The sequence below is a fragment of the Euleptes europaea genome, chromosome 4 (assembly GCF_029931775.1).
Source record: "Euleptes europaea isolate rEulEur1 chromosome 4, rEulEur1.hap1, whole genome shotgun sequence".
Lineage (NCBI taxonomy): Eukaryota > Metazoa > Chordata > Lepidosauria > Squamata > Sphaerodactylidae > Euleptes > Euleptes europaea.
Genome location: NC_079315.1, coordinates 68373220 through 68517398, shown reverse-complemented (window position 1 = coordinate 68517398; position 144179 = coordinate 68373220). Strand labels below are relative to the sequence as shown.

At 41.4% G+C, this 144179-nt stretch overlaps 1 protein-coding gene across 1 annotated transcript; it reads right to left on the bottom strand.

The window, feature by feature from the left end:
* Positions 1-68864: 68864 nt before the first annotated feature.
* Positions 68865-143806, bottom strand: DTWD2 (DTW domain containing 2). Its single transcript, XM_056848732.1, has 6 exons — positions 143631-143806; positions 114160-114250; positions 105564-105658; positions 100981-101170; positions 74761-74889; positions 68865-69054 (listed from the first exon to the last, which is right to left on the bottom strand). Exons 1-6 carry the CDS (start codon positions 143804-143806, stop codon positions 68884-68886), a joined length of 852 nt encoding a protein of 283 aa, XP_056704710.1. The 3' UTR covers positions 68865-68883.
* Positions 143807-144179: the final 373 nt, after the last annotated feature.

Sequence of the window (144179 nt, the reverse complement as noted above, 5' to 3'; positions counted from 1 at the left end):
GGTGACCTTGAGAATCCCTCCTTGCATGAGTCTCTGCAGAAGGAATTGGCTGGCAGGCACCCTGCCATTTGGCGGCACAGGTGCTGTTTATAGTGTTGAGCCTTCGCAGCTTTTTGGCATGCTCTCCTTCACACTGCAAGCCTGTGCATGTGCTCACTAGGCTCCATTAACCATCAGAGCTGGCTGCGCTAAATCTGTCGGTGTCGGTCTGACTCGACTACAACTGCTGTCTGCCAGCAAATGCTGATACCCGATGCCTCAATGAGGACTCTGTAAAGCAGGCGCTCGCCTGCTCCACCCTGCTCGGATTTCATGCATTGATGAGATATGAAACAAGCTCTCACAGGAACTACAAGAATTATTAGATTGTGAGAGACAGCAGTCTATGTGGAGCGCAGGCTCCGGAGGATGGACCTGTAAAAGAATCAGTCAGCAAACTGTCCTGTTTCTCCCCATGAACAATGTCCCTCAGTCATTCCTAGCAAACACACAGTGAACCAGTCAGATGCTAAGATACCCAGCTCCACACATTTTGAGGAAATAAAAAAAGGCAAAAGCATCCATCCTGAAATACTCTTTGGGTGACGGATGTCCTTCTAAACAGAAGCAGATTGAAACTGCATGGCAATGCTGTGCGCCGTGTTTGTTGCTGGATGACTCCCTCTTTCTGCAGCGATCAAGCGTGGTTTTTATCTATTTTGGAAGTCGTTTCCATTGCTGAGCAAAAGTAATACAGTTCCTTTGAGGCTACCGAGGCTTATAAAGAGACATTTTATTGTTTTTCCTAGATTTTGTGCTCAATCAGTAAAACTGAATGGAAATAAAAACAAGAAAGGGAATATATAAACCCAGTAGATTAACTTTCTGTTTTGAGAATCTTCACCATATATGATTTCCCCCCCAGCTTCTAATCTTCATAGTGCAATAGCAGTGAGGAGAAGTGATTATTTCCATGAGATGTATGAATTAATTAAGATGTACTGTACATTCCTCATATGAAACATACTCCTATTTGCTGTTGCGTGCGCGGTTGTTCCAAAAAACAACCCATCATAGTAAAGAGAGAGAGAATTTTTAAAGAAAATGAGAAAAGCTTACTGAAAAAGCTGGGCACAGGTGATTTTGCACCCCAAAATCTTTTACGGAAAAATCCTGGGCTTTGTATAATAGCCAAGGAAGAGCAGGGGACTATTATATCATCTATTATGAATACAGCCCATACAGCCACGCAGATCAAGAGACCCATTAGCAAAGACTTGCAAAAATGCAGCAAGAACATTTTATGAAATTCATAAAACTCTCTTAAGCATCTAAGAGCCTTAACGTGCAGCTGTGTGATTCACCATCATTTCAGGAGAGGTCCATGGGAATTCAGTTGAACTCTTCATAATGAACAATGTCAATGCATACAAACATTACTATCATGCTTTTATTTAGAGAATAATGATCTGCCAGGCTATAATACCACTTTGTAGTGTAATAAAAATCAGTGGGAAATGCAGTGATTAAGATGGTGACTCCTCAACATGATTTGTCAAAGTCCTCTTCATTTCCCCCTCCAGGTCATTTTGTTCTGATCTTTTCCCAGCTCTTTCTGCCTATTTATTTCACTCCATTTCATGTTATTCTTCTGGGTACCTTTCTATGTGTCCCCAGCTTTTGATGATATGGTAATTCCTTGATGAAATAAGCCAACCAGAAGACTCATGTCTGCTGCTGCTCACTGATTGCTCCTGACTCCAGGTAGTTAGTCTAACAATCTTAAATCCCTATAACCTGCCAAATAAATATAGCTGCAATAATATTAACAGATGTTTTCAAAAGGTTGTAGCTGCTCAAATCATATCAACAGGGGCTACATTTCATTGATGTGACCACTAGGAAAACTGTTTTATGGTATATTGTACTGGTATAAGCCTATACCAGCTTTTGACCTCGGTTGCTTCCAGGTCACTTATAACGAGGAATAAGCAAGTGGAGCTTATCCTGATCATAATATAAATGAATAGCTCACTCTCTTAGTGCCAAGCAAGTTTCTTCAGACTTTGCAGAAGTTCCATTAGGGCGGTCACCAATTCCTGCCTCTTATTTCCATATTTCACACAGCAGTGATAAACATAACTGTGACTTATGGGTAGTATTTCAAAGAAAAGTTACAAAGTGTCTACGAAATCAAATTTAGATTATAGGTTTTTTATACCTATGCCTGCATTCACATTTGGTTTGTTGTTGCAGCTGTTTCTAGCACAGAAAAAAAGTAGATTTGTTACCGGATGACATATTTAAAATCTTGAAAATATCAGAGTCTTTTTTTTTAAAGCAAGCTTCTACCTCTTCTAGCTGTGAACATACAGTAATGTTTGGGGGGACAATTTCCACATTACTTAGAATCCAGTTTGGGTCTGGGGTCCCCACAACATTTCTTATGTGAATACCTCAATTTTCATGCACACAGTGACTGATCCAGGTTATGACTACTGTGTGTGTAGCAAATCCAATAGTGTCCCCAAAATGGTCCCAAGGGGGCACTACGGGATCTGCTAGGAAAACACACGTGAAAGCTGGCATCTGCCTCCAGGCTGTTTCCGTTCAGGAAAACGGTGTCGCTGACGTCCCTCCTCCATACATGCTGCAGTCAAGATCCAAATCAAGTTCCACAAAATGGGAACAGAGGAACTCAAAGTGTGACTGTTTCACAGGACACAGGATGGGGGCCTGGACAAAATGTGTATAATTTCTAATGTACAAATCAGCTTGAGCAAGTATTCCAATTGACAGAATAATAGATTTTAGAAACCCATGTATTTCCCTCGTTCTTCACATCATAGACCATATCATGTAAAGTACACAAAATATTTGACAACTAATTTTAATTGGAATAAATTATTCAGGTTGCAGGATTCTACTTTATTGGGGCCATGTTTGCTATAAAACACAGTACATTTACAGCACTAACTTTAAATTTCCAAGCTGTACCCCCTCGAAAAAAAAGAAGGGTTGGTTTTTATACCCTGCTTTTCTCTACCATTAAGGAGTCTCAAAGCGGCTACAATCACCTTCCCTTCCTCTCCCCACAACAGACACCTTGTGAGGCAGATGGGGCTGAGAGAGTTCTGAGAGAACTGTGACTGGCCCAAGATCATCCAGCAGACTTCATGTGGAGGAGGGGGGAAACAACCCGGTTCACCAGATCAGAGTCTGCAGCTCTTAACCACTACATCACACTGGCTGTTGGCTCCACAGAACTGTGGTGAAGTAGAACTGAGGGTGAAGCTCACACAATAGTAAGGAGGAACTACTTACTGAAAGGCTGGGGCTGGGGTAGAACATGAATGGAAGCTGTAAGGATAATGGGATTTCCCATTCCCCCTCCTCACACATGTCTCATTTATGTTATATATTTAGTAATCCCAGCTGGATTGTTGGAAAGAAATTATTACTCCTAGCTGGCTACTTACTTCCATTATCTTCAATTGTAGAAAGCCTGTCGATGTTCCTCTATGCTTGCATTGTTTGTAAGGTATACTGTAAACACCAGGGAAAAGACATATTCACACACACCTTTTCACAAACCTAGGATGGTAGTAGGTGGGGGAGCTACAAATATCTGGTTGTTTCAAACTCACATCCACTTAGTCTTCTCCTAAACTCAAGAAAAATCCCACCATTTCTAGTTTATTTATTTATACCTTACTTTCTTTGTCAAGGGGGCCCAAAGTAGCTTACAACATTCTCCTTTTCTCCATTTTATCCTTTGAGGAATGTTAGCTCACCCAGCAAACTTTCATGGCAGAATGGGGATTCCAACCTGGGTCCAGCACTCTTTCCAGTACCACTGAAATAGCAAAAGAAAGAGAGAGAGAGAAAGAGAGAGAGAGAGAGAGAGAGAGAGAGAGAGAGAGAGAGAGAGAGAGAGAGAGAGAGAGAGAGAGAGAGAGAGAAAGAAAGAAAGAAAGAAAGAAAATTCAACAGCCACCTCAGACACATTCAGACTATGGGATAGACATCTGTTCAGTCAGTCAATTAATCATTACTTCACTGTCTATTACATTTATAGAAATATGCTGCTAGGTAGAAACAATTTTATCTCTCTGTTTCCATTATGCCCAGAATTTATATATATATATGAGATTTTTGTCTCTTCGTCATATAGGACAAGGCCTAAACATAGGATTTACTTTAACTCTAACAACATGATACCTCCTTTAAGGAGATTTTACTGAAATGATGCACAACTACTTGGAACACTTGAAATTTTCGATATGGATGCTTTTGATTATTATTACAACAAAGCGTCTTGTGACTCCTTAGAAAATGAATAAGTTATTGTAGCAGAAGCTGTTATGGACTAGACGCCACTTCAGCATATGTATGATGTGCTAATCTGAGATGGTATATATTTATACACATGGGCACAGAGAGAAAATAATGTAAACCGGGGGCATAAAATGCAAAGCCTAGCAACAAGTTGTTGACATTTCTATGAAAAGCCCAAATGTATCCATGATGACAACAGAATGACTCATTTCCAACAGCAGCCAGTTGTGATAATATTAGCTTTCCAGCTATGCAATGCTAATTTAACACCTGTAGTGGGAAAGAAACCTACAGTCTCAATTAAGTCCAAATTGAACAGAACCAAATTTGGTGATATATATTCAGTACTTTATATTCAGTACACTAGTGCTTCCTTTGATGTCTTCTTCTTGAAGTCTAGATGCTCTGAGGCTAGCAGCAGGGTGTCCAGGAAGACTGAAATGTTTGCCCTGCTTGCTGTTTCTGCATAGAGACTGGCCAGTTTATCTTAGGATATTTAGGCAGCAGACAGGCATTGTTGGCAGTTGGAGGAAGACCAGGGCAGTGAGCTTAGCTTCAGCTGCTGATAGGACCATGCTATTAGTCCTGTGAACATGATGCTAACTTAAAAGCCCCTTTCCACATCTGCTTAGGGTTGCAGAACAAGATTCCCCTCTTCTAAATTCCAAGCTGGCGGGATGCCAATTTATATGTTAATGGAGCTGTTCAGAAAAACAACAGGCCTGCTTCTGGGTCCTGTGGGGAAACTGCATGTATTCAGTGGAGGTAACAGAAAAACTTTCTAGGTTTTTTATGTAGCTTGTGGTTTTTCATTAGGTAGCAGGAACATGCCTGTTGGCTTTCTAGGAGAAGCTCTGTCCTTTATGAGACAGATAAACATATAAATTTAGGGGATAAGCTAGTGCAGTAGTCCCCCAGCTTTTTGTACGGTGACCCACAAGTACAAAAGTACTTGGTATGGTAACCCATCCAGGGCCAGCCCAAGGTTTCTTGGCACCCAAGGTGAATTATGACCTTGTTGCCCATTTAGTCCAACACCACATTTTCTACAGTGGCCAGCCAGATGTCGTAGAGAAACCTACAAACATTGCACAAAGGGTGACCATAAGAACGTAAGAACATAAGAAAGGCCCTGTTGGATCAGACCAAGGCCCATCAAGTCCAGCAGTCTGTTCACACAGTGGCCAACCAGGTGCCTCTAGGAAGCCCACAAACAAGATGACTGCAGCCGCATTATCCTGCTTGTGTCCCAAAGCACCTAATATAATAGGGATGCTCCTCTGATCCTGGAGAGAATAGGTATGCATCACGATCATAACTAGAATCCATTTTTACTAGTAGCCATGAATAGCCCTCTCTTACATGAACATGTCCACTCCTCTCTTAAAGCCTTCCAAGTTGGCAGCCATCACCACATCCTGGGGCAGGGAGTTCCACAATTTAACCACGTGTTGTGTGAAGAAATACTTCCTTTTATCAGGTTTGAATCTCTCACCCTCCAGCTTCAGCCAATGACCCTGTGTTCTAGTATTATGAGAGAAGGAGAAAAGCTTCTCCCTCTCCACTCTCTCCATACCAGGCATAATTATATAGGCCTCTATCATGTCTCCCCTTAACCACCTTCTTTCCAAGCTAAACAGCCATAAGCGTTTTAAATGTTTCTCATAGGGCAGTTGCTCTAGTCCCCTAATCATTTTGGTTGCTCTTTTCTGTACCTTCTGAAGCTTTGCCCTATCCTTTTTTAAGTGTGGTGACCAGAACTGTACACAGTATTCCAAGTGAGGTCTCACCATAGATTTGTACAAAGGCAGTATGATATCAACAGTTTTATTCTCTATTCCTTGTCTAATTATGGCCAGCATGGAATTTGCCTTTTTCGCAGCAGCCGCACATTGGGTTTACATCTTTATTCAGCTATGCACTACCACCCCAAGACCCCTTTCTCAGTCTGTCACTGCCAGCACAGATCCCATCAGTGTCTATGTGAAGCTGGGATTTTTTGCCCCAATATGCATCACTTTACATTTGCTCGCATTGAATCTCATTTGCCATTTTAATGCCCATTCCTCCAGTTTGAAGAGATCCTTTTGGAGCTCTTCACAGCCCAATTTTGTTTTAACCACCCTAAATAATTTGGTGTCATCTGCAACCTTGTCCACCTCGCTGTTCACCTCCAACTCCAGGTCATCGATGAACAGGTTGAAAAGCACTGGTCCCAACACACATCCCTGAGGGACCCCACTGCTCACATCCCTCCATTGGGAGAACTGACCATTGATTCCTACTTTCTGTTTCCTATTTTTCAGCCAGCTCTCAATCCATAAGAGGATGTGTCCTCTTATCCCATGTCTATGAAGTTTGCTTGGCAATCTTTGGTGGGAGACTTTGTCAAAAAGCCTTTTGGAAATCCAAATACACAGTGTCCACAGGATCATTTCTGTCCATATGCTTATTGACCCTTTCAAAAAAAAAAAACTCTAAAAGGTTAGTGAGACATGACCTACCTTTACAGAAGCCATGTTGGGTTTTGCTCAGCAGGCCTTACCCTTCGGTATGCTTGACAATTCTATCTTTGGTTCTTGTAGGTTATCCGGGCTGTGTAACCGTGGTCTTGGTGTTTTCTTTCCTGATGTTTCGCCAGCGGCTGGAAAGAAAATACCAAGACCACGGTTACACAGCCCGGATAACCTACAAGAACCAATGAACTCTGACCATGAAAGCCTTTGACAATAATTCTATCTTTAATAATGCTTTCAATTGATTTACCTGGAACAGACGCTAAGCTAACTGGCCTGTAATTTCCTGGGTCTCCCCACAAAACCCTTTTTTATAAATGGGTGTTACATTGGCCATTCTCCAGTCCTCTGGGACACAGGCTTATCTAAGGGACATGTTACATATCACTGTTAGAAGTTCAGCAACTTCCCATTTGAGTTCTTGAAGAACTCTAGGGTGGTCCCTGTGACTTGTTAGTTTGCAGTTTGTCTAGATGTTCTAGGACTTCCTGCTAGGGCTGTTGAAAAAAAATTCGGTATAGTTCGGCTTCGGCAAAATTTGGCCTGTTTTTATTTGGGCCGTGCCAAAGTCCGAACTCCACCGCTTCGGATCCCCGAAATTCGGGGGGATCCGGAGTTTGGGGGAAAATTAGCCCCCCGCGTGCCTTAAGGGTTATTCCCTGAAGGCGCGCGGGGAGCCCTTTAAACAGATTTGTGCCTCCCAGCTGGCCGGGGGTTGTCAAGCCCCTCTGCGCTCTCTGCACAGAGAGTGCAGAGGGTTTCCAGACCCCCCCCCAGCCCTGCCGGGACTCCCAGCAAGGCTGGCGGGTGGTTGTCAAGCCCCTCTGCGCTCTCTGCGCAGAGAGCACAGAGGGTTTCCAGACCCCCCCCCCCAGCCCTGCCGGGACTCCCGGCAAGGCTGGCCGGGGGTTGTCAAGCCCCTCTGCGCTCTCTGCTCGAGGGGCCCTTTAAACAGATCTGCGCCTCCCAGCTGGGAGGCGCAGACCTGTTTAAAGGGTCCCCTCCCTGCGCCTTCATGGAAGCCCCGTGAAGGCACGGGGGGGCGAATCTGCTGAATTTCTTCGCCGAACCCCCAAAGTCGGCAAATTCGGCTTCCCCGTTTCCCGCCTTTTTTGAGTTCGGTTCGTCCGAACCGAAAAACAGCCGAATCGGGGGAAATTCGGCTGTTTTTCAGTTCGGCCCGAACCGAATCAACAGCCCTACTTCCTGCCTTGTTACCATTATTTGCCCCAGTTCCTTATTCTCCCCTCCCCAAAACCTCTGTTCAGGAGAAGGAGTCTGCCCTATATCTTCAACAGTGAAGGCAGAAGAGAAAAATTCATCAGTTTCTCAGCAATCACTTTATCCTCGCTTATTGTTTCTTTACGCCCATTGTCATCCAATGGTTCAACCGCTTCCCTAGCTGGTTTCCTACTCCTCATGTACTTAAAGAATGTCTTTTTGTTGGTCATGGTGTATTTAGCTATATGTCCCACAAAATCATTTTTTGCATCTCTAATAGCTTCTAATAGCATCTCTAATAGCCTTTTTTTCCCTCTTAACTTTTTTTTTCTTTCAACTTACCCGTTAGCCATGGTGGTAACCTGTTGGACTTAATACCACCTTTCCTGACTTGTGGTATACAATCTAGCTGAGCCTCTAGTATTGTGGACTTGAGTACCCCTGAGCCTTTTGGTCAGGGGGCTGATAGAACATCCCCAGTACCAAATTACCTTTGGGGCCCGGAATCTTCACCCACAATGATTCTGTCAATGAGTCTGCCTTTATTATGGTTTCTAGTTTATTAGATATACGTAGCAACACCCCCTCCAATTCACCCTTCCCTGTCATTTCTATAGAGTTTGTAACCAGGGATGACTATATCCCACTGGGTCTTTCCCCTCCACCAGCTGCCTTCCCCTGTCCCCTCCTTCCAGCTACTACCATAAAGTTACTAGTTGCCAGACAGATTTTCCCTACTCATAGCTGCAAAGGGAAGTTGGCTGTGAGGACGTGAGACATTGACAAAAAGGACAAGGAGAGAAAGAATGATGCAAAGGGCAGAAGTGGCCATTATGGGGGTCCGGCCTGTGACCCACTCTCAGAGACTTCATGACCCAATGGGTCCAGACCCACAGGTTGGGAAACACTGAGCTAGACCACATAGTCAGAGGGAGAAGGCTAACGAGATGGTAGATTAAGGTAAGAATTTGAACAGATCCTGAACAAGAAATCTGGAAACTTTTAGAGTAGTCTGCCTACCTTTTAAATTACCATCTTAAAGGGTAGGTTTTAGGATTTATCCCCTTTAGACAGATAGTTGTTGTTTTTTGGCTAGGTTTATTTTCCTTTGTTGGTGGTCAGTTGCTGCTTAGCTGCATGGTTTCTCTTTGTGTAAGCAATGACTTCTTATACAATTAAAGATTCCTCCGAAATTGGTATTGTCATCAGTCTCTGGCACCCACATATGAAAGAAGCAGAGTTGGTTTTTATGTGTTGATTTTCTCTACCTTTTTTTAAGGAGAATAAAACTATCTTACAATCTCCTTTCCCCACAACAGACACCTTGTGAGGTAGGTGAGGCTGAGAGAGTTCGGAGAGAACTGTGACTAGCCCAAGATCACCCAGCTGGCTTCATGTGTAGGAGTGGGGAAACCAACCAGGTTCACCAGATTAGAGTCCACTGCTTTTAACCACTACACCATGCTGGTTCCCTAACTTGGTTCACATGTACCAAGATGAAAGAGAACGTAGGGAGACACTTGCCTAAGATTGACCCAGCAAGTGAGAAGCTACAACAGATTTCTGTTACCAAAGACTAACACAGCTATCACCCTGAAAGGCACTACCCAGTGTGCTCATTCACTAGCACAGCATATCATTCCTTAGCACAGGGCAAAAGAAGTACATTTGTTCTAACAACATAACTCCATGGACCAATTACACTTCTGGAAGCACCTCAGCTGATTCCAAAGCAAGTTTTAAAATGTTAACCTTGTTTCAGCAATATTTTTATTTCTGTCATCTCATTCTCCTGTTGCCTTGGTATGATGTGAAAGTTTAGTGTTTGTGAGACTAGAGTGCCTAGTGTTTAACAGAATTTGGAGTAGATAAAAGACTTCGTTTCACCAAAAGGACGTTTAATTTAAAGTTCCTGAGGGCCTCTGTCATATCAGACTCCTCAGAGCTATGTGTTTCATTTCACATGCCCCCTAAAGCTGTCTCTGCAATTGGGAAATATGCTGCCACTACAAACTCTCATAATACTTGAAATTAAACACTGATCATATCACACAACTGAAATGCATAGAGCTGAGAGAACTATGTAAAAATAAATGACTTTCTTTCTTGATATGTCACATAAAATTTAGCATGTTTTGTTACCTTAACACTGTAGAGCACTCAGCTTTTCAGCAAAAGAAATCTTTCAGCAAATAAATCATTATCTTTCAGAAGGCTGATGCGCCACAAGAACCTCAAACTGGAAGTCCATCCATAGCCCTGGCCTGGCTGAAGACTGAAACTCCTTCTAAGCCAAAATTATTTTCCACAGAAGAATTCTTTTTCATATCCCTTATCTAGCCTTTTCTCCACCCTTTGATCATTTCTTGTATTCCTCCGTATTGCTTCTGCAGCTTAGATGAGTATACAGTGACCAAGTACTTATGATTTTTAAAACCTTTTGACCCAAATCAAGCCCTAAAATGGCTTACAATGATTGATAATTCCCAAAGGTGTCTCTAAGCTCTCTTCATTCTATGATATTCTGTGCTATCAAATTCCAAAGGGGTAGCCTGCTTGTTTATCTATTGCAGCACAAATATCTTAAAGGCTAACATATTATTTTTGTGCCATAAGCTTTTGTGGACTAGAGCTCGCTTCATCAGATGTAGGCCAAGATGGTAACTGCAGTTCATGAAAGCTGATGCCACAATAAAAATGAGTTAATCGTTTAGGTTGACACAAGACTCCTGTTTGATTATGTTATTCAGATATGTCCCAACTTTTCCTCTTAACTGCATACTCAAGAATGACCCAATTTAAAAAGTTGTGTTTCTCTTAGTAAGTGCCCATACTTAGCCTAAATTCAGTCTTGTGAAGCTTAATGAACTACAGATTTACCAACAAAATTCACATTAGCCTAGTAGGTCACCTCTCCCTCCATTGTCTCCTTTTGAACAACTTTGTTGATATTGGTTAGAGACGTACCATGGAATAGACTGAAAGGAAGAGACCTGACCCTCAAATTCCCTTTTTCTTTTAAGAATCACATACAGGAATATCACCTTCAGTCTTATTTGCATGCCTAGTATGCCTAGCAACCAACATACTAAGAAAATGAAGATTGCTATCAGCAGATATGCCAACTAGAGCCATTGAAAAGTATAATTTGGCCACAGTGATCCATGCTCTGATCACATCCAGATTAGCTTACTGCAATATACTCTATGAGGGGCTGACTTTGGGTGCTCATGGATCCACATATAAATGTAACGAACAGTACCTTCTAAAATTTGTTTTGCCAATTCTTGCCTTTCTTAGAGTCAGCCAACCTGGACACATTAATCCTGTTTTTGTACCCTCAAGGCTAGACTACTATAATGCGTTTTACATTGGGCTGCCCTTGAAAACTGCAACTGGATGTTAAATATTAACAATTTACACATTACAATTCAACAGGAAATCACCGAATGACCCAGTTCATTTTGATCCATGACTTAAGAATTGGAAATTATATGATAAATCACATAATATGAATACAAATGCTGCCAAAATTCTTGAAATTTACATCTTGGAATATTTTATTCCACTTGCTAGTGTATACAACTAGCATTGAATTAAAAAAAATTAGAGATAATGCCACTCATATAGATGTCTTCTGTTGCTGTCCACAAAATATGTAACAAGAGTCACATTCCTTCTGACTGATGTAAGGCCAAAACAAATAGGACAAAGATTATAAGTCTCCATCAACATACAAAAAGTAATTGTGTGCAATTGTTCAGCTGTGAATCACATTAGAGCTGTGGAGGAAAAAGGATTGGAATTTTTAACCCCCACATGGTTTTTCTAATGTCTTTATTCCAGTATATTTCACATGTATAATTTACAGCATTTAGGGTTTGTACTACCAAGGCTGCCTGTGTTGTGTGAATTATCCCACTGCATATGCTTAGACAATAAATTATTCCTGTTACAAAGTGACCTCCGGAGTCTGAGAAGTAGTTTCATTTCAATTTGTCAATGAAACACTTGAAAAATGGTTTTTCGTAGACTCATGTATATCTTTGGATTTCAAAATTTAATGTAGTTACCATTCTGACAAAGACAAATTAGGCTGGAGGGTTTCATCTGCTTCTTCATGTCATGGCTGCAATTATAGATATGAGCCTGAAATGTACTTGGTATGCAATTTAAATAGAATGCTTCACTCTTACACCATGCTTACTTTGGGGAGAATTATACACGTCGTGCAACATCCAGTGTGTAAAGTACTATAATATTTTTGCATGGCCTTGCTAAAAGGTAGCAGCCGTTCTCAAAGAACTTTACCTGCCTGAGACCCTGTGGACCTGCTGCCATTTGCATCAGAAAAATCTGAGCCAGAAGACTAATTTCTAACTCATTAACTCACTATGTCTGTTTCATGTTGTAAAAAATGATAAATTTGCCAGAGAAGTGTTAACTTTGCATTCTGCTGACACTCAGGGGTTAACCTGCCTTCCTAGGTAGGCAAAAGACTAGACCAATTTGTTCTAGTTACATTTCAGTCTTCTTATGCAGAGAGGAGAGTAATTAACAGTGAAGTTACAAATGAAAGAACTAGAAGATTTTTCTCTATATATAGCATCAGGGCAGTCATGTCAACAATGGGCCCTGTGGAAACTGCTGGATCCAAGAGACTAGTTGTTTGTCCCACCAGGTATATGGTGAAGATCTGATGGTGCTTAAAGGAGAAAGGAATCCTTTGTTTGTGAAATACTGGGAATTCCAGGTGAGCATCCACATTCTTCGGAGAGTTTCTGGCAGAATGAGAGATGGTTTCAAGAATGTGCCCTAGAGAAAATCAGTACAAAAAGACAGAAACTGAAGTTGGATAACTTGTCCCGAGGGAGGGGGCTAAAGCACTCTCAAAGTTGACCAGCCACAACACTGGTGTATCTTAGAGACACACTGGCATAGCACCCCACTGCTGCTGCACTGCAGCCAGGCACCTCGTGGCAACACTGAAGATCCTCACCAGAGCATCACTGGCACAACCTTCTGTGCTGGTGGGGAAATGGCAGGAGTTAGCGCCCAGAGCTGCCCCAGCTTGGGAACAGCCCAGAACTGGCAAAAAGTTACACCATCAAAAGCTGCAGCATAACCCATAGGTGCCCATGCAACTGAAAAGGCAATATGCAGCTCCTTAGGCATAGCCCCACTCACAAGCCGTGGGGCAGAACAGGATGCCAACTAAGGCGCAGCAGTGGACAAATCCCCTCCCCTGTACCTAATCACAGATCCCCCCTGCAATACGTAAACCTCAACTAGGATGTGTCATGGTCCAGCCTGCGATCCACGATAGTGAGGACTCCTCGGAAGAGGAGGGACCCTGTGTGGCCAGCCCAAGGTGGTCAGCAGAGAGCCAGCAGGAAGGCCAGACCCAGGCACTCTCGAAGGTGCAGCCACTAGGCAGCCCAGAGGCACCTCCTACACCAGAGGCAGCAGCCCCAGACCCTGGCCCCTGCTCTCCAGGGTCACCATCCCCCATGAAAGGCCACCACAGAAGACTGTGCACAGAGATGCATGAATGCCAGCTCAGCGTGAGATTGGCTACCAGGTATAAGCTACATGGGGGAAGCTCAGATGAAGAGTGTTGGCAGGATGATTCCTGGAGGCAGGCATCAGCTATAAAGCTCCCGGAAAGGACTTGCAGGGCATGGCTGCAACTTGCAACTCCCTGCCTAACCAGCAGACCTCCTAACTAGGGGTGTGCAAAAAAAAACAACTGGTAAAATTTTGGGAAACACAGATATTCCCAAACCCCCATATTGGGAAATCCAGATTCCGCCCCCCCCCCATTCAAGTCCATGAGACCCAAATTTGAATTTCATCCCTACATCCCTCTCCCTCCCTCCCTCCCTCCCTCCCCTCTCTTAAGTTTTCAAAAAGAACCAGGGTGGCCGCCATCGAGCCCCACATGGAGGCCAGAGGTGGCAGCCAGTGCAGAGCTGCCTCTGAGCACCATGGAGGCCGGAGGTGGTGGCAGCCGGTGGTGCAGAGCTACATACCGCCTTCGATCCCCACATGGAGGCCGGAGGCAGCCAGCAGCGCACAGCTGCATGCTGGGCTGGCTGGGCCAAGCTTGGCATGCAGCTCTACATGGCCCACCGCCTCCAAGCTCCACATGGAGCATAGAGGCAGTGGCAGCCTGGACACCAGGATTTTTAAAAAAAATTAAATAGCAACGGGGCCAAAGCAGCCCAAAGAATGCCCTCCAAAATGGCATTATTCGGGATCCGCTTTTTGGTTCCCTTTAAATGCCACCATTTGGGGGGATACCCCCCCCCCAAAAAAAATACCGGTAATAAAATAAGGTGTTTGGGGGAGTTCTGTTCAGCTTTGTCAAATGCACACCCCTACTCCTAACCATTTCCCCACCAAAATCAAAAATCCTCAACTCTGTCATTTGGCTAGCAGTCAAACTGCAAAACACCTCCTTTCCCCCTCTTTCAACATTCCAACCCACCTTTTGAAAATTATTTGCTGTCAGTGCTGCAGTGCTGTGCCTAATCTCCTTTGCATCTGCCTCCTTCACCCAGTGGTTAAGTTGCTGCTCTTCGGTGTGGGGGCTGTGGGTTTGAGCCTGGTTTCTGAGTTTTGTTCTTTTCTTTTGCAGGGAAAGGGGCTGTGAAAGTTGGAGCAAGGATGGTTGTGTGTAGTCGGCATAGTTGCTATTTGGACTCTTGCCAAGAGGACAGGTGGTTGTCCTGTCTGCTGTGTGGATGCCCTTCCCCTGTGGGCTAAGGGGGCTAATGGGGGTCACTTAGGCTACATGCCTCTGTTGAGACTGTGCTGTTGCTGGGTCTTTCTTCCCTGTCTTCTAACATTCCATGGGGAGAGTGACGTTGAGGAGCAGTGGCTACATCAGCAACTGGTGGTTGGCTTTGTGTGGCCATTCAGAGGGACATCATCAAGAGCTGCTGTCTGATTCATGAGTGTTGCTGGTATTGCTACAGACTCCAACATGCTTGCTATGTGGTGGGCACCTTGTGGAGGGGCACATGTTGATTCCCCCCCCCCACATGTTGAGCTCGGACCAGTACTGTTGCTATTATGTCAGCAGTTGACCATCACTGGTCCTCAGGACTGGCCTGCTCATTCACTATAATAAAGGGATAAGGGTCACACATCACATGTATGATCCAAAGTCTTTGTGGCAGTCAAGGACTTTGTAACAATTGCATTGACCCTTAGACCTAGGGAAAGAGGATCACATATATCTTTCATTTGTTTCAATTTTACTCAAAGTTGGAGAGGTGAACTTCTCACCAAGAACTAGTAGTTTTGGACATGGGTCAAGTGGGTACATTTCACATCTTCCATAATAATAATAAAACAGAGGAGCTATTCTGTCACAGGAACAGCTACATTTGCCCAATCCAAGATAGTTCTTCTTTTATGAAGTAACTGGGGTTATATAAAACCAGATCACACAAAAACATCTATCTAACTGTACTAATAATATAGGAGTTGAACTTAGGATACAGGATGCTGTGACAAAAAAGTAATTTATATGACTAATATCCTTTAATAAAAATGAAATGTAAATGGTTTGATACATATTTATTAGTCAAATTTTTTCACACTCTTTTAATTTTGAAATGTTCCAAATATTCAGTTACATCATTTCTCAGAATGGCATGATAGTTGTTGTGTGTGTTAAGTATAGGGTTGTGCAGAAAACAATTCAGTAAATTTTGGGTTCAGTTGTATTGGGCCTGATTTTTTTTCCCCGGTAAACCCAAAATAAGCTGAATACCCATACCGGTAAATTTCATTATTTGTCTTCTTTTCAGACCCATTATAGTCTATGGGGACTTTTTTCAATGCTCCTGGGGGGGACATTTTTGGAGGTAGAGTCCCCAAATTTGCAGTGTGGCTGCAAGGGACTCTCCTTAGATGATCACCAAAGTTGGGTGAACTTTGGGATAGGGGGTCCAATTTTATGGGCCCGCAATTGTATGGGCCCCCCATCCGCCAAGCATTGGCGAGCTGAGCTGTCTATTGGTTTTCAAAAGTTCAGCATTGCTGAGGACTGGTAGAAAGAGCCGATTGCCTGGCTGGCACCTCAAAATCTGGGGGCAGCCTTCGTTTCTGGGTCGCTTTGCATGATGTCCATGCAAATTAGCTTCTGAATGGAGGGGAAAGGCTCAAATGCAAGAGAAATAAAGCACAGAAAACATTCCTTTTGGTGGCAAATGACATCCTGTGAACAGTCCCTTATTGTGGTCATGAAAAATCTGATTCCGAGAGATGGTCTCGGTGTGGGGAAACAAAGCCTTTACTCAGGGCAACCTTCTTTTGGAAAGCAGGTTTTTATTAGATGGTGGTGGTGATATCAGAGCTGACTGAAGTCATGACCACGGGGGCAGTCTGAAGGAGATTGCTCATCCATGTGGATGAAGAAATCTCCTTCGGAAGCCTGGTGGATGGCTGTTGAAGCTGGCTCTTTTAGTTGGAGGGTATATCCCTCCGGACGGGACTGGGTGAGCTCCATCTTTTAAAAAAAAACTATCTCAAAAGGGCCCCAACTGTGGGGCCCTAACAAAACCAGTCGTAAAAGAAAGGAAGAAAAAGGGGAGAAAGCGCAGAGCCACTCCTCTGAGCAAAGGCGAATCGCCGAACCCAAAAAGCCGAATATCTATTTGGCTTTTTTAGGAATTACCTATTCGGCTTTGGCTTTATCCCCAGGTTTTGGCTTTGGTAAACCCAAATCCTGAAATTTACCGGAACGGCTAATTTTGGGTTTATTTTCAGTTCAGGTTTAACGATATGCACAACCCTAGTTAAGTGCCATCAAGTTGCTTTCAACTTCTGCCGACCCTATGAATTAATGTCCTTCAAAACCTCCAATTGCAAACTGAGGGCGATGGCTTCCTTGATACAGTCAATCCACCTCATGTTGGGTCTTCCTCTGTTCCTACTGCCTTCAATTTTTCCAAGCATTGGCGTCTTTTCCAGTGACTCTTGACTTCTCATAATTTGACCAAAGTAAAATAGCCTCAATTTGGTTATTTTAGCTTCTAGTTCAGAATTTAGTTTATCTAGATCCCACTTTTTTTGATCAGATCTAATAGTTGTTACATCTTCTTATATGTCTTCCTTTCTGAGATATTAAAAAATATCATTGGTGTTCACAACTATATCTGAGAAAATTGTTAACGACAGGTATTAAAGTGATATTGAATTCCAAAATGGTTGCCATATTATAAAAGAAGAATATAGCACCTAAAAGCCTATCTAGAGTAAATGAATTAATATTTAATATGCCACAACTTTCTTTATATTATTAAGTTAATATTAAAGAATGTGGCAGTCAGTTTTAAAGTCATGAATGAGAACTGCACTATTTAAATGCATTTTAGTTATCTGCACTGCTAAGCTAGCAAGCTAATTATGCAGATACAGTTTGCACTATGTTGTTATAAGGACTTTTATGGGGGGGGATCACTTCTTGGCTTCCCTTGTGACTCCTTAGGAGTCTTCTGATGGAGCTCCAGGCAGTGCTTATTAACCAAACAAACAATGTACCCTGATGGTTTGAAAGCAGAGCCATTGTCAAAGCAATAACATCACTGTTTGTTGACACAGTTGATGCTTCTTGAAGCAGATGTCACTTGTTTCTTTCTTCTTGATCCTAAAGGCATTTGGACTTTTGTCCCCTTCTCAAAATAGATGTTTCATTTTTAGGCTAATACCTGTCTGATTGCAATGGTTCCTAAGCGGATGGTCTGGCTTCTCAGAGTGCAATACAGAGTCAAAGCAGGCTTCTTGGAGGCCAACAATTAGTCAGTCATGTTGAACAGAAATGGAGGAGGGTTTTGTTTAGCTTTGTTTCCAGCAACAAGCTAAATTCTGAAAACAACTAAATCAATACAGGATTAATTAGTTCAAGAGGTTTTGAGCTCTGACATTTTCTTGTCAATAATTCCCCCCCCCAAAAAAAAAAAAAAACATGTAAAGATAGCAGTTTGGCAGTCAGTGAATATTTCAAAAGGTGTAATTTCCACTGACTGCATCAACTTACACCATGCACTCTTCCTTGAGTCTCAGTGAGAAAGGCAGACTGTATGGCAGTAAATAAAACTATACCTCCAAATAGCTATATAGTAATATATATATAATTGATTTTCTAGACTGTTATAGTTTTGTTCATTACCATGAGCATCTGGCCAAGATGGAAAGGTAGCTTTTAAAAAGTTTTAAATACAATCTTCTCAACAGGTATATAGCATAATATAAATATACATGAGCTAGAAGAGAAAATGAGGCACCTGGACAGGTTATCCGGGAACAATTGTCAACCTCCTGGAGATCTCCTGGAGTTAAAACTAATCTTCAGATGACAGAGATGTATTCCCCTGGAGAAAATGGTTGCTTTGGACAGTGGACTTCATGGTGTTATACCCTGCTGAGGTCCCTCCCACCCCCCAAACCCTGCCCTCCCCAGGCTCCACCCCCAAATCTCCAGGAATTTCTCAGCCTAGAGCTTGCAACGCTATATGAAACCACTGCATTGTCATGAAACTCATTGGCTGACTTTGTGCTAGCCCATGTCTCTGAAGGCCAAATCAGGAATAATGCTGGCAGTTTCATGATTGAAACACCCAACTTATGTTTGCCTTTAAATAGGAAGCATGTGAAAGTTCAACTTGGAGATGTTGATATGAGAGAAGGGGAGCGGAGTGTAAGACTTCCTCCTCTGCCATTTTTCTGAGCTATTCCCCAGAGTTGCTATTTTCTCCCATTTGGGAAAGCAAAGAGGTACTAGTACAGGCAGATGTATGTCTGCCCTAGCAGGGCAAATACAACAGCTCCATGACCTGTCTGAGGTTGGGAAAACAACACAAAGGGTAGCTTCAAACCCCTTCCTTTCCTGAACACTGTCCCAATCCGAATTGAGAGATTCGGGATACAGCCACGCTTGGGCCCATAGCCATCATGATAGTATTTTATTCAGCTCTCCTTCAGCATTGCTGATTTCTTAGGTGACAACTGTTTTTCCCGATTGTCTTCCAGACGCACTTGACCACATTTCCCCATGCATTACTCTCATCCAGTGAATTTAATTCCCATATAATAGCAATTAAGATTATTTTGCCATTGCCTTTGGAGAGCTGGCTGGTCAGAGAGACTTTTTTGTTGTCAGACTTTTTTTGTGGTGGCACCTCAGTCTGGAACTCTTCAAAGTTAGAAAATAAGAGGTATAATGTGCACTGATCCTACAGATGTTGTTTAGCCCTTGTTCACACCTGTGGCATTTGCTTTATTTATTTGGGGGAATCATACTAAGTTTAAAAATTATATTAATCATATTAAAATAAAATTGAGCAAATGGCCAGATGTTGCTGGCAAGATCACTAATCAAACACAGCTTGGGTAATGTGTTCCATGCCTAGCTTGGTGGGAAGTAATTACTATAACATTAGCTTTACAGTGTTTAAACAACCATTTCATTATATTTTTTCTAAACTGATTACATTTTCCCAGAGTTTATAATGCATCATTACATCTACTTTATGAAGAGATACCACCCAACCTACTTATTAAAATTTCTTCACTCTTTCATCATTTTAATAAAGCTAATTTGACTATATTTGCATATAGTCATATAAAGCGTGATTAGTTCTTTTATTCACACACTTCCTTAGCTGTGACTAAGCCAAACCTTTACTAAAGCAGTTGTTTATACTGTGCAAGATCAACCAACCTGCTTCTTATGGCAAGGTGTGTACTGGAAGTAATTAAAGGCAAATATTTGTCATATGCCATCGCAAGCTAAATCAACTATCCTCACATCCAACCAAATTTCAGCAGTACAAACTATTGACACAAGAGCTAAACAACCATCTTGCTTCATAGCGCCAGCTCTACTCAAGGGACTGCCAAGTAATTTAAGGGAGGGTCAGCTTCATCAGGTACAGCCCAATGCATTATGGATAATGTTTTAAAAAGTAAATTGAAACATCAGAGGGTTGAGGAGATCTTTCTCTCTCTCTCTCGGGCTGAATTAACACATGCAAGAAAATGTAGCAAACTCCAAGAAAGTAGAAAACTAACACAGGAGGGAGAGGCCTGAACTAGAATGTCACCCTCACACATTAGTGCATGAAGTTTCCCCATGGAAATCCATTTTTAAAATGTGGTCCCTCCTATGACATTGAGAGGGGGGTATGGTCAACTTTCCCTCCTTACAACAGCTATCTCAAACAACTGCACATGTAAAAAGAGGTCACTGAGGACTGAGGGGTGGACCCCTTTGGGAGATCTGCTGTCCTTTTCAGTTTTGTGTGTCACTTATACAATACAAAATGTTTGGGCGAGTGATGTCCTTTGTGGCTGGAAATTCCAACAAATTTTATCACATTTTCTGCCTTCACTCTTGTGTAGGTTGTGTATTTTTGGTGGCTGTACTCTTTCTTGTCTGTTCTCCCTTTTTAACTTTTACCTTGTATGGTATGGAAACGCCAATTGAATCATATGCGTGTTGCAGTGCATTAAGTATGTCTTGGACTGTACAGTCACTAACATCAAAAAGAGTTTTTGATATGTTCCTGGGGAGGTTTTGAATTCTATTTTCTGTGGTTTCTGTATATATACTTTACTCAAAGTACCTACAGCCTACTTTGACCCAATTTGTACATTATCCTGAAGCATAGGAGGGTTGCCAGCTCCAGGTAGAGAAATACCTGGAGATTTTTGGGGTGGAACCGGAGGAGGGCAGGCCTTGGAGAGGGGAAGGACTTCAATGCCATAGAGTCCAATGGCCAAAGCAGCCATTTTCTCCAGGGGAACTGATCTCTGTTGCCTGGAAATCAGTTGTAATAGCGGGAGATCTCCAGCCACCATCTGGAGGTTAACAAAATTCATAGATGCTATAGCCAGCCATAGCAGCTGTAATTTTTGTTAACCTTAGTTAGTACAGCACAAGTCTTTTTTTACACCACCTGGAGGTTGGCAACCCTAAGCATAGGTATAGATCTCATTGCTTGAATGTTCCTCCACGTGGCATTAGTTAGTCAGTTGCGTGAAGCTAACTGTGCTGAGAAGCACCTACTTGGTTAGGCAATCAATTCCCAGCATGCTACTAGGCTAAACTGAGCTTTGTTTTTGTCGGCAACCACCCTGCCTGGCTGATTTAAGCACAGAGATGGAAACTGTGTTCTGAAGTGTATTGCTACTGTGTAGTAAAAGTCTGTTAGCACTTCCTCTGGACTAATAGCCAAGCTACATATAAGCACACAGATCAAAATACCTTTAAAATGAAACTTTGTTACCAACAAAAGGCATCCAGTTCTCTACCTCTGTGCACCTAATAAGATATTTTTACCTTTGATAGAAATTGGACAATATAAACAAAGCATCAGACAAAAGAGATCTATACTAATGCCATACAAGATAGGAGGGAGTTTCCCGCCAGATATTAATGCCTAACATCTATTTTGCCCACTTAGGAATACTTCCAATAATGACTTCTTTGTCTTAAGAAAGATCAGTTCTTCCTCACCCATCACCATGAGCAAAGAGAGACCTTTAGCTCTTTCAGTATATTTATACAAGAATATCCTTTCAAAAGAAATTGTTGGCCTTGGATCAAAAAGAATTACTTCCCCCTCTCAAGACCTACAGTATTTGAAATGGCCAAAATCAGTCAGATGTTAGAAAGAGTGAGCCTTTATAACCAGAAAGTGGTTTTCAATAGCAGGATGCCACTAAGTGTAAAAAAGTCAAAGTATGGACACTGGTTAATTCTATCGTAAGCAGCTTCAAACAGGGGAACATTTATTTTGGCCTCAAAGGACATGTTTTAATGCTGCCAAAATCTTGGCCCACCAAGGTTTATGTTCAGTTCAAAGCCTTCCTATTGCTTTGCTCAGTCCTGATTTTATAACTTTATAAATGATAGAGAGCAAAAGGACTGCCTGCTGTCAGATATACCTGCCCATCACTTGAGTTCTCCCCCCCCACACAGAAGATATGCCCCATGAATATATGCTGCGGGGTCCTGCAGTCCATTTTGTTGCCCTCGCTGTTTAATGTCCACATGAAACTGCTATGGAAAAATCTCCAGAGGATTTGGAGTACAGTGCCACTAATATGTAAATTATTCTCAGCTCTATTTCTCCTTAACAGCTGAGTCTGGTGGATCTGCGGAAATCCTGAACATGTGCTTGGAGAAGGTCATTGGATGGATGAAGGGCAGTAACCTGAAGCTCCGTGCAGGTAAGACTGAGGCGCTGTTGGTCACTTTTAAAGGTGCTTGAGGACTGAGGCAACAGCCTGTCCTTGAGGGGTTAAACATTCATACTTCAACCATTGGAGGCTCCGGTCTGCATAGCACATGTCCTGTTTGACAGGGCGTTAATTCAGAAGGCACAGTCTGCACCATGGTTCAAATTACTTAAAAGAGACCACCTTAGAGCCCAGTATCTAGCTAAGATTTCAAATTATAACCTTAGAGCAGCGTTTTCTGCTCTATGCTGTGAAACCATGCCAACGGCTGTTTTAGTTGGGCGGTACAAACAAATCCCCAAGGATCAACACTTGTGTATCTGCAATACCCGTGTGCAGGAGGATTTACCCCATTATTTACTCCATTGCCCACTATATGCACAGCCCAGGACTAAGTTTCTGGATGGGCTACTAGTGGGTACAAGCCTCCACTCAGAAAAGGAGAAAATCATATTCTTGCTGTCTGACTCCAATGAGTATCTCATAGAACATCATTGTTTGCTCTGGCAGCAAGGAAAATAAGAGCTAAGATAGTTAGCTCTAGAGCAGAATCCCACAAATGATGTTGTTTTTGTTGCTTTGTATCCATGTTAACCCTGCTAGATTTTATTTTCTTGTACATGTTTTTAAATATTGTATTACTTTGTGGATGATGTTTTGCGAAGGCCTATGGCCACATACAAATACATTTCTCACCAAGTATTACCTTCGTCTGATACACCAGCTAGAGCTGTTCCTCAAAACGTATGGTGGCTGGCTATGCTCACCCTGGTTAGAGTATTCTGCATTGGGCAACCTTTGTCTGGAAACTTCAGCAGGTCCAAAATGCAGTGGACAGGCTACTATTGCAGGACGGGGAGTTGGATGCAAGGACTATCACACTTGTGCTGGAAGTTTAACACTGGTTGGCCATCTGTTTATGGGCACAATTCAAACTGTATAAAGATGTAAATGTCTTGGTGTCAGATACTTGGCCTCTTCTAAACTGTCCAGCCCATCGATTTAGCTCCTTTTCACAAGCCCTGCTCTATGTATCCCTGCCTGCAGAGTTGAGGTGGGTGGGTAGTGACCAAAGACAGTGGTTTTTTCAGTGATGGAGCCTTGCCTGTAGATTATCCTCCCCCTTGAAGCCCCCTAGCACCGAGCCTACTTTTTTTTAGATGCCAGGGACAAACATTTCTTTTTTTAAAGGTAAGGGTAAAGGTCCCCTGTGCAAGCACCAGGTCATTCCTGACCCATGGGGTGACTTCACATCCCAACGTTTACTAGGCAGACTTTGTTTTACGGGGTGGTTTGCCAATGACTTCCCCAGTCATCTTCCCTTTACCCCCAGCAAGCTGGGTACTCATTTCACCGACCTCAGAAGGATGGAAGGCTGAGTCAACCTTGAGCTGGGTACCTGAAACCGACTTCTGTTGGGATCGAACTCAGGTCGTGAGCAGAGCTTGGACTCTGCAGCTTACCACTCTGCACCACGGGGCTCTTTTTTACCTAGGCTTTTATCTAAAGGATAGCTCTTTTTAACTTTCATATATATATGTTCAGAAAGTTTCTGAGATATATATATATATATCAGAAAGATGGGATAGAATTTTTAAAATGCATATATACATACACTTTCATGCTCAGAAAACCCACATTATGCCGCCACCCCTCCCAAATCCCTTGGTACTTTTATATTGTTAAACTTCTACTCCATCTTGGATGCTGTTTATTTTTTAGGAAGTTTAGAAAGATGCTCTTCTTTCTTTTTAAAGAGGGTATAAATTACAGGAAAAACAAAATCTAGGACAGCCGTGGCAGCGCTCACTTGTTGTAAGGATACTCATTTCTTTCTGAAGGATAACAGTAATCTTTCAAGATCTCCTCAACAAGGGCACAAAGCTTTGCCCCTGCACTTCCTTTTCTTTATATTTAACTGGAATGGATCAGAGGAAGATTTGTAGGGACTTAGAAGTAGAAACAGCCTCTCTTTTCTAGTTTTTATAAGCACAAGAAAGGTTAGCAAGCTGAAGGAGAAAAAGTCAGAGATTACAAGAGAAGTGCGTGAATTGGCAAGAAACATTTGAGGCACAGATTTAGTAGTACACCTTCTGGAGGCTGAAAGAAGGAAATGAGAAATGTAAAGCTATATGTCAGGATATATTCATAATAATCCCCTTACAGGGATGTTAGGAAGATAAACAAAATGAAGACAAGAGTTAACAAGAGTGATAGGACTATTTTAAGTTGTTAACATCTTCAATGCAGTCCAGAGTAAACTTAGAATTGTTAGTAAACGGTAATGCTATCCCAGGGAGAACTGTTATCAAAACCTGTAAATCACGCTGTCAATTAGTACTTCTCTTCCATCACCTCAGGTTAGAAACCTAGACGCTTGTTGGCTGAGCTAAATGTTCTGGCTCAATACCAATACGCATTCATATCCGTAAATGTGTAGAACATCTACTGGCCAGCAGGCTGAAAAGACAGGAAGACATTAGAAAATGGCTGCAAAATGAGAACAGGAAGATGGATGGAACAAGCGTGGACATATATCTCAACTGTGCAGCACACATTTAATATACCACCCTCTTGGAAGCATTTTCTGAAAGCCTCAACCCCGTAGGGTTTTCAAAGCATGAGATTGTTCAGAGGTGGTTTGCCATTGCCTGACTCTGCCTAGCCACCTTTGTATTCCTTGGTGGTCTCCCATCCAAATACTGACAAGATAGGCTAGCCTGGGCTATCCAGGTCAGGGCTCCAGAAGAATAACAGTGTTTATATTACATATGTGCATGCTCAGAGGATTTCCCTCCCATATTAAATCATGGGGCCTAGTTCCCAAGGGTGATATGCTGCACAATTATGTACCAATGCAGGGAGCCATTCCCGATAAAACCCATACAATCTTGGCAGCCAGATACCACAGACATGGAACTAGCACTGACACGCACCTGCACTTGACATCGTTCAGCTGCAGCAAGGTCGGGTGCATTTGTGATCATGAATATGTGGTATAAAATCTCTCCTAAGGACTGGTTCACAGAGCCAATGTGGTGTAACGGGCAGAGTGTCAGACTAAGATCTGGGAGACCATGGTTCAAATCCCCATAGGATCAAGTCACATATTGCCAACCCAACCTACCTCACAGGGTTGTTGTGAGAATAAAATGGAGGAGAAGAGAAAGATATGAGCTGCTTTGGGTCCTCATTGGGGAGAAAGATATAAAAGGAAATAAACAAATGTATTTATTTTTACACACATGCACAAACATCTGAGAGTCACCCCCGGAAAAAAATCTCTACAAGGAAAATATCACTTAGAACCATGTGGTATACAATACAAGCCCTTGGTGATTGCAGCTGAAAACCGCTATTGTGGAATTGTATCTTCATACTAGTCATGTAATCAAAGTCACTTTTTGGCTGCCAGCATTAAGGGGAAAGTACTCAGTTAATTGGCCCTAAGATTTGGAAAAGACTTTCTACACCTTTGTTGTTTACTCATGTTTTTATTGTTTAATCATATTTCTTTTTACAAGGCGTGTTATGCAGGGCTAAGGCATTGCTGTGCTAGCCAATGGGCAGTAGAACACAAGGGGTATGTGGAAGGAACCCCTAGAGATTTACTAAGTTCCTAAAGCATTTAATTCTCCAAACTTATTAAGCACTCTGTAAAATCAGCATGCTTAATTGGCCGATAGAATTTTAATTAGATGACAGGCGTTAACTGTAAGATAAGAAGCGATAAGGGGAGCATGACAAAATCAGATAAGTATCAAAGAGAAACAGGAATATTTGATGAAGGCTCTAGTACTTGGGAATTTATCCAAAGGTGTCAGGTAACATCATAAAATTTGTCTACCACTGCAGTATCCAAGATTCTGGGGAGTTGGGGGGAACCTTACAAATCCCCAAACAGTAATGAATTATTCATGCAGCACTTTCATGGAAAGCCATCACGGGCTAGTAAATATCCTTGAATTGCCACAGAACTGCCACAAACGATCCTGCAAACCACTGCATTTCTCTTTCCCCTGTAGAAATGATTCACTTCTCATTCCAGCCACTTTGTTTATGAGCTGCAAAATGTTTCAGATCTCACATGTCGGCTGTAGGAGTCTGTTACTTTTGGCAAGGCTTTCAGGTGATACCTAAGAGAGTAGTTTTGGACAAGTCAATGTATTGTGTATCAGGTTTACAAAGGGTCATTTGTCTAACCAAAGCCTATGCTCCAGCATTATGTACATTTCACTAACGCAACACACTCGCTTAGGGGATAGCGCCAAAAAGATATTCTTAAAGCGAAGACATGGATTAACAGATTGATTAACTGGAAGTATATTAACACTTGTGAGTCTGATTCCTGTTTCCTCAAAAATCTGTTGAAATAGTTGACAATAGGCTTTATAAAAAGGGGGGACTGTTCCAAACTATTAGTAATGTAATACAGTCTATCCCAGGACACCACCCAAAACTTTAAAATTATAAGACATATCTGAAATTTTAGTACTCAAAAATGTAGGAAAGGTTTATTGGTGTGAGGTCTGGATTATTGGGAGAGTGAACCTTTCACAAGTGACTGGGAATTGTTCAAGATTACAAGTTTCCTTCTTAAAACCTTTTTCCAAGGCAGGGACCACAAGTATACCTGGAAAAAGAACAACTAATTGGTGTAATAAAGTGAGTTTGCACTGAGTTTGAGGCTGTAGTATCTTCAGCAAAAGAGGGGGGCCTCCATTGGGTTGCTGATTCTGCAGCACAGCCTCCATATTACACCTTAGAATGAATATTTCACAAGAGTTATCCTATTCACAATTGTAGATGCTGATATACTCATACCTTCAGTGGCACTATATTATTTCTTTTCATGTCAGTTAGGACATCCCCTCTTCAGGCATTGCTGTTCTACTTGGTACATGGGAAGAGACTTGGTACATAGAAGCACCAAAGAAAGACCAGCAAAAGCATGGAGGTGTGGCTAAACGCCTGGCCACCAGTGCAGTTGTCCTCAGAGGAGATCAACATGCTCAAGCTACTTGCATATGTTGAGGCTCCAGAGAGCAGCACATCAACTAAGGACGTCAGTTGGTGAGGCAGAAGACATGGCTCTGAGACCATACAAGAAGTCCAAGTCCATTGCTGATTTTGTCTGTTCTCATCTAGCAGCCAGGGTGATGGCGCTGGAAACCAGCATCAAGACTGCTGAAGTAAGTGCACCAGTGGTGGAGACACTGGCTGCTGCAGGATCTTCACCTATCCCCAGGTAGTCACATGCTGAAGGTGCTGGCAATAGTGCAGTTATGGCCAAGGGGTGGATGAAGTTGAGTGGTCAGACGGCTAAGACAAGCAAGGTGGAGCAGGCAGCGAGTGAGTGGGGTGCATCTGACATCCTCTCACATGACACTGATTGGGGGGAGACAGAGGACCAAGTGCGGCAGGAACCGAATGGCTGGCAGGATCATGGGGTAGCTATGGGCCTTACTCACCTTCGAGCCAGAACCCATGGTCCTGCTGTAGGATCTGTAGGTCCAGGACAGACCACCAGCGATCCCCAACTTTGCCCAGCAATGATAGGACCGTCATACAAATGTGGAGCAATAGCCCTGGTTGCCTGTTACAACAGAAAGTCAGGCTGCCTTTAACAGAGTTTCAATTCTGGGTGGTTATGTGCCGGGTATTGGCTGAAGAGGGGTTGCCAGCACATGAGTGAGGAACTCGTTTAATTAGAACAGCCTCCACAGCTGCCAGGCTGGGGCTGTCACAGGGAGCAATCCAGCAGCTTGGCAGATGGAGGCTGAGGGCTTTTAAGTATTCAGTGATTGATACGTTCTGTTTCTTGCAGGTTCTGGCATATCAAGGAGCCCGATCAGGGTGCTGATGCTGGGCCATTCCAGAGTCTTCTGGCCAAGCAAGAGAGCAGCTGTCTCTGAAGCAGAAACACAGTTGGACATTTCTCTACAGGCCTGTGTGCAGCGGCAGGGTCTGAGGGGAATGCTGTGGAGCCAGCTCCTGCCCTCTCTCCACCAGGTCTTGAGAGAGGGCAGTCATCCTGATGTCCTCATCCTGCATCTGTGAGAATGACCTAGTGTGCATGAAAGGATCTTAACCTGGAGGATCCTCAAGTACTAAACATGGGCAAAAGATGCCTTTCCAAGAATCATCATAGACTTTCTGCAGAGAAGAGTTAACAGGGGAACCTGCATAGAGTGAGCTAGGGTCAAGGTGTATAATGTTCTTTGCATTGCAGTTTTGGATGGAGGAATATGTATACCATACAATTACATCAAATATGATATGCCACACCTGTATTTGGTGATGACATGCATCTCTCTCCTGAGGGATGTGATGCCTATGTAGCTGATCTGCGTCAGTGCCTGCAAGACATTATAGTCAGCTGGTGGGGCAAGGGACGTTAAGCTAGGCTAACCCCCTTGCGTGGCAGGGATTGGGCTGTGTTCATGTGTTCATGATACATAGGGATTATCAGCAAACACCCAGAGATATCTGAAGTGGTGGGGGGCGTGTCTGGAACATAGCATCACTGGCTGTGCAGCGGGGTGCAGCTGGGAAGGATCAGCCCTTGGTGCTGAGCAACATCTTTCCAAACCTGGAAGGGCTGTGCAGTGCCTCAGGTGAGCTGCTGGGCAGGGACTGGGTACCTCGCAGCACATTGTGTGCAGGCAATGATAAATGAAGCTGGCAGAAAATGCTGGCTGTGGAGACAGAGTTGGTCTGCTAGAAAAGGTAGCCAAGGGCAGGCTGACTTAGTACAGCACTCCCATGTGAACCTACTAGCATATTTAAATAAAGGTTGAGTATCACTTAACTGGACATCCAAAAACTGGAGGTTTTGAGCCGACAAATGTGAAAATGTGTGATAGGCTTATCGAAGGACTAGAGCAGCATAACAGAACAAGAAATCATGTCAGTTTATACAATCAAAGAGAAACTTCTAAGACAAAAACTGCCATTAATGAGTCAGATAGCTCTGGAGGAAACATTTTAAAAAGCCATCCAGCAGAATGCCTCCTCATCCCTAGAGGACTCACCTCCTGGTCCCTCAACTGCTTCCGATGTTTCTTCTCACCCCAAAAAATAAAATACAGTGTACACAGCATCGTAGGTAGAGAGTGAAAGCCTGATGTTGTCAGTTTGTTAGTTGTTGCTCTTGTTTAACAGCTGATACACGTATTCTGGTGATACAGTTACACCTTTGCTTTCTGATGGTTCAATGTACACAATTATTTAAAAATGTTTAAAATTACATTCAGGCTGCGTATAAAGTGTACAGAAAACATATATAAAACATACATGAACTTCGTGCTTAGATTTGGGTCCCAATCCCAAGATATCTCATTATGTACATGGAAATATTCCAAAATAAAGATCCGAAATATGGAACACGTCTGGTCCCAAGCATTCCAGATGAGAGATACTCAATCTGTATGATTCAGATCAATTTAATTAATTAAATAAACTAGTTAAACCCAAGCTGTTGTCTCATGTCATCATTGAATGGGTGTCTGGGGCAAAAAAGAAAAGAAAAAGGAATTGCCTATGGTATTCAAATACATTGTACAAATACCTTATGTGCATAAGTTTCGTAGAGCTTCAAAAACATACACAACTTGTTTGGAAATGATGGTGAGGCAAGAAAAATGAGACTGTACATCACAGGAAAGAATGTCCCTCTCATGCAACCTTCAACCATCTGTAAACAAAACAGCAGTATTTTATCTCTGTCTCTAGTCTGAGAATGATTACAACTCCAGTAGCATAGCGCCAGGGTCATTAACTAATGGTTGGGTATCTGAAACCCAAGGCTGCAACCATACATTCTTGGGCACATGTCAAATTTAAGTCAGCCACACTTCTTCAGATAAATGTACTCAGGTCTGAAGCTGCTTTGTTTCATAAACTTCTTTTAAAAATAATTCACTTTATCTGTCATGTGCTTATTTCGGGTCACACAGTCCTGACAGTGATGAATGAAATTACCTTCTGCTCTTCATTTTGGTTAATTGACGAAAAATCCACAGAGAAATTGGAGGGGGAAGGGCTTCCCAAAAAAATGGGCAAAGCAGTGGCTGCCGCTTGAAGGGAAAGAAACACAGATCAACTTCCATTCGGATATGGAGAATCTCTGCATGGCAGAATGCACTTCTCAAAAGTGAAATATATGGAATGTCAGCTTCTCTCAGGAGATAAACTGAGGGAAATATTTACTTTGGCAGAGTTGATAGGAAAACTGTTACTGCTGTGCAGGATATTTAGACATTTTTTAATGGCTCACGAACAGAGAGAAAGTAACTGTTATGCAGCCCAGGAAGCTAAACTTTATTAATTTTTGTTGCTCTCCACACAATGGCACTGATTATTTTCTGTTAAGTAGCACAAAAAGAATCCCAATAAACTGTATTGGTGGGGAGGATAGGCAGGCACTTCATCAGCAATTGACTCTGATGTTATAAATCTCCAGAAACAGATAGCATTAATGCTGTGCAAATGACTAAAAGAGGACATTGAAGTGATGGAAGAGCATTTTTGTGCCACATCATTCGTGGAGGGCTATGGTACTCTATCACAGGTATGTAATAGTTTGCACAGAGGCTCAGAGTTATCACTTAGAGAAGGCCATGCTAATCTGGTTTGTAATCTGGGCTAGGGTTCCATTCTAAATTTAATTTAAATTCAAGATAAACATATTTTAGTCCGCCCTCCCCCATTGTTGTTGCTGTAATAAAAACCACAGTAAATGCTGTAAGAGCCAGCACGGTTTCCTCAAGAACAAGTCATGTCAGACTAATCTTATCTCCTTTTAAAGGAAGTTACTACCTTGCTGGATCAGGGGAATGCTGTGGACATAGTTTATTTTGATTTCAGTACAGCTTTTGATAAGGTTCCATGTAATATTCTTGTTGACAAATTGGCAAAATGTGGTTTGGATCCTATTATTGTTAGGTGGATCTTCAACTGGTTGACATACCAGACCCAAAGAGTGCTTTTTAATGGTTCCTCATCCTCTTGGAGAGGAGTGACAAGTAAGTGCCTCAGGGATCTGTCCTGGGCCCTATGTTGTTCAACATCTTTATAAATTATTTGGATGAAGGAATAGAGGGAATGCATATTAAATTTTCAGATAATACTAAATTGAGAGGGGCAGCAAATACGGTAGAATACAGAGCCAGGATACAGGATGATCTTGACAGGCTGGAAAATTGGGCTAAAACCAATAAAATGAATTTCAACAGAAATAAATATAAAGTTCTGCATTTAGGATGGGGCAGATTCTTGGCCGTAGTGTGTGTGAAAAGGATCTAGGGGTCTTCGTAGACCATACACTGAACATGAGTCAGCAATGTGATGAGGTTGCAAAAAAGGCAAATGAGATTTTGAGCTGCATCAACAGTAGTATACAGATCAAGGGTCTTGCAGGTGATAACCAGTTCCTTGAATTGAGCATTGATAGCCAATGGAGTGATTGCAGGATGGGAGTGACCTGCAGGCTGCCTGGTACCCACAAATAATAGGGCTTCCACATGCTGAAGCAAATGGAGTTTCCGAATTGACTTCAGGGGACAACCCATGTAGACTGCATTACAGTAGTCAAGCCTTGAAGAAACCGTGGCATGCATCCATGTGGAGGGGCCAACTGCCAGACTAGGTGAAGCTGATATGCTTTTTTCTGCCGCTGCATTGGTGTGCTTCTCCAGTACTAATGCTGGGTCTAGTATAACCCTTAGCCTCCTAACTGAATCAGAATGTGTTAGCTGGACCCCACTGAAAACGGGGAGCACAGCATCAAGACCTCAACCTTCCCAACCAACATTACCTCCATCTTATTAGGATTCAGTTTCAACTTGCTCACCCTTAACCTATTAAACTGAGTGCCTTACTGCTGAGGTTAAGATCTCTATAGAAGCATCACGTGATTTGGATAAAGTGATATAGAACTTGGTGTTATTGGCATATTGATGATAGCCTACTCAAAAACTGTGATTTCTCCTTAGGGCTTTACATAGAGATTGAATAACATGGGGAATAAGGCTGAGCCTTGTGGAACCCCACAAGACAGTCCCACGCAGGTGATAGTTGATCTCCAAAAGCGTCCCTCTGAGTCCTACCTATAAAGAATGATTTAAACCAGTCCAAAGCACAAACCTTAATCCCAACACTTTCTTCCAAGTATCTCAGTAAAATGGCATGATCCACTGTATCAAAAGCTGCTGATAGATCCAGTAAGAGCAAAAGAGGCTTAACCAATATAGTCCCTACATGCTTTCAACAATCAAATAAGGAATGAATCCAGTGTAAAGGTGGTGCTCCTCACCGATCCTCAGATCCTGTTGACTGTCATCGCTGTTAATGGAACTAACCGATCCATAAATGGACCAGATGATGTACTGGGAGTTTTTTCAAGTGTCACCACCGCATTACAACCAGCATCCAAATCAGAATGTATTTGAAAGATTTTGTCAGCAAAGAACTTTGCAGATGTCACAACTAATCATTAGTTCCTGAGAATTCAAAGGTTCAGAATGAGGGGTCAGCAGCTGCCAAGCTACTCCAAACAGTTGAGCTGGGCATGAATCAGCTGATGAAAGGATAGCTAAGAAGCAGGATTTCTTTGCTTCATTTGTTTTAAATGGTCCTAAATATGTTCTACTTCAGTAGGAATACATTGGCTTGAGTGTTCAAACTATCTCAACAAAGAAGTTTACACTAGAAAAAGAAATGGATCCCCCACCAAAACAAGTATTACAATTTACAAACCAATTTCATAAAGCAGATGGGGAGGTTTGGGGGGTTAATCAGAAGCAGATCCTGTGTTCCTGGCTAGGCTATGAGCTCAGATAAGATGGTGAAATGGTGCAGGTTTCAGCTAGCAGGTGCTGTAGGATCTGAGGAAAGCACGTGTTTCTTTAATAATGGGAAGAACCCACTGTATTCTAGAATAGTAGAACATTCAGACTTCATCCTCGGTGGAGAATCAGAAGCAGTGCCAGGGCTTGGACCCTGGAATCCAGCACTGCTGGGAGCATCCAAGTGAAAGTTCAGGGTGGGGTGCTTCAGCTTCTAATCTCTTGAATGATTATCAGTACCCATCCATGGGGCAGATTATAGAAGGAATGATATTTTACTTTGCTGTAAGCATATTCCAACCACAACTTGCCCTGCCAAATTTGAAGTATTCATTTCCCACAGGAATAATTATTTTTTGCCAGTTTCCAGTAGTAAAACTTGGGACAGTGGGTGCATTGTGCAGTTTTCTTACAGATTCTCAAAAGCTGGAGCTAGTACCAAGTATTAACATGCACAGAACTACACCTGTAACTTGCATCCTCTTGTATCCTCATTAGACCTCAGGAGGAGAGAGGTTCCATACATTCCACCACAGCTATATCATACAGGTATAAACTACCATTGGAAAATGTAGCTGATGTATAGTGATAGCTTCATTCATTCTAAAACCATCAAGCTCTGTGGTCAACATTATCTGAAAAATACCAATGCCAACAGCATCAATTATTCTAGACTTCACCATGCTGAAACAGGCAAAATCCCTTTGTACCATTATGAACAGGGATAGCAAAGTCATTGTTCTTGTTCAAGATTCAATGGAAGAACTTTTCACCCAACCCCCATCCAAAACAATACCCTAATCATTATAGATTCCAAGCCTACCACCATACACAAACTTGCTCATCCTTCATCTGTTTAGGTGATGTCAAGTAAGATACAGCAGTAATGCACCAGTCCAAGCAGGACACCAATGTTTTATCCACCTGCAAATAAGCACTAAGTGGGCTGCATATCTGAGATAGAAGGCCTCCAGCAACCTATAATTCCCTGGATACAAATGAGCAAAAACAGACCACCATTATCTAAGCCTTATTCAACAATGGTATTGATATTGCACTGCCCCAAAAGGCAGAATCTGTAAAGAAAAATCTGCTGTTGAACTGAAACATGTAGTGAATCAAAGGTTCGCAACTGCAAATATAATCTCCACAATTCTTCTGAAGAAGCCACACCCTCTAGTGGAATAAAAAGAATGGAATTAATGTCTAGAATATAGTATTTAAACTTACCTCATGAAAGTTCATAAGGAAAATGACTAAGGAGGGTCAAAACATTGCAAGAGAACCACATTCATGCTGGAGGCAATTTAAACAATGGACTCATGAATCACCTGCTTCCAGAATGCCTGCAGGTATATAATACTATCTGGGATCAATGATGGTAAAACTGGTTATAAGCACATGTCAAATCATCTGTGTTAATTAGCAACATGCTATGCTCACTGTAGTGATCTGTACATGTCCTACTTTTCTCTTATATATATCTTAGTTTAACTCTTTTCTGACTAATGACTGGCACTGCCACCAGGAATCTGCATATTATATTCCAAACTGATGTGGCTGCACACTTTTTAAACCACTCTTTTAATTCCATTACATGTAATCTCTGCTACATATCATTGGGGGCGGGGGGCAGAGGACTTTATCTGTATTTGTCATGTTTGGATTTAGAGACTGCTACCTGTTTGTGATAAGGACTCTATGTTCATTGCCTTTCTACACCATTCCATAGTCTGATCTTGTCAGATCTCAGAAGCTAAGCAGAGTCAGCCCTGGTTAGTATTTGGGTGGGAGACCACCAAGGAATACCAGGGTTGCTGTGCAGAGGAAGGCACTGGCAAACCACCTCTGTTAGTCTCTTGCCATGAAAACCCCAAAAGGGGTCGCCATAAGTCGGCTGCGACTTGAAGGCACTTTACACACACACAGAATCCTACAGACTTTCAGTAAACCATTGCCTAATGAAAATGAGTGAAGAATCAGGTTAATATGTGACCATTCAAAGAATTGCAAGCCAGGATCTTTCTGCTGAACCTTTTCACCAGCAAATAATGGTTCTAATCAGAGGTTCTAAAAAGAGTTCTGGCTGAATTTCTCATTCTTCCCTATGTTGGCTGACAGCCTCCGGGTGGAGGGGGGGGGTGGAGCATAGAAATTTACTTATTTACAGACAACACTGTTATTCATCCTGGAAATACCATTTTAGCCAAACTGGAAAGGCACACCTAAAGTTCCATGCCAAGGAAGGCTATCTCCAGAATGCTTAATAGGGCTCACACAGGCTGGACATCAGTGGTTAAAAAGTTAATAAAGCACAACTGCAGCAATGTTCTTCAAAGCTTTTAAAGTTGGGAAGGCGGCTGCAATCTAAGCATCAAATTTCAAACAAATGAGGCCTGCCAGCCTCTGAATTCATTATGGGTAACACCACAGCATTACAGGAGTGGATGCTTGAGGTGGTTTGAGTAAAAAGCATGGAGCCTTTAAGACCTTTCTTTTCAGTTGTTCGACAAAGTACTTTAAAAAAAACCCACCTATAACAAATTCCAGGCAAGAAAAGTAGCAATATTTAACTAACGGTTTCTGGTTTGTCCTTCAATGAAAAATACTACAAGTGCCACCTTCTGGATGTTTAGCTCTATTACATTACACTCACTCTAAAGCCCAAATTAACAACAGTTATAAAAATAAGTAATCACAATGTGGTGTTTACTTAGCAAAAAACAAACAAACAGATTTAAAAGGAAATATTTATATGACCTAATATAGGTTCCTTCAACAATGCACAGAACCTGGCTAAAGAGGAGCAAGAAATCTCGGATGGATGCTATCAAGAGATGGTAAAGCTCCTGGTAAAGCTTTACCTGACGTAAAACACAAATGTTGGTAGGCCCTTCATATCCAGTTTCACAAACATATTCTCACTGTTAGGATTTTAAAAAAAATTCCACCATCTTTCAAAGACCATAGAATGAGGGTCCCCACCCGCTTTTGAGTCTGTGGGCACCTTTGAAATTCTGACACAGGTTGGGGGGCACAACCATAAAATTGCTGACACAGGAGGTGGAGCCATCCACCAAACATCAGGAAGTGAGGTTACACACAACTCCAATAGTAACTCCTCAACATTCAGGCTGTGTTTAACAGAATGCCTTTTAAAATATATTTAAAAATATTTTCTTGCATACACACAGCTCACCTTTAGCCCCATGGTGAATATCCCTGTGCTGGGTTGGCAGCTGCTACTGAAGCAACTTTTTAAAAATCTGCACACATATGAAACTCTGTTTTCTACAGAGTTGAATGGTCTGAAGAGGGCTGAGAGATGTCTAGAGCAGTGCTGGTAGAAGGTAAAGGTGTCCCCTGTGCAAGCATCAGGTCATTCCTGACCCATGGGGTGACATCACATCCTGACATTTACTAGGCAGACTATATTTATGGGGTGGTTTGCCATTGCCTTCCCCAGTCATCTACACTTTACCCCCAGCTAGCTGGGTACTCATTTTACTGACCTCAGAAGCATGGAAGGACTGGGTCAACCTTGAGCCGGCAACCTGAAACCGACTTCCGTCAGGACTGAACTCAGGTCGTGAGCAGAGCTTGGACAACAGTACTGCAGTTTACCACTCTGTGCCACGGGGCCTTCTACTGGTAGAAGTAGAACTCACTAGAAGGCCAATAACATGGCAATAGCAGCTGCAAAGAAATTTTACTTAAGATCCACCATTGCACCAGCTAGGTTGTTTAAGGTACTTTGCCACTTTATTATCTAAATCTGAGCATTCAAGTTCGCAGGAACAGGTTAGTTGTTAGACTTTTGTGAAGTTTTTTTGCTGATAAAAATATGTTCCAATTTGGATGCTGGCTGTAATATAGTTCAGATAGAAGAAATGTCTAATGTATTAGCTGGCCTGCTTACTGATCATTTTTACTCAGTTACTGTGATAGATGTTGACAGGATTTTGGGATCTGTGAAGACCACCACTTGTGTTCTGGATCCTTCTCCATACCGATTGCTGAAATCATGTAAAGATCTTAATGAGTCCTTGATATCCATCATAAATGAATCACTGACTCAAGGCACCTTTCCTGAGCCTCTCAAAGAGGTGGGCAGTTATACTTCCATTACTTTAAAAAACATCACTACAGATGAATGATGTGGCCATTTATTGCCCAGTATCTAATCTGCCCTTTCTGGGCAAGATGATTGAGACAGCAGTTGCAAAGTGACTCGAGGTCTTCCTGGATTACTAAACTGCTCAGGACCCTTTTCAGTCTGGTTTGAGGCCAGGCAAGGGGACCAAGATGATCATGGTGGCATTAGTTGATCATCTCCACCTGAAAGCAAACAAGGGCTGTCTGTTGCTCTTACTGAATTTATCAGCTGCCTTTGATACCATGGACTATGCTTGGAGTAGGAGGTGGTACTGGGATATGCTTTAGATGGATTTAAATCTTTTCTTATGCATTGGGCTCAGTTGGGGACAAATTGTCATCAGTGTGGGATCTGTCTTGTGGTTTTAGCCCACATCCTACTCAATTGCTGTGTAAATCCCTTAAGATACATTATTCATGGGTTTGGAGTTGGCTACAGATAGCTCTATATTTCATTATCCCAGTTGCTTGGTGATGTGGTAGAAGTGTTGTGCCACTGCCTGACTGCTGTGGTTAAATGGGTAAGGGTGGATAAGTTAAAACTAAATCCTGATAAGACAGTGGCAATACTGGTTGGGAAGGCTAAGATCTTGAAGGACACTGTCTTTCCCACATTTTATGGGTTTCTGCTGACCCTTGTAAGTGCCTAGGGGTTATATGGGACCTGCCATTGTTGCTAGAGAAGCAAGTTAATGCAGCTGCAAACCCCCCCCCCCACTTTCTTCCATCTTAATGTAGCCTGGAAGATGGCTCCCTACTTTGATTTGGCCTATCTGGTCACATGGATCCATGCCACTGTGACCTTGAGGCTAGACAATTGTAACATAGTCTACATGTGCCTGCCCTTGAAGTCAATGTGGAAGCTCCAGTCAGTACTGAATGTTGCATCTTGGTTATTGGGAGCTAGGCAGAGTATTCATATTACACCCATTCTGCAATTACTCTACTGGTTCAATTTAAGATACTGGTTATCACATAAAAATATTCTTGACAGCATCAGCCCACACATCTGCAGGTTCTGCTGTGATAACTTCATTCATCAGAGCTAAGTCTTCTGAAGGTGCCAGAATGGGTAAGATTGATAGCTGCCCTGTACATGTGCATTCTCTGTTGTGGCTCCTACCTTATAGAATGGACTGTCTTCATTTTTATAAAAGGAATAGGGCACTTTTATAAAGAGAATGAGACTGTCGTCTATTCTACTAATTATTTTACAAAATATCCTGCTGTTGCTTTTTAGTCAGAAGCCAACTCATAGTTGATCGGGGATCAGCTGGGAGCCAGGTTCTTATCCACCAGACCTCCTCAGCAGAATAGCCATGCAGCGAAGGAAGCTCTTCCCTACCTTTCAAGCTGGGCAGAAATAATGCTTTAATATCGGCACTGCAAAAGGGAGGGAAGAAAGAGCTCATTTTTCACCTTTTCTCTGCAGCCCAAGCCGACAGCTTGGGATGGCGAGAAGGGAAATCAGCTAGGCTTCAGATCACATACACGCACACCGCAGCATTTGCTGCATCTCAGCAAGTCTGGAAGGCAGCAAAGTATTCAAGGTGGGAGATCAGAAGAACCTGACATTCAGCTGATCACCTGAGACTTGGCACCAGAACCTTCCCCCCACCCAAAAAACCTTTGCTAGGTACAGAACAAAATTACTTCAGCAGGAGATCAGAAGACAACTTCCTGCTGATTCCTTATCAGCTGGATTTGGCTTCTGATAGCTGCAAGCAGCCTGTTCCCATGACAAACAGATTGTGGACTGCCAAACAGCCCATCAATTAACTACCTGATCACTGACTAGAATGGGAAGTGAGCTGAACTGGCTGACATTTGAGCTCCCTTAAACACTGATCAACACACCTTGTGGAGCAAGCTGGTGAATATATCTGAGCCCTCCTCTGCCTGAAGTTAAATCCAGTGAAGATTTGACCTCATTCTCTGTTTATTGCTTCTTGCCATTATTCACATGGCCTGAAGGAAAAGTGCCTGTTAGATGGTAAAATGCACTGAAAGCTTTTCCTTCTGACTGGCTTTCAAATGCCTCTTGAAATGGGGAATACATTGTCATTTTGTTGCTGACCCTGTTTTTCATTTCACCACCTCATCAACCAAACCTTCCTTGAGCTGTGCAACTGAGGAAGTGAAAAATGTCACCATTCAAGTTTGGGAAGGATGAAAACAGATAACTTTGCACATAAGAGTATGGAAACATCATAGTTCCTACCTCATTTTCCTACAGGTGCAGATAAGTAAAAAGAGGCGGGGGGGACGTGTTTCTGATGTCACCCAAGTTTACTCACCCTGCTGAGAGGAGCAGGATGTTTTATTTATCTTAGCATTCTTGTAATGTGGACATTTTACTTGGATTCCCCAGCCTCTTATCCTAAGCACAAATTTCTCATTCTATTAGCTCTTTGTATTGGGTTTTAACCATCATTGTGCTTTGTCATACTAGGCTAGAATTATTAGCCTTGAACATCCAACATTATCCACAAATACCACTTCTTTGAAGTAATTATGATAAGGGGGAAACAGGCAGTGTAAAGTAGGGGGAACCAAGTATTATAATGCAAACGAGAGGATCAAATATGTAAAATGATTATTGTAGTGTCTCCTTAGACAGGTCCTTCAGGTAAGACTGCTGGGAATTTATGTCCTTTCACTTGAAAGAATGTGCAACCCTACAACATCAATGAAATCAGGATGAAACTTCTAAGGCTGGAAGCAATAACTTCTTTGTCTCAGCTTGACTGCCTTCACAAATACAGTTGCTTAAGAAGCCAAACTCTTGAACTTGAAAATTCATCAAGCTGTTTCTACTAATTAGTTATCAGGATGCACAGAACAGATTTCAGGAACTTTCTTGAATTTAGCGAGTTTTTTAAAAAGACATTCACATCCTAAGATTTTGTTGTTCTTGCATAGTAGGGTCTGGGAAGAGAATGGATTTGGTTATGCGATGTCATTAAATGGTGTTTCATTGGCTTTTAACTGTCAAAGGGAACATTGCCTTTTGTTCATTAATTCTGCCTAGCATCTCTTCCTACATTAGCACTATTAAGGCAAACAACAAAATGCAGAACTAAGGCAGGATTTTGTCCTCATCTGGGTGTTTTTAAGTGTAGCACAAAAAAGTCCTTTATTCCCCAAGCCTAATTAGAGAATGCAAATCATAGAGAAATCACACCATCTCCATTAATGAGCTGGAAGAAGAATTAAATGGGGTGTTAATTAAATATGCTGATGATGCTACATTAAATGTGAAGAATACTAGAAAGATAGCAAAAATATTTAATGTCCTCAAGAAGTCAGAACTATGAAGAATAAAAACTAATTAATATTCAACCAAGGAGCATCAACTTAAATATGATTTTGAAGTGACAAGATAATGTAGAGATACATTTGACAGTCAATGTATTAGAGTGGCTAGAAAGTCTAGGATTGGGACTTCAAGTTCCCACTCAGCTATGAGAATCACTGGACGACCTTGGCTCAGTCACTCTTTTTTCAGCCTAATCTACCTCACAGGGCTGTTGTGAGGATGAAATGGGATGTATACCACCCATCACTCCTTGGAAGAAGGGCAGGTTAAGATATATTTTAAATTAGCATTTTAGCAGTGTTCAAATTAAATTAACAAAAAAATGCATTACATTATATGTTTGAAAGGAGACTCATTATAGCCCCTGCCAACATCATGAAGTAGCATACTGATACCCCCAAAGTCTTATTTTGAAAATCCACAAGATGTTTGAATCCTGATCCATACTGGCCCATCACCATTTACACCTAGGTATGCTGTCAGGAACCCTAACCTGGATAGTCCAGGTTAGCCTGATTTTGTCAGATCTCAGAAGCTAAAGAGGATCAGCTTAGGTCAGTATTTGGATGGGAAACCACCAGTGAATAAGAGGGCTGCTATGCAGAGACAGACAATGACAAACCACCTCTGTATGTCTCTTGCCTTGAAAACCCTACCGGGTTGCCAAGAGTCCACTGTGGTTTGACAGCAAAAAGACGAAACAAAACTGTCAAGAAGGTGGAAGTAATGCTGGTTCATTAGAAAATAATGAAATGCATGAAGAGTAGCGTGTTGCCTGTATTAACCATAAAACATTGAAGAGTTTTCCATTTCTTTTGTTAAGAAAAAAGTAACAAAAACATGTTGTTAAGAGGGTATTTTAGAAATTTAATCTGCCATGTGTTAAAGATGCTCTTTGTAGAGTAAGGTTCATTTGTGCCCAAAGAAATTTCAGATCACACCAAAAATACTTGGGAGGGGGAGCAAGGATAGTCTCTCTTAACATCAGTGCTCATTCCAATGCATCACTAATCCTATTTGCAACTCATGAGTCCCTGTGAAGGCAAAGAGCAAAAAGTAACCAAAAAGAAAAAAAAGCCAGCCTTATGGGAGCAATTCCAAGCAGGAATACTCAGAAGTAAGTCACATTTTATTCAATGGGGATTACACCAAGGAAAGTGTTCTTAGGACTGCATGCAGCCTATGTCATCTAACCCAGAGATAAATTGTAGATGGAGCACTAAGGGTCTACCCAGCCTGCCATGGATGTCACTAAGGATAAAACCAATGGAAGCTAAATTGGATAGTATTATTCAGTAGCTGAAGTACATCTTCCCACACACTATTACAAACCCAAGTCACCTAAATGGTTGAAGACCCTAACCCCATAACCCGTACAGGGAAACCAATGCATTTAAATCCATGTATGCACTGCACATGCATCTTAGTTTTAAGAGAACTTCACCAAAAGGCTGTAGTTGAGACGAGATCCTGTTGCTCTGTAGGAGTATACCGTCCCTTTCCATCTTTAGGAATCGGTGCAGCAAACAAAATAGGACCTGATGCTATGTAACCTACTAAGCAATGTATGCCCTTTTAAAAAAGGGAATGTCTTCAGATGAAATTGTGGTATGTTAAAAACAAGCAGTATGGAACACTTACCTCTACCATACTGTCACGTCAGCAATCACATAGAAATGATGACCAGGTCTAGTCTAGAGCAGAGATCCAATAATCTCCCGTCCTACGTATTGCCACCAGGACCACCATGGATGGGTAGTGGCAAATGGAAACTGTACTCAACTGCTCTTCCACTATACAATATCTTCAGAGCACAGGGATATAGTAGGGATGACAGCTAATGCAGTGATGTCATAACTGAGCAGTACACACATGTGTTGCATAGAGAAAGCCCTGAGTTCAGTCCCCAGAATCTCCAGTAAAGAGGCTGGAAAAAACCTTGAAGAGCTGCTGTCTGACTAGATCAGTGATACTCAATGGCTTGGCACCGACCCCATATTTCAATTGGCACATGGTTCCCACCTAGAAACAGGCACAGCTAGAGGAAGGGGTAAGCTGAGGTGCTGTACTCATACTTGGGTGGAAGTAAATGTGGTTCTCCTAGTTGACGGTAATTGTGAAGTGGCTCTCTATAGGGCTGTCAATTCGGCTCTATCCTAACTGAAAAACTGCTGAATTTCCCCCGATTCGGCGGTTGCCAGTTCGGATAAAACCGAAGTAAAAAAAAGGCGGGAAAACAAGGTGCCGAATTTGGCGACTTCGGGCGAACGCCGGATAAATTCGGCAAATTCGGGGGCTCAGAATCAGCAGCATAACCGTCACTTAGTAAGCAGCATTCTCCCGCGGCCAATGGTGGCCAAGCTGGGTCTTCTCCTGGCCAATCAGAGCAGGGATTCTCACTTTTGAAAGGGCCAGAAGAGTATAAAAAGTCCCGTCCCAACTGCATTAAATCATTGCCTTGCCTTCCATTTTGGTGGCGTTGCTACAGAGAGATCCGATTCCTGACTGGGCCGAGCGGCTGCTGCTTACCGGTATAGGATTGGATTTACTTCTCCTCCGTGCACTTGCTTGAAGAAGACATCCCACAGTTTGATTTTTGGGGTTTTCCTCTATACCTTTTCTCATGTGTTTGTGTGTGGGGGGAAGCAGAGTCTGTGTATGTGGGTGGGGGAGCAGTTTCTATGGGTGGGGGGGAAGCCAAAGGGGGCTTTTGCCCCTTCTGCCAAGGGGGGGGTTTGAGTGCGACGGTGCGGCAGTTTTTTGCCCCTGGAGTTGAGAATGGCGGCGTGACTTGCGTGAGTCTCTGTCTGCTTGCAAACCGCGCCTCCTCCGCCTTGGTTTTGTTTCCCCGTTCGGGGTGCAGCCCGGCCGCATTGGTTTGAGAGGGGGGGAAGAGCGGTGGCGCGACTTGCATGAGTCCCCATCCGCTGGCAAACTGCAGCTCCTCTGCCTTGGTTTTGTTTCCCTGTTTGGGGTGCAGCCCGACCGTGTTTGTTTGGGAGGGGGGGGAAAGAGCGGTGGCGCAACTTGCATGAGTCTCCATCCGCTTGCAAACCGCGCTTCCTCCGCCTTGGTTTTGTTTCCCCGTTTGGGGTGCAGCCCGGCCGCATTGGTTTGAAAGGGGGGGGGAGAAAGAGTGGCGGCGCGACTTGCATGAGTCTCCGTCCACTTGCAAACCACGCCTCCTCCGCCTTGGTTATTTTTCCCCATTTGGGGTGCAGCCCAGCCGCATTGGTTTGAGAGGGGTGGGGGGGAAGAGCGGCGGCACAACTTGCACCACTTGGCAAAGGCGCCTCCTCTGCCTTGATTTTTTTTATTGCGATGGGCAGATAGTTGGGGGGACCCCTTCCGGGCTCCATATCTTGCCCCCCCTGCCCCAATTGTCACCAAACTTGGGGGTTCTTGCAGGAAGGGCCCCCTCAAGCTACGCTGAAAGTTTGGGACCTCAAACCCCAAAAATGCCCCCCAGAGCCGCAGAAAGGCACAAATGTGTTTTTTATGGCTTTATTCAGGCGAATTTTCCCCCGAACTCAAATCTCGCGCCGAATTCCATGGAACTGAAGCAGGGGAGATCGGACTTCGGCATTTCCCAGATCAAAACGGGCTGAATTTTGCCAAAAAAAAATTCAACAGCCCTAACTCTCTCTGAGTCACGGAATAAGCATCACTGGACTAAACAGACCAATAGTCTGACAGTATAAGGATTATACTGCAGATAGTAAAGAGACTACCAGAAATGCAATCTTTCCACCACATATTTATAACATTTGTATAGCTTTTTTTAAAAAAAATGGAGAGGTATTCAGGTTTATTTATTAATTCATTAAAATATTCATACCCTGCCTTTCCTCTTGGCTTCAGGCAGCTTACAACCAATAATTAAAACATTATGCATTAAAACAAAATTAAAAAGCCCCAACACCTCCCTCCCCTACCTTAAAAGATGTCCGCCATTTATATTCTCTCAAAAGCCCTGGAAGCAAGATATCCTATAAGGGGCTGTCAAAGATGGGGGTTTCCAACCTACCACTTCCTTTCAAATCCTTGATTTGATTCTCCTGTCCTGGGATCCTGGAATTAATCTCCTTCCAATAGTTTGACCGAGTCTGGGATGGACTCTTATACACACAGTATAACACACCAATAAAAGCAACAGGGCTTATTGAAATCATTAAAGAATAGGTTCAGGCTTAAGAAGGAGACAAGCATTAGCAGCAAGATTCCCCCTACCCACCCATCTGACATCCCAAGAGCAGTTCAGTGTGATCGTTTTGAAATGCAGAGTTGCAATCTCAAGCTTTTCATCTTAGTTTGGGAACAGCAGAGGGGTTGTTAAGTGTTTGTTATGGAACTCTCCCCATGTTATTCTTTTAACAATTGGATGACATATCAAGAAACAGACTTTAAATTTATGACACGGCCAAATGCTGATGTTTAAACTGTCAGGTTGATTGATACAGAGGTGACCATTTCTCTCGACAGGGACATTGTCATGTGTCAGCCTGCTGGGGCTTCCTCAGATGAGGAAGACCTGGAACCTGAAGGCTATGAAAGAGAGGAGCAGCAGCAGGCTGAGCAGCCACAAGCAAAGCAGCCTCAGGCAGATGAGTCCTCCCTATGTCTGCAGCCACACAGCACTGAAGACTCACCTGTGTCAGAGGTCCAACCACAAGCAATGCCAGCAGAGAGCCCCCAAAGCCACTGGAACAGAGGCACAAAAGACTCAGGGCACAGATACATGAGAAAAGACGAAGTGCTAGGTTGCAGGCCTACCGAGGTACACTCCCTGCTGACAGCGATGAAGATAATGAGCTTGACCAAGGCAGGGAGTGCTGAGATGGGATAATCAGCAACAGCTGGTTCCCCCCAGGCCTACTTAAGTCATCAAGTAGGCTTGGCTGTTGTGCAAGCAACTTGTCACCAACCTCCTTGTGTTTCCCTGCTATACTTTGGATTCCTGGTATCCTGACTTCTTGGACTGACTCTGACTAACGCCTTGGACTACCCTTGCCTGTATTGATATCTCGGACTCTGCCTTAACTGTGAATGACCTTGGACTGCGTCCCAGACTACGCCTCCCGCTTCCAGCCCTCATTCCCTGCCTGCAACACAACAGACATCCTCATCTCTTCTGGGAGCTCATTCCACCTGCAATGCGGGAGCCACAATGGAGAAGGCCTGGGCTCTGTTCTATGCCAGGCAGGCAACCATAAAGCCAGTAGGTGGTAGTCTGATTTCCACAGTTCATGCATGGGAACATAGGAGAGTCCTTCAGAGAGGTGGGTCATGGACTGAGAAGGGCTTTGAGTCATAACCAGCACCTAGAATTGTACTTGGAAACAAACAGGCAACATAGCTGTTTCAAAATGGGTAAAATGTGTTCCCATCAGCTAGCCCAAGGGGTCCCCAATGTGGTGTCTGTGGATGCCATGGCACCCGCATACACCTTTCCAGGTGCCTGTAAAGTATTTTGAGAAAGTGGGTGGGGTTAGGTGGCATGAAGACAGAGCCCCTGTCTCCTTTTAGTAACACAACCAAGCTGTCTGGGTTTGGCCAGATACTTACACACAATAAAAGCTAAATAAAGCGTTATTGAGAAAAGATTTAGAAAAAAGATTGTAAAACACCACTTACAGTTCTGTAGCTATAAGCAGCATGAGAAAATAACAAAGCGATCTTTCTAAATATTTACTAGGTTCCTCTGTAGCAATAAGCAACATGAGAAAATAACAAAGCTATTTTTCTAAATATTTCCCAGGTTCCTACAGAGCATAGATGTTTTTTAAGGCCTGAGGTTTCTAGAGCATAATACAGAAGTCTTTCTGGCAGCATAACTGGAAGGAGGGAGAAGAGGGTAAAGGAAGCAATAACTAACTTCTGAATAGCTACTTCTTATAGAAAAGCTGACTGTAGGCAGGGGACTCCTAGCAACCAATCAGCTGGCTGTCATCACTGAAACTTCTAGGTGCTGAGTGCAGGTTGACCCCTCCCAACCAGAGCATTCCAGGGAAAGACCCCTCCCAAACTGAAGGTCTCAGCTGTAACAAATAAACTAATTAATTGAGCCCTGAGAAAATGTCCTTGGAAGGAAGCCCATTACCTGCACCTGGGAGAGAAAAACAGTTCGTCTTCAAGTGGAACATTTTAGCCAAGATGGGTACTGTCTTGACAGGTGGGGCATTGCACATCAAGGCTTCTGATTGTCCATTGAAGATTTGATTGACAGTGATTTTCAAAAACATTGCTTTAGCAGCGGCCACCACCACAGCCCGTGGTTCTTCATTCTGTGACCGAAGGTAAACTATGGTAGCCATTTTGTGGCTGGCTCCACCTCCTGCAGCAACCATCTTGTGGCAGCCATTTTGTAGCTGCACCCACCATGTTGTGTCAGAAGTCCAAATGTGCCCACAGGCTCAAAAAGGATGGTGAGCCCTGAGCTAGCCCCTGACAACAATCAGCAGCTGCATTCTGGACTAGCGGTAGTTTCCAGGTTGTCTTCAGGGACAGCCCAATGTAGAGTACACTGCAGGAGTCCATCCACGAGGTTACAGAAGCATGGATCGGTATGGCCAGATCATTTGAGTAAAAAATATATATGAGAAAGTCAGCAAATCAGATTCAGATGAGAGAAAGTACGCTTGGTCACTGTGCCAACCTGTTTTTCAAGAAGCAGTTTGGGTCCATGAACACCTGAAGCTTTTAACCACCACCCCACCCAGGAAAGGTGGCTCCAATCCCTCTAGAATACCAGACTTACCAACCAGCATTATTTCTGTCTTGTCTAGATTCAGACAGAATCTGAATAGCATTCCACAGGAAAACTCCTACCCACTCTGCTCCTCCAGTGGAAAGTCTTTTTTGTCCACTCAGTCAGAAAAGACTGAAACCACCTAAAAGCTTCTCTTGTAACAGCAACTCCTTATTCCACCCTACGAATAAGAACAGAGTTGTCAATGGGGGTCTAACTGTATCACCAGGGATGACTGTCCCTTAACAAACTTTACAGTAAGATCATCCACCACTGCAATGAAAGCTATCTCAGTCCCAAAGTCCCGCCTATAATTGGATTGAAATGGGTTTAGGGCAAATGTGTCATTCAGAAAACCCTGGAGCTGCTCAGACACTACATCCTCCATCATCTTCCCAGAAAAGGTAAATTGGAGACTGACCTATAATTGACTTCATCCCTAGCCAGTGAAAGTTTTTTTTTAAAAAAAGCAAAGGTCTAGGGAGAGCACCTCAGTCAATGAGGCATGAACATTTTAACTCCTGGCTCCAATACCTTTCCCTAGAATGTTTTAAAAACCAGGACAGGCATGGATCAAGAGCTCAAGTGATGGCCCTCACACTCCCAAGGACCTTGTGAGTATCCATTTTATTATTATCATATGGTTATAACACACACATATTGGCTGTGAAGTTGCAGTGGACTTATAGTGACCCTGCAGGGATTTCAAGACAAGAGATGTTCAGAGACAGCTTGCCATTGCCTGCCTCACAACCCTGACTTCCTTGGTGGACTCCCATCCAAATACTGACCAGGGCCAACACTGCTTAGCTTCTGAGATCGAATGAGATTGCGATAGCCTGGGCTATCCAAGTCAACGCATTATCATCCATAGGCAAGATCCTTGTGAACCTATCCATAACAAAAGGACAGGCAGGTGGCTTCTGACCACGTCAGGTACTGCGTTTGTGCCCTACTTGGCCTCCAAGTCATAATGGATGAGAGAGATTTTGTCAGCAAAGAACCTTGCAAAAACATCACAGCTGGGGGCCAAACTAACATCAATAACTGGGTCAGACTATAAGAAACGCAAGCCAGTGCTGTTCAAACTTTCCCCTTTGAGCTACACGTTTCCAAAAGTCCTTAAAACATGAACTTATTAGTATATTCTGAAAAGCAATCTTCTGGAACAGGAAACTAAGTAAATCAATCACAGCTAATTTGTTCTGCAGATTGTTCCCTTACCTCAGCAACTTTTGTCAAAATTCTACCATCCCATCCATGTCCTACACCAACGATGTTCCCAAGCTAGAAATAGAATTCGGGGGTGAGAAGGACGATTGTCTTTTTCTTCTGCAAAACTGCTCTTTCACTTATTAATCAAACGTTAACCCTACAAACACACACACCATCAGAACTGCCCCTGCACAGAGATGAATGGTAACATTCTTGTGTCTCTGCCTGCTTTATATCAAATCCAGGGAAACTGCACGCAACAAGAGTTTTGAGCGGTTTCGAGCCAGCTTGGTGTGTCTCCAGTCCTTTCTGTCTGCTCTGCTCTACTCCCTGCTGGGGGCACAAGCTTGAAATAACCGCAGGGAGACAATGATTTCATTAAGAAAGGCCAACTAGGCATACAGTTAAAACGAACACACTACAGAGATGTCTGAAGTTCCCCTCTGACCTCAGTAATGTGGGTGTTTACCTAAAAAGCCTCTTTGCACAGACCAAGATAAGGAAGGGCAGGCTATCCAATAAATTAGCGAAGGTCAATAGAGCGGGTGGCAGCAGTTAATCAATTACAAGAGCCAACCCTCTGTTAAAGTAACTAGTCCTGTTTTTCCTCCGTATAATCAACTGACTTGGTCTTGTAGTCTAATAAAATTGACTTGTTTTTTTTCTTTGTCTAATGGATTGATGCCTGCATTTGGACAAGGTTCAGGTGCCCTAGAATTTAAGGCTTAATATCGCCCCACCAAAAGACAGACATCTAATTAGTTTGTCTCCAAACCTAATGGATACATCAGAAAAGTGGAATTCCATCCAGCCATGACAAACCTTTGTGCTTTGAAGAAGCCATTTACAAGTTTTGCATTAACTCTGCTGGGTGCTAGAAAACCGTGGTTGGGAAAGTGGCTTTCCAATTGGGAACAGCAGGAACTAAATTACAGAATAATCACAAAGATTTCATTAGGATGACATAGTTGTGTCTTTGCTTTTTTTAAAATAGGAAAATCATGAGAACTTAATTTTTTCCTTCATGTAGCAAGAAAGTTTCCCTTCATAAACAGCCTTTAAAGGTGATTGTAACAAAATAAAACAGGAATCATCACCATTAAGGTTGTTCATTAAAGTTAAACTGAGAGACCACATGCACTATTTTAATTATTTTTAAGCCTTTTTACTGTGTACAAAAGCAAGCATAAATATATGCTTTAAAGGCATGCTGGTATATATTTAGGGTTGCCAGCTCCAAGCTGGGAAATACCTGGAGATTTTGAGGATGGAGCCTGAGGAGGGCAGGGTCTGGAGAGGGGAGGGACTTCAATGGCACTGAGTCCAATTGCCAAAGCAGCCATTTTCTCCAGGGGAGCTGATCTCTTTCACCTGGAGATCAGTTATAATAGCAGGAGATATCCAGCCACCACCTGGAGGTTGGCAACCCTATATCTATTAGTCATGCTGACTACTACAATGGATGAAGATCTCAACAGTACAAGGTATCTCAACACAGTACAAGATAGCTTTGGTTGGGTTACTCATGTTTTATGCTGCAATCCTAAGCATGCACACTTGGAAGTGGGGGAAGCCTTCTGAAATCAATGGAATTTTCTTCTAAACACAGTCTCATTTGAATTCTAAGTGTTCCAATAGGCACAGGATAGCAAAGAACTCCCTTACATATTCTCATAGAATAGAATCATAGAGTTGGAAGGGACCACCAGGGTCATCTAGTCCAACCCCCTGCACAATGCAGGAAATTCAGAACTACCTCCTCCCACACCCCCAGTGACCCATACTTCATGCCCAGAGGACTGCCAAGGTGCCCTCCCTCTCATGATCTGCCTAAGATTATACAATCAGCATTGCTGACAGATGGCCATCTAGCCTCTTCTTAAAAACCTCCAGGGAAGGAGAGCTTACCGCCTCCCAAGGAAGCCTGTTCCACTGAGGAACTGCTGTAACTGTTAGAAAATTCTTCCTAATGTCTAGACGGAAGCTCTTTTGATTTAATTTCAACCCGTTGGTTCTGGTCCGACCTTCTGGAGCAACAGAAAACAACTCGGCACCATCCTCTATATGACAGCCCTTCAAGTACTTGAAGATGGTTATCATATCCCCTCTCAGTCTTCTCTTCTTCAGGCTAAACATACCCAGCTCCTTCAACCTTTCCTCATAGGACTTGGTCTCCTCACCATCTTTGTTGCCCTCCTTTGGACATGTTCCAGCTTGTCTACATCTTTCTTAAATTGTGGTGCCCAAAACTGAACACAATACTCTAGGTGAGGTCTAACCAGAGCAGAGCAAAGTGATACCATCACTTCATGTGATCTGGACACTATACTTCTGTTGATACAGCCCAAGATAGTATTTGCCTTTTTAGCTGCCGCATCACACTGCTCAATGTTTGGTCTACTAAGACCCCAAGATCCTTTTTGCACACACTACTGCTAAGACAAGTCTCCCCCATCCTATAATTATGCATTTGATTTTTCCTACCTAAATGCAGAACTTTACATTTATCTTTGTTGAAGTGCATTTTATTAGTTTTAGCCCAATTCTTCAGCCTGTCAAGATCATCCTGTATCCTGGCTCTGTCTTCGATCGTACTCTGATAAAGTATGATACAGCTTTTCGCATTAGAATAGCATACATATTAAAATATTTAAACTCACATTAACTGGATTCTGAAAATGCATTGGGCTTATGGTTTGCTTTCCCGCTTCTTTCTTCCTTCCATAAGTCAAACTGCAGTTTAGGGATAGCGCTTTCAGTCACCTGTTAGGATGGTAGTCCCAAATAATTGTTACCATCAATTTTCAATAACTGTAAGTATCCATCAGATCCTCAAAAGCTTATACCTTATCTTGATGCATAGGCCAGGTTTGTGAAAAAAGTAAAGAAGTGCATGCATGTGTACGCTTGAGACTGGAAATAAGTCACAATACAAATCTGGAAGTTGAATCAGTGGGAGCCAATTCAGATAGGCAGAAAAACCTACCTTCCAAACTTGTATCTTAAGATATAATGAGTGACCATGGCAATATATCGGAACATAAGACAGAGCCCTGCTGGATCACTCCAGGGTGACTTGTGTATGAAGCAGGTTACCATGGAGGACCAACAAACAGCATTATTTTGTTTCCCAGCACTGGTATTCAGAGATTATCTGCCTCTAAATATGGTGATTCTTTTCAGGCATTACGGCTGGTAGCCACTGTCTGACCTATCTTCCTTTTAAAGCCATCACTCCATTTTCTGGTAGTGAATCTTTTGTCTGTCCTGAATCTATTGGCCATCACCTTTATGGAGTGCCCCCAAGTGGGAGATTATATCCACTTTCTCCACCTGAAGCATAATTTTATAAATCTGCAACACGTCCAAGGTGCTCCAATCCCTTAATCATCTGCTGCACTTGTTTCCTGCTCTGGAATGTGTTTTTTTGTGATATGGAGACCAGAACTGAACACAGTACACTGTATGAGTCTTCATAAACCTTCAATTTATACAGGGTTATTACTATATTGGTGACCTTGTTTTCCGCCCTAATAATCCTGTGTGGAGTTTACCTTCTCACCACTGCTGCACACTCTTATCAACATTTTTACTGAGCTTTTCACTGTAACGTCAAGATTCTCTCAGTCTCAGCAAGCTCAGACCCTATCAAGTATACATTGAAACTTATGATGCTTTTGCTCCAGTGAGTATTACACTTATTTACATTTATTTGGAGTTGCCCACTCTCCCAATTTAGAAAGATCCTCTTGTAGCTTTTCACAATCCACCCTGGTTTCCACCATCCTGAATCATTTGGTGTCATGCTCAAGTCTGGCCACTACACTGTTCACCAACAATTCAAGATCACATAGATAAAATAAATAATAGTAATCCCAGTGTCAATACTTGTGGGATTCTTCACTTTCCTCCACTGCAAACCCATCAATTTCTTTCTATGTTCTGCTTCTTGTTATTAAACTAATTTAATAATTAAATTATTAAACCATAAGAGAATCTATCGCCTTATTCCATGACTGCTAAACTGATTTACGGTGTCAAAAGCTTTTTGGAAGTACCAGTATAGAATGTCTGCTGGACCACTCTTAGTCACATGTTAACCTTCTCAAAGAACAAGAAGTCTGGCGAAGCAAGCCCACTGCATTGAAACTATGCTGATTTTCCTTAGCAGTTGGTCCTCTGTGTTCTTGATAACCTTATTCTTAGTAACAGGTTCTATTAATTTACCCAGAACAGATGTCAGCCTAAATACTATGTAGTTTTCTGGATCACCTATAGACCTCTTTTTAAAACTGGTGTTTCAGCAACAAGTTACATATATAGCTAGACCAACCATTTCACATTTGAGTTCTTTAGGAATCCTCATGTTATGACATCCAGACTTGGAAAATTGTTTAATTTGCCCAGTAGTACTAGAATTTCATCTCTTTTCACTGGCTCAATTCTTCAGACATCCTGAAGAATACAGCAGCTTTGGCATGCTCCATATTTTCTACATTGTAAACAAATGCAAAGAATTCCTTCAATTTCTCTGCCATCTCCCTGTCTTTCTTAAGCAATCCTTTCATTCTATTGGCATCCCGGTGCTGCAACAGAAGTTTTTATAGATGGGAAACGGAGGAAGTTGGGTACTTATGGCCTGGTTGAGGACAGAGGCATCAACTGAGGAAGGTGGAAGGAAGATCTGTGAAGAGAGCACCTGCTCTGTATTCAGAAGCTGTCTGACTTCTCCTGTACTTAAGACCTGGGTGTGTCCAGAGGCACAATCTGAAGGTGTCTTATCCTTCAGCTATTAGCTTGTGGGTAGGCTAGAGTGGGGAGGAAAATCTGCCAGGAAAGGAAATGAGGAAGACTTGGTTTGCTTTTTGAACTTCCCTCCTTCTCCAGTCTGATTTTTATGGTGCCCTTAAAGATTGCAAGCCGTTTTGGGTCACTATGGGGAGAAAAATAGGGTTGCCAACCTCCAGGTACTAGCTGGAGATCTCCTGCTATTACAACTGATCTCCAGCTGACAAAGATCAGTTCATCTGGAGAAATGGCTGATTTGGCCACTGGAATCTGTGGCGTTGAAGTCCCTCCCCTCCCCAAACCCTGCCCTAAAATATCCAGGTATTTCCCAACCCGGAGCTGGCACCCCTAGAGAAGAATGGGGTTTAAATAAATTCAGCAACCCAACCACCTTCCAGTTTCCTGATCCTGATCTATATGAAGAAAGGCTTGTTTCTATTAATGTTTTCAGCAATCTGCCCCTCAATCTTTTTGTGTCCCTTATTGTCATCTAACAGTAGTTTCACCAGTGCCTATGCTCCTTTTCATTCACCTCATTCAGGTAAATTTTCCATTTTTAATTGAAGAATTTTTGCCATCCAGCATCCATGGAAGAACAATACAAAAGAAACCACATTGGAGACCCCAGTAAACATAGATACTGAGAGAGCTGTTCAGTTAACACTCTAAGCCATAGTTCCGATAACTCTCAAAACACTGTAAACTGGGAGTTCAGATCCATATTGGGTACGGCTAGACACATGACATAGCATCTGGAGAGCAGCTGACCCTTTACGCAGCTGGGTGGCTGGGTCTATTGCCTGGATGCATGCAACTGGTGAACCTGTAGGAGTGTCTGGCTGGTTGCCAGTTATAGAAAATAGGGCCACCCACTCACCAAAGATGGCAAGAGGCAGGGCTGTAGGGCCTGTCAGGAGCTATTCATGCTCTTTTGTAACAGGCAGGGGCACTCCCTTGCCTGCTCAATTGCTCCCAGGGAGACAGAGTGAGTAGGAGGAAGGAAGAGGTGAATGAACCCCTTTCCCTTCTGAGCTGAGGCCCCGATGCACAGCCACCTTGGAGGTTTAGAAAGCTCCCTCCAGGCCCACACTAACAGTGCAATCCTATGGTGACTTACTCCAGTCTAAGCCCACTGAAGTCAATGAGATACTACTAAGACTATTTAACGAGGTTGAAACCTAAACCCAAAATTTTCATGAAAAGGTTCAGCAGGATTCACTATCACTTGTCTCAATATTACAGCTACCTAACATTTTAAGGAACTCTGAGAATGTCTTTCTTATTATGGTCTGTTACTTTCATTTAGATCAGTGTTTCCTTGTCATCTATAGAATTCTTTTGTACCTTGAGGCAAAACACAGTAAAATACATACAATACAAATCTTCAAAAAGCTGGTTGACTATTGTAAGCTATTTGATTCAGCACAATTTTAGAGTCAGTGGTCAGAACAACTTTGGCCTAATACCTCTTCATTATAGCTCTTGAGATAACCATTTTAATTCCTAATGTGACAGTCTTGGATAGATATCCTATGAGCGTCATATTAAATTTACTCCTTTATTATTATTATTTTACCAATCAGCGCATCTGGTAATACCACATGCATTCAACTTAATTACATCATGTAACTTTCCCTCTGGACAAGGCAATTGTGGTTAATTACTAATTACATCTTCTTGGAAAGAAGACAATTAATAATGTGCCTCAGTCATACACTGGAAAACTGTTAATATCACTGGAGGGGTCTGAGCTTCATCAGAAACTTTAAGAAACAGCTTGAATTATCTATTTGTGTCACCAGAAACTCATATTATAGTTCAAATTTATAGTTCTGTTGTAAGTTTGCTGTGTGGTGAATAATAATATAAGCAGGAATGGAAAAATAGCATGGCTGCAATCACATCACACAAAAATCTTCACATTTTTATTTATTAGATTTATACCCCATCCTCCCTGGCACTGCTAGGCTCAGGGCGGCTTCCAACATAATAAATACAGTATACAATATATATAACATCTACATGCAAATGTACAACTGAGAACTTTAAAACTATAAACCTGATTTAAAACACAGATGGTGCCCCAACTCAATCACTGGCTCCTATAAACAAACCTCCTCAACGAGGTTGGCCTAAGATGGAAACCGAGAAGACCAATAGTCTCTGAGAGGCCCACAGGCCCAAGGACAGAAAAAGGAAATGGTGGAAAGGCAAGTGGGCCCAGGCCCAGGAGAAAGAGCAGGAATACAATAGAAGGTTTAAACTAGGACTAGAACCTTTAAAAAAATCTACAACATGAACAGCCAACTTAGTTAATGTAACTAAATTATCTTGTGATTCAATCCACTTTCTTTTAGAGGGGTAACATTAGACTCCCTCTGCAACCCTAGAAAAGAGCAAGAGTCCAGTAGCACCTTAAATACTAACAAAATTTCTGGCAGGGTATGAGCTTTCATGAGCCACAGCTCACTTCTTCAGATATCTTTGCAACCCTGGCATGGATATTACTACTCTGACAGCCTGTCCTCTTCCACCTAAGAGGCAAGTCTCTCCTGTCAGTAACATGCCACAAAGAAAAGGATGGAAGAAACCTAGAATACCAGGAAGGGATTCCAGAAACCACTCTCGCTTTGTGATAACGAAAAAATTTGGTCTAAAGATGTTTTCAAGGCAACTCCGTTTTGTTGTAATCATCTGGAATGTTCTATAAAAAAGTTTCCAGGAGTAGCCTCAGGGGCTCCCTCTTTCTGATTTTGTTTCTCTAGTCTTGTCTTGTGGTTTGGCCACTGTTGTGACAAGCCTAGTCAAGGAGCCAAGTTCATTATGATTCCTCACACGCTCAGGGCCAATTTATTGTTAGCAATATCAGGCAATTTACAGCAGGTAATATTTCCCCCCAGATGGCCAATAGAGAAATCAAATAGATTACATAATTGGAAGCAGAAGATGGAGAATCTCCATTCTCTCTGCTAAAACAAGATCAGGAACAGATTGTGGTACAGACCATGGATTGTTAATGTTGAAAATTAGAATAAAGCTGAAGAAAAAACCAAAACATTCATAGTGCCAAAATACAATCTAAACAGTATTAGTGGAGAATTTAATGCAGGGGTGTCAAACATGGAGCCCGTGGGCCGGATCCAGCCCCCAGAGGCCTTTTCTCTGGCCCGTGAGCTGAGGCAGCTAGCCCCCACTCCCTCTCCCTTTATAAGTTTCCTAGGCAAGCGGTGGCCTCACGTGCCCAACTAGTGACCTCGCCCCATTATTCCTAGGTGCAGTGAGTCCTGTCCAGCCTCACTCCTCCTCTCCTCATCTTTCCCACCCACCTCGCCCTGTCTTTCCTGGGTGCAGCATGGCTCGTCCAGCTTCACTGTGCCCACCCACCCCTCCTTGTCTTTCCCGGGAGCCTTGGCTGGTAATGGCCACCTTGGCTGGCGAGCTCGCAGCGAGCTCGCCAGCCCAATCTGGACAGGATGATGGGCTGGTGTGCCCGCTTCCAGCTCGCCAGCCAAGGTGGCCACCACCACCTCATCCAGATCTGGGCTGGCAAGTGAGCTGTGGGCTCACCAGCCAAGAAAGGCACCCCCCCATTTAAAATGTAAAAAAAAACAAAAAACTGCGAGGGACTAGAGATCCTAACTTTATAGAAGACAGAGACATACTATGGTGTTTATTTATGTATTTATTTGGTACACATAGACGGCCCAACCAAGTGACATTCATGTTATATCCTGCCCTCCTCACAAATGAGTTTGACACCCCTGGTTTAAAGACCATGTAAAGGACAGATTTGCATTACTATGTTCAAGTGAATGTGAACCGGAAGAACTATGGGTTGAAACCAGATATATTACCAAGGAAGAATGCACAAAGACTATTCTCGTAGCCAAAAGAAATAAAAAGCCTCGATGGATGACTGATGAAACTCTTAAAATTGCTAAAGATAAATGAGAAGCAAAAGTAAAAGGCTACAGAAATAGATTCAGAAGTCTAAATGCAGCATTCTAGCAATTGGCATGTAGAGACCAACAGCCCAATCCTGACCTTGAGGGCTGAAAGTCCTTAGGAGGATGCCTGCACCAGCATCCGTGCCCCTTGCACCAGTGCCCGTGGTCTTGTGCAGGCAAGACTGGACAGACACCGGCATTGAGCCTCTAACGCTGCCCCCCTCAGCCCTGGGATGCCATCTCAACCTCCCACTGGAGTCCCGACGGTGCACTTCCATGTGCCATCTTCCCAGGGGCGGTCCAGAGGAGCCGCCGCCTTTAGGCAGTCTCCTAAGCCCTTTCAGGCCGTGAATGCCCCCCTTTGCCCTCACCTTGATGTACACCACCTTTTAAGGTGGCGTATCCCTGTGGAACCCTATGGAGTGGTTCCACGGGACTCGAGGGTAAGGGCAGCATTTTGGCTTGGGGGGGCTGAATCCTCCTTTGGAGGTGGTGCAGTGGTGGCGTCTCCAGCCACCGGCTCAACCATTTCCTTCAGGAATGGGCTGCAAGAGAACTGTTATAATAAACAGTGTAAAGAAATAGAACAACAACAAAGGGAAGAACAAGAGATCTGCTCCACAAGATCCAAGAAATCAAAGGGAAATTTAGTAAAGTAGGCTGAAAGATCAACATGGAAATAGATTAATGGAACAGGACAAAATAAAGAACAGATGGGAACAATACACTGAAGAACGATATAGAAGAGATGAAAAGATGACAGATTCCTTCCAAGAAGAATCTTTTGAAGAAGAAAGTTGATTCCTTTGAAATTGTGGTGTTGGAGGAGAATTTTGTGGATACTGTGGAGAACTGAAAAGACAAATAAGTGGATTCTAGATCAACTCAAGTGTGAATTCTCCCAGAAAATAAAATGACTAAACTGTAGCTATCACACTTCAGTCACATTATGAGATACAAGAATCACTGAAAAAGACAATAATGTTAGGAAAACTAGAAGGCAGCAGGAAAAAGACCCAACATGAGATGGATTGACTCAATGAAGGAAGCCACAGCTCTCAGTTTGCAAGACCTGAGGAAGGCTGTTAATGATTGGACGATTTGAAGGACATTAATTCATAAGGTTGCTATAAGTCAGAAGTGGCTTGATGGCACATAACACACACACAACATTTTCCCTAAGTGACACTTGCAGGGTATACATGTGTAGTCTTCTTCTACTGGCAGGTCCTCAGAGCCTCACCTACATGATTCACTTAGCCAAAATTAAGGCTACATGCATTTTATGCAAGGGGGAAAAACAAAGCTAACTGCTATACAAAATACCCCTTTCTCATTGCTTTCCCTTAGTTATACATACTACTGTAGAAGTTCAGCATACAGTAAATGCTGAAGTCCAGTTTGTTCAAATGGCCTTAGGCCATGCTTCACTTTCTCCATATTGTACCCACTATGTAGAAATTGTCTCTCCTCTGATCATGCCTTTTGCTAACCAATGATGCAATCAGGCTGTTGCCTATGTTGCATTTTTCTGTTACTGATCAAGGTTATTTACATTTTGAAATATATCTGATAACAAATCTGTCTTTGAGCATTACATTGGTGCTACAAGACACCACATAAAACTACATAAAAGTATAATAAAAGTGGTAGGGGAGTTGTGATCACCTTATATTTAGCCGCTAGCATTATGTTGATACATTCATAAATTGCCATTGTCACAAACATTTACTGGCAGGAAAGGAACAATGGGAGATGAGCAGCCTCTAAATCTTGTACTAAGCAGAGCCCAGGATTTGTATGGCCCCATTAAACATGCTGCTTTGTGCTGACACTTTGTAAGATGCTTTAATGAACTAAAAAAAGAACTTTCGCCAACTTGGAACGCCCGTACATTTTGTTAATGCTTACTCCTGACAAGCATTGCTGCCATAGCACTTTCATTCCAATGCTATATGGGTTTCTTTTCAAATGCACCCAGGCTTGACCCACAGCTGCTAGATGTGGCTAAAATAACTAATCAATAAAAATCAGCAGACATCAGAAGCTCAGAATCAGGAGTTTCACAAGCAGGTAAGCATTGCTCCTTTCCTGCATACACTTCCAGCAGGATATAATGATGAAGTAGTACTACATTCCGGAATCTTCTTAGCATTTCAGCTTTAGGGAATACATTAAAGGTAATGCATTCAATACATTCTTGATAATACATTTGAGAAAGAAAAATCAAGCTTACCTTCAGTACCCAGTAAACAATATTTCTGTTAACATTCATGCAAAAGCATATATATCTACTTAATATTAACCATAACATGATGAATATAATGAATTTAACATGATGCTAAAGCCTAGCTTGTGACCACTCTCAGCTGATCTATATATCTATTTCTCAAGTGTGGGCAGATCTGCGGATACCTAGATCCGCAGATCAGGCCCACACTGAGAAAAAGATTTGCAAAAAAATCTAAAAACATGCAAATTGGGAGTGTTAGATCTCCCCCAAACAAAAACATTTTCTGTGCACACCCAAAGCACTTAACAGAAGCAGGCCGTGCAGCTGATGTGGCAGCTCCCAGGGGCCCTGCTTCAGCTACCACCACCGTGGCTCCTGGGGGCCCTGCCAACTCCCAGGGGCCCTGCTTGTGACACGGCTGCTCCTAGGACCCTGCTGCTCCACAGAGCCCTGCTGGTTGCCTGGGGCCCGGCCGCCACTACTGTACGGGGGAGGAGTGGCTGGGAGAGATGCCACTGCTGCTATAAGAGGCGAGGAAGAAGCGAGCAGGTGGTTGGGAGATGGCCATTACTGCTGTGAGGCGGATTGAGAAAGTGAGCAGGTGACTAGAACTGCTGCTGCTGTGAGGCGGGAAAGAAGCAGGCAAGTGGCTGGGAAAGGCCCTGTTGCTGCTGCTATTGGGGGGGGGGAGTGGGTGGGTTGCTGGGAAAGCCAATGGATATGCTCCCAATGTAGAAGTCCTGATAAGAAATTATTTTTGTCCAGCATTTGATGTTGCTGCTCATACTTGGTGAGCCATTTGCTATTTGAGCTTCAGAGAATTCACACATCATTACCTACCACCCCAATTCCTGCTCAATAGGCAAGATTAGGGAGACTCTGTGACAGATAAGCAAGGGTCCTGCTCTTTCTATCAATTGCCAATCTCTTCATTCCTGTTTGGTGGGTGTGTAGAGCATCTAACAGCCCATAAGGACCCATGGAATGCTAGAGGAGCCAGATGGGGTGGGGGAGTGAAAAGTGGTAAAATAGCTTGAGTCAGATCGGGTATGTACCTCTAGGGCAGTGGTTCCCAACCTTTTTTTGACCAGGGACCTCTAGGACTTTTTTGTTCGGTGCAGGGACCCTAAGGTTCAAAATAAAAATTCTGAGAATTTGAAAATAAACTTTAATCATAACTGTTAGTTAAACATTAAACTTAGAATAATATTTGAATATATATTTTTATAATAGAGAACTTTTAATTGAAAATATTAATTTATTATGGAATTATAACTTTGTTTCGCGGACCTTAATTTAGTTCTCGCGGACCCCTGGAGGTCCACGGACCCCCGGTTGGGAACCAGTGCTCTAGGGAGTGAGACTGGAAGGATTCTCTCTCAGAAAACTTGTAAGTCTCAAAGTCTGGCTTTTAGGCAAAGCAGGGTAATATAACAAATGCTTTAACGGACAGGATTTCAGCGTCCAGAAAGGCAGACTGGAGGAATCCTTTCTCACGAGACTGTTGTCTCAGAGTAAGCAGGCTAATTTTAGTGAATACTTTGAAAAGGAGACTGTACCCATATCAGAGCCTAGCTTCAGTGGAAAGCTGGCTAAAAAAACTGGATTTTCTAGGAGTTTACACTTATACTGGGGGATTTTTTTGTGAAAAGGCCAGGGTCTCCTCAAAAATAAAACCTTGGCTGGTAAACTGAACATTACAGCTGAATGAGCCGAGCAGATGCTGTGTGTTATACTTGTAAACCTTTTCTACCTTCGTGCTTAACAACCATATTCTCCTGTACAAGAAAGTCAATAAAATGTGCTGTTTTTTCCTGTTTCCCTCATGACTCCTGTGAAGTTCGAGGGAGGGCAAGATAATTTAAAAATATAATCTAGGCAGAACAGTAGGGAAGAAGAATTTAAACAGCATCGTAACTGTAACAGGCAGCCACTCCACTAAACCAGCTGTGGTAAATTATATCACGCTTCCTTGAATAACTGCATATAGAAGCCACTTATGGTCAATCTGTCAGGTGGAGATTGGGGATGAAACCACACTGGTCAAACTTCACATCAGGCTACTGCCATGGATATGGCCAGGAATATAGGGGAACCAAAAAGATAATTTCTGTAGGCCAGAAACAGAGCTGGCCCAGTCTCTCAGCTAAACATGCCAAATAGGGAGTCTAGAAACCCAGAATAAAATAGTCTTGGAGCGTGGTCAGAAACAATGGGGTAACCCAATAGCATGGCCTTTTGTAGATTAGAAACCATCTAACCGATATCAATGGATACTATGTGTTGAAGCCCAGGTACAGAAGTGTCTGAAAATGGCAAGGATATCCAGCTTCACAGAAGTTAAGATATACTTCAAAGATGGGGTGCATTGGTTGAGGGCCAACAGATTCATATGTATGAGAAGCTTGTCATCACTATTTTTAAATAGACTTTGTTAAAATAAAAAGCAGCTAGAATAAAGTTTTTATATATATTTAAGAAAATATTTACATATAGATAACTTCTTGTGGTATAGGAAGTGGAAGACAATTGTGTGTGTAAAGTGCCGTCAAGTCGCAGCCGACTTATGGCGACCCCTTTTGGGGTTTTCATGGCAAGAGACTAACAGAGGTGGCTTGCCAGTGCCTTCCTCTGCACATCAACCCTGGTATTCCTTGGTGGTCTCCCATCCAAATACTAACCAAGGCTGACCCTGCTTAGCTTCTGAGATCTGACGAGATCAGGCTAGCCTGGATCATCCAGGTCAGGGCGGAAGACAATTAATTAGCCACAAATGTGTGTCCTTATCAAGTAGTACAGCTAGCTATTACTAGAAGATGATTTTGAAAACCTATAAATATGGGATCTTGCCATAAAAACCCCAAAAGGGGTCGCCATAAGTCGGCTGCGACTTGAAGGCACTTTACATACACACACATAAATATGGGAAGGTGAATTGATTGGGAGCTCCTTCTTAGAAGGGGCTCCTTTCTTGTGACCTGCTTATCTTTGGAGGATAATTTTATGGACTCATGTAATTGCTCTTCTTTAATTATCTATATAGCAATAATGAAAGGTACTATTTTCTTCTGAGTTAGTCAATGTTAAAATGCATACAGTTACAGGGTAGTGAAGGATAAAATGGAAGCAAAGATTCTTTAACAGTATTACATGTACCATGCCCATAACAAACTGAAAACATTGTTGAGATGTACTTCTTGCCAGGAATTGAATGCTCTGATATAGGAACGTCAATCCTATATTCTTGGGTTTTCTGAAATCTATGTAAACGAGGCCTGACCAGAGTAAGCCAGAATACCTCATCTTAACCTCGTTTAAAACCCTGACCTTCACTGTATCTAATCTTAAAAGAAGCTCAGGTTCCTCAGGAACTCCTCACTGGCACACTTTCCGCTTACACAGGGCAATGATGAAGCCTAACAGAACCCAGGACCCTCTGGAATGTACATGGGTTCTGTGAGAGACATGCAGAAATTTTTTGGCAAAGGAAACCAGTGTGGAAAGGGTTCCCAAAGGACAGTGATTCCATAGACCAACAGTGGTCTGTGCAACATAAAGTCCAGGCTTCTAAGAAAAAAATCCATTGGTCACAAAAGAGCTTAATGTATTTGAAAATATGTTTTGTTGATTTCAAAGGGGACTGACTTCGAACATTTTACCTTAACATTGTAAATGAGGATTTGTTTCCTCTTTGTTTTAATGTCAAGCTATGCTTTGCACCACTTCAAGTTAAATAATGAGGCTCCTCTTGATTCCCTTTTACAACTCATTACTTATGACAGCTCTAATAGCTAGCATACCAAGGAGATGTTTGAGTATACGAACCAACGGTGCTTCTGCCTACCTTATGAGACCAAACCAATTAAAATTTAAATATAAGCATTAAGTCTATCATGCATTTTACATAGGATATTTTGGTTCCAACATGATTCTCTCATTGGAGCCATTGGCCACTCAGGCACTTGCTTTTGCCTTCTCTGAATTATGCATTAGACATTTTCATGTAGAAATCATCAACACAACAAAAACAACCGCTCTACAGGAAAATTCTGTCAACATATTTTATTTCCTCTCCTGAACTCATGTTAATCAAATATATTCACTTTAGAAAGATCATTAATTTTCCTCACTCAGAATGACACACACATATACCATGGATTTGTGTCTGATGGTTATCTTCCAGAGATCAGAAGTGGCAGTGCAAACTAATGAGAAGTTACATTTTCTACTAAAACAATGGCGGTGAAATTACTCATCTAGAATAAGCCCTATTACTTTCAAATAGGTTTGTGCCAGAATAGTGATCTGACTGTAATAGGGAGCAAGATTGTCAAAAACTTGAATACATGGGTATTTAGTCACACATGCACACACAGAGCGTTAGATTGAGACTAAGAGGGTAAAGGAACAGCTTGAAGATCTGACTGGAATGCAGGATTCACCTACAAGCCAGCATGGTGCAGTGGTTAGTGTTAGATCATGCCTGAGAGACCCAAGCTGACCACTTGCCAGAAAAAATTCACTGGTCATTCATCAGTAATTCTTTCTCAGCCTACTTCACCTCATACAGTGGTTGTGAAGTTAAAATGGAAATTACTATCTAGTCTCCATTTTGATGCCAGGACCAGGACTCCTTCTCCCTGTCTTTACATGGGCCCGTAAAACAAGTTTTGGCCCTTTATTACAATAAAGCCAAAAGAATCAACAGAGGAAAAGGGCCACACTTAATATTTACTGAGGAAAATAGCCACTCTAGAGAGAAGCCAAAGTTCAACTATTATCAAGCAACCAGACCATCAATCAAGGCATAATGCCACGCACCTGGAGAGATCTGGCCTCATCTGGAATACTGCATAGTTCTGGCCATATCTCACAAAAGTTATTGCAGAGCTGGACAAGTGCAAAAGAGGGCACATAAGATGACTGGGGTTAAAACACCTTTTCTATGAGGAAAGGCTAAAGAGGCTGGGACTTTTCAGTTTAGAAAAACACAACTAAAGGGGGACATGATAGACGTTTATTGAAGTATGCATGGAGTGGAGGAAGTGGGCAGAAAACCTTATTCTTTCCCGATAAAACTGGAACTCAGGGGCACCCAAGGTAGTTGATGGGCAATAGATTCAAGACAGAAAAAAGGAAGCGCTTCTTTATTCAATAGGTGATTAACTCGTGGAATTTACTGCCTGTAGAAGTGATGGTCACTAGCATAGATCACTAAAAGGGCATTAGACATTCACGGCGGATCCTAGCCAACTAGAAGGAAACTTCACATCCAAAAGTACTTTCAGAGAAAGGGAACACTAGTGGGGAGGGAAACTGCCTGGAGAATCAGTGAACCCCATAGGATTTGGCACAAACCACTGGGCTGCATGACTCTGAGGACCTGAAGCTGCCTTTTTAGTGCGGCGTCAACTATGGCGGACACATCAGCCTCTGTAAGGAACCTTCCACTCACTGCTCCAGGAGAAGGGTTTAGTGGTACGTTACCCTGCACCACTCTTTCTCGCTCTTCAGAAGTCAATTGAGACAAGGGTACGATAGGGCTTTCTCCGCCCAATATAGCAGACCAGGCAAGAGCCATGGTCGATTTTCCTGCTGGGGCCTCTTTCGCGCCTTTTTTGTTTTCATTGCACAATAGTTTGGGTGTGCTTGGTCCAGCCTCCAGCTCCCTTTCCTCTGCGAGGCTACAGACACGGCTGTTAGAGGATTCATCCTGTGGCCCAGCCGATGTAATTAGCTGAATGCTGGAGTCGTCCTCGGAGAGAAAATTGTCTCTCCTCTGGGCTCTATTGGCTGCCATTTTGTGGAACACTGAGAGACCGACAACAGACACATGAGGAACAAACGGTTAAGGCACAACGATTAGGAAGGGCAGGGTAAAACAGGCTGTGAACAAGACAAGACAAAAAAATAGAGGAATGGAGCAGACGAAAAGAACCTTAATAGCTAAGATCAGTGCTAAGCAACTCAGCGAAGGTGCTCTCCCTGTCGAGGCAGGACAGAAACTGAGAGCAATGGGTGGTTTCCCACCCAGGAAGACAGGAAATTAGAATTAGAATTAGTCCTGTCTCCCTGAGAGAGCAATGGCAACCACCTGCCGCTATCAAGATGCCCTGTCCTCAGAGCGAGAACTCCATGTCCCACCCGGAGGCTGTCAACACTAGGCCTGGAACAAATCTCTGGATGACTTGATACCACCTGGCTTGCATAACTCAACTAGGCCTGGTAGCTTTTTATTCTTCAACAGCAGCCACCCTATGAAAGCCAGCATGGTGTACCAGTTAGAGCTTCAGAGTAGGGTCTGGGAGACCCAGGTTCAAATTCCCATCTTGCTGTGGATGCTCACTGGGTGATCTGGACCAGTCACATATTTTCAGCCTGACTTACCTCACAGGATTGTTGTGAGGATAAAAAGGAGGAGAGGAGAATGATGTAAGCTGTTTTAGTCCCCACTGTGGAGAAAGGCAGGGTATAAATGAAGTGAACAAATAATACATATAGCTAAACATGGGAGGCAGATATAAGACAGGTTGTTGAATGTCGAGGAGAGCATTAAGCCGGGAAAGAGGAGAGGATATTGGGGTTGCCAGAAGGAGAGAAAGGGGAAATAATGTGGAGAAGGGGATACAGGGGAACGTGATGTGCCCCCCCCCCCAAGTCCTTGAGGATTTGCTACCATGCAAGTGGGCCTGACCCAATGGCTGGCACCACACAACTGTGCCATAATTCTCCTCGATAGAACCTGCCAGGGAGAGGGGAGGGAAAGGTGAAGACAGAGGGACAGATAAAGTAGGTTTGCTGTTTGGTGGGAAGAAGAGAAGGAAGCAGAAAAAGGGGAGAGACAATGGGGGCTTTCAGGGAAGGGAAAGAGAAAATAATGGAAAGAGAAAATAATGGAGGAAGGGGAAATGAGGTGTCCCCTGCAAGTCCTTGTAGGTTCCTACTTGTAAGGTATAATTACATAATCCATACTCAATTTATAGTGATCGTTGAGCAACATTAAGAACATAAGAAAGGGCTTGCTGGATCAAACCAAGGCCCATCAAGTCCAGCAGTCTGTTCACACAGTGGCCAACCAGGTGCCTCTAGGAAGCCACAAACAAGACGAGTGTCTTGTTAACAGTGTCTTGAGTTGTGCTCCTCAGCTGAGCACCAGATGCAAACACAGACACAATTTTGGGAAGGTATAGGAAATGGAAGGCCTGTATGAATTCGCACAGCGATCCTTCATACCAGTTCTTTTGGAAAGATCAAATGCTATCATTTCACAATCCAACCAATAACAAAGTGTTTCATATGTTTGTTTTCAATGCACCTTAAGATGTTTAAATTGTATGCTCATTGTCCAATACTTCTGAGTCGTGCAGAATCCTTCAATACACACATAAAATGATTTCTGCTTTCTTAAGTCAAAAGAATCATGGAGACAAAATAAACTAAACTGTGAACAAGTTTGCTTAAATAACGCCAGAATTTTATAACATAAAACTATTAACCCTGTGTTTGAAATAGAATGGAAAAGCAGGTTTCAGTTATGTGAACCAGTATTGCCTACTGTTTCATTTGGGAAATAAAATAAACATTGGTTTGATTCCTTGCTGTTAATACTTGCATCTGTAGGTCTAAACACTGGATTGAATCTGACCTGAACATGTGGATCTTATCAGTAAATTTAAAAAGAACCTTGTACAGAAAAGATAATTGTGGAAACATAATACATAATACAAGGCAGGGTTATAAACTTAAGCTCACGTATTTTTATGAAAATGGCAGCAACAAATACACTTCACTTCAATTGCACACAAAGAAATGTCTGTCAAAATAAATCATGGAAATATTATGTAAAACGAAAAGTAAAAACCATGACATAGCCGTTACGATCTGTGACAAAATAAAGGATCAATACCACTACTAAATTACAAAGTTCTCCACAAAAAGAAAAGGAGAGTCCAAATTATCAGATCATATAAAATTTACTTCTAAGTAATTCTAAAGAAATAAATGAGTTTACTATGTTAGACTTTACAAAGAGTGGCAAAATAGGACTCTTTTATATACATGAAACATTAATTTAGTCTGAATAAGAAGTACCCATTATAAGATTATAAATGAAAGGCTTCTTTGATCTTTAATACCAAGACAATTTAAATTGTTTTTGAATTTGGGATTTTTCTTCTCTCCTTAAAGAATGCTTTCATTAAATAAAACATTTTGCCTTCCCGGTAGTGAAGATAACCTTCACAATTATACACAGTTATATTACTGAGTCTGAAATAAGGCAAAATCAAGCAAAGGAAGTGATACCATCCTCCATCAATATGAGGATGGTGTTAGTTACAAATAATAATTGCTAATGCTTCCACGGGAACTACTTCAGTCCGGATATATTGTACAATAGGAATGTCCTATGTCAGCATCAGCAATTTTTACTGTCAACTTGTATTCTCAATAACATTGATTCCATTTCTTTATCTAGACGAAACACACCACACATTATTCAGTGCTGATGTTCTTTTTCAACTTCTATCGCATCTTCAATTTCTGCTACAATAGTCAGAAATGTATGCAAAAGAATGAGCCCTCCCTCTACACAAGACCTAAGAATACTAACATCTGCTTTATACAGTGTCAAAAAAACCAAGATTATGATTGTGATCTAGCAAACCCCAAGAACATAAAATTTGTACTGTCAGGAAAGAGTTCTGCAAAGTTCTTTCCATGTGCTCTTCACAATCCCTTGGGAAAGATGCAAGTGCCTCTCGTGTGGTTTGTTATATCAGGGTCAGAGTCTTAACCATGCTATCACCTCTCTATCTATTTTATAACAGGAAGAAAAACAAACTCCAGGCCCAAGCACTATCTGTTTAAAACGATTTCATTAATATTTTTATAAGTAAAATTATACTCTTGTCTCCACTTGGGCTTACACAGTTGGCAGCATAGATATACTTCCAGCAGAAAATGAAGAAATTTGATTCTAGTATTCCACATCCTTACAAATTGCGAGTTACTGAATCCTTACCATTGCCTTATAAAACCTTTGTACTTCATTCAGCAATGCCAAAATCTTTCCATAAGAAAAATCAAAGAAGTCATGTGAGAGATCACATATTGATAAACTGAGGAAACAAAGGCTCCTCTTTATTCCTTGGCCTAACGAAATAGGAATTCTGTTTTCCCCCCCCTATTATGCTGAACTCCTGGGCAATGAGCCATCTAAATTTGATCCTTTAGAAATGGCTGTTTGGATTAAACCCATATCAAACTTCATTAGCTAAAAGGAATAAAAAAAGTCTTCATTATTATGACTACATGACATTGCTAAATTTTAACATTATTAACTAAGAGTTCCATTCTCCTGAGTTTGCGTTTATTTTTTGGCATGGGCTTGTCATATAAACCATTTTTAAGAAGATGTTCTTTGCTGTGATGGATTTGGGCACCATGCTGAAGCTGGAAAGAGCACAGAGCTTGAAGAGGCCGTAGTATAGTCTGTGGAGAAAAAAACAGAATACACTTATACAGAAGTCTCAGGTAATATTTCCACGGGAGTTTATATCAGACTGTTGTTTCACAAAATCTATATCTAATTCTGAACCTACAAACCTGGATTCCAGAAGAGATTTCTTGAACAGTAAGAAGCACTCTATGTAATTAACTTGTGGAACTCTCTGATGAAGTGATAAAAATTAGATTAGACAGACTTTAAAAGGTATTACATTAATGAATGACAGGTTTACAAATGGAAATTAGCCATGACGGCTAAACACCACTTCCATGTTAAGAGGCAATATACCTCTTAAAGCTAGTTAATGGAAGGCTGTGGACTCTCTGGGGCACTGGGTTTGCTAGGAAGAAGGGTGTTGAATTAGATAGGCCATTGGTCTGATCCAGTGGGGCTTTTGTTATGCTTAAATGTGCTGACCACATTATATCATATCTCTGAAAAAGGTACCAGGAATTCTAGAATACATTCTGGATATTAGAAGACCAGTGAAGGAGTTCCAAACACGGTTTTAAAAAGTTATAGAACCTTATTCCAATCTCTGTTTTTCACATTCTCTGACTTCCCTGAACTAGTATGAATCAAAGACTGCAACCGGCCAGTCCCTAGGTCACCTGACACCAACAGGCTGCAGAAATGCAGTAAGCACCTACTTTGCTGGGGCTCTTATTATCACTAGGACACGGTAAAAGATGCAGCAGCAGATCCCGCCTTTATCAAGATACACCAGTTAATAAAACTTGCTTTGATTGAGGGTAAAAGGAAGAGGGGTTCAGTTCCCTCCAGATGAGTGTTGTTTTAGGATAGTTCAATGGGTACAAAGCACAGTGGGGCTTCTGAACGTTCAGAGAAGAGCAGGGAATTTCAGGTTACTTCACTCACACTGTGGACAGCTCTGCTGGGTAAATAACTCCCATCAACAGTGTCTACCTCAGTTCCGACAGAGGCAACACTCACATTTTCTGAGCTAAGCGAGAAATCTTCGACTAAATGGATGAACTCCTGTGAATAAAAGGGCTCCTCTGTTAGTGGAAAGAAATCTCAGGTTCCAATCTAATATTGCCCATGCACAAGATTGTTTTGAGGTAGCTCCAAAGTTCAAAGGGCTTCCTCTTAGAGACAGGCACATTATTTTTATAATTCTCATCTGTGTGTTTTTGATTTGCAGGAGGGCACCTGTTACACAAGTAGTGGTGCTCAGGAGAATTTAAATGCAAAACATTTCTGGAGTTTCTCAACAGCCCTTATAATAGCTATGCACATACATTATTTTGAATGAATGGTGGGGGGACAGAGTAGGTCACATGTGTCAGTCCATCCCCTGCATGCATTCCCAACCTCCTGGAAAATGATGCACACACATAGGCTGTGTTTCCTGATTGCATAGAGCCTATGTACATAGAACTGCACTTTCTGTACTAAGAGATGTAATCCTGGTCCTATTGCATTATTTGTTGCACACCTTATGCTGTCTGACTGAACTATTTTCTCTATCTTGTAATCTCCACTTTGAGCCTCAGTGAAAAAGGATGGGCTAAAAATAAATAAAACTGCACCAGCAGAGCTCCTGAGAAGCATGATTCCTGATTTTTCAAAAACGGTTGTACACAAGTTGGTTAAATGCAGATGTTCACCCAAATTTGGAGAATTGCATAAGCACATAAGAAAGGCCATGCTGGATCAGACCAAGGGCCATCAAGTCCACCAATCTGTTCACACAGTGGACAACCAGGTGCCTCTAGGAAGCCCACACACAGGACAACTGCAGCAGCATTGTCCTGCCTGTGTTCCAAAGCACCTAATATAATAGGCATGCTCATCTGATCCTGGAGAGAATAGGCATGCATCATGACTAGTATCCATTTCTACCAGTAGTCATGAATAGCCCTCTCCTCCATGAACATGTCCACTCCCCTCTTAAAGCCTTCCAAGTTAGCAGCCATCACCACATCCTGGGGCAGGGTTTTCCACAATTTAACTATGTGTTGTGTGAATAAATGCTTTCTTTTATGCTTAAATGTGCAGTATGCATTCCACACTCTAGTTCAAATAAATGGTAAATGTGAGTGACCAAAGTTTTCTGTCTAACATTTTTTGTTGCAGAATTTATTATCCTTCACTTTTCTAACGTATGAAAGAAAATAATTTGAAGAGTGCACTTGACACAGCTTCTTGCTGTGTATATGCACATTGGAAAACAGGGTTTTACCACCAAGTCTCAAGTATTTTAAGTGAAAACAGTCTTTAAAGCAATTTTCACAGAATCCTATTGCCTATCTGTCTCCTAATGAATTTTTGAACTGTTAAGGATGATGCAGCATTTCAAGGATTAGTTGCAAAGGCAAAGTGTGCCAAAGACATTTGACAATCTTGGCAACATCTTCCATCACAGACCAGTAGGATCCCCTGCCATGCAAAGACTAATGCCTAATTGTTGGTTTTTGACCTATTAACTCCAAACACTGTCATGTTCCAAATTCTTGTAATGACACTTGACAGTTCTAAGCTGATTAGTAGATTGAAATAACCTAATGGGTCATATTTGAAAGCTAGAGGAATGCTTTAAGTCAATGGGATGAGTTTACAAATACATTTTAATCTTCAAGCTTGCTTCAAGGGTTGCTTAGGTCATCTCAGCCGAGTAACTCATGCAGGAATTATTTCCATGTAGGACTATTAATTACTTGCTTGAAATTGGATTGGCAGTGCCTTTAAGACTTCAGAGTTCACCACTGATGCCTTCTGACTAGGGCTGTCAATTTGGTTCGGTCCGAACTGAAAATCAACCGAATTTCCCCTGATTCGGTGATTTTCAGTTCGGACGGATCCGAACTCAAATCTGGCGGGCAACCGGGGGGGGGGCGAATTCAGCGAGTTCGGGAGTTCGCGAATAAATTCGGCCAATTCGGCCCCCCCTTCAGGGGAGCCCGCTAAAAGGCGCGGGCTGCCCTTTAAACTGATCTGCGCCTCCCAGCTGGGAGGCGCAGATGAGTTTCACTGACAGCCCGCCCCCCTTCAGGGTAGCCCGCAGAAGGGGGGCGGGCTGTCATTGAAACTCATCTGCGCCTCCCGCCCGGGAGGCGCAGATGAGTTTCAATGACAGCCCGCCCCCCTTCAGGGTAGCCCGCAGAAGGGAGGCGGGCTGTCATTGAAGCTCATCTGCGCCTCCCGCCCGGGAGGCGCAGATGAGTTTCAATGACAGCCCGCCCCCCTTCAGGGTAGCCCGCAGAAGGGAGGCGGGCTGTCATTGAAACTCATCTGCGCCTCCCGCCCGGGAGGCGCAGATGAGTTTCAATGACAGCCCGCCCCCCTTCAGGGTAGCCCGCCGAAGGGAGGCGGGCTGTCATTGAAACTCATCTGCGCCTCCCGGGCGGGAGGCGCAGATGAGTTTCAATGACAGCCAGCCCCCCTTCAGGGTAGCCCGCCGAAGGGAGGCGGGCTGTCATTGAAGCTCATCTGCGCCTCCCGGGCGGGAGGCGCAGATGAGTTTCAATGACAGCCAGCCCCCCTTCAGGGTAGCCCGCCGAAGGGAGGCGGGCTGTCATTGAAGCTCATCTGCGCCTCCCGGGCGGGAGGCACAGATGAGTTTCAATGACAGCCCGCCCCCCTTCAGGGTAGCCCGCAGAAGGGAGGCGGGCTGTCATTGAAGCTCATCTGCGCCTCCCGCCCGGGAGGCGCAGATGAGTTTCAATGACAGCCCGCCCCCCTTCAGGGTAGCCCGCAGCTAGGAGGCTCAGATCAGTTTAAAGGGCCCCCGCGCGCCTTCAGGGAATCCCTGAAGGCGCGCTTCGGCCGAATTTTCCCCCGAACTCCGGATCCCCCCGAATTACCGGGGATCCGAAGCGGGGGAGTTCGGACTTCGGCATGTACCGACCCCACAAGGGTCAAATTCGGCCGAATCCGAACTGTACCGAATTTTTTTTTGACAGCCCTACTTCTGACTGTAGACTAACCATTTCACCTGTTTATAAACATTTATGTATTACAGTTCCCAAGAAAGATGGTAATTGCTTAATCAGACTCCAACAACCTTATAAGTTACTACATATAAGGAAAATCATCTGATATTGTGGGAGGGACTGCCAGAAAATGAAGTAATCAAGGGCATAAATTCAGTGCAACAAATCATATCCATTAGCACAGAGCCAAAATACATTTTAATCTTCAAGCTTGCTTCAAGGGTTGCTTAGGTCATCCTTTCCTAGCCAGGCATACTGAGCCTGTTAATCAGCATTTGTTGTGAAATATACATTCCACCAAGTTAACTTGAAGTACTTTGATTTAAGCCTATTTTGTCCCATTTAACTCAAACTACTACTTCAACAGGACAATGGATCAGGCAGAACACGCACACACACTTGGAAAAACGTTCTGACTGACTTCAGTGTGATTTATAAGCAACAAGACAGATTCAGGATCACAGACTTAATTCATGAGGTTAACATAAAGAAACATATTCGGTTTAGATTGAGATTTTTGCTAGGAAATGGTATCTAATGAAAGTAACGGAATAACTTTCAAGCAATATGATTTAGAACCAAAATGAAAGATGTATTTTTGACACGCTCCCTGTACATTATAACCCAGTCACCATTCATGTACACTCCAGTCTACTAGCATTACCACATTTTACTTCTGTATTGTGTATCACTGAATGTTTGTTAATGTAGAATGGCAAGTTTAAAATTTCCCTGATTGAAATATATACACTTTTAAATACTCTGTGCCTCTGATGGTTTTTTTGTTTGCATTTCACATTCCAGGCCCAATTACTTAAGCATCTGCAATCAGCTGAATTATTATTAAGATGCTATATTGAATTAAGACAAAATGTTGTTGTTGTTTTTCTTTTCTTTCTGGGTCACTGCTAATTCTATATTGTATCTAAATCTGCAATAGTTGTACTGATTTTTCAAAAGAAACAATTCAAAATACCAAGACCATGGTTACACAGCCCGGATAACCTACATTAGAACCAAAAATTCATCATTTGCTATTTTATGTTTATTCAGATCAATAGTAAATGCATTCTTTTAAAATCACATATATTCCATGTTTCTCCCAAGCTGCCTTTAGTGTTATCAATACATAGATCGGGTGGTGAACATTCCATCTGTATCACAGATGAAATATTTATGGAATGTGCAGCAATGGACAGTTTGCAGTACATCTTGCGAAATATGATGTGACCAGTGTAACTAAAGTAGTAAGAGACATACCACTGACTTTTGCTTTGCTGTACTTTGATCTTCGGAAATAACCTCTTAAAATTTTCACTACTCACTGGTTATCATGAACGAACTATGATGTAATTCAAATTACTAATGAAAGCCAGCACCAATTGGTTTCACAACAGGTTTCCACTTCAACCCTTTGGTCTTACAGAAAGAAACAAAGCACATAGCCCTGACAGTGCAGCTTTCTAAAGCACTAGCATATGGATGGATGGAGATGGGCCATGGTAAAGAAGAGCCAAAAAGCAGCTCTGTAGCTACTACGTATTGCAGTGCAAGAAACTAATTAGCACATTGCTCCTGTTAGATCTCTGAAGTCCACACACTGCAATTCACTGTATTAAATTAGCAGACTGTTATACAGTATTTGACCCTTGGTCAATAAATATAGCCCTGTTAGTGAAACAGCAACTGCTCTCACCATAAGACTCCATTAGCAAAGGATGTAAAATCACTTACCTCTTTAATATAATCATTTTTTTCCATGATTGCAAGAGCAATAGCTGCACATTCAAGTGTGGATAAGCATGCATTTGTGGGCTGTGTACGAATAACATACTGACTTGAAAGGCTAGTTCTCAGTTGCACCTGAAAAACACCAGTGATTCTAGGTTACATAAGTTAACCATACTACAATCTCAGTAACTAAAATACCTTATTAAAATTATGTAATAATTTATTTATAATACAGCCGGTGTGTGTGTGTGTGTTAGATTCAAAAGTGACCTTGCACAAACAGAACACAATTCCAATTCCCCAATGCAGCCACAGTGCCTCCTCCCAATACTACAACCCGCACCATTCCAGAAGTCCCCTTTATCCTCAGCGATGGTTGGGGGGTGCAGGGATCTGCAGCAGGAGGGGGAAAGGTTAGGTTTGGGATTTTCTCATAGTACTTAGGATCCAAGCCAGTGTATACATGATGGTTATAAGCACTTGAAGTATGTTAACAAATCATTTTTGAAGTGTTATTAGCACCTACATACATACAATTTAGAATGAGTACATTCTTCACATTTTATTTATCTAAAGTGGGACAGCATAACATTGTTAGTGATAGATAGTATGAGCCTGTGGTTCAAATCTACTCTCATGAAATAAATGTTACTAAATTTTGCATTCCTCAGTATATACTCTTTTGTGTATGTTCATGTGAACAGTAGAAAGTTGTTCAATGACAATTGAAAGTGAGTACATTATTCCCAACATCACATATGTTTTGAATAGTAATCCATATTGAGACACATTATATTTTGAAGTCCCTTATCTTACAATTATCCACTGGCAATGTTCTCAAATAACTTACGCAGCAATTACTAGAATCACTGACTTAGAACCAAATTGTGTGAGTCTGCGATGTTTTTTTTCAAAAGGTATATTCCTAATTTATATTATACCATTTTGGCCTTCGTGGCTAACAAATGAATTGTTTTCAGTTTCAGCAAGGGCAGGCTTTCACATGTGGATTTTCAATGATGAAACAGACTGTCATCTACAACTCATGTTCATGGCAGAGGACAATCTCAGCAGTGTCAGTTGGAAAAACAACAAGTCCTCCCCAGAAGAACCTCCTCCTTGGACCAATCTGGTAGGAGACCGGGGCGGGGGGGCAGGCTGAGGATGGAGTAGGTTGTGTGCATGGCCTTATATGCTGTATTTTATAACAGACATCTCAATCTCTTGTAACAAAACTCTCACAGAAATACAGTGTTAGAAGAATTATGTTTAGGCATATTTTATTTCAATGTAAAATACTGTTAAGAGGTTACTTTAATTTGTTATTACTTTACAGAGTAAATGTAAAATGCTTTATAAATGGAAATTCAGAAATATCTGTATCCATTACTAAAGCACTTCAGTATCAAGTTATTTGCAGACTTGTCTGAAATTGATTAATTAGCTTTGACTAAAGTGATAAGCGCTTTATGCTATCACACATGTTAAAACACTTTTCAAGAAAGAAACATGTCATTCAGCCATTAGGCAGTGTGTTTTATCAGCTGCAAAGGCTTTCATTGCATTTATAAACAACTGCGGGAAAATGTCTCAGGACTGTTACAAAGGCAAATGTGACATTATTCATTAGGCTGTTTCTTCAGTATCTAACAGAGACTGAATGGCTTTGGCCGCAGTGCTGAATTAGGAGACCCTGACCTGGATAGTCCAACAGGACAGCAAACCCTCTCCATTCTTCTCCCCAGAAGGCCTCCCCACTGTCAGTAACAGACAGAAAGGAATCAGAGCAACTGTGGTCTCTGAAACATTGCTGTAGACCCTACTTACTTCCTATGCCATATATGTTATTTCATGGATGTGAGGAGAAGATATCTCGAGTATTTGAGCAATAAGCAGTATGCCCTTATAGGGTTTTCTTTCAAGTGATTAATGGGCATTTATGAATCCTAAAAAGAAATTGAAACAACACCCTAAGACTTCTTAATTGCTTCAGACTGGCTTGTGTACAGACATTGTTGCATTGCCACTTGGGAACTGTAGTTCAGGGGCTGAAGAAGACAGCATATTATCTAAGCAAACAAGCAACATCCCCACTGGCCCTCCATGCCAAATGTTTAAGTCAAATGGCTAGCTAAACATTTTTAATTGGTGGCTTTTCATGAGGCAATATCCGCCCCCCCTCACCCCCAAACAGCCGGACTTCTAATTCACTTTTTATTTCTGTGATTGCTCAGTTACAAAACCATTGTAAAAAGTTTAAGTCTTTTCAGCAATCATCAAATACACTCCAACACAGCAACTGTCTTAGTAACAATAGCTTGAGGAATATGTTCTGTGCAGGTGCAAAACTGACACATAGGCTTGTAACTTTCTTATAAGCAGAAAATCATTTTCAGATGAAAGGGGGTCACACCTCAAAACACAGCCAAATATTGTGAACTCAATAAATTTCTCTTGAATGTGTTATTTTCTATTTTCAGTGCCACCACTAATTTAATTTTAATCTCTATACAGGTATATGGTTTTTTTTCATGAAAATTAGGTTTATTTTTCTGGTTTCTTGTGAGTTGAAAAATAAGAACTATACTTTCTAAAACTCCAGCTATTTCATAAAGATCAGCTTACAATTATTTACTACATTTATAAACCGCCTTTCTCACTGAGGTGAGACTCAAGGTAGATTACAATGTATGAAAAGCAACTCAGACAGCAAAGTCCTCCAATTAACAATGCAGTAGGACTTGAGCATGATGAACCTTATGAAGTAGCTTGGGCTGATAAAACGTGGTCTTAATTTTCAATTCCATTAAGAACAATATGGAAATAATACTTCAAGAGCAATCTTCAAGGACCTTGTCTGGAAAGGCTAAAAGCCTGGCCGGCAAAATCAATTATAACTTTCAATGGAAATAATTACCAAGCTAATAAAAACCTTTTTGCTGGGATTTGTATGCAACAGAAAGTCAATGACAGTTAAAGATTAAACCACAGCGTACACTGTTTATAGAGTTTAAATCCAGAAACAGGGAGATAATAGAGAACATGTCCCTTTATAAGAAAAATATGGGAGAATTAAAATATCTGTACATAATTATATACTTGAAAAGTAAGAACGTATAGGCCAGGACAGTGCCCTACTCATTAAGAGAATGGAGGTTTCAATGTATATTTGGAACGCTGTATACATACCAGATCCACTGCCATAAAAAATGCTTAGATATTAACAGTTGTGCTGAACACCTCTATGGCAGAAGAGGCAATATCACTCATAGCACTGCATCAAAAAGACCCTTCGGTATATATTATGAGTAAAAAATTATTTCTGCAACATTGTGATGAGACTTTCCAAAAATGGAAAATAAAGTTTTGGGTTTTTCAAAAGAGGTAGTGTCATAAATCTTGTAGCATCTGCCCTGAAACGGAATCCATCAAAGACGGAGGTCCTGTGGTTTGGCTGGAGAGGTCCAGATCAGGGGTTTCAGCTTCTCACTCTTGACAGAGTACAGCTATCACCAACTTTCTCCATCAAGAGTTTGGGTGTGATCTTGGATGCCTTCCTTTTGTATGAGGCCCAGATGACAAATACAGCTAAAGGGGCATTTTTTAAAATCTCCACCAAGCTCAGCTGCTGGCCCCTTATCTGTCCTGCAATGAACTTGCCATAGTGAGCCATGCAACTATCACCTCTAGACTAGACTACTGTAACTCGCTCCACGCAGGGCTATCCTTGAGACTGCTCTGGAAACTGCAATGGGTCCAGAATGAGGGGCGTGGGTCCTTATGGGGACCCCATGGAGAGCATACATACATCCTGTACTTCGCCAGCTGCACTGGCTCCAGATTGAGTACTGAATAAGTTCAAGGTTACACTCTACAGGAAACAACTTGCTGGTAGTCTCTGACCCCAATATCATCCAACTGTCCTCAATGAGAGCCAGGGCCTTTTCAGCTCTGGCCTCAACCTGGTGAAACACTCTGTCAAGTGAGTCCTGTGCCCTGAGGGTTTTAACTCAGTTCCGCAGGGCTTATAAGACAGAGATGTTCCTTTTTATGTAAAGCGAACATCTAATGTTTGTTTCATGACAGAAATTTCTTTTGTGTAGAAATGTGATTTCTTTTGTGTAGAAATGGAGAAGAGAGTTCTCTATGCTAAACAATATAATATAAAGTGTTTAAATTATGGTTTTTAAAAATTAACTTTTTAAAATAGTTTTCCTCGGGCGGTGGTAAGCTCTCCCTGGAGGTTTTTAAGAAGAGGCTAGATGGCCATCTGTCAGCAATGCTGATTCTATGACCTTAGGCAGATCATGAGAGGGAGATGACCCTGGGCATCAAGTATGGGTCACTGGGTGTGTGTGTGGGGGAGGTAGTTCAGAATTTCCTGCATTGTGCAGAGTTGGACTAGATGACCCTGGTGGTCCCTTCCAACTCTATGATACCTTTCATTAACATAGTTATACATTATAAGGTCTGATTTATAAAGCAATCTCTAATTTATTGTTGAGAGTAGTATTGTGACATGATTGGACTTCACAATTGGTTAGAAGAAATAATGCACAATTCTCACCTGTCAAAATATTGCAATTTTCAAATCAAATTAAACTGATTCAAATTTGTCTGAATTCAAAAAAGTTGCAAGAAGCCAGTCAGCTTCTCCATAAAATAATGCTCTTTTAAAAGTTCACTTGATTGTTTTGTTAACAACCATCAGTCAACAAACATTTTCAAAATCATATAATCACATTATGGAATATGAGTGCATCATTACTTGTATTCTGTCACTTCTCTACTTCAACTGCCACAAGCGTAGACTGTCCTCTTGCAGCGACGTTTCAAAAGTATACCTTGATTGCATTTTCCCTGACTTTCCATCAATTTCTATAACTTTTCCCCACCAATTTCCATTTCCCTGACTTTCAAGAAAGAAGTAACCGTGAATAAGGCACTGATGTGAGAGAAAAAACTGGCTTCCACGTAGATACCCAAATGGAAGATAACATCTTTTTTTTTACAAAGATGGCCCAGGCTAGCCTGATCTCGTCAGATCTCAGAAGCTAAGCAGGGTCAGCCCTGGTTAGTATTTGGATGGGAGACCACCAAGGAAGTCCAGGGTTGCTGTGCAGAGGAAGGCACTGGCAAACCACCTCTGCTAGTCTCTTGCCATGAAAACCCCATAAGGGGTCGCCATAAGTCGGCTGCGACTTGAAGGCACTTTACACACACACACACAAAACACGATAAAAGTCATCTCCCTTTTGAGTAAATAATGTATCTCACTAAATTCAAGTAAATTATGAAAATACTGTAAAAACTGAAAAATTATTGAAACAGCAATGCCAAATCCAAATTCCCAATCACAGTGCTTAAGCCTATGACAAAAAAAGCAATATGTTACTGTGCTTCAAGTATGATGCTCAGGCTTAAGGTTTGGCATGTAAAAAGAAATAATAATAAAAAAAAGAGGAACACCTTTCTGAATTTCCAGTGTAGACTCACAGTGCATTCCTAAGGAGAGTTACTCCAGTCTAAGCCCATTCATTTCAATGGGCTTAGACTGGAGTGACTCTCCTTATGAATGCACTGTCAATGTACAAAGAGAATAAATCAGAAATTAGTACTATTAATATCTTAGGGAATGCTCCCAGGCACAACTAGCCCATCACCCCAAATTCCTGGGGTAAGGAATTGTCCTTGGAGAAGACAAATGGCAACACCTACGGTTACCTCTATTGTGCCTTTATCTATTGCTGCCATGTGCTGCTCTCTGCCAGAGTTGGACTCGCACTGGAGAGCTAGCACAGATATTTCTGTCTCCATGAGACATCCAAGTCCAAGAGATTCAGCCCCTGGAATTCCCTCTGACTCAAGGAGCAAAACACTACAGGAGTTATTCTGGTTCACTTTCTTTGGTGTTTAAAGCCCCAATATAGGGAAGAGGCCAATGATGCCATTTCAAGACCAAGGAAGAGAGGACAGCACTGTCCCCTGGACTAGTAAAAGCACCACAAATAGAGCCTACCTGCCTCACTTTGCTTTCAGAAAGGGTATTTATGCAGCTTGGACAACACTGCAATATACTTTACAAGTTTGGTTAGGAGAACAATCAGCACATGATGAAGGAGCAGGGGAACCAGATGTTGAGAGGAAACCGAAATAAAGAGGGAAGAGGCTGTTGCCAACTATTTGCAAGACTGTTCCAGAGATCTGAGAACCAGATATTTCTTAGAAATAAACATTTTATTCTTCTGTAAGAGGCAAGGGTGCTAAGGATAAAAGGAGACCAGTAACTTCTTACAACCTTCCCCCTACTCATAACTCATTAAATCATTTGAGAAAAAATTAATGTACCTTCCAATTGAAAGCCTTTAAATATATAAATAGATTGGGGCTGATTTTGAAGCCTGTCTTATAATGAAAGCATTTTCCTTCCTTTTGCCACAATTACGTTCAGCAGAATTTAATGTCGAATATCTAAAAAACAGTTAATTCTAAACCCAGGGAAACATGAACATGTGATTCCTAAGCGGAATATAGAGGTGCAGGAAAGCAAGCAAACCAAAAGCATACAGAAAACACCTTAGACAGCCACACACACACCCAGGCAGGGGGATAGTGGATGCTGAAATAATGCAGATATTATCAATACAGCTGATTTTTTTCTTTAAATGTGTGATAAAACATCACCACCCTTTGAAATCTTCTAATATTTTATGCATTGAGGGTACATAGGAAAGAACATTTTCTCTAGCTATAAAAATCGAGAGATGGTTTCTGCTAAATAAAGTTCTACTAGCTATATTCTTGACAGAAAAAGAAATGCACAGCTGAAATGAGCCTCAGCCCACCACTGAAATTTACATTGAGAACATAAATAAGTTAGCCATTTCAAACATCTTGGCTTTAATGTAAGGTGACATTTTAAGAGCGGCATGTTTTCATATTCTACGGGGAATTGCTGCCATGCAATGTTGGGAACAGATAGCCACAAAAAGTAAAATTGATGTCACGAAACCTTTCTGGTTTTTTTCATGTTCTCATGCCTGCATGTGCGTATATAATCATACTTTCTTTGCATAGTATGAGAAATTTAAATTGCTTACAGAAAAGTTAGGCAAAAAGTTCTTTTTGAGTTTTCCAACTCTATGAGTTTAATTTTAAGATACCACTCTGCCAAAAGTGCCATTTTAAGTGACAGTATAATGGCACTTCTGTTGGCAAAGGGAGGGAAATTTCTGCAGATCCTCATTTGCCACTCACCCCTTTCCTGAGATCCCTTGATCCCCTGAAGTAAAATTGGGGCGTGGGGGGGGGGGGGGTCAGTGCCCTGAAGAAGGCAGAAGAGAAGGGAAAGTTCCATTCCATACCCTTCACTGTATTGTTGGTACTTAGGATCAATCTTATCACCTTTCAGCACTTATGAAATAGCCTTCTATTAAATTTTCATCTATGCTTAATCATAAATCCATTTCTCCAGAAATTTCCTATATGTCTGCTGTCATCAATGAAGATAAACCTAATCACATTATTAAGTATATTCCTTTATAAGGATCAACAGGAAGTATCATTTTCAAACTCTACATGCAGCACAGGTGATATTATCAATAAGCAGATGAGGCTACAAGATATTTATTGTTGCATTATTGTTGAAGAGACTTGCATTAAGGACACATTATTCTGAGGAGTATAGTTGGAGCATACACCATAAAAAAAGTGGGCAGGATGATCCTGTGGTCCTAATGTGATGGGTGGTTGCTGAACCATAGTTAGAACTACCATAGTTAAGGCTAGTGATGCCACTCAGATCTGGAATGCGAATCACAGGAGTTTGTAATGTTCAAAAGGTAACTATTATGTCTTCCAAGGTCTTCTCCTATTTAGATGTTGCATCTGCACTGGAGGTTGTCCTCCTTATCCCCTCCAACTACATTAATGTAGTTCTTCTGCTACATGCAGGCAGGTGAGTCTTCTCTCCCTATCCTCCTGCCTCCCTTGCTAATTCCTTGGACAGTGGAGAAAGACAATTAATTTTTTTTAAATTCCTTCAGAATATACAGGGCTGTACTTCTTATTGAAAACTTTGCTTTAGTCATACTTTCATTTTTTACACTGAGCTGGAAATGCCAGTGCAGAGAGGCAAAATTAAAACACTCGCATGTGAAGCCTTTTAAAACACTCGCATGTTAAGCCTTTTTTAAAAGATTTTTTTTTTACACTCTCCATCAGCCATTCATCTATAGTTATGGGGACAACAATAATGCCTTGCAGAGTTTTTGCAATTCTTACAGGAAGATTATGCAAAGCACTTTGAACATTCAAAATAGCTATGCAAATGCTAATTATTATTATTGTTGCTATTGTTTCATCTCTGCCCTAGAAACTGTATTGATGCATAATCTGTTCCATGATGACAATATCGCTATATGCCATCTTCCTCAGAAATGCACTGTTACTGGAAAGGTATACATTTGGTACATCATGGTAAATTTGCAATATCCTGGACTTTATTCCTTTTCTAAAAACACTTTTACCCCATGACAGAACCATCATGTGCATAAATAGGCTCCCTTTGTGCTTTCTCTCCCAAGAATTGTCAAATGATTCAGGCCAAGTATGTTTTGTAGGGCATCGAATGCCATTAAATGACCTCATTTTAAAAGACTCCTGTGTATTTCCAATGGCGCTAAATGTCAATTTTTTATATAAAAAAGCACATTATTGAAAATAAGTATACCAAACAGGTGCTGTATTTATGCCATGCATAATTAATAGCTAGAAAAAAGAATTAAAATGTTTCAAGTTTCCTTTCATGCAACAGAAAAGTGGAAAGGCACGCTATTGGAAAGGCTCCTCATATTCTCTTTTTGCTCTGCATATATTTTTTTCTAGAAACGAATGTCAGGCAACAGATCAATATTTTATGCAGTGCTATTCTTTTAATAATTAATGGACAAGGGAAGTACTGCAAGAAAATGCAGGCACTGAGCAGAATAAGGATCTCAGGGTCACGAAATGAAAAAAGAAAATGTAATTATGCATATTGCCACAGCTAGTTAACTTTAATTAACTGTACATATCAGAAACATTGACAGGCACAGGCAATATCTGAGCTCAGATGCTCTTTGGGGTATAATTACCTATACATCCATTTTTTAAAATTGTTTATAGTACTGAATAGATGTTAAGTATGAAAAAGCGAGTTGTGTAGGCAACACTTATATAACGTAATTCATCTATAATAAAATGGATTAAATAGAAATCTCAGGTTATGAATGATACTTAACTGGGAAGGATAGGAAGTGCCTGAGGATAGAGGATTTGATTGCAAATCATGTTGGAACTTATTCATTATGACTGAGATAAATAGGAAGTTGGCCAAAATCAATACAATGAATTTTGGTGAACACACAGATGAATGAAGACAGACTGTCATGGCACATATACAAATCACAATAAAACTGATCAGGTACTATTAGCATTGACCATGCATTGTAGCCTAACTGTACAATTTCTATAAAAAACAAATACTGCATGTTTTTGCAAAGTGTTTGTATCATACACATCTTTTGTGACATTTAAAAGAGATTAATTATTCTAAGAGGGGAAAAACAAACAAATATAGCAATTAATGCACAGTACCATGGGGGAAATCATCACCATAGCGGAGAAATGTAGTTTCTGTACTTTAAGTTCACCCCCGGCTCAACAGGGTGACAAACCACCATCTTTTCGGACAGCTGGTAAAACTGCAGGTATCAAGGCTAGCATTAACCCACCTATGCTTTGCCGACAATGTTTTTTTAAAGGAGTCTCTAAAACACAAAAAGAGCCTTTGCTCTTTTCCTGAATTGCTTCTGCTTCTCATTTTAGTGACACAGTCAATATTATTTACAATAGATCACCATTATTTACTGAATAGGTGGCATAAATCATTGTTCCAAAGAAAGGTCACAAGTTTAAAAAGACAGACACACAAAGATGGGAAAAATAATAATAAAACTAAATACACACTAGAGAATATGCCAATTCCTGTATCCCACTACAAGGCTATGTATCTTCTACTGCTTTATTTCCTCTAACAGAGATAAGATACGTGATATCACAATCCATGCATACCGAACGAGAGACTGCTTTCTAAAATGTTCCATTGGAGTTTTAATGTTCCACCTTAGTCCTTTTACTTATTTTACCTCAGTAGAAATGAGACACCAGAGGCCTTTTCAAGCTAACAACCAAGTAACAGAGTAATGGAGTCTAAAAACACTGTACAAGGGATGGCTTGGAGGGAAAATGGTAGGTAGGGAAGGAATAGAACCAGAGCTAGTTTATAAGTTTTACTACAGAAAGGCATAGATCTTAGATGGCTTAGATACTTAGATATTTTCTTTTAAAATTCTGTATCCATTTATACCTAAAAGTGGAATGGAACACTAAAAACAAACAAATGGAAACTACAAAATAAACCAAAGAATTTTACCAACAGAGTTGATGAAAGAAGCATGAATGTATTTGTACTGAGTATCTGTGGCCCATGTATCTGACCAAGTGCACCGGAGAAGAAATAAAATGTTAAAAACCCGCTACAATTTACTAAGATGAATGACAGAGGCCTATCTTTCAGAAGCATCCCATGTCACATGAAATACATGGCAGCTTAAAATTGATTACTTAGAAGCATTTATAACACACACATAACACAGAAATTTGCATAGATATATGCCAGGAGAGATATTTGGGGGGTGCACACACAAATAAACAAGATTAGAAACAAAATAAATTGGATGGAAATCTCTCTAGTAAAGTTAATAAGCAGAGAAAAATAATGAGCAAAAAATAAACAGGATGTGGAACTGATGTGGCTCAGAAAGGGTAGCCGGCAAGGGTTGGACAAACCAGGGGAAATCACAAGAAGCAGTGAAGCAAGTAAAAAAAAAATTCTTAACTAGTTTACATCAAATGTGTCAGTAGTTTTTGTTGACAATACCCCTAGCCCTTTGGTTTATCTTTAAAAAGTCAAATTTGCTAAACAGGAATGAGCAAACAAACGTGCTTACAACAGGCAAATTGGTAGCAAGTCCACACTAATAACCAGCAGGGTGACAACAACTTTTATTTCTTTTAAGAATTCTCACATCCTGATTTCAAAGTAAAATCTATCAGGGCCAGTATAAGGAGATAAAATCTCTTCCAATAGTGAAAAAGACAGAAAATAAATAAAACTGATAAATGCCAATACTTGCAAGTGAAGGTGCTACAGATTTTACAAGTATTTTTTTTTCATTAGCAATGAACAAGAAAGATTGAGCACAACCATATTCAGGGTCCACACCTTTATTCCCAAATTTGCTTGCCTGTATCAATGGTCTTTCAAGTAGGGCAGTACACAGTACAGCTTTTACTGAAAAACAGGAGAAAAACAAAACAAACAAAAGAATAGCTTTCCCTCTTGGCTATTGATAAAAATCCCACCAATACTCCACCTTCAGTATAGTGATATTGTCTGGAGAGGTGGTGTTGTTGGTCATCTTCTTTTTCTTTGCCAAGTAACAGCTGATTTACGGAGACCACTGGGGTTTTCAAGGCAAGAGAACATTCAGAGGTGGCTTGCCATTGCCTGCCTCAGTGTCATGATTCTCGACTTCCTGGTGGTCTCCCATCCAAATACTGGCCCTGTTTCGCTTCTGAGAACTGATGAGATAGGGCTAGCTTGGGCTATCCAGGGCTTCTAGGATTGCCAAGTATGGGTTTGGAAACTCCTGGATATTTGGGGATGGAGCCTGGACAGGATGGGGTTTAGGGAGGGACTTCCGCAGGGTAAAATACCATAGATTCCATCCTTCAAAGCAGCTGTTTTCTCCAAGGGAACTGATCTCTGTAGTCTGTGGAGTTTGCCAGGCCCGTCCAGAAAATTGGCAACACCAGGGCTTACACAGGGTATATTAAAAGGGGAATCTGACAGAGCATTTGATAAATCTTACCAGGAAAATTCCCTAAACTTGAGTCTTCTGGACTAGTTTGGGCACTTTATGGTTCTCTTGTACCTAAGGTTTCGGGTTTCCCCCTGAGGGCTAGCTCAGCTACTGCACCCACTCACTGGAGTCTTTAAAAACATAGCGCTTGTAGAGCTCCCTGTAAGCTATATTCTAGAATATATTCAAATAACAAAACATCCTCGTTATCAGTATGATTTGATTACCTGTTCAGTGACAAGTTTTCCCCTAATGAAAATACATTTTTGAATTTAAAATTAAAATTCACAAATACACATCTCAATCTTAACCAAAAAACAAAACAAAACACAAACCTAACAACTCAGTCTAATTACTTGGGGACTTGCTTGTACAGCCTGTCTTTCTCCCAGAATACAAAAAGATGGAGGAAGAGGAAGAAGAGTTGGTTTTTATATGTTGACTTTCTCTACCACTTAAGGAAGAATCAAACCAGCTTACAATCCCCTTCCTCTCCCCACAACTGACACCTTGTGAGGTAGGTGGCACTGAGAGCTCTAAGAGAGCTGTGACTAACCCAAGGTCACCCAGCTGGCTTCATGTGGAGGAGTGGGGAAACCAACCCGGCTCACCAGATTACCGTCCGCCGCTCATGTAGAGGAGTGGGGAATCAAACCCAGTTCTCCAGATTAGAGTCCACTGCTCCAAACCACCGCTCTTAACCACTACACCATGCTTGTGTATATAGGTATAAGAAAATCTGGATGCAGTTGGCCTCAAATTAGCTGGGAGAAAGATCTAGTTGGTATTGGAATAAATAGCAACTACAGTGGACTCAATTCTTGCTTGGGGGAATTATGACTGTTTTGCTTTAAACTACAAATTTAAAAAAATTAGGATCTGAACTTTTACCTTTTTGTATTCAAAAAATCTATTCTCCGTAAAATGAAAGGATGTATTCCCCCCCCCCCACAAAAAAAGGCACTGAGCATTTCCTATATGGACATAACATTCAAAAGAAAATGTTAATATGTCAAAGGGTTAGGCTGTGAGCCACCCTCTCTCACATGTCTGAGCAATAGCCCCCAGTGAAGTGAAAAGGGCCTGGCATGCCCTTTTTGACTACAGTATGATCTATGCCTCTGTCACAAGATTGAAAATGTAGTGCCAGGATAGTTTCTAACTGTAACTTCAGAAAGGTTAACTTGAAGCTTGTTGAGACACGGAATCTAGCATTTCTAATTTATCTCTTTGCGAGCCTTTGTGTAGATGGACTTGGTAAAAAGAGGGTGAAGCTCATGAGTTTGACACTGATGGGCAAATATTTCAAAAGGAAAAGTGATGCAGAGAGCTCCAAGGAAATATATCTCGTGCTAGATGATGATGAAGATGCAGAGCATGACCTACAAAACATCCTTCAGCTTCAAAGCACAAGAAATGTAAGAGAAAAGAAAAAGGATTGGATAAGCTTTGTGCTTTTCACACAAGTGGCAATGCTACTTACGTAAGTTTTCCCTTATCCCCATCCCTCTACACACCACATGTTTTACCCCAAGGATAGTTACCTCTAGCTTGGGAAATTCCAGGAAATCTGGAGGCAGTGGTTAGGGATGGCAGAGTTTGGGGGCAGGGAGCTCAGCGGGGATGTGATACCTTGGAGTTTGCCCTATGTCACTGCCATTTCCTCCAGGGGAACTGATCTCCATAGCCTGAAGACCAGCTGTAATTTCAGGAGAATTCCAGGCCCCAGACAGAAATTGGAAATCCAAGGCACCCTTGCAGTTCCCCAAGGGTCCACTGAAACCAAGGAGCTGCATTTAAGGAGGCACAGAAGGCTGCAGCAGGAAGGAAGAGGTGGGAGTTCCGTTTTTTTGTGAGCTCAGCTCTCTTTGCAGTGCATAGGATCCACTGAAAAATTCAATGTCATTATGAGTAACAAAAAGGTAAATTAAAAAATAGTGATTTCCATGGGATTGGCTGCAGTCAGGTATCTGAGGAAGGATCCACTTTTCCTAATAACCAATTTTTGCAACAACAAAAATTAGATAAAAAATGAATAAATAGACAGTTGAGAAGAACGAACAACTTTTAGTGATAGGAGAAATGTTAGCAGCTATGAAAAACTGAAACAAATAGGATAAATTATGCCAAAGTAAAGTGAAATTAAAGGTGCCATATAAACAGGTTTACTGAAATTTCTATTCCACTCAATTAATTGGTGTATGGTATAGTAACCGTCTTCTTTCTGAACAGAACACACTCATTTGGAAGTAAGTGAAATAGAACAAGCAATAGAGATTTTTAAAAAGAGGTTTATTAGGAAGCACTGAGGAAAATGCCTATGGGATGCCCTCCAAAGTGTTTTCCTCTTGCTAATTGACCAGACAAAATACCAAATCAGTTTATGGACTTTCCCATTACTATCAGAATGTTTCTGGATTAGATATCAATTTACATTTAGAACATCTTTAGACTTACCTTTCCTGTTACCTTATCCAAGTAAACTATGCAGTTTAAGACTACACAGACTTTTCCCCTATGGAATATAATCTGTTTATTGTCTCTTGGACGGAGTTAACTTGAAACCAGCTCCACTCGAATCTGCTTTGCATATAAATCAGATGCAGGCTTTAACAGGACTTAACACTATGTCCCTTCCTCACACTTGTTTTATACAATTTTTTTGAACATCCAGCCTAAAGAAGAGTTCTGATGAACTCAAAAGCTCACATTCTGTTAAGTGTCATTGAGTTGATTCTAATAAGAGGTATTGCATGGATTGTGTTCTTGGTTTTGAGAATACACACAACTGCAAGTATCAGAATAAAAAAAAAACAGTTAACATTTAAATTTGAAGCTTCTGAAAACAGCTTTAAACTTTCTGTTGCTTATTTAATGAAGTATTACAAGGTTAAGTGCTTTTTAGCCATCTGGTCCCACTATGCTATTCACATTGCCTTTTATAAAAAGCAGTCTTGCTTACTGTGCATTGTGATTGCTTTATGCAATACAACAGCAGCCTAACAGAGCAACTACACCTGCTGTGAAAACTAACTTGTCCTCTTCCTTAAACTAATTCGTATCTGTTAGACTAGCTTTGTGCAATACTTTATTCTCTCCATGGCTAACTGTGACAGCTGTTGCAAGGATACCCGCCGTGTCTAAGAAGCCCTTCATGGACTCTCTCAGTTGTAGCTGTAAAATAATAATAATAATAACAGTAGGTAATGTGTTCCTGTAAAGGGACACCAGCACAAGAACCAAACACAATGAGTAGAACACTGCTCATTAAAAAAAGAAGACCTTTAAGCTATGCTTGGCATACACATCTGTCTGATACTCTTACTATTCCCTTCCATTCTGTTATCAAGGACCTTTAACATTTACATCTCTAGGCTGAAAAATACAAATATCAATACATAAACAAGCTAGATTTTCAAGATTTCATTAGAAGATGACTCAACAAAAGCTTTAGTAGATCAACAGCAAGACCCAGTTTTAATCAACTTGGGCTTTGATGATAAAATCCTCCATGGTAAATCACAGCATTACAAGGGTGGAATCCAGAATAAATCTTCCTTCAGCTGAATGGAATCACTCCTACCTCTCTCCTTCCACTGCAGCCCAATGATCTTTACGAAATGCTACACCTAGAGGATCGGAGACCTTGAGGAATGATATGAGGAGCGATCTGCAGTAGGAAGGAGGAACCAATGGAATTTCCCAATTTAATCTAGATCCAACCCAAAATATCAATTGATCCTATAAGGTTCTAATCTACTCTAACAGCAATATTTGTATCAATTATGAATTACTCCACAATTATAATGCAAACTTGGTCCTCTCTAGCATCTCAGTAAGACAATGAAGTATGGCTTTTTCTGCTTTTATTGGTTCAGCACATCCGGATGCACACCCCTAATGATGTCACCATGCTGGGGGATGCTTGAGGATTCACCCAAAACTCTAAGGTTAAACCATAGTTGGGTGGATGCTAGAGTGTCACCCCCCCCAGTGCAATTATGTCACTTCTGGGTTCTGCCAGAAGTGGCTTCATTGTGCTGGGCCCGCTGATTGCCTCTCCTAAACAGTTAGTCCCAGCATCCCTCATCTTTTGCCAGTTGCCAGGCCATGCATGGCAACCCTAAGCTACTCTATCATTTGCTAAACCTTCAAAAGAACTAAAGCCTTTCCTTCATTCTTGTTCTTTAGACTCCTGCTACAATGTTCTCCACATCCTGGGGGGATGGTGATTTAGAAAAGTCCAGGGTGCAATGGTATGCTGCATATACAATCATATTTCTAAAAATAAAGAGTCATATAGAATATATACATTTGTCCAAATGACATGATTGTAAAAGTGGAAGCCTCTTCAGAGGCCACAATATAGGGCAAAGTTAAAAGTCTGTGCATTCAGGCCTGTCTCCACTCATAAATGTCAGAGTTAACTTTTCCCCACTTTTCTCTGGCTTTCCTTGCCATTAGCACCCCTACAATAAACAATTCCATCCAAAGTTTTGTTATTTATTATAGCCCTAGTAAATTTCAAAAGTGTCTGCAGGATCAACAGGGTTGGGGATTCTTGAAACGTATCATTTCTCACAAAGAAATGCCTGCATCAGAAGAAGAAAAAATGGGAAGGCTAACAAAAATGGAAAAGGAAAGAAACATCATGAACCTATCAAAGAAACACAGATACTCCTAACTACTTTTTTTTTTTTAAGTGACAATGCTGGGATAAGAAAGAAAAAAGTCAACCCTTCTCAGCCTGAGGAGGAGTAGTGCATTTTTGGAATTTTGAGAACAGTTGGGGGCACCATCAAAAAATGGCTACTCCAGGAGCTGGGGGCAAATCACAGTATGTAGGGAGGTTGCAAGCCAAGTGCTGTTGTAAGATGGACACGACTGTTTTCAAATTGATGCTCTCTGACTTGGGCAAGCTTTTACAATGATGGCCCAGAGCCAATCATGGGTGGCACTGAGAGCTTGGGGTGGGACTGCTCAGGTGGCCCAGAAGGACGAGGTTCCCTCTCTGGACTGCCTGGCCCCCCGCCGTGGAGCCTGCAGTCAGTCATCACAGCTTCCTCGCCCCCCCTCCCTTAATTGGTGGGTGTTGTGGGGTGTTTTCAATGCTTGCACAATCTCTCTGTTTTTGTCACAACTTTGTGGAGGACGGTGTGGGCACAGGGCTGGATTCACTGGGGGGGAAGGCAGTGTCTGTGTGCCTGTGTCCTCCAACTGTGGGGATACCCTTTATGGGATCTTGGAGGTGGAACTATTAGGCCCAGCTCAAGGGCTGTCATCTGGTGTCACTACTATGTGGGATACCACATAGTAGCTTGCACCCATGTGGGATCCCAGTATCTGCCATTTCATGCAGTTTCACCCAGCAGGTGGGCTGGCAGGGTTGACACTGGATGACAGATGGGTTGCCTGATACACGGATCCATCCCCCATGCCTCACCAATACTCCAATGGTTGTAATCAATCAAGTTGTGGCTGTAGTTTACTGCACAACTGTGTCAGTATTGGGCTATTCTCCCTTTGACACCTCCTGCCAACCTTCTTGTTCCTAGATCTGAACAGCAAGAAAGCAAAAATTGCAACCACTAGTATCTTTAAAGCAAACTTACCTGTGTCTTTAGGTCACGGAACAGTGTGCTCCTCACACCACACCATTAGATGGGAAGCAAAGAAATGCACAAAGTTGCGATACAGGCTAACAGTACAATTCTAACCATTATACCTTTTAAATCCATTGAAGTCAATGGGCTTGGAACAGTATAACTCTGTTTAGGACTGCACTGTAAATTCTTTTAGATGTTATCTATGGAGAAGGACAAATTAAACATATGACTACTGCTTTCAGCAGTATCTGCCCATTTAGTGGAATGTACATTCGGCCTACACTTGTTTCAATGCTCGTCTTGTCAGAAGTATAATTTGCTGTAGTGCCACAACTTTTTGTGTGGCAACTGTTCTATTAATATTTAAATCACTTCTTGTAATAAAAACTTGCTCCAATAACTTTAGAAGCAAATAAATGCTGGTACCAAAAGAGAACTTATTCTGAAGGAATAAAAAATTAGCAAATCTCTAGAGAAAAAGAAGAAATACTGCACACTCTGAGAAGAAGCAAAACATGGATTGTGCTTTACTACTGTTTTATACAGTTTACTCTCAAAGGGTTAGACACTTTGATTATAAGAAAATAGTGTAATAATATAACCTTTGTATTAATGGAAATAAAACATGGAAGACACTCTTTAAACCTGTGTTAGGCTGATCTTTTTGGCTATAAAAAAGCCGCCGTTCAGGCACCAATAACTTTTATTGATAGCAGCAGCAGAACGTTACAGTCCTTTCGATACGTAAATTTTATGAAAAGGAACATCATTGTGAACTTTCCAGACAGTTCTTTCACTTTTTCAATTGTTTAGCATAACTCCTAAGAGATTTAAAATAAAACAAGCACATAGCACAGAGCTGTATGTAAAGTGGTTGGGAAGGTCTTTGTTTGAGCTTACTAACATTCAAGAAATGTTTCTAAGAGGCACAATTGTTTCATGGGTTACCTTTTAATGTTAATTTGAACAGCCAAACCGTTGTGATGGGGGGGGGGGAAACGATGGGAGAGGACCATCAGAGACATGTTACAGCCATGAAATTTTTTTCACCACATACTTAGCCAACACAACTGCAGCCACTGAACAGTTTTGTAGTAGCATAGTCAATTGGGAATGAGTTGGAAACAGAGAAAGCAGTAATGCAACTGAATCACTGTTACCACATGCCTGTAGGTTTTCATTCAGCCCCATACTATCAGAAAATAAGTTTGACGGTGAATATGTACCTCTTATTAAAGCACCATTAAAGAACCCTCTTTGTTTTTGAGTAGCTGTAGCTCCACTCCATTCGAATTTACGTAAACAGGATATCTGACCAGTCTCTGAGTATACAATGGGGACCTTTGGTACATGGCAGCAGTGTTCCTGTGAGCTGCTCTTTAACTTTCTGAAAAACTCTCTCGCCTTTTCTGCACGTTCAAGATCTTTTGCTACCCCCCCTTACCTTGTCACTGGGCGCAGCAGTAGTAGTCACCACCTCCCCACTGTTGCTATCCCCCCAAAAGAAATATTTCTCCTTATTACCCCAGAGTCTAGAAGTCTTTAAAAACAGCACAGCCAGCAAGACATACCAGTTTCTAATACCTTGCAATATTGCGTCTCACTGTGTTCGTTCAATATTTGAGGTTTCCTGTTTCCAGGGCAAGTCCTATGGTGGCCAGCATTATATTTATTTAGGAAAATATCTGTATCATGCTTTTCTTGTCAAAGGATCCCGAAGTGGCTTCCAACAATAAAAATGCAATAGAAATCAATCAAACAACAGTGTGACAAATGACAACTTGGACCAACCCTGGATTCAGCAGTTGGTTCATCCAAAAGCAGAGGCTTTCCACCATGAGCTAAAAGCTAAAGGGTCATTTCGCCCTTTGCCTCAAAACCTCTGCCTACACCCAGGCTTCCCATCTGAGCTTGTGCAAATGTGATAATTGGCACACACGCTGCTTGCTATGCTACTTTAAAACGTATCTGGGAAGTAAGACGCCAAGGAGAATTCTCTCTTCTGGCTTCCAGATGGTGGCAGCAGTTGAACAGCAAGCCAGTACTCAGGCAACTGACTGATCCCAAAAAATCCGCCACGTGAGGCTCATGGTTGCTAACAACAACGTTTAAAATAGAACAGGAACCAAAGCATAATAAATGCAAGCTCAGTTCACCAAGAAAACTGCAGCAATTTCTACCAAAGGAAATTAAGAACATAAAAAGAGCCCCACTGGATCAAAATAGTAGTCCATCTAATCCAGCATCCTGTCTCACACAGTGGACAACCAGTTATTCAGGAGGGAGAGCAACAGGACACAAATGCTGAGGCCTTCCCCAATGGTGCCTCCTGGTACTGGTACTCAGAGGATTACTGCCGCTGAATGTGGAGATTCTCTTTCGTCACCATGGCTAGTAGCCACTGGTAGACCTATTCCTCCATTAATTCGTCTAATTCCCTTTTAAAGCCATCTGTGCCTGTGCCCATCACTACAGCCGCTGGCAGTGAATTCCACATTTTAATCACTTGGTGAGCAAAGTCGTATTGCCTTTTGACCATCCCGAATCTGCTGCCTATCAACTTCCACTGGATGCTGTCAAGTTCTAGTATTTTGAGAGAGGGAACAAAAGTTCTCTCTGTCCATGCTACCTTGTGCATCTTTTTGTAAACCTCTGGCCTGCCCACGCCCCTTAGTTGGCTCTTTTCTAAACTGAAAAGTTCCAGACTCTTTCAGCCTTTCTTCATAAGGATGGTGCTCCAAACACTTAATCATCTTGCAAATCACAAATAAAACTGCTTTTCATGCTTTACTAAGGCCAGCAAGAAAGGGATCTGGCATATGTGCTCTGGGAGGATATTCCACAGCACCAGAGCAGCAGTAGTACAGGATGATTTCCAGCAGAGGCCAAATGCACAGAGCAGGGAAGGGATGATTAATATTACTCGACTGTGAGCAGAGCCAATTTTTATGGGATTTTCTTACAGAGCCTGCACTTGGTCTTTCCCACATAATTGAATGATTAAAGTCATGTGGCTAAAGTAACTTCTGAAAGGCTAATTATGTCTGGACAATGAAGAAAGCTGATAGGAAGGAAGTAGATTCCTTTGAAATGTGATGTTGGAGGAGAGTGTTACAGATACCCTGGACCGCCAAAAAAACAAATCAGTGGGTTTAAATCAAATCAAGCCTGAACTGACCCTAGAAGCTAAAATGACTAAACAGGCTGTCGTACTTTGGACATATTATGAGAAGACAAGAGTCACTGGAAAAGACAATCATGCTAGGAAAAGTTGAAGGCAGCAGGAAAAGAGGAAGACCCAACAAGAGATGGATTGACTCTATAAAGAAAGCCATGGCCCTCAATTTGCAAGATCTGAGCAAGGCTGTTAAGGATAGGAGACTTTGGAGTACATCGATTCATAGGGTCGCCATGAGTCGGAAATGACTTGATGGCACTTAACACACACACACAATTATGACTACTGACCTTGAGTTAACTTTGATTGGTTCAACTTTGTGTCCCCCCCCAGCAATTACTATAATTACAGGAAAGGAAGGTGATCCTGAATTAAGAAGAGCTGGTTTTTATACCCTGATTTTCTTTACCTTTAAGGAGTCTCACACTGGCTTACAATTGTCTTCCCTTCCTCTCCTCACAACAGACACCTTGGAAGGTAGGTGGGGCTGAGAGAGTTCAGAGAGAACTGTGACTAGCCCAAGGTCACCCAGCAGGCTTCATGTGGAGGAGTGGGGAAGCCAACCCTTTCTCCAGATTAGAGTCCTCTGCTCCTAACCACTACACCATGCTGGCTCCTAGGTAAAGGAGTTGCACTTAGCCATTTTGTTTCAAGCCATGAAGGACTAAGACTTCACATAGGGACTCCATTTTGACCACGTAGCGAGTGACAACAGGGAGAATTCCCAGCTCTGAGAACAAAGTTAATGCTGAACTACTGCAAATTCAAGTAATACTAGCCTGTTCTAATTAAATAACATTTTGCATAAGTACCTAGTCGTTAAATATTGTTTAGGATAAGTACCAAGTGTTATTAAATGGGGGGGGGTTAAGTGAGGAGTTTTGCCTCCCTTCAGGAAAGTCCTGCAGCTGGGAGTTCCATAAGTTAACACTGCATGCAAATGCGGTCTGGAGGTCCCCGAGGAAATATTATCTCAATAAATCAATTAAACAAACACAGACCTTCCCTACGAGAGGCAGAGAGGGATCTTTTGTTGTAAGCATTCTCTCCCTCCTTAATCCACAACTCATACAGAGATGGACTATCATCCAAGTCAGAGTATATTCTGAGACAAGCAATTAGAGAGACCCCCAAAACCGATTCCCAGATTGAGCAGAGGCAGGCAGACAAACACACAGTATATTTACCTAGGTAGCATGTTGCTGTGGGTAAGAAAAGGTCTGCCTGGCAGGGTGGATCCCTCTGAGGTGAAGTACAAACCCAGAACAATGTTGGGCTTCCCTCTTATATCCTAACAATAAGTGCTCTATAGGGCCATTGTGTGACATGCTGATTACACACAACTACATGTTCTATATTTGCTGGAAGTGTCTTTGGTGTGATAAGACAGGCTTTGTGTGTGTGTGTGTGTGTGTGTGTGTGTGTGTGCGCGCACGCGTGTTAAGTGCTGTCAAGTCGCTTCCGACTCATGGCGACCCTATGAATCAATGTCCTCCAAAATGTCCTATCTTTGACAGTCTTGCTCAGGTCTTGCAAACTGAGTGCTGTGGCTTCCTTTATTGAGTCAATTACCCTCCTTGAATTCAGATTAGGAGTCTCATAACTGTATCTTCTATTGAGTGCATGGCGCTCTGGCTGTTGTTTTTCAGCTACCAACAGATCTTCGTTTGAGATAAGCTTACACTCTTGGCTGTCTGCAGCATGTGTCTCTGATGCTCTGTTTTCTTGAAAGAGAAGAGTGCATTTGCTTTCTTGGAAAGACAAGGAGAAATATAAGGGCCGTACCAGTCACTGGCTGCGACTTGACGGCACTTTACACACACACCAGTCACTAAGACGTAAAAAATAAGTTCATGTACTCTTTTCGGAGAATCACTCCAAGACTAATAGATTCCCCTGAAGAAGCCTCTTGGCGAAACGTGTAAGGAATTTTGGGAATTTTTACCAAGTAATAAAATATTTTTTTACTTTATTTTGCACCATTGACCTTGGCCTTATTTTTTATTTCTTGGAAAGACACAGAAAGGTACATGAAGGTAAGATAGATCCACTTTGGGCAAGGAAAAAGGCCTAGAAAAATGCAGGATTGGTTTTCATTTCTAACAGTGTAGGGTGAGAGGATTACATGTTTTCACCTTTTCATTGTATCCTCACTCAGCCTTAGGCTGAGCAGACCATTTGTACTCTTTGATTATTTAATTTCCTTTTATTTTGAATGTCATAGCTAGATCTCTGTGACCTACAATTTGTCCCAATCAATCACATTTACCCAGAGGGAGATCTAAAGGGAGAGTAACAGTTAAAACTCTCACTCTTCTCATGCACAAGTGAAGGTACTAGTCCCTAGGATTGCCTAGGTGAGGAAAGCAGGGAATTCGCTCAAGTGGAAATTCCTCTGATGCAGAATGTGGGGGTGGTGGATATTCAAAGAGATGATTTCAGGGTGCAGAGAAAGGGAAGCCACGCTGGACAGACACCCAGCTGGCTGAGCAGCTTTCCCTCCTGCTGTCAGAGAATAGGCTCTTGCAAGGGCAGCTTCTCCAGGCAGTCCAAGATTTTCTGGAATAATATTATTATTATGGCACTTTTTATGTCTTGAGCCACGCAAATAAGAGTCCTCAGTTTGGATGTTGAAGACAAGCAGGAGTAAAGGCTTGTGGGTTTTCAACACCAAATCTAAGAAACCTGGGCAAGCTCAGGAAATAAACCCACCTGAGCAGTACTACAGGTAGAACTGCTGCTATTTCTTCTAATGAGATAGACAACTCTTAATAATTGAATAGGGTTTTTTTTATAAAGATTAAAATTGGCATACTAAAGAAGGAAGATAATAAATTTCCATGGAGTTCTACAGCAGATGAATACAAGGATAATTTACTGATTGTTTGAGCTAACACTAGACATATTAAGTCTGTTTTTAAATGGCTCTATATAATGCTTGAAGATACATTATTGCAAGTTGCTCTTCTCTTGGGCTTTAAAGCTCTAAAAGCAACTCTTAAATTAATATGCGACAAAGACAATGGAAAGAACATATTAAAAGGCAGATTAAAAGTTGACAAATCTGGGATACACAAGATCTTTTATTTTACTGAAATGGCAAACACTACCCTTGATTTCCAGCGTACTATTTCTTAGAAATTAAATATAAAACATTAGATTCTGTTTCAGTATTTTCAACACTTTTCATATAAAGAATTAAAGAGAGAGTATACATAACATGATGCAGTAATTGGAATGCGTTTGTCTACTGAATTATTAAAGAATTACAGATGTAAAAAAAATGATAATCCCCCCCCCCCCCGACCTTGCAAGCAAACATCATGATCTGGACTTCTGAACAAGCATGCTCTTTTAATCATGATCCTAATGAACCCACTGTTTTTGGAATCTGCAGATTAGGCAGCTGCCATTATCATCGGCCTAGAGGCTTCCCCCACCCCCACCCCACTTGTGTGTTCCTGGGAGATGTAAAAAGTAAGGGACGAGCATCTATTTTAATCTGCTTAGGATCCATACCTACTTGAACAACTGCTTCACATTTCCTAAAAAAGTTTTATCTACTTACCTACTTACAGTGAACCCTGGATAAAGTGATACCAGTTCCATGATCTTTCAAGAAATAGCACACTTTCATTTTCATATTGGTTCGGATTAATCTTGGTAAACATAAATAAAACCTTAACTCTCAAAATTTTCAGTTTGGTTACTTGGATCCAAATAGCTGGAAGAAGAGCCCTACTTGTACAACTCTCCCACTTAATTAATTCTCATTCTGATAAACTATGATTTCAAATGCCAAAACAACTCTTTTAAATACAATATTCATACTAATAATGTATGAAAGAGGTTACATCATCATATCAATGTTGAACCCAAAAGTAGGATCCAAAGGAGCCCTTCTGAACACAAAGGGTTGTCTTCTGTTTTATACCTCCTACTACAACAGTGAATAAAAAAGAGAAACTAAACCCAAAAGGATATTCTTCTACTCAAGCAGAATGAATAGAATCATGAGAACTGCTAGAGAACCCATGTTATGTAGTGCAGTATGAGCTCACATACTAGCATTTATGGATGAGTGCTATTTTCTTACAATTCATAGTTCATTAGATCCAATCGTTTATGTATTAATTATGACAAATCATTCATAAAAGGACAATTGCACCCTCCCTCAAAGAAAAACGGAAACACTGAAAATACTGGAATGTATTTATTCACTGCCTTTATATTATGTCCCTTTCCCCATTCAGGAGCTCAAGGCAATATTTACTTATTTAATGCATTTACAGTTGATAGCTGACTGGTATCACTACTTGTCCTTTAGCCAAGTTTGGATAAGCAGGCTAAATGTGGACATTGAAACAGGAATTTGCTTTTATGAGGGTTTTTGTTGCCATCTTCTGGGCGTGGAGTAGGGGTCACTGGGGGTATGGGGGGGAGGCAGTTGTGAATTTCCTGCATTGTGCAGAGGATTTGACTAGATGACCCTGGTGGTCCTTTCCAACTCGATGATTCTATGAACACTTGATGCATTCGTGCCAGCTCACAAATGCACACAATGCTTCCCTCTCAAACAGAGAAATTGCCTTAGTATTGTTTGCATCCTACATAGGGCATGAAGGCACAGCTTGTTCTACTGTCAAGGAACCTTGAAGGCTCTTTGTCTCCAGATCTGGTTCCTAAAGGTGCAAAATGATGCACATATAGCAGAGTGGGCAAATTTTGAAGCCCCACAAAATCCATGACCTCTGAGTGTAGAAATCATAATTATTTTTGTGGAACTACAGGAGCCCCATGGCGCAGAGTGGTAACCCGCAGTATTGCAGTCAAAAGCTCTCTCACGACCTGAGTTCGATCCCGACGGAAGTTGGTTTCAGGTAGCCGGCTCAAGGTTGACTCAGCCTTCCATCCTTCCGAGGTCGGTAAAATAAGTACCCAGCTTGCTGGGGGTAAAGGGAAGATGACTGGGGAAGGCATTAGCAAACCACCCTGTAAACAAAGTCTGCCTAGTAAACATCGGGATGTGATGTCACCCCATGGGTCAGGAATGACTCGGTGCTTGCACAGGGGACCTTTACACAGGTTGACAACAGTATGTAGTCCAACTTCCTTTCAATAGGCTTCCAGTTATTGCAAATGACCCTACAATAATATTTTTTCTTAAGCACTGAACATGCTCACACACAATGAAACAAAACCTGTCTTGTGAAGAAAAACACTACACCCAACTACCTTCTCTCTATATCCTGGAAAGGTTCACATATTTTGAGATGCTTGGACCTCTTTGCAGATTAGCAAAACTGCTTTCAACAAAGGAGACATATACAAACATATAAGGACACTTGCGGTGACATTTTCCACACTAAATTGATAGTAAGCATATGCTAAAATAGAGTGACAGAGGTCTGCAAGACAACACAGACAGAGACAAGCACACACTCCATTTTAAAATAAAAACATTAAAACTTACCTGCTTAGGTATCCGAAAAAGGGAGTTCTTAAAGAATATATCTTTGGCTTGACTCCATGTTCCATCAATGATGATGATTATGCAGGGATCAAGAGAGCTCAATTCTACTTCTTCCAAATTTGCTGCTCCAGCTCCAGGATATAATATCAAGGTATTAGGATTTCTGCACACAGATGCTAGCTCAGGGTACCTACATGAATGTTGAAAAAAGTTACCTTCCCTCCTCGTGAACACCATTTCCTTGTCTTTTTTTTCATTCCAGCTATTGCCTGTTTCTCAGAATAACCATACATAGACAACACCCTAGAACATCTGGTCTTCATTCCACTTAAGCACTACAGCATCAAGGTCTGCTAATGCATGAGAACGGACTTGTTGGACTATACCCTTGTTTACCTGGTGTTGGAAACTATGTTAAGGTCGCCATCTTTGGGTTGGAAAATTCATGGAGATTTGAGGGTAGAGCCTGGGGACAGCAGGATTTCAAATAGGCTGCAAAAAGACTGGCAGCTGCTTCAATGCAAAGGGCAATGTGAAAGCTCCTACTGAGGTAAGGTACTTCACTACCAGCATCTTCAAGCCTCTAAAGGTTTAGAATTACTAAAAATAAATGAAAATAGGGTTTGTGCTCTTTCACAGTCCTTATCGGGAATAAAAGCTAAAGAGAAATTTCTCTCACATAACTCAGCCAAAGCTGGTGTAGATACACAGACACATACTCCTTCCACCTTAATACCCACCTTATTTATCCTTTTCACATCAAGAGGGAAAAAACTAATCAAGAGGGAAAAAACTAATGACGATTATTTGCTTTACTCTGTCTCTCAGAACCACAAATATAGGTTTGGGTGTTTGTCATGTCAGGTATCAGAGTCATATTTAAAATCTAAAGACTAAATGGGAATCTCTTTAAAATGCACACCATTTAGGAAATGCAAAAAAGCATGTAAGTTATCTTTCCCCTAGACCCTAAAACTATGTTTTAGGAACTCTACTACCTATAATAGATAAAAGCAGGGAAGAGTTATTTAGATATATGGTAACTGCAGCAGGAATCATGGTTGCCATCTAATGGAAACAGGAAGAAACACTGGGCTTAGAAGACTGGTTAGATAAACTGGCGAAATATGCAGTGATGGCTAAACTGATAAATTTCGTGAACCAAAGATCTATGGAACAGTTCCAGAAGAACTTGTAATTGTATTATGATTATGTGTCTTGAATTGTACAATGCTTCAAGAGTTTTAAACTGAGTAGTTACTATTGTGTTACAAACATTGAACACAGTTTATTCACATATAGCAACAGAAATAATAGTCATGTATGGATTGGTGTTTCTTTCCTTTTCTAAAGAGCTCTTCATTACTATAATTTGCAACTTAGAGTAAGATGGAACGTACAAAGTATGTTGAATAGTAGATGAGGAGTTTACTGTTTAATTTAGTCGATGTATGGTTGTGTGTAGTGTGCACTGATTGTTATGTATTTTGTGTCCGATTTTTTTGTGTTGTTTTGAAAATAAAAAATTATTTTAAAAAAGAATAGTCAGGGGGCTTTATCATGGCAGGATTGCATGGCAGATTTGATTGCAAGCTCTGTTAGAGCACATCTGGTTTCTGCATGAGAACTTATACCTGTGACTAAGACAAGGGCAGGTACAATTCACCTGAGGTGGCCAACCTCTCCCCACTCAGTCCTGATGTCTGATCACTTTTCCACCATTTTCAAGCAGAGAAGAGACCAAACTTCAAAAACGCTGACGTTGCTCTGTGCCCCACCACCATTAATTCATGTTCTCTTTCACTGATGTGCTACAGTAATAGGTAGCTAGCTCCTACACAAAGCTACAAATTCAACCACTTGTGGTTTAACTATGTTTGTAGAGCACAGATGATAAATACAGAGTGGCAATGTCACAACACAAACAATGTATTTAACCAATAAGAGAAATAGAGTTATACATAATTGCTTATATATAGTGTGATGCAGTGGTTAGACTGACGGATTACAATACGGGGATACTACTGTGCCATGGAAGATTGTTGGGTGAACTTGGGCCAGTCACATAATCTCAGGCTAACCTACCTCACAGGATTGTTTTCAGGATAAACTAGACCGAAAGAAGAATAATGGAAACCACTTCAAGTCCTCATTAGAAGGAAAGGTATGGCATCAATGAAGCAAATAAGCAAACAGATGACGTAGTAATGAGTTTCCCAAATCTTCCAATGCATTTTGAATTTATTTCTGTTGAGTACTGACATGTAACAACGTTGGACGTTTATAGACAATTCCTATACATTTTTATATGAATTTTGAACATCTGTAATTTCCACTTCAGTGTGTATGGTTACACATTATCTTAATATGAGAAGTCTGCTTCCATCATCATTTGCATAAATAACCATTTCATTATAATTTATAATCTATTACAACTTTAAGTTCATTTGAATAAATTTTGGGGGAATAGATTAAGAGTTATTAAAGCCAAACAGGGGGACGGGGTGGGGGGGAGCTCTAAAACCACTGAAGCAAAAAGTAGCCGTTATTATTTTACTTTATTTTTTAAAGGCTCTCAAAGGTGATTAGCGTGGTTAGCACAAAGATTGCTCAAGCAAGTAAACCACTCTAAAAATGCCAATCAAGATCATTTAGGGCTGACAAAAATAGATACTATCTTAATTTGCTTGCTGAACATGCTTTTAGCATTTTCTGCTGCTCAACTGAAATATTATTTATGACTAATTTTTTTGCAAACTATTATAATCATGCAAAGACAATAAATCCTTGAACAAGGGCATTCATTTTTCCCATTAGTTATTTCCATGATGAAAAATAGAATAAGCACTTGATGAAAAATACACAATGCTCATTAAATAAAGCATTATACATCGCAGAATATGGTTTTATTTACCTGTACTGTACTTTAAATTAAGCATCACAACAAACAGATAAACTGCTAGCTTTTATGTGTGTTCTATATTTAATAACATTTATTTAAATGTATTTCAGCAAGGAGATAATACTGAGCAATAGCAGATACAATATGAAAGCTAGAATGTGTTGCCTAGGTAGATTTTATGCTGCTTTACTACTCCCTAGGGCTTCGGTAGGTTTTATTAAATTTCTTTGCCCTTCTAAAAATATCTTATCTTTTTGCTAAGGCATCACATTAATCTATTTCGCATATACATTAACACACGAAGTTATAGCGCAGTCTTAAAAGCATTCAGAGTAGCACAATAATCTAGGTTGTGATACCTGAGAAACTGAGCTTCTCAGCTACATGGAAGTAGTAGAGACTTCTCATCCCATCGGAGGTAGTGCTAAGGCCAGATTGCTCTAAAATGCCTTTGTTAACAGGGCCAGGAACCAAGGAAGGAAGTTTAACATCTTCATGGTGGTCATGAGCCCGATAAACACAAACCACGTGGCCCAGCAAACAAATTATCAGAACACAAGGAAGTCCTCTCATGAGGGTAGCCCCTAGACTATCTAGTTTCCAGAGAGAAGCATGAGAAGGTATGAGAAGCTTTAAGATGAATCAGTAAGTGTGTGGGATACTCATATTATCTCTCTTTACCATTTAATACAGGAAACAGAAGTGACATGGGATCTGCACAGAGGATTAAAAGTTTACAATTAACAACTGGGAGTAAAGGGAAATGTAAAAAAACAACAACCATAAGGGCTTGAAGCTTGCAGCTAATGCAGGAGTGATAGGGAAGCACAGAGTCTTACAGTAGATGAGAACATAGAAGTCATATTGAGAAGAAGCCGTGGTAGAGGAATTCGACAAGCAGCAGTTACAGGAATTCAACTAGAAATAAACAGGACAAGGAAAACAGAAGGTAGATATTGGAAGAATAGAAGGTAGATTTTGGGAGATATTGAGAAAGAATCAGCAATGAAATTCAGATCGCTGATAACTTTTTAGGAGCTTTAAGGTATAGAACTTGCTTATCATTAAAAGTCCTGTGCTGCTGGAGAACATGTTCAGAGGCCTCTCGTCAGGGCTTCTTTCTCTTTAAGTGTCTACCTCAGATCTCACCTCTAGAGGAGAAGGGTTACAGTATCCAGGTGGTTATCCCCATATATTGCCTTTATGGCAGAGCTAAAGAGAACTCCTCAGTGCAGGCTGTTTTAAAAGATTTCCAACAGCTCTCACAAGTATGCAGCCAGTCCCCAAGATTTTGGCAGGGTGTGATCTGTGCCCCATTGCTACAGAGACAGGTACGCAAATCATGGCAGTGCCAGCCCCTGTGCATCTTTCCCCTGATGCCTGGACAATCAGTACTGGCTGCCAAGGGAATGGCTTCGGCACTTTCTCGCAAACTTGGGGGCATGGCTTCACTATTTTCTCCCACACCTGCTCCCAGTCCTGATCTTCTGGACAAGCTGACTTTAATTACCAAGCTCAGAACAGAACCCAGATGCTATGACATTTCTAATGCATTTCTCCTCCGTGGTGATTATATTCATTGTAAAAGCATAGGACCAGTAAAATCGCAGTCCAATCACACTCAGGCTCCACTTAAAAGCAGCTGCCATATAAGAAATGGAAGATTATTAATATTCCTTACCTGTCTTCACTGAAGCGACGACCAATCAAAACTTTACATTTTTCTTCAGGCAGGCAAGCAGCCAGCAAAGGCACTGTCCGTAGTACTCTACTTTCCTTCAGTTAATATAGAATGCAAAAACAAAACACCTGCTTAAGAAGTCACAAATAAAATTTGATTTTTAATTTTGCTCTTAATAAAATAAGCACTCAAAACATCTCCAAGCAAACCCATACCTATGTAACTATAAATCCAGAAACATGTGTCACAATTAACCAACATGGTAAACATAAGGAAACAACCAATGAAACTATTGCAATGGAACGCTGTAATTCTTGTTCTAGCCAAATTAGCTAATGCCACTAAACAATTGAACAGATATCTGGATTTCTTTACAGAGTACTATCCACAATAAATCCAACATGAAACATACTGCCACTATTATAAACCTGAAATCATGAAGAAAGACAGAAAACCCAGTCCCTTGACAAAATAGTATACTTCCACAAGAGTGGTTCAATTCAAACCATTACGAAGCAAAGATATACAGAGACGTAACAGCATAGAAAGAAGAGAAACAGAAAGGACCAACATTAAGAGGAGCTGTTCTTGTCACCATACACAAGAGATACATTTAGAAAAAGACATAGCAAGTGCATACCAAACATGCATGGCTTGAAAGAGATGAATAGATAATAGCTGTTCTATCTTGGTGTACTTTGGATGGTTGGAGCTTTTGTCCACAAAAATGGCAAAGGAAAAAAAAAGCACACATTTCTGAAATTTCACCCACATGTTAAAACTAAAATTCCCATAATATCTGCATCCATCAAACCCTCTGAGGTTCATGCACATGTAATGATGTTCATGTGTATATAAGGTTACAAGTGGGAACCCACAAGGACTTGCAGGAGGCATGCAACTGCCCCTCACCTTTCCTCAAAGCCCCAATAACATCATCTTTTTTCCTGTTTCCTTCCCACCCAACAATTAACCTACCTTTATCTACCCGTCTTCAGTTTTCTCCCCCCACCCCGGCCGAACACCCTCTACCTATGGCACAGTTGTATGATGCCAGCTACTCGATCAGGCCCGCTTGCATGGTTAGGAACCCTGAAGGACTTCTGGTGAGCACCCCACTTTCCCCTGTAGTCCCCTCTCTGTAACATTTCCTTTCCCTTCTCCTGGCAACCCCCATATCCTCCCCTTTCCCTGCCTCATGATCTCCTTCTTAGTCATTCACCAACCTACCTTAAATCTGCCTCCCACCTTCAGCTATATTTATTTATTTACCTCTTTTATACACTGCCTTTCTCCACATTGGAAACCAAACCAGCTTACATTATTCTCCTCTCCTCTATCCTCCTTTTTAGCAATGCTATCATCATGAGTTTACCTCAATACAAAATTACATCACTGAATTTTACAAAAAACAGAGCCGTAACCATTCTGAAGTACTTAAAAACAAATGTCATTGTCACATAAGTCTCATTTTTAAGTAGTCCTGAACACCTACAAAACTGAATCCTAGTCTAGTTTTTATAATAAAGTTGCATATGTACTCAGCAAGAAAGCAGACCATTAGACAGAACATGATAATTACTAAGTTTGCTCCTGACATTCTTGGGAAGAGCAGTATCATTAAAATAAATATATCACCAAAGCATGGTTGGAAAAAAAATACTTGGGTTTCAGCCTAAACTATCCATTTTGTAAGGTGTGTACAAAACATAGATCTCTATCATAATAGGCTTGGATGCTGACCTATCCAGCAGATATATGATGTGTGTGTGTGTCAACTCGCTTCCGACTCACAGCGACCCTATGAATCAATGTCCTCCAAAACATCCTATCCTTAACAGTCTTGCTCAGATCTTGAAAACTGAGGGCCGTGGCTTCCTTTATAGAGTCACTCCATCTCTTGTTGGGCCTTCCTCTTTTCCTGCTGCCCTCAACTTTTCCTAGCATGATGGTCTTTTCCAGCGACTCGTCTTCTCATAATGTGACCAAAGTACGATAGCCTCAGCTTAGTCATTTTAGCTTCTAGGGTCAGTTCAGGCTTGATTTGATCTAAAACCCACTGATTTGTTTTTGTTTTGTTTTTGGCAGTCCACGGTATCTGTAACACTCTCCTCCAACACCCCATCCCAAAGGAATCTACTTTCTTCCTATCAGCTTTCTTTATTGTCCAGCTTTCACACCCATACATAGTAATAGGGGATGTTATGACATGAATTAACTTGATCTTGGTTGCCAGTGACACACCCTGACACTTAAGAATCTTTTCTGGCTCCTTCATGGCTGCCATTCGCAGTCTCAATCTCCAAATTTCTTGGTTGCAGTCTCCCTTTTGGTTGATGATGGAGCCAAGGAATAGAAAGTCTTGAACAATTTCAATTTCCTCATTGTCAATCTTAAAGTTTAGTAATTCTCCTGTAGTCGTTACTTTTGTCTTCTTGATGTTCAGCTGTAGTCCTGCTTCAGCACTTTCTCCTTTAACTTTCAGCACTAGTCATTTCAACTCTTCTCTATTTTCTGCCAGTAATGTTGTGGCATATTTCAAATTGTTAATGTTCTTCCCCACAATTTTCACTCCACCTTCATCTAAATCTAATCCAGCTTTCCTAATTATATGTTCTGCATACAGATTGAAGAGATAGATAAGGATTTATTTTATCTCCCTAACACCTTTGCCAATTGGAAACTATTTTGTTTCTCCATATTGTCTCCTAACTGTGGCCTCTTGTTCAGAGTACAGATAGCGCATCAAAACAATCAGATGTTGTGGCATACCCATTTCCTCTAAAACCAGCCATAGCTTTTCTTGATCCACACAGTCAAAACAAGCTGATTTTCTTCTGAAATTCTCTCATATGCTCCACTAACCAACATGTTTGCAATATGATCTCTAGTGCCTTGAACATCAGGCATTTCTTGTTGAATATATGGCAACAGTCTTTGTTGTAAGATTTTTGAGCATCACTTTACTTGTGAGAAATTAATGCGATGGTCCAATAGTTGATGCAATCTTTGACATCTCCTTTCTTGGGAATTGGGATGTAAATTGATTGTTTCCAATCTGTGGGCCATTGTTTTGATTTCCATATTTGTTGGCATATTCTTGTCAAGAATTTTTAAGAACTCCATTTCCATGGCTTGGAATAGCTCTATTGATATCCCATGTACTCCTGGTGACTTGTTTCTCCCAACTTCTCTCAGTGCAGCTTTCACTTAACTTTCTAAAACTGTAGGGTCTTTTTCAAAAGAATCTTCTTGGAGGGAATCTGTCATCCTTTCATCTCTTCTTTATAGTTCAGGAGAGCCAGCGTGGGGTAGTGGTTAAGAGCGGTGCTTTGGAGCAGTGGACTCTGATCTAGAGAAGCAGGTTTGATTCCCCACTCCCTCACATGAGTGGCGGAGGATAATCTTGTGAACTGGATTTGTTTCCCCACTCCTACACATGAAGCCAGCTGGTTGACCTCAGGCTAGTGTCCCTCTCTCAGCCCCACCTACCTCACAGGGTGTCCGTTGTGGGGAAAGGAAGGTGATTGTAAGCCGGTTTGATTCTTCCTTAAGTGGTAGAGAAAGTCAACATATAAAAACCAACTCTTCTTCTGTATAATTCCCACCTTTCCTTTATTTTGTCCTGTTCAGTTAATGTATTTCCATGTTGATCATTCAGTATGCTTAACTGTGCTTTAAATTTCCCATTGATTTCTTGGATCTTGTGGAACAGATCTCTTGTTCTTCCTTTTTGTTGTTCTTTCCTATTTCTTTACGCTGGTTATTATAATAGTTCTCTTTGTCTCTATGTGCAAGTCGCTGGAAAGCTGAACTTAGACTTTTGCTTCTGTTTCTGTCACTATTTACTTTTGCTTCTCATGTATCTTTAGCAATTTTGAGAGTTTCGTAAGTCATCCATCGAGGGTTTTCGCTTCTTTTGGCTACAGGAATAGTCTCTGCACATTCTTCCTTGATAATATCTCTAGTTTTCACCCATAGTTCTTTTGGTTTACATTCACTTGAACTTAGTAATGCAAATCTGTTCTTTACAGGGTCTTTAAACTCTTCAGGGATGTTGCTTAGATTGTATTTTGGCACGGTGAATGTTCTGGTGTTTTTCTTCAGCTTCATCTTGATTTTCAATATTAACAATTCATGATCTGTACCACAGTTGGCTCCTAGTCTTGTTTTAGCAGAGAGAATAGAGCTTCTCCATCTTCTGCTTCCAATTATGTAATCTATTTGATTTCTATACTGGCCGTCTGGTGATGTCCATGTATACAGTTGTCTGTTTGGTTGCCTGAAACATGTGTTTGCAATGAACAAATTGTGGTCTTCACAGAATTCTATGATTTGTTCTCCTGCTTCATTCCGTGATGTGACCACATTACAAATATACTTAAGGTTTGCTGAAAGGATTATGCCCACCACTACAGTGTCACCTACTTTGGCAGAAACCTTGCTCATTCTGAACAGGACTTGGAGGTTACTGTAGATACACCTCTCCCCTTAGACAATACAGCTGTATAACATAGTACTATACAACATACAGCTATTAAACATGGCCTGTATCATTTTTCCTCTGGCATTTTCATATGAAATCATATATTTCATATTACTTCAATTCATACATAAAGCAAAGAAATAAAAACTAGACTAAAAAGAAACTTCATTTTAGTCTTCACATCACAGGGACATGGCTGCTGTGTACACAAATATGGTATGCACAGAAAGAAACACTAGAGCAGTTTAAGTCTACCCATTATTTGTAATCGGATCTCAATCCCAATTTTGAAACAGCACAACTATGAGCAGACCACTAATGTGCACCATATTGTCTTTTTAAAACAAAGGCATCAGTGTGATAAAGAGAAACTTATGTATGCTTAAGCCTCACAGAAATGGAATTCAAGCCCTTAAATCCTATTGATCTAAATAAGATTTCAGTATGCTTTAAGGATGCCTTAAGTATGAGTTATGCCAATTATGTTTAAACACTCAAAAACATAGTAAAACATTAGACAACAGCCAGACCTCTTCAGAGAACATGTATGACTCCTTCCATCAGAGAAATTTTGCTAACAGTCTAGAGTAAGGGAGATCCTGCATTTAAAAAGTGGAAATTAGTACTTTCTAAGTTCAGCAAGAAGGATTGAGGTGAGTTTGAGGATCAGCCTCTCACTCTCTGTATACACATGCAGGCCGAGGGAGAAAACAAAGAGGGGCAAAAGAAAGTCTGAACTGTCTCAAAGGGAGAATATTAACTACAAGGACATAACCGAAAGGGCATAACTGAAACTTCCTATCTAGACTGTAGAAAATGCAGCTGATATAACAATAACAAGCAAGTTCCAATTTGGGGCATAATTGCAGTGACATGAGATCATCTCAAACGACATCATGTGTATAATTTATAAACAAATTATGCTCAAATAGCAGCAATTTTTATATAGTAGAATTCTGAATTAATGGTGAATAGGGGGAATCTATAGCTATATTTTAATTTGTTTTTGAATTGCTTTCAGATTCTTGTTTAAATCGATTACTTGCTTTCCTCAGAAATGGGTAATATGCAACATACAACCTTTCAATACTTAAGTCTTCATTGTTCAACAGGGAATACCGTAGACAGTAAATGAAGTTCGTTAATGGCACAAGATCAATGCATGTGAAAATTACACTCAAAAGATATTCTATGGTATGAAGCATCCTTCTTAGATTTTTAGATAAGCGCTATTTATATGTCAGGATCAGTAAGTGGTTTTTATGCATTCAAGACAGGTGAGATAAAGTCACATTCTATTACCCAAGCAAACCAAACTTCTTCATTGGAACATGCAATCGTCTCCACACTGTCAGTGGCCATGTGTACACTTACTTCACAAAGACTGGGAACACTGCTTTCTGAACACTGCCAATCACAGGGAGGGAGCACATGCATGGACACCATACTCTCATGATTACACAGAGGTGGAGACAACGTGCTCATGCATTTTCTCCCTCCTTGTGTGTTCAGTCAGTGTGTGGACAAGTTGTGTATAGAGGACTTTTATGAAGGAGAGAAAAAACAAAGGAGAAATCCACAAGCAAACCCACATTTTTAGGAGATTTGCTTTTAGCAGCTTCCTCCACAGAACCTCCAGATTATTTCTCCAATAACTCCATTTTGAGGCTGGTTTCTCACTGATTAGGCCTTTTACCAAATCCCAAAATTCCTTTTAAACCTTGTATACACATGACAACAACAAACCTAAATGGAGTATCATTATGAGATCAAATTTTGGTAGACTGATGCTACTGTAGTCTCAGGAATATAGCCATCTTACCTCAAAGACACGGTGGTGAAAAGTGCCACCATGTCACAGCCAACTTATGGCAACCCCATTGGGTTTTCAAGGCAAGAGAGTAGGGCTGCGTATATCGATAAACCCGAACCAAAAATAAGCCGAAAAAAGCCATTTTGGTAAATTTCAGGTTTACCAAATTCCAAAACCTGAGGGGAAAGCCAACGCCGAATTGGCCATTCCCGAAAAAAACTGAGTAATTATCCAACTTTTTCGGGTTCCCCCAAACTTGCAGTGTTGCTTGCAGGGACTCTCCTTGCAAGAACCCCCACATTTGGTGAAGATTGGGTGGGGGATCTGAAATTATGGGGTCTGGAAAAGGCCGCCCCTCCCTCCTCCATAAACAAGCATGGGAAGGTAAGAGATTCTCTGTTCGCTAATCGGCTAATGCTTGTCTATGGAGGAGGGAGGGTTCCACAGGATTGCATCTATGTAGCAAAAGTCAGCTAATGGAAAATTCCCATAATAGAAAACAACGGGGATTTTTGAGAAGTTTCTGTGGGGGCATTTTGGGGGGCAGAGTCCCCAAATTTTCAGGGTAGCTTTCAGGGACTCTCCTCGCAAGAACCCCCAAGTTTGGTGAAGATTGGGTCGGGGGTCCGAAGTTATGGGTCTGAAAGAGGTCACCCCTCCCTCCTCCATAGACAAGCATTAGCCTATTAGCAAACAGAGAATCTCTTACCTTCCAATGCTTGTCTATGGAGGAGGGAGGGGTGACCTCTTTCAGACCCCATAACTTCGGACCCCCGACCCAATCTTCACCGAACTTTGGGGTTCTTGCAAGGAGAGTCCCTGCAAGCTACTCTGCAAGTTTGGGGGCTCTACCTCAAAAAATACCCCCCAGGGTGAAATTTGTTCGGGAAAACCGAAAATAAATTGAATTCCCATATTTACCGGTATGAGAATTCGACTTAGTTCAGGTTTCCTGAAAAAAAATAAAGCCCACTAAACCCGAACCCAAATTTTACCCATTTTCTTTTTGGCACACCCCTACAAGAGATGATTAGAGGTGGTTTGCCATTGTCTGCCTCTGTGCAGTGACCCTGGACTTCCTTAGTGGTCATCCATCTAAGAACTAACCAGGGCCAACCCTGCTTAGCTTCTGAGATCTGTTGAGATCGAACTAGCTTGGGCCAACCAGGTCAGGGCATTACAAAGATACTTATATCAAATTGGTTTACATTCATTTTAAATATGGATATTAATTTTAAACTAATATTCTGTACATCAGCCTTAAAATTAATGCCTATACTTTATTCCGAACACAACCTGCTTTGATTATCTTGCACAAATTAAAATACATGTGCACAATGTATAGAATGTGTCTTAAGTTAACAGATATTGTGGGCAAAGACATTTACTGTTAAATCTGAAGAATTAAACAATACACTGCCACATTGAAAACTATAAATATTCATGACACCTCTAGACAGCAGAAGAATAAATACAAATTGCTCTGTTAGCAGAATCATGCAAAATCTTGGTATTTTATGTAAACCTGCATGCAATAGTAGCAGTAACAAGGACAAGCAACATATCTTTGTTAGCACATTTTACTAGTAGCTAAAAGGTATGTGAAATTTCATACAAAGGAATGGAAATCAGGAGGTAATTTCTATAAATTCAAGGGTACAATCTGAAAGTAGTTGTTTCAAGGAACACTGACATTACTGATAATTTCGCCTTCATTTTTCTACCCCAGTCTTCCCAAGGTACTCAGCAGGCAATTATAACACTGATTTCTATTTTAATATGCATAAATATATAAGCATATATATGCAAATTAGCAGTCTTTGCATTTTCTATCAGAAATGGCAAACTCACCTTAACACATTTAATACAGTATTAAACTAAATATAATGCCATTTATTAAGTCAGCCGTTTAGAGTCTGGAGTAAAAAAATTAAGGGATAAACATGAAATCATTTTTAAAACAGGCCCACATATAACTTCACAGGCTCACATATAACTTCACTACTACTACCTAAGTAACCTAAGATTAGTTAGGCAATAGTAGTGAGACTGATACTGCTGTAGAAAGCCTTTTTCCACCTTACATGGCTCTACCAAGGAGAAGAGCTACTTAAGTCGATGGAACATACGGCTGGAGGAAGGCAACAAACTTTACTCAGTAGAATAGTATGATCCATAGCAGTAACTGCAAAAGCTATAGAACTACACATGGCTTAGCCTATTTCCCCTTGTAATTTTGCCTTCTTTTCAATGGAAATAAACAGTTGAAGGTTGGCATTCCACAGAGCTGTACTCACCTCTGCTGGATGCTGGATGATGTACAAACAGGTGGAGACTTTCAAGGGATGGACTGGCAAGAATGGACACAAGCACACCTTTTGAGGACGGCTATAGGACAGTAAGGAAAAAAAATCAGCAAAGTAATGTACAATGCAACTTCGTTGCACAATATGTACCTTTTTTGCCCCAAAAATTTAGGTAAGAGTATTTGTTTTCTGCTCTAAAGACAAGTAATTGAATGTTTCTGTAGAAATTCTAGTGCAAGTTCTGAAACAATAGATGAAAATTCTGAAGCATTAACAGCACAGTTGAAAATATTTAAAGTACATTACTAGTATAACACAGTAATATTACGATGACTTGTGACCCTGTGTGCTTATAATGAGGAGAAATTAAATTATTTTCAGCCATGATACTTTTCCGGTATATGATACTCTTTGCTGCCTCCCACAAGTTCTGTTCAAAAGGCTGCTGTTCCCTTTGCAACTAGTTAGGAGTTGTGTCCATTGATTCTTGATAGAAATGTCTTTCGGAAATTATATTTTTGGCACCACAAACCTATTACTCGAAAGTAAAATACCGCACAAGCCTGCATGCAACTTGCCTAACCTTGCATCTAACATACTGTTTTCAATCCCAACAATTTTAAAACCTGCCTGAACATGCGCACTTGCTGAGATGAAAAATGCAGATCTCTTAATTAAACATTTAGGCTGTTTTAAAATCTCTAGAGCACTTCTTTTGCTATTGTACCTTACATTGGAGATTGTGAGAGAGATAAGTTCAGTCAAGTGCACTATTAGAACACAATGTCTGTCTAGCTGGAGACTGAAATGAGGTTAAATGATTCAAACATGATTATGTTCAAATACCTACTCAGCCTCACAGGTGTCCTTGAACAAGTCACTATTCCTCAGCATAACGCAGATGTGGTAAAGCACTTCATACACTGAAAAATGCTACAAAACTAATTGGAACAGTGGCTTGGATCCTAAAATTGTGCTGTCCAAACAGAAGGTAGCCCCTTTACTATCAAAAGGTAAGTGTCCAGAAGGTGGGGACTTCTGAATGGCTTCTCAGGGGACACAGTGAATGTAGACTGAGGAGGATATGCTCTCTCTTCTCGGTAACACATGCCCCTTATGCAAGCTGAAATGCCCCTCATCCAAGCAACAGGATTTTTGGAACTCAGCCAATGCTTACAGCGTTTGGGACACAAAGATTTTTTAATGAATTATGGTAGTAAAATTTGTGATACAGTCATCGATCTGCTTTCTTTCAGTATGTAGCATGACTTCAATCATCAACTAACCTTAAAAACAAACAAACAGGAGGAGCAGATACAAATGTTTTCTCTAAACCAAAACTCTACAGGGCGTTAAGATAACGGCACTCTTGATAAATCCTTATATCTACTCTCTTTTCTACAGTGTATATTTTCACCTAAAATGCCACCTCATTTAAAAAAAAAACCATCACAGTGTTAACTATTTATGCTGATGCTTCACTTAGATGGTCTAAATTTTATTTGCAGTTCTAAGAATGCAAAAAATCTCACCTTAACTATTGTACCAGGGGGAAATCACTCCAATGCTTATAAATTACCCCCCATACACATATACTAATGGAAATCATATTAGGATAGAAATTTGCAGAACATGGCTATTTATCTTTCCCCAATATTTAGAATATATGAAGAAGTGTTGCAGAATATTTCTTTTGATAAGCATTACAAAAATATCAATCAGTTTTAAGTAGTACTCATAAATAATATTAATAAATCAATATTAAAAAACTGTCCCACAAATAAAACACTCCAGTTCAACTATGAGCTTCCAAAAGGAAACAAAACAAAACCTAGAAGGAAGTAGGAGTTCTGCAAATGTACTTCTTGAAATGCTTGACATGAACTATTTAGTACCTTGTATGCCAAAATCAGTACTACCATGAATTATGTGAAGAAACTAATTAGCAGACAGTATAGTCTCACTGGCACTAGTGCAATGTAATCTTATTTTTGTCTGAGATCCTGTCCCAGTCAACAGACTGTCACTATTATACTACTTACAGTTTAAAATAGCTGTTCAAAGAACACAAGGCAAGCAAAACATTGGCCAGATGGTTGTCACTGTCATAACAAAATGCAGGATACCTTGTTTAACATAGAAGAAACACTTGCCCCAAATAAGTAACCCTCATTCCTGGGACGGAAGCAATAAACTCTTCCGATTTCAGTCTGAAACAAGATGGTCTCCTTTTATGAATTGTAAGGGTTTTATTAAAAATAATCAAATAGGGTAAGGCACACACACACAATTCCAACACAGAGAGCTAAGTAAGGGTTTGAGGTTCCCAAGAGGGCTACAGTTACCTTCCCGCAGAATGAGATCCAGAATGGCAGCTGCTAGAGGGGAAGGGGGAAAGGAGTGCACACCAGGTGTAGGACTCACATTTTGTGTAAACATAAACACAATAGACAGCATCAAGAAATGAAAGTGTTAAACACCATGTATTTATGTGATAATAAATGGTCATAAGAGGGACAATAGAAGTTGATGTTGCCTCTGTGCATGTACAGAGTACTATAGCGATGAGTCCTGTAGAGGAGAATGTTATGTCTGCAACAAAATAACACGAGACCACTGCTCCTCTGTGACTACACAGAGTGGCAGAAACGCAACAGCAATCCAAACGAAACAGATTAAAAGAGACTAAAAGGGCTGATAACGTTCCTAAAATTGATATCACAGAGGAACTTTAACAAGACTTTATTAATCCATGGTACCTTAAGGATTAACAAAACTTGCGCAGGAATGTTATAATTTCTCCTTGCCAATTTTTGTTTCTTTTCGACGTAAAACGCGTTTTATTCTTAATTTTCTCAGTGACTGACATTGCAAAGCTCGCCAGGCTCTGAAATGCCATTCAGTCCTTGTTCCAAATTAGCATTCTAAATGGTACATACACATATAGTCAACCAGAAAAACAAAAATCTAAACTCATTCCTCCCTCAGATAGACTTCCCCTGACCTGAGAGGTTCTATTACTGCTTAACATCATGACATACAAAAACTTGGCAAAATTTTCAAATACACTTCCTCGCTCCAAGGAGGCTCTAATTGTCAACAACATTACACTAACTAAAGGTGATCACCACAGGGTACCCGACTATAAGAAATATATCTGCTGATTGCTAACAACTTAAATGAAACAAGTCAAGATAACACACTCACACTGCCACTCATTCAAGAAATACAAAATGAGAGGAACAAAGAATCCGTTCTAATAAGTTACTTATTTAGAACAGCTCTATAAATCTTATTTGCTGCAAAATAAAGTCTTAAAAACATTTCAACCATCAACAATAACACAGAACAAATTTAATCCTTTAGACCCAAAGAAAAAGGATAGAAGCAAAATATAACACATGAGGTATAAACTTTTAAAAACCATGGCACAAGAACTGTATTGTTAAGGAGGTGGCACCTCTGTGCATATACAGAGGTCCTTTTAGAAGTCAGGCTAACAGGCCTGTATATATAACCAAGTAAATCCTGTAAAAGAAGGTTTAAGCGTTGTATGAATGAGGGTCAGCTTCTTTAATGAGAATATAATTAAATCTTTTTTTTTTTTTGTATTTATAAGACAAAAGGGGGAAAAGAATGTAGACATTGCCATGTGGCTTCTCCCACCAGGGCTGTGGCCCTTTGCATATTTTGAGTGGGTCCGCTAGGTAAAAAGGAGTGGTTTGGACATATGCTTCCCCGTCTCCCCCTTGTACAATGGGTGAGCAGCTCTCCCAGATATACTGCTTCTGTTTTGGGAGGCCCTCAGGCATAATTTTTGTGCTTTCATAGGCACTGCCAGCCCATGAAGGTTCCAATTTGCATTTTTTTTCCCATTCAGGCTTATCTTAAGATGGGGGAGAGCAAGAGGAAGAGGCTGACTTGAGTCAGAATTCTGGTCTGACTGGTTTTTCCACCTCTACAGAGGGTGGGATATCAATAGAGCCATTCTAAGCCACAAAAACGGAGTTCATCCAAATCTTGACAAGAATATGCCAAGATATGGAAAACAAAACAATGGCTCACAGACTGGAAACGATCCGTTTACATCCCAATTCCCAAAAAAGGAGACATCAAAGATTGCAGTAACTATCAGACCATCGCATTAATTTCTCACGCAAGTAAAGTGATGCTCAAAATCATACAGTAAAGGCTGTTACCATATATGGAACGAGAAATGCCTGATGTTCAAGCTGGTTTCAGAAAAGGAAGAGGCACTAGAGATCATATTGCAAATATACGCTGGTTACTAGAGCATACAAGAGAATTTCAGAAGAAAATCAGCTTGTGTTTCATAGATTACAGCAAAGCTTTTGACTGTGTGGATCATGAAAAGCTATGGCTGGTTTTAAAGGAAATGGGTGTGCCACTACATCTGATCGTTTTGATGTGCAACCTGTACTCTGGACAAGAGGCCACAGTTAGAACAGAATATGGAGAAACGGAATGGTTTCCAATTGGCAAAGGTGTCAGACAAGGATGTATTTTATCTCCCTATCTCTTCAATCTATATGCAGAACATATAATTAGGAAAGCTGGATTAGATTTAGATGAAGGTGGAGTGAAAATTGGAGGGAGGAACATTAATAATTTGAGATATGCCGATGACACTACACTATTGGCAGAAAATAGTGAAGATTTGAAATGACTACTGCTGAAAGTTAAAAGAGAAAGTGCCAAAGCAGGACTACAGCTGAACATTAAGAAAACAAAAGTAATGACTACAGGAGAATTACACAACTTTAAGGTTGACGATGAGGAAACTGAAATTGTTCAAGACTTTCTATTCCTTGGCTCCACCATCAACCAAAAGGGAGACTGCAGCCAAGAAATCAGAAGGAGATTGAGACTGGGAAGGGCAGCCATGAAGGAGCTAGGAAAGATTTTGAAGTGTAAGGATGTGTCACTGGCCACCAAGACTAGATTAATTCATGCCATCGTATTCCCTATTACTATGTATGGGTGTGAAAGCTGGACAGTGAAGAAAGCTGATAGGAAGAAAATAGATTCCTTTGAAATGTGGTGTTGGAGGAAAGTGTTATGGATTCCGTGGATTGCCAAAAAAACAAATCAGTGGGTTATAGATCAAATCAAGCCTCAACTGACCCTAGAAGCTAAAATGACTAAACTCAGGCTATCGTATTTTGGTCATGTCATGAGACAACAACCGTCACTGGAAAAGACAGTCATGCTAGGAAAAGTTGAGGGCAGCAGGAAAAGAGGAAGACCCAACAAGAGACGGATTGACTCCATAAAGGAAGCCACAGCCTTCAATTTGCAAGATCTGAGCAAGGCTGTCAAAGATAGGACATTTTGGAGGACTTTCATTCATAGGATCGCCATGAGTCGGCAGCGACTTGATGGCACTTAACACACACACACCACAGAGGGTGGGGGTGTATGGCTGGTGTGGGTTGAGTTTTCTTTTCCAAGGCAATTGGAAACAGAGAGCATGCCTGAGATTTGCCAGGCAGTACCGGTTCTTTTATGGCTACCCCTGGCTGGAGCTGTAAGAATCTTGGGCACCCCTAATGTGAATCCCTTAAATTTGGGGGCTGGTGAAATCGGAACCTTGGCTTATCTGTGAAGGTTCCTTCTATACTGAGCTCGGAGGACATCTTCAGCAGCGGGTGTTTACCTTCCTATGCTCAGGGAGAGGCAGGATCTAAAACTTTACTTCCTGTCCCCTGGGCTAGGGCCGCCCTTTGATCTCCAGTTCAAGGACTTTTAAAGCAGGATTAGTAGTAACAGAATTCAGGAAGACAGGAAACAACCACTGTAACATTAAAATCAAAACATGAGAATAAGTAACAGATAAACAACCTCAGGTTTAGAACCATGGGAAGACAAGTAAGTAAACAGTAAATATTACTATTCCTCTTTTTCTTTCTTTCCTTTTACATTTATTTATTTGTTTGTTTGTTTGTTTAACGAAGAGGTGACCTGTTCATCTTATTTTGCATCTTATGTTCCTATGGATTTCTTCACTTTGGGTAGGCAACATGTCCTCCTCACTCAGTGTAGAAGGAACCTTCACAAGTAAGCCAAGGTTCCGTTCTCCCACTGAGCTCGGAGGACATCTTCAGCAGCGGGATCTTCAAAAGCTGGAATCCATTTTTCCAAGCTGGACCCATGGGGCGCTAGGGAGAATGGGGCTTTCAGACACAAAAACTGAGGGTTGTTTGAAAGGCAGTGGGAGAGCAGCTGCAGGATGGACCACAGAGATTATTGCTCTCTGCATGGCCAAGTGTTGCTTTAGGTTATTTATTTCCTCTTGGAATTCCCTGTGGCAGATCTCATCTTGTGAGTTTTGAGCAGCAGTTACCAGAAACTTGGCAGTGTGTTGAGTATGGGCAAGCTTCTCTTGTAGAGTAACATTTTACCTTTCGGCGGCTTCTGCCCTAGCTAAGGCATCGTCTTCCCTGCACTTGCTTTTTTGCGTGGCTGAGATTGAGCTGCCCTTTTCTAAGATCAGTTCAAAGTTTTTCTGGTTTGTGATTTCTAGCTCCGTTTTAGTGTGTTCTAAAAAAATTTCTAGCTGTTTGATGGTGTCATCTAAGTCCTTTTCTAGTCTTCTAATATTGTCTTACAATTATTTTTCTAGCCTTTTTGTGGCATTTTCTAGTTTTGTTTTGTAGCCCTTTTTATTGTCTTCTAATTCGGATTTTGCTAGTGCTAGCTCCTTTTAAAAATCTTCTATCTGGGTTTCATGCTCCTGGATGGGGTCTGTACTCCCAGATGGTGCTTCGGAGCGCCACACAGAGGCTCCATGCAGCGAAGAGTTCCTTTTTGGAACCTCTAAGCTTTTTCTCCTCACATTGCTGTATGAAGGCTTCTCTGAGATCTTGGAGTGGGTTCAGACCTTTAAAAGAGTCCATCTCCCATGGACTGTTCCCTTTGTTGACAATCTATTTTTCCAGTTTATCTAGCTTTGGGGTTTGTTTAAGCATGTTTGGGGTTTTAACTACATCAGTGGTCCCGGGGGATGTCTCCCTTGGTCAGGCCGAGGTTCTGCTCTCAGTGTGACCTTCCCTGATTTTATTGAGAACTAGTTTTAAACTCTCTGAAATGTCTCTGCAGAGGGCCGGGCATTCGCGCCTCCTCTGACAAGACCACTAACTTGCACTGCTGTCTCAGTGGACAAACGGGGAAGTTTACCTCCCTGGTCTCCGATAATATTCTCTGGGGGAGCCTCACCACAATCGCTAGGATTGTTTTTCCTGTGTCTGGCAAGACTATTCTAGTCTGCAAAGTCTCGGCACAAGCAGGAAATTTTTCCTCCCACTTTTGAAAAGACTGGCACTCTGGGCTGGCACTAAAAGGGGGAGCCTACAGCTTGGTCAGCTTTTAGAAATACTGAGGTTTGCTGGATGTTTAAAATGCTCTTGGCTCTCTGGCTGGCTAAATGGACTCCTGCTCTATTTACTAAGCAGGTTTCCACTGGGCAAATGTCTGCACTATTTAGTATCTCAGCTCTCCTGGCCGCTTTTAAAAAAACTGTTGGCGGGTATTTTAACCCTAACAAAAGGTCCTGAGTCCTAACAGAGGAACCTGACCCACAATTCCTACAGCCCCTACACTGACAACAATTGAAAAAGAAGGCAGGGATGCCAAGGGATAGATTCCACCCCGACAGATTTGCTCTGAGCACAGGCGCACGTTGAGACACAAGCACACACGCTATTTGGTCTTGGTTATTGGGTACTTCCTACTGGCTGGGTCCCTGGGCACCTGTTTTATTGAGAACACGTGTTCTCACTAGTTCTCAAGAGACAGGGTCTGCCCCAAAATTCTCCACCAAATCTGTTACACCAAGCACAGGGGTCTCCTTTATTTGGGGAAATTAGCTGGAGACTAGACAGAGCTTTACAAGAGGCTGGCATGGGCTTCTTTTTAACCAATTCTGCCCCACGTGAGCGAGCCAATAAAGAGCAACCCAATAATGAGGAAGCTATTATTAATTTTAAGGGTTTTATTAAAAACAATCAAATAGGGTAAAGCGCGCGCACACACAAACAAACAATTCCCAACACACAGAGCTAAGAAAGTAAAGGTTTGAGGTTCCCAAGCTGGCTATAGTTACCTTCCTGCAGAATGAGATCCAGAATGGCAGCTGCTAGAAGAAAAGGGGAAAAGGACTGCACGCCAGGTGTTTATTTGAGAAAGTGTGGAGTATAAGTGTAAGAATAAATATGACACATATGAAGTTCAAGGGCACAGAAAAAGTGTTTTCAGCAGCTGTCCCTAGCTTTAGAAATCCCTTCCCTAGGAGATCTGAAAACGACCAAGTTTAGGCATTCTAGGAAGCAATACAAAACTTATTTAAATGAGCTTTTAGTGACTGGTATTATATAGTTGTTATATGACAACGAGAGCGTATATTTAATTTCTCAGCATTTATTATCTATATTGTTAAATTGCTTCTAAGGACCCATGCAATAAACTTGGCTACTAATTGCTAGTTCCTGTATTTTCCAGTTGCAAACTCTTTCATTAAGGTGTTTGTCAAACACTGTATGGGCTTCTGTTACATATAGCTCTTCTGAAGGTGATAATAAAATAATACGATCACAGATGTACTAAGCACTAGGGGACAAAATTTTAAAAATGCAAGAACTATTGAAAAATGAAATGAAAGGCATGTGTGTGTTGGGGGGGGGAGGAAATCAAGCCAACTTACTGATTGCCTTTTAAATTTTTACAAGAAACAACAAAGAAGAACACTGGAACAGGTGCTCACAATCTTTACTTCAATCTATTCACAGGATATAATAAGCACCTAATTTCCTGAATAAAAATGAGATTTCAGATAACTTTTTCTTTTACTGAATCGTTCATTTTAAATACATTATTTTAAAATGAGTAGTGATTCATTTGTGAAAGTAATCTCTATTTAACGCCCGTCATCCATAACAAGAGGTCTACATATTACTCAGTCCGAGTCTGAATCAAAAAACAGAATGAGAACAAATTAACTTTAAACATGCCAGGATTCCCAACAACTGTAGTTTCTGAAAGCTCCTGAGTCCAATATGGACTCTGAAACCAATTTTCATAAATGGCTTGGTATCCACAATGTTGCTGCAGTATTCTAGGGCCTAGTAGGTACTACAGCAGTCCTTTTGAATGCTGCCCCAATGTTAGTTACCGTATATACCCATGTATAAGCCGACCCGCGTATAAGCCGAGGTGCCTAATTTCTCCCCAAAAATGGGGAAAAATTAGGCACCCGCGTATAAGCCGAGGGTCGGCTTATAACCCCTCCCCCCCAAACTTACCTTCACTCCAGGCCCGGCGAAGGCGGTGGCGGGCTCCCCGCAGGAGGCTCCCCCAGGCCGGTCCTGGGCGGAGGGAGCCGGGCACGCCTGGCGGCGGTGGCCGCGCAGCCCTCCCACTGCCGCAGGAGGCTTCCCCAGGCCCGTCCTGGGCGAGGGAGCTGGGCGCGCCCGGCAGCAGTGGCGGCGCGGCCTTCTGGCGGCCGCAGGAGGCTCCCCCAGGCCCATCCTGGGCAGAGAGAGCCAGGCGCGCCTGGCGGCGGCGGCTGCACGGCCCTCCCACAGCCGCAGGAGGCTCCCACAGGCCTGTCCTGGGCAAAGGGAGCCGGGCACGCCCGGCAGCAGCGGCGGCGCGGCCTTCCCGCGGCCGCAGGAGGCCCTCACAGGGCGCTCCTGGCCAGGGGAAGCCGCGCGGGCCCAGCGGCGATGGCGGCGGCAATGGCGGCTGCGGTAAGTTCCCCCCTCCCTCCTCTACCCTATTGACCCGCGTATAAGCCAAGGCCGGCTTTTTCAGCCCTTTTTTTGGGCTGAAAAACTCGGCTTATACACGAGTATATACGGTAAGCATTAGCAAGAGAGAGATGATGTTATTTGTTATCAGCTCACAGTACATGGAAGTTCCGGATGTTTGTATTTATCTTCTAATCAGCTTGGAACATTTAAACTGGGAAACCTTGGATTCTGAACTCCTCAATTCCAAATCACTCACACGTGTTCAAATTGTCATGAGAAACGTCCTGCTCCACTTCAGTTCTAAGGTATCCCTACAAAGCACATCACACCATCTTCTGCAGAGGAAGTTTCAGAGAGTTGACAATATTATCTTTAAAGAGTCAATCGTACAAACAAAACAGGGTGCCAGCTAGAGAGTCTTTGTGGATTGTAGAAGACGCAGAATAAATCTTGAAAAAGCAGAATACACTCTGCTTTCTGTGAAATAAGAGCCACTCACTTTGATGTTAAGAGCAAATATGGCCAAAGAATAGCCACTTCTTACAGTTCAAAGAAAGGAGCCCCTCAATTTTGTTCAGATTCCATGACCACTTAAAGTCTTGTTTCCTTTTAAATGCTGCCCCAAAGGATGACAATTAGTGCCAGCTTTGATCGAGAATCCTCTCTTGTTGACACCTACACTGACACCACCAATCCCCTCCACTTTACTCCCAAAAAGCCATCAGATTGTAACGATTTTCAGTCACAACTCCACTGGGCTGAATTTGAACAAGTGTAGCAAGATATTTGAAGACATGAGTTACTGTATTTGGTCATCAGTTACTGAAGATAAGAGCAGAACACACACTGAAAACACCCATATATAAGAGCTTTAGAATAGCAATTTTATGTCTGAAAATCTAGCCTTGACCTTTATGACAGCAAAGACTGTTAACAAAGACTTGGAGAGGAAAGAGGGTGAGGAAATACTGGTACTACGTGCAGTACTAAATGTGATGGACAAATTACAAACTAATCAGTCGCCTAGCCTAGTTGGCAATTTTTGAGGATTTTTAACACAAACATTAAATTGTTTTAGCAAAAATACGTTATTTGTCACTAGAATTGCCCTGGATTGCCATTTTATTAGTTTTAGCCCAATTCTCCAGCCTGTCAAGGTCATCCTGTATCCTGGCTCTGTCTTCTACCAAATTTGCCATCAGCATTCTATAGTGGGCCAGATACTTCTAGAAGCAAGCAGAGCATCAAGTGGCTGCCCTCCTTCTCTTGTTATCTTCGGGTGAAAACGCATGGTCGCTTTAGCCTCCTTTATTCCCTGTTTCAGCCACGATCGAACCATGCGTTTCGCCGAACGTGCATTCGATCCTGGCTGAAACAGGGAATAAAGGAGGCTAAAGTGACCATGCGTTTTCGCCCTTCAACATCTGGCATTTGGGACTTAGACCATGGAAATTCTATTCAGTTACTAAAACTATCAGCCGCCTCCCTTCTGTGTTTCAAAGTGGCACTACTCCTCAGTCCTAGGGTTAGGAAACTCCTGGAGATTTGGGGGCAGAGTATGGGGAGGGAGCTGAGCAGGGATTTGATGCCATAGAGTTCTTCCTCTGAAACTGCCCTTTCCTCCAGGGGAACTGATCTCTGTAGTGTGCAGTTCAATTATTGTTCTGAGAGAACTCCAGGCCTCACAGAGGTCAGCAACCCTACTCGATGATTAGGATTGCCAACTCTACATTGGGAAATACCTGGAGATTTTGGGGGTGGAGGATGAGGAGGGCGGGGTTTGGGAAGGGATCTCAATGGGATATAATGCCATAGAATCCACCTTCCAAAGGGGCATTTTCTCCGGGTGAACTGATCTCTGTTGCCTGGAAATCAATTGTAAGAGCAGGAGATCTCCAGTCACCACTGGGAGGATGGCAACCCTATCGATGATCCTGCAAACTGAGAATAAACGTTGTAGTTCTTAAATGTTTCAAACATTTTAAAAAACCCTCTGCTGATATTGAAGAACATTTTAGTTCAAGCCTTGCTGATATTAAGAGTATTTTTAAATCTAGCCTGCCAATTTACCGGATATTACCTTAGAAATTACTTCTATGAACTGATTGAACAAGCTGTCTCTAATGATTATGTTCCAGTGATGACGCCAAAGACTTTCTCCAGCAGAAAGCTGTTTATGCCAACAGGACAGAGTGGTTGGCTATTACTTGCAAATGATTGTTAAGGTGCACTGAAAGTGGATTGAAAGTGCATTATTTGGGCTGTGTGAAAGTGCAGAATGCGTTTCTTGTATGGCGCTGTATAACCTGAATACTACATCTATGCTACAAATCAATGGGTAAATAACCCACAGAAATCTCTTATACATTGTCACATTGAGGTTGGCTGTCTTTTGCTGACTGAGAGCCACTTTGCATCTGCAGTAACAAGAGCTGCTATCTATGCAAATGTGTGTTAAATTGACTTCATAATGTATTGTTATCAGCTCATCAAGTCTGCAGCCTGGGGGCACAAGGTTGCATTTCTGTTCCACCTCACTGCTGCACTCTAATCGGTTTACAATGAAACAAAAAATGCAAACATCTTATCATCATCAACAAGCTACAGAAATAACTCCTAGAAAGAGCAGCACATCCAGCACAGAACAAATACCACTGCAGCACCATTCCAGACCTTAAAAACACACTTCAATAAGTGGTCTTTAAAAACTGAGAAACACTGGGCATTTTGGGAAGCATGGGCCACAGCCTTTGGGGGCACAGCAGAAAAGGCCTTGTGCTTCTCCCCGTGGTGGTGGAAAGTGCTGTCAAGTCTCAGCTGACCCCACAGGGTTTTCAAGGCAAGAGACGTTCAGAAGTAGTTTGCCATTGCCTGCCTCTCTGTCGCGACCCTGGACTTCCTTGGTGGTCTCCCATCCAAATACTAACGAGGCCAACCTTGCTTAGCTTCCAAGATCAGGATATCCAGGTTAGGACACTTCTCCCTATAGCTACTCTAATTATCCGAGCTATAGGGATTCCTTAAGATTTAACAGGGAAAAGAGACTCTCACCTCACAGGCATGTGAGGCAGTTTCTGAGAAATGACTGTAAAGTCCTGCAAGCAATGAAGGGCTTTATATGCCAAAATGGACGCTGTGAATCAGGCCTGGCTAGTACTCAGAAGCCACTGCACTGAAGCTGGACAGTGAAGATAGCTGATAGGAAGAAAATAGATTGCTTTGAAATGTGGTGTTGGAGGAGAGTGTTACAGATACAGCGGACTGCCAAAAAAAAAAAAAAAAACCAGTGGGTTATAGATCAAATCAAGCCTGAACTGACCCTAGAAGCTAAAATGACTAAACTGAGGATTTGGACATAGTATGAGAAGACAAGAGTCACTGGAAAAGACAATCATGCTAGGAAAAGTTGAAGGCAGCAGGAAAAGGGGAAGACCCAACAAGAGATGGACTGACTCAATAAAGGAAGCCATGGCCCTCAATTTGCAAGATCTGAGCAAGGCTGTCAAAGACCGGACATTTTGGAGGACTTTTTCATAGGGTCGCCATGAGTCTGAAGCGACTTGACGGCACTTAACACACACACAAATGCCAAAATGGATGTTGTGAATCAGGCCTGGCTAGTACTCAGAAGCCACTGCACTGAAGCTTATTGAATATATCTGCATAACCTAACTCATGTTCAGCTATGGAACGACAGTCTGCACCAGAAATTACACCACCAACTTCACCCCTGTGGCATAGTTAAAGGCACAGAAAATCTTTAATACCGATATACTGTTATGATAGGGGAAATCAGACCTTTTCATGTCTTTCAGAATAAAGTCTGCAATTGGACAATTTGGAATACATGCCACATAACTTACTATAATGTAGCTCTGCTATAATTATATTAAAATCTGTGCTCAAAATATTTTAACGACTAAAGCTTGGGGTGAATATATAGTAAGTTCTGGTTTTTAGTACGTATGGAGCATTTTTTTTAAAGTTGGTGTGCTGTGTGGACTTTTCTACTAGATTATATATCTTTAAAGCAAATAAAAATTAAATATCCCTGGCCTATATACAAATATTAGGACAAATTTTTAGACTGCAAGATTTTTTTGTGTCAAATTGATACGTTCATGAACGGGAGAAATATACAGCAACAAATTACACCACTGCCCTCTGCAGGCCTCTTTCAGAATAGCATGCTCAGCCTTAATCCTTGGACAGCATCTCCAAAATAAAGTGATATTAAGACAGCCATTACAGCTTGCCCCACATTGTAAATGCATAAAATAATAAACAAACTGCAGATATGAAACCAAACTGTACTAAAGCGAAAATCTATTTTTTTTTTAAAAAAAATCCTCTTTTCCTTGTATAAATTTACTTATCAAAACAATCAACCTATGCTGGTAATAAACTCACATTTTTTTCAAGCTCATCATAAAACACTGCTCAAAATGCATGAAAGTCTTTTACCAAAAATATTGGAACAGCCATTTCAGCCACTGCCTCTGAAATATGGGTAGGGAAGCAGGGAAAATTACCGAAGACAAGCCTCTATGCATAACAATTATAAAATACAAGCCTGACAAAGAATTTTTGAAACTCTAAGTTCCATGCACTAGATTCACATCTAACATGATCCACATCTTTTGTCTTCATTTACACCTCCTTACTCCTACTCAATAGCCATGTCTTAAAAACACTATTGAAGTTGTACACTGCAAAAAAACTCCAAAAGAGTGAAAAGCAACCTACGGAGTTAAGGGAGGGGTGGCTGAAACTCTTGCCTTCTCATCGAATGTGTACAATACCTACATTTCTTAATGTGTGTGTGTGTAAAGTGCCGACAAGTCGCAGCTGAATTATGGCAACCCCTTATGGAGCTTTCAAGGCAAGAGAGGTTCAGAGGTGGTTTGCCAGTGCCTTCTTCTGCATGGCAACCCAGGACTTCCTTGGTAGTCTCTCATCCAAATACCAACCAGGGCTGACTTTGCTTAGCTTCCCAGATCTGGCAGATCTAGCACAGGGCTAGCCTGTGCCTGAAAGCAAATTGTTCTACTGGTATTATTCAGTGCTGAGGCAGTTCAAAAAGTTCCTCTGCTTTTTCTTATCATGCATCGTGCATGGGCCTGGACTCTAAATGAAGACAGAGCTTTATGGTATATGGATGATCTCATGCAATTCCATAAAGAACATTAGGTATTTTGTATAAGACAAGGTATTAGTATTTAGCACATTATATTTCATCAGTTCCCCTAGCGCTATGGTTGGTAACCGTGGTTTTTTTCTTTCTCCTATCACTGTTTTTTTTTTCCAACTATCAGGGAGCAGAATTTCTCTAGCTGAAGGCTGTTTTGGCCTGCGCCATAGGATTGGCTGTAGGGCTGCTATAACAGTGGCTTGACTGAAAGCGAATTTTACATTTGGTCTTATTATTAATCTGTATTCAATTATGTATTGTTTCATTTTGTGTGTATTATGTATATTTTAACTTGTTGGAAGCTGCTCTGTGTCCTGCTTTGGTAGGGGGAGAGCGGGATATAAAAACAAACAAACAAATAAATCACCTTCTGAATAAGTGTTTGAAATGGAGCTCCAAAATTCATAGAGAATACACTGAGAAGCACACCTTATTTAAAATATACTTTTATATATTGTATTATATAAAATATTATCACAATATAATATACAATGTTATTTAAAATGTTTCATCATAGAATAATGAAAGTGATATATTTAAAATATGACTTTCATCATTCTATGAAGATACTAGGTATGGAAGAATATAATTAACATATTCTACTAAGAAAGTTAACAACATGGATCACTTTTCAGAGTAGACCTTTCATGAGTCCAACCACTTCAAAAAAGGTTCATCTAAAAATGGGTACTAAAAACCATACCAACCCACTCAAATGGCCATCTTTTTAAATTGTACAGCTGTTGGAGAAAATACATTTGCAAGACTGTTTTGATAGAAAAGCCTCAATGTGATTTCTATTCCTTTGAGAATAAAGTCAATATTATTGTGTATCACCAACCCCAAAGGCTAAGGATTTCTTCTTTAATGTTTGTATGCTTTTCAGAAAGGCAGAAACACCTAACAGCAGTTTTAGTAAAAGTATTCAGAGCACTTACAAATTTTTTTTAAGGTCACCTTTTGTGACTATGGTCTTTTATGCATGGCTGTTTCACTTGCTGTCACACCTCCGACAATGCTGGGTCTTCGTTTGGATTATGCATGCTGTTTCTGACTGTCAGAGGTAGCCTGGCTCTCTCCTTGCATTTCCCCGTGTTTTGCCCGCATTTTCAAATTTGAGATAAAACAGGTGTCTGAAAATGTGGGCAAAACATGGGGAAACACCGGGGGAGAGCCAGGTGACCTCTGATGGTTAGAAACAGCATGCATAATCAAAACAAAGACCCGAAGTCGTGGAGAGGGAAACAGCCATGCATAAAAAGGCCTATAACAACACACCAAGAGGTATTTAAACGGACTTTACAAACATGCCAGACTGAAAAGATGTAGAAAACCACTTGTTCAATGAAGCTTTAAAAGGGTACCCATCTCTATTTATTTACTTTATTGATTTGTATGCTTGAGAACCACAAAGCCTGACTGAATCACTCTAATGGCTCACAGTAATTGTTTTTAACAAATCACAACATAGCAATACAAAAGACACAGTACAAAAATGGATAAGGACCTACTTTTGCTTACGTATTTCTACAATGCCTAGTAATGTTTTCTGGTCTTCAGCTGGAGCTAGTGCATTACAGATTGTAAAGATACAGGCATCAAGAGAGGATGCTGTCACGGGACCCCCTGCTGCACCAGTGGTATCACTGTAGGTACTCCTACAGCAAACAGGACTGCGTTTTTATGGTGAAAGAGGAGTGAGTGAAGAGAATTACATGGTGTAGAAAACTCAGTGATGCACCCTTCCTAATGCTAGGAACTATTAAAGAAACAGGCATGATATCTGGAGAAGATCCATTGATATTAATTGGCATTTCTCCTACATTAAGAGAAAGAGCCATTTATGTTAGAGGAAGGTTTCTTACAGTAGAGAAAGGCTTCAAACTTTGCTCAGTAGAAGAAGGGTTTTTTAATACCCTGCTTTTCTCTACCTTTAAGGAGTCTCAAAGCAGCTTACAATTGCTTTCCCTTCCCCTCTCCACAACAGACACCTTGTAAGGTAGGAGCAGCTGAGAGAGTTCTGAGAGAACTGTGACTGGCCCAATGTCACCCAGCAGGCTGCATGTGGAGGAGCGGGGAAATCAAACCCAGTTCTCCAGATTAGGGTCTGCTGTTCTTAACCACTATACCACGCTGGCTCTCACACCACGAGTGGAAGGATACATGGCAATATATTTTAAATTGCGTTTCTGTAATTAAAAATTCCTTTCACCAGCAATGTTTAGGGAGCTGAAATCTAAGCTGCTTCCTAGAAACTGCTCTACTACCTCCATATATCCAGAAAGAGGCGGCGTGCCATTGCCTGTCTATGTGTAGTGACCCTGAAGTCCTTGGCAGTCTCTCATATAAATGCTAACCAGGGCTGACCCTGCTTTGCTTCTGAGATCAGGCTATTACCTGGTGTCAAACGTCCTTTTTAAAATAAAGAGATTTTACATACTAAAATGAATAAAATTAAAAAGGTAGATGGAGAGACCTGCACCCATACTAACTCCATCCCACCAGTCCTCCAAGATGCACTGAGCAGCACACCCGGTTGTCTCTTACCTCATTCTGTCATATCAACCTTGTCAAGTAGACTCCTCTTAGAGAGAATGACTAGCCAAAGGTCACCCACTGAAATTCACGTTTAAACAGGTTTCCTATATCCAGCACTAATCACTACCTCACCCCAGTTTGCGACACTGAAAAAGGAGATAACAGCCTCCAGTCTGCAGTACAAAGATTCAAACTGCAAATCTTTTTCACCTTCATTATTTTCAATGAACCCTGTTATTGGGTCATTCTTCATTTGTAAACAATTTAATGCACATGAACAATATTTCATCACCAAGGCAATATAATAAGTATATTCAATCGCAAAAAATGTTAGTTTCCCTAAAATACGTCATATTTTAAGGCAACATTTTCTATTATTAAAATGGCTTAAGGTGCTTTTCCAATTTCAGTCTACACTGAAATCTCTTTTTCTCAATCACACACAATAAGACACAGCTCAAGGCAAGTCTGTGGTTGAAATAATTACAGAAGACAAACTTGATCAAAATGGTAGTGACATTAATTAACAAGATTAGTCACTGCTATAGTTGCAGGCTCCTGTTGCTCTCCTCGACCAAAAAACACGGTCATATATATTCAGTGCAACAGATCAAAGCAGGTAACAGCCAAATCAGATGGGTACAGAATGAATGCCCCCAAAAGATCACAACTCATTACAGTGATCATACCATTACCACCCTTGCGGATCTTAAAACCTGATCCAAACAGGGCAGGGAGAAGAGAAGGCAAGCGAGCTTTCAGAGGAAGGCAGAGTCTCTGCACCTACCAGTGCTAAAAAGGAATCATCTCCACTGTTGAATGACTTTGGCTCACTACCCTGACTTGCCTCTCAGCATATATGTAAATCATCATGCTCTTGCACTCTACATGTGGAGGTGTTTCCAAAAAGCAAGAAAAATAGTGGCTCTGTAGCAGCTTTACATGTGGCCCGCCTGAAGGTTCTGACTTATGGTTTGAGCACTACTGCTTTCTTCCACATACAATATTTATTACCATACCCTACAGCAGGTGTTTGCTAGTACATAACATTTAGAATCACATCTGTAATTATGAAGTGTTAGAAAGCAAGTGTTAGGGGAAAAAATCTTTGTTGTAGTTAGGTAAACGTAGTCCCCTGTGCAAACACTGGGTCATTACTGACCCAAGGGGTGACATCTCATCACAATGTTTACTAGGCAGACTATGCTTACAGGATGGTATACCATTGCCTTGCCCAGTCATCTACACTTTATCCCCAGCAAGCTGGGTACTCATTTTAATCAACCTCAGAAGGATGGAAGGCTGAATCAACCTTGAGTGGGCTACCTGAAACTGACTTCGGTCTGGATCGAACTCAGGTTGTGAGCAAAGCTTGGACTGCAGCTTACCACTCTGCGCCACAGGGCTCGTTTTGTTATAGTTAGGAGGATAAAAAAAGCACAACCTACTACCAGTTTTGTCCTGCAGATCCCTAACAACATCAGAACTGTAAAAAAGCAAATCTATTTAGTGCACTATTTTGCAATGTTACATCAGTGGAGAATGAATAAACTGAACAGATGCAGTCCAGGTGGATTTAAATAAATGGTGAATTTCTTATTAATTTGAACTAGTGAAGATCACGTCCTTCCCCCTATTGCTGAACTAGCAATCCTCAGTATAGTAAAAGCTTTGTTAACCAGCACTAATAGGGAATAGAGGTTGCAGGTTAATCAAATATGCCAGATACTCAAGCTCTGTTCCAGCCCCTACCCACATCAGCTCAATCCTGACCCAACGGGACAGTGGAACAGTGACAGCCCCCACACCAGGCGAGACCCTTCCTCCCAAAACACAAAGCCATTCTAAGCAGCAGGTAGACAAGGAGGCCAGAGCTGGCTCCCAATAGCTCAAGGCAGTCCAAGGGCGAAGGAGGCACCAAAGGATGATGTCAGCTGGCAGTGTCAAAAACCCAGAAATAGCTAGAGGCATCAAGGTGGCCAGCTGGAGGGGGCAGGAATGGGGCATGCTCTTTGTGGCACATGTGTACAAAACAAATACTAATCAATTTAAAAAAAAAAAACTTAGTGCTTAGATTCCAAACTGCGGAGCAGGCCTTCAAGAAGGAAATCACTGGGTGAAGGGGACAAATGTTGGATGTCTGAAAGAGCTCCTTAGATACTGCAATCAGAAGACAAGTCTAGAGTTTGAACTTTCTAAGAGTTTGCACTTTGTACCTTTCTTCCAGGTCACCTCTCACTTCTGCGGTAGCAGAGTTCTAAGCTCTGAAACATATAGAGTAAGGTACCAAGTAGAAGCGCATAGTGGAAATTCAGCAAACAGCACCTGGAGAAAGAGCCACGTGATTATCATTTTTTATATCAGCTCCATAGGCACAAGTCTTTTTCATCTGAATTGCCCTGCAGTGCCTGCCTGCCTAAGGGCAACTGCTATAGTCTTCCCTAACTAGATCTTCCAGGGAAATGCACAGCTGACCTCTTTTGGCATATCAAATATGGAAGGTAATTTGCCACAGGGTGGACAAAAATCCATGTTTTTTAAACAAATTAAAAAGATTTTTCCAATTAATTTTTTTTTTTATAAAATGCTCTTTGAGGAAAAAAAAATCTATCTAAAGATAGTTTAAATAGTTTTTTGTTTAAGATACATTATAGTCCAAAGGTTATTTATCATAAAATAAGGATTAGTTTTTAATTATGTAGCATGAGACTGTATATTCATGCAATGTTTAAATTTTTGGTAAATGAATTCCATTAATCCATTCACAATGTCATGCTCTTCCAGAGGTTTTGGTAAGATTATTTTGGGCCATTTTTCCATCTAGAAGATATTATCACAGATGCTCCGTTTTGGGGTTCTCAAGACTGAATTTGTGGCTGCAGAGATAACATGCCTCTTCTTCACTGTAAAAATGTTATAAAATAAACATACAGGGTTAAGAAAAAGACCTTAATCCCATTGTTTCTTTGCAAATCTATGTACCTCTTATGTGCTCAATTTCAAGAAGTTCAATGAATAGAAGAAGTTTCAAGAAGTTCAATGAATAGAAGAATGTTTGGAGTGGAATAGATCTGCACAAGGGGCTAAGTGTGAGGAGGGAGGGGCAAGCAGTAAAAATGATAGTGAAACCTTTTGAGCAGAATACTCCACAAGTCTTTGGATCTTTGTGTGTATAGCCTGAGGTTTATCATATTATTCTCTTCCTCGAGGAGAAAATCTATAATGGCAGCAGGTCGTATAAGAGTCCCAGTTTGGGAATGTTTTAATGAAGGTCCTCTACCCATGGGTAAGACAAGCATGCAAAATGCAAACTCTGCAACAAAGAAATGCAAAACCTAGCGGTAGGGTTGCCAGCTCTGGGTTGAGAAATACCTGGAGATGTGGGGGAGACCCTGAGGAAGGCGGGGTTTGGGGAGAGACTTCAGTAGGGTATAATGTCCTGCAGTCCACCTTCCAAAGCGGCCATTTTCTCCAGGTGAACTGATCTCTTTTACCTGGAGAGTAGTAGTAGTGGGTGATCTCCAGCCACTACCTGGAGGTTGGCAACCCTACCTAGTGATCAGAATGAAACAGAAGACAGATAATTATGAAATTATTGCTAGATGAACTATCTTTGTATTTCTAATAGCATAACCAAATCAGTAATTTTTAATATAACTATAAAAGTAATCTGAAAAGTTATTATTCTAAAAAGGAAACCTTCATCTGGTTGTAAATATTAAGATGACATTAGCAAGAATGAGTCTTTACGTAGAAAACCATGATTTAAACCTAGTCTTACTGATCCACCCTGATTTGCCATAAGCCAAACATTAAGTAGACTTCTTAGCTGAGAACTTCAAACATACACTGCAGAAAATTATTAAAAAATAGATTATATTTTGCAGTTATATACCCACATCTATCAAATAATGACAATGGTCTGCACAAACATGGGTAACCATTACAATCACAAGTCTTATTTATGGAAAAAGTTAGAGCAAGCACTGTAAGCAGTATGTGTGATTAATTCTATTCTGTCTGCAGCAAGATTGACAGAATAGGCCCACCTTCTCCTCAAAAAGCACATATCTGAAAAGCTCTGAAGGCTTGTAAACAAACCCATTAGGGACTTAATTAGAAAGGACCGGAATCATCTCTCATACCATGCAAAGCTTACTCCCACCATCTAATACATGATTATCCAGTGCCTTAATTCTCTAAACCAAGACAGGCTTCCATTGTGAATTATGAATGAGCTATTCCGAAGATTTCTCTTTCTTCGATAAATCTCACAAGTCAAATTTAATAAATTTCAGTTGGCGGTGATGGCCCTGACTGACAAGAGAAAAAATGTCAAGGTGAGCACATATCTCCGAGGTGCACTGGGCTGCTAGCACTGTTAAGAAAGACTCTGGAATAGTATTTTATATCAAAATTCCATAACCCTCTGACTTATTAAACTCCACAGTTCACTCACTTTATAGCTACTGGCACAAAGCAGTTATTTGCAAATCTCCCCTTCATGAGTTCATCTCAATCCTCCACCTGGCCTGCACAAACAGAAATGACTTCCTGGACTGACAGATATGTATAATACATAAGTCATTTTAAACAGTAATTTCTTGCTTTCATAAATGCAAACTGATTTCAAACCCAATTATAAAAATGGTGTCCACATAATATAGGCTGCATGAAAGCATAGGAGGGAAAATAGACAGCGAAGAACTTCCTTTGTACCTAATGTTAAACCATCTGAAGTGTGTGCAGACCAATTGACCCCTTCTGACCGCGCTGTATCAACAAAGATCCCCACAGTCCTCATAAGGTGACTGGGAAGGCCAATCCAGTGAGACTTACTGTACCAACCTCTGTTGGCAAGCATTTCCTGCCCCGTTCCATAGTTCAATGGGGAGGAGGGGAACCAGTAGGAAACAAATATCTCTGTTCATTAAAAAACAGAACACCTCCCACGCCCCAGTGTCTGGATTCTTAACATTCTATTTATTTAATTCATTTATACCCCGCCTTTCTCCCCAATGGAGACCCAAAGTGGCTTACATCATTTTGCCTCTCCTCCATTTTATCCTTACAACAACCCTGTCAGATAGGGTAGGTTAAGAGTGTGTGACTGGCCCAAGGTCACTCAGTGAGCTTCCATGGCATGACTGAGGATTCAAACTCAGGTCTCCCAGAAACAATCCCAGGATGAAGTTCAGTTTTCAAAAGCTCTATTTCCACAGGGCCAAGTTAAACTGCCCTCCCACTTTAAATCTGTCCTTTTGACAATAGTTACGTCTCCATCCCAACAGTGTCTATGTATACTTCTTTATTTTATCCCATATAAATGAATCACTGCCATTCTGCCAGGACCACAAGAGGCCCTACCTAAATCTTGACCTGGAATCCCTCCCCCCCCACTGTCTATTGACTAAGATCAGTTGCCATTGCTAGAGTACAGGTAGTGGCTTGAAAAGCAGTCTAAAGTGCATCAAACAAAAGACTGCTCAGTTGATAATAAGTGCACACTTCTATTTGTCAGACTTGGCTAGTCCAGATTGCCCACCAATCGCTGAGACCAGTATTGCACAACCCTAGTCTCTCCTGTGCTTGATGAGAGCTCCAAGACCCAAGTACACACAGTCCCCAGTGACACATCAGCAGAGGTTCTGTAACATAAGTCTTCCTGCTCAAGCCCCAGAGATTCTCAGCAACAGGATTAAATAAGGGACTGAATCTGGATTTCAGCCCTAAATAATTATGTTAAGAGTATTTAGGCAAATATTTTGAGACAAACCCTAGGAGTACCAAAATGTGTTTCATATGTGACTTTATGCCTAGAAACAGGCCAGAATTTAGTAGAGACCAGAGCTAGGATCTTAACGTTTAAATATTGGCTTAAAATCCATTTTAGGGTAAATCAAGGAAATCTTATGTCCCACATGAAGCTGCCTTATACTGAACCGGACCCTTGGTCCATCAAAGTCAGTATTGTCTACTCAGACCGGCAGTGGCTCTCCAGGGTTTCAGGCAGAGGTCTTTCACATCACCTACTTGCCTAGTCCTTTTAACTGGAGATGCCGGGGATTGAACCTGGGACCTTCTACATGCCAAGCAGAGGCTCTACCACTGAGCCACAGCCCCTCCACCTGCTAAAAGACACTTATAAAGTTAACCGGTTCTCCACCATTTTAACTAAACTTGGTCACCTTGGAATTGCCTTAGAGGATCTGTCTATGTTAGATGAAAAATCAGCATTCAATACTATTAAACAAATAATTTTAGACCAAGAACAAAAAATATGTCCATTTACCCCACCGACATGCTCCCCTCTTAATTTAGGTTTACAAGTCAAACATGGGTAATTACAGCAGTACTTTGTTACACCTGAGGAACCCCTTCAACGGAGGGCATTTATGCTTGCCAAGCTGAATGCCCTCCCTTCAGCGGTACTAAATGGCAGGTTTAAAAATATTCCTTTTAAGAAAAGCTTATGTGTATGTGGCTTGAATCAACACAATACACTACAGCATATAACCATAAATTGTCACCTGCACGATGGTCCTCATAAAAAACAACAATTCTACCTTTGATTGATAAAATGAAATCTAGCCAAAAATTCCCTGAATGCCGGTTTTTGTTGAATGATACTATTCCTGAAGTCACTTTAAAGGTGGCAGAATTTTTGATGGAAATTGTCCACATAAGGACTAAAGTTTAAACATCTTTAAATCAAAAATGTATGGACAGTGAATTTTATGTACTGCTTACGTCATGTTTCTGAGTATATGCCAATAAAGGTCGATTGATTGATTGAAATAAGGGACTGTACTTTGGACTGTCCAACCTGTACTGAAAAACATATCAGGAGTTCCGTGCTGCACAAGTTGTGTTGGTTCAACTCATGCCAATAAGTGAAATCTGCACAGATGCTGCTGGTCTTGAGAAGTCAATCTCTTACAATGCATCTGCACAAATCTGAAAAAGGATCCCTGTGCTTATCATATAGTGAGGAAGGAGGCTATTCCATTAGAACACTGATTATACATTTGAGATGGACTCTTTTAGACAGAAATACCACTAATCAGAACTATCCCAAGGCAAAGTTCCCCAGTGGACGAATCACAAACTCCCTTGTTTCTCACAGAGAATTCTTAGAAACCTGGGACCAAAACTGAGGCACTCATTAAACTTTGACCCATCAGAAGGCATTGCAAATTAGCCATCTCACACAGAAAAAGCACACATTTGACAGCAAAGAAGATACACCAAGAAACAAAAGAATGAGCACATCTTGTTACTAGGCACCATATAATAGAATTATCAGGTGTGAGTTGCCAGAGCTCTCCTTGCTGAATGGGTGCCATATTTGCACAGAGACCAAAGTTGGCAAGGGCAGAATACTGCTCTACACAAAGTGGCTCAGAATCTGGAATCCACCTTGTGTATTTGCTTGACCTAGGCAGGAAGGTCAACAGCTTTGCATTTTCCCAGGGCCCAAGGAGTCAGCGGCTGGAGAAGGGATGGGCAACTCCTTGGCCACACCAAAGATGACTTAATGAGCAATTTCCAGCAAACCATCTTTACCATTTTCATTACATCCCTCTTGGGCAATTAACCAATGCTTAGGGGGATCACACAAACATCCTCCTGCATCCTGACAACATATCAAGACACTGAAGTCAAACTGACACCTATGCTGTATAGAACAATGAACAAGAAGTCACAGCGACGATGACCACAAAATCCACAAAACAATATTGTATATCCAACCACTAACATTAATGAACAGCAAGTGCAAAGATAGTAGAATACAAGGTATAGAAAAGATTCCTTTACAATGTTGCTAAGGCATACATATACTCTGCACTGATACCACAAGTCTTTATCACCTAACAAACTGAAAGAAATTGGTCACCCAGAAGCCACCAGTCCTTGAAGCAATAAATCCAACTCTTTAATGCAAGTTTATCATGAGGAAACCAATCTCAGTCACCAAACTGAAGAAGTCCGACAGGGATCTTGAACTCTCTTAGGAGTCTCCTCATGATATGTACCCCTTAGCAACACTGTAATCTTTTCCTTCCTGCCCTTTCTGTCACATCCTGGATGCATGCACTTGGTAGACAGCAGATTTCTCCAGACAACAAGTCAGGTTGGCACACTTTAGATCCTACCCCTCTCGGTAGGGAATCCTCAATTACCAGAACACCTCTTCCTTAATTGGGGACCAGAAGCTGGAGTCCTATCATTCACAGGAGCCTGAGGAATTTCTTTCAAGCTTTGGGGAGGCTGGGGGGTGGGGGTAGCCCTTGTTCCAGTAATCCAGAATCAATATCTATGGGGAGATCCTGGAACTGATTGCTGAGCAACAGAGGATCAGAATCTCCCCAGTCAAGGACAATCCCCTTCTGCACTCAGCTTCCTCAATTAGGCACAATCAGCAGCCCAGCAGCATTTTCCCAGTCCCACTCCAAGCCCAGCTAACTGTGGTCCCATCCCTAAGCTATTTATCCAACTTTCCACTCTTACCTTCTTAAGCTCTTTTATGAACTTTGTGTACATTTACCCTCTCGCCTGAAATTATCCCTTCTGTAATAAAAACACCTTTTGCTTGAGAAAAATGCTTCTTTATTGGAGAGTTTTTTCCAGGATCAATCCTGGCATAGTTACATATCACCATTACCCCATTTCACTTTGCCTCTTTAACTAATTTCCCCATTTAAGGTGGAGACAGTCTAATTAGGGTAACAAGAGGGTTGAGCAATCAGAATATACAAGGTGTGGTTTACAGTAACAAACGTTATCCAGCTACAGGGGCTTACTTACTACTATTGGGAAACTCCCAGGGCCTTGCTTTCCCTTGTCTTTGATTAGACTATTCTTCCAGATGAAACTATTTTAGTACACTCTATGTTGAGCTGTCCTTTCAGGTCAACTAGAAATTTCAATTGGTCCAAAAAGTGGCTACCCATTTTTTGCACATAAAATAGAATACAAATTATAAATGCTCCAACAAGTTAATTGGCAATCCATTTATTTCTGCCTTTTTTAAAATTTTATTAGAAAAAAACCAATGACAATAACTTAAAAAAAGCAGAATTACTGACAGTCTTCGTAATTAAAAATACTACATATATATAAATCAGTATGCTCTAAATCAGTATGCTTTTTTTTTCTTTTTCTGTTTAACTCCTGGGGACTTTTTTGCATACAACTAGAAAGCTAATACATTGGAGACAATGGATACAAGCTTAAGAACACTTCCCTGTGAGGAAGCCCCATTGAATAGAATGGGACTTACTTCTGAATAGACCTTATTAGGATTGTTTCCATTGTTTCTAATGTGCAGATAACAACCTCCTCCTGCAAGGAAAAAAGTATAGAGCCATTTATTTATGCATTCTGCCAAAAAGAGTACAGCTGTGGGAGGAGTTTACCATGAAGCCAAAACTGAATTGTTATAACCAATATTTAAATGCTAAAATAAATTAAATACATAAGGAAAACTTTTTGCATTGCAGACTATTTTAAGTACACCGTCTTTCACTAGATGGCAGTACAGTATCACCAAATAACACAGCTTTATACTACTACTCCTCTTAAACCCAAATTTAACTCAAGATCATGCTGGCCACCGCTGGTCTGCAAAGGGAAGGTTCACATTTTTAAAAATGTTACCGAATTCCTATTCTGAAGGGACTTTGATGTATTACTTGTATGTAGATGGCCCTGCATAAAGCTACTTGTTTAACTACAAATAGTTACCTTTTGAGCACAATTCTATAACGTAATACAGCAACATAATACCATGCCTTGGGTAATTTCCTGTGCTCGTTGTTGCTCACATTGTCTTTCAGAGTTTGTATTCTTAGTCCTATTGCATTGTTCACTCTTATACTGAGTTATTACACTTAGTTTGCTCTTCACTCTGTAACCCCCCTTGAGTCTCAGTGAAAAAGTCAGGCTGTAAATAATAAGCTTAAAAACCCAATACAAATAAACCCCCCAACCAATTCCAGAATCACAGCCTATTGACACTCTACTGGTCTAAGACAGGAATTGTTATTAGGTAATAACCGCTAAGAAACCAAAGCACAGTTGAACAAATAAACTTAGCATAATGTTTATATATACACATCACATTTTGGTTCTGGGTGAAATGGGTAGAATGTTAACATGTTTACAAAGGACCATTTCCTTCCACACCCCTGTGCGCTAACTATGGTCATCAGACAGCCATCTGTTGGTTATCCCACATTTAGGATGGCCCATCTGACACTGACCAGAGCCTGGGCCTCTTCCATTGTGGCTGACTCTGTGGAATGGGCTCCCTGAAGAGATCTGAGTTCACCTGTTAAATCCCAATCACCAAACGTCCAGACAGAGTATTCTAAGAAGCTGGTTTATTCGGGAAGCAGGAGGTGAGTAGCAGAAACTTACAGGGAAAGGTACGAGGACTCTAATGGGGAAGGGAATAGCAGGTTGGAACATATACAGAAAACCAAAGGCACAGTTGGATCCCAGGTCAAGCCTGGTTCTCATGGTAGATTACAGTTATCACACAAACAGAGAGCGAGCAGACATAACAACCTTCTGAGTTACACAACCTTGGAGGCCAGCTGCACTCCCAGGCCTGGAGCTCAATTCTGCCCCCCCAGGGGCCCCCCTCGTCCGACGGTGCGGGCTTCTCCAGGTACGAGGCATGGAACTGACGCAGTAGGCGAGGGGCGGAGACGTGACGACGCTCAACCCATTCGTCGTGGGAGGGGCTAAAATGCTTCCAACGGACCAGGTACTCCAGCCCCGTATGTATAGAGATGTACACAGAAGGAGAAGCACTATTTAAAAGCACACCAGGAAGTGAGCCAAAATTGATGATCTTCCACTAAGTGACCATTAAGACAAGAAAAGCTCTGCCTCCCATTGGTTTCAATAGGAAACCTGGCCCAAGTGGATAAAAAACAAGAACAAAAATGGCAAGGGATTACTCCAGATGCACTTATTAATTTCACTCTGTGGCAAGTTGTAACAGTGAGGCAGCTGCCCTTGGAACACTTCCCCCCCACCCATCCCCCAAAAAGCCATACTGGTAAAGTGTCAACCTAGGATTCAGGTAAACCAAGTTCAAATTTCCACTCTACCATGAAACTCGCCAAACGACCTTGAGCCAATCACTCTTTCTCAATTTAGCGTATTTCAAAGGCCTGTCGTGAAAGGGGAAAAGAGGAGGAGGAGAGAATGATAAACACCACTCTAAGCTCCTTGGAAGATAGTACATACACACACATAAAAACGGGAAACAACCCATCCCACATGAGTTAGAGCTGTAATTCAAACAGGCTTCAATCGCGCAGTATCTCTGAGCACATACAGGACCGCTCTGCTGAAGGGAGAACGTTTAACGTTTGTTTTTAAACCAAAACGATTTGAACTCACAGTACTTGTAAACCAGTCACAAGATCCCGTGCTAAGACAGGACAAATCATTTATGCCAGAGCTGTTGCAAAAATAAATGGGGGGAGAGGGGTCAGATATACGCTTTCCTTAGATGAAGGGCGAAATAAAATAAGATAGTGGTCAGAGACAGACCAATGAACATAAATACACAGGTTTTTGATTGTTTTGACTTTTTAAAAGATTTTTTTTTTAAACCCACCTACCCCGTCCTCTAAGGAGTGCGACTTAAAAGTGCTAGACTTGCAGGAAGTCACTGGTAGACCAAGCATTTAAACGGAGGTCGCGGCGGGACTCTTTTCCGTCTCATTCTGCAGGTGGCGGGAAGACTTTCAGAACCGACCAATCATGGCAGGATTGTTCCTTGGAGCTCTCTTTCCTTATTTTGAGTCTCCAAAAGACCGGTTTCCCGTTGAAACTAACGGGGAAGTTCTTGTGCGTACCTGTCTGTGTGTGTGTGGATCTAATGGGAAGACCTTTCAGTTTTGGCAAGCTAAAGCGCAGCATCAGGGCTCGGTTTTTCCACTCACCCGCAGCGGCCACACTCGCGCCTGCGCACGCTGCACTCCACGGGCAGCCGCCACAGGTCCTGGCAACCGTCCTCGTCTTCCTCCGCGAGCGATGCTCGGTCCCCACTTAGAGTGTTGTCGGCCACGCGCAGAAGACCTTCCGCTCCGCCCGCCGCACCCGCCGCCCCTTCTTCCATGGCCGGCCAAGGGGCTTCCTGCCGGAGCGACGCAAATTCCAACAGGGGGCGCTGGGTCCCCGCAAGCCCAAGACGGAAGTCACGTGATTGGAAAAGGGCGGCTGGGGCCCGTCTGCGCCGGTGTGGGCAGCGCTGGGCTCTTCGAGGACTTCCCGACTCGGAAGCGGAGCTGCTTCGCCCTTTCCTCTGTAGGGTGCTTCCTACGAAACAACGTGGTCCTTTGCAATTTGGAAATGAGTCCCGCCTACCTCAATGGGGTTCACTGGTATCGAGGAAACGTGTTTTTTGGGGGGTGTTTTTTACTATTTTGGGGGGTGGGAAATGTGCATGGATAGATCTGAAACTGTGTAGTGACTCTTCGTTTTATTTTTCT

Excerpts from the sequence above, each read along its gene's own strand:
- DTWD2 (XM_056848732.1), bottom strand. The coding sequence starts at position 143,806 with ATGGAAGAAGGGGCGGCGGGTGCGGCGGGCGGAGCGGAAGGTCTTCTG. Across the intron at positions 101,171-105,563 it reads CGTCGCTTCAGTGAAGACAG|GTACCCTGAGCTAGCATCTG; the intron begins GTAAGGAATATT and ends ACATTCATGTAG. Across the intron at positions 74,890-100,980 it reads TTTTTCGGATACCTAAGCAG|GTGCAACTGAGAACTAGCCT; the intron begins GTAAGTTTTAAT and ends GGTGTTTTTCAG.